The sequence below is a fragment of the Physella acuta genome, unplaced genomic scaffold, assembly GCF_028476545.2.
Source record: "Physella acuta isolate Inbredline_101_S28 unplaced genomic scaffold, ASM2847654v3 ptg001053l, whole genome shotgun sequence".
Lineage (NCBI taxonomy): Eukaryota > Metazoa > Mollusca > Gastropoda > Physidae > Physella > Physella acuta.
Window position 1 is genome coordinate 33,036 of NW_026732570.1, and position 144,179 is coordinate 177,214.

Below are 144,179 nucleotides of genomic sequence, written 5' to 3' on the forward strand. Positions count from 1 at the left end.
TGCCAGAATTTCTTACAAATATTGTCGGATCGACCACACCAGGTCGGGGATCCAAGTTGGCCAGGTTTGCCAAGACCAGAGGAAGGACAGCAGTCCCGGCAAACACGGTCAAGGCAATCACATTACAAATTGGTGATAGAAGCGTGAATGGTGATGTGATGATAGAACCATGTGGCGCCGCACTGAGGGCAGGCGTCGTGTTACTGCGGACATACACATCAGCGGAAAATGGACTAGTTCAAGGATTAGTGGCAAATGTTTTGGATGAAGAAATTTTTATACCGCCTAATACTCTGGTAGGAGTACCACAGAACGTCGAGGTACTAAGGTCGGCACAGTGCATCGAACTGAGCAATACCAGCAGTAATGAAGTAACAATTAGGTCGGTCAATGTGACGGCCGAGGGGAAGAAAGAGGATGGCCGATCATATACATTCCCGGAAACTGAGGACCCAAAACTAAATGAATTGCTGAATAAATACAGTGATATATTTGCCTCGTACGAGGGTGATTTGGGTTACACGGAAGTAATAAAACACCAGATACCCTTACTACAAGACAAGCCGGTGGCGCAACCTTATCGAAGATTACCACCGAGTCACTACTCTGCGGTGAAAGCTCACCTGAACGATCTACTAAAAAAGGGAATTATTACAACCAGTACGAGCCCGTATGCGGCACCGATAGTAGTGGTAAAAAAGAAGTCAGGGGAGATAAGACTGTGTTGTGATTACCGGAAATTGAACAATATCACGAGAAGGGATGCATTCCCCTTGCCTCGTATTGATGAATGTCTTGATGCGTTGGGGGGAGCAAGATTTTTTTCTACCTTGGATTTGGCTAGTGGCTACCACCAAGTGGCCATGCACCCCAACGATCAACATAAAACTGCATTTATTTCTCCACTGGGACTGTACGAGTGGACCCGTATGCCGTTTGGTCTAACTAATGCACCTGCTACATTCCAGCGAGTAATGCAGAGTGCTATGAGTGACTTTCTATTTCAAATAATGTTGGTGTACTTGGATGATATACTAGTTTATTCAAAAACTTGGGAGGACCATCTAAAAAGATTAGAACAAGTGTTTCTCCGTCTTAGGGAGAGAGGAGTAAAGCTGAACCCAGACAAATGCTGCTTTGGTTTGAAATCGGTACATTTTTTGGGTTACGTGATTTCGTCGGATGGCATCGCCACTGACCCAGATAAAATTGCAGCTGTTAAAGAATGGAAACAACCAACAACTACGGTAGAGGTCAGATCATTCTTGGGCTTTGCTTCCTATTATAGAAAATTTGTGCCTGGTTTTGCAAAAATTGCCGCACCATTGCATGACTTGGTAAACAAAATGACAAAGAAACACAGTAAGGAGAAAAAGAAAGGTAAAACACAACGGATAGGTGAATTATGGACTGATGAATGCCTGAACTCGTTTAAGCTATTGAAAAAGGCTTTGACAGAGGCGCCGATATTGGGATACGCAGACTTTGACAAACCATTTCGGCTAGAAATTGACGCCAGCTCTAAAGGTCTGGGAGCTGTGCTATCACAACAACAAAAGCAAGGTTTCAGGGTTATTGCTTATGCCAGTCGAGCTCTGAAGGAATCAGAGAAGAACATGACAAATTACAGCGCCATGAAACTAGAACTTTTGACATTAAAATGGGCTGTGACTGAGAAATTCAGGGACTATCTATTAGGTGCTAAATGTGTGGTATACACTGACAATAACCCCTTGAGCCACCTAAAGACAGCAAAGTTGGGATCCATCGAACAGCGATGGGCAGCAGAATTGGCACTCTTTGACCTAGAGATAAAGTATCGCCCGGGGCGGTCCAATGGCAATGCGGACGCCCTATCAAGGAATCCTTACGAGAGACCGGGTGATGAGGAAGAAACGCTGACAGGAATATGTGAGGTCAGAGCGTCAACAGATATCCCTCATGGGGTACAAGTGATGCAGAACGGGCAGACCGGGGTGGAGCACATATCCACAGAGCCCGGACATATGGACAGTAGTGATTTTAATTGCCTTAATCACCAAAAGATAAGAGATGCCCAGAGAACGGATAGTGGCTTACAACCGCTATTGAAATACGTCCAGGAACAAAAATTCCCAGGAAGAAGGGAAAGAGAACAATTTGGTCGAGAAACAAAGAAAATACTGAGTCAGTGGGACCGTCTCAGTATAGAGGATGGTGTTCTCATGCGGAGAATTCATGACCAAATTGATGGGACAATACACCAGGTGGTGGTGCCTGGACAGTTAAGAGAAGAAGTGCTAAGGTTGGCACATGACAGGGCAGGACACCAGGGTCAGGACAGGACGCACAAAATATTACGACGGAGGTGTTACTGGCCCAATATGGAAATGGAGGTCAGACGCCATTGTGAGGCTTGTGTGAGGTGTCAGCATGCGAAAATGCCAGTTGTCAAAATGAGACAGCCATCAGGACACCTACTAGCGACAAAACCACTAGAGATTGTGGCTATGGACTTTACGTCGTTGGAGCAATCATCGGATGGGACGGAACATGTGTTGGTAATGACTGATGTATTCACCAAATGGACGGTGGCGGTGCCCACGCGAGATCAGACTGCCAAAACAGTGGCAAAGGTCTTAATAGAACATTGGTTCATCAAATATGGCATACCAAGACAATTACACTCTGACCAAGGAAGGGCTTTCGAGTCAGAAGTAATTAACCAACTGTGCAGCCACTACGGGATCAACAAATCTAGAACAACCACATTTAATCCGAAGGGAAACGGACAGTGTGAACGGTTCAACCGCAGCATGCATGATTTGCTGCGTACGCTAGAACCTGAACAGAAAAAACGTTGGCCTGATTTTCTCCCAGAGTTGGTATATCTATACAACTGCACACCCCATGCCACAACCGGCTTTACGCCATACATGTTGCTGTTCGGACGAGAGGCTCGACTCCCTCTTGATTTGTTCTTAGGAAAAAGGGAGAGTATGACTGGCTCATACACCGCACTGGAATATGTGAATGAACATATGAGAAGAATTAGAGAAATGTACAGGGTAGTACAGGAAAGACTAGAACATGAATCTCGGCGAAGGGAACCGCCGATACAGACGAAGGACCCGCCACTCAAACTGAATGACAGGGTATTACTGCGTAGCCACCCGTTAGGCAGAAACAAAATCCACGATCTCTGGGGACAGGAGATATGGCAAGTCGTGGAGATGCCTAAAGCAGCAGGTGGCCCCTTTAAGATAAGACCCATCGATCACGCCAAACCGGATCGGTGGGCGAATATTGCTCAATTAAAGAAATATTGGAATAGGCAAGAAGAGCAGTTACACACAGAGAAACCCAAGACAATTAGGGAACCGGAAGTTATAACGGAAAGTCACATACCCATTCCGGAACCATATCACCATCAACAGAACAACCGCGATACGCAAGGGGAGGATACCGGCAACAATGAGGATCCCGGTCCCTCCAGAAGCAGAGAGACAGTAGACCATCAGATAAGTGGTCCGCGGAGAAGTTTAAGGAACAGAAGGAATACGAAATTTTTTGTCAGCAACCATCAATTCTTTCATGGTCGCGCTGGTATGAAAACAGACTGTTCAAAGAGCTATAGAAGTGAACTGGTGAAGGCACCAAATGGAAAGGGTGGATGTGAATTCTAGAACTGTTTTGTGTCTCAGGAAGATGATGTAGACACAGTTGATATGTGAAATAGGTATAACTGTCAATCGTATACGAATGGAACGTCGTGGACAGTGAGTGGAACAATAAATTTTTTTTTACGATGATGCGATGGACATTTAGGAAGTGCACCTGCCAGGCGTTGTTTGTGGTTGAAAACACACAAAAAAAGCAGGGGTGGATGTAACTGGGGTAGGCCTAACTACCAGTTACAAATGATAACGAACGAGAAGCCGCGACGCAGTATGAAATCTGACGCAACCATAACAGGTGGCTTATTGGATCGGTCTGATAACAACCTCAAAGCCAACGCGTGCTATTTTGGGAAACGGTACGAGAAGTTTCAGACGAGCTGTCAACTTTGATGGATGGGACGCAGATGTTTTAGTGAATCGGACGGTACGTCAGAAACTGCGACATTAGTATTCGGATACATCGATTACAAGTATCGATTACGGAAATGGAGACAAGTACGACTACGATTTCAAGGCATAAATAGGAGGGGACGGCAGAACTCGTCCTCTCTCTTCCCGTTTCGAGGCTCTTGCCTCTTGCATCGCTCGCTTAGATCAGTCAGTCTGTGTGACTATGTCAAGTCGGTTATAGAACGGGTTAGCCGTATTGTGTTAAGAAGGATTATAGACATGTGGATTCAGTTATATAAAGCCTAGTGAAGGACTGTTAGGGGTCAGTTGATTCAGACTATTATTGAGAAGCATTCCTGTTGATTTATTGTGTTATTATGAAGCATTTCTTGATTCATGTAATAAAGGATCAATAGCGAACCTGCATCTTGAGTATCTATACTGTGGTCAATGTTGTCTAGAATGAGTGGTTAAACTCGTTAACACGTGGCACTACAGGCAATTAGGTCTCATTACATGTGGCGTTGCGAGCATGGTAACTGTTGGCTCGTTACAATTGGCGTTGTCGGCAGGATAAATGTTCGCTCGTCACATATATATATATATGTATGTATGTATATGTATATATATACATGCACACACATACATATATATATATATAGTTCAGGATAATATATATATATATATATATATATATATATATATATATATATATATATGTTTATTTGTATATACACACACATACACACACACATATATATATATATATATATATATATATATATATATATATATATATATATATATATATATATATACATTTATTTATTTATTTATTTATTTATTTATTTATATATTTATATATATATATATATATTTATACATGTCTGTGCATTATAAATACAATCAACAGAACACATAGCTAGTGGTGTTAGAAATAAGAAGCCGTGTTCTTAATTGTATTTTCAACAAGTGAGGGCGGTGAAAAGGGAAGTAATTCAACAGAAGCTGGTGGGGCACGAGATGAATTCCGTTTCCAGTTAAATCTCGAAGTGTGGTTAACAGGTCATTTCATCTTCATGTCTTCTCTCAATTTCTCCCTTTCTCTCTTTCCCTCTCTCGGTATCTCTTTCTCCCACTATCTCTTTCATCTCGCTTACTTTCTAAACATACGATCTTCATTCCCTCCAATATTAATACAGCAGTTATAGACAATCTCAGTTAAATATATTTGGAATAAAATAAAATTTAAAAACTATTCTCTATCGCTAGTCATAGATATAATCCATTAATTCTAGCTTTATATATATATATATGTATATATATATATATATATATATATATATATATATATATATATATATATATAATTTGTTCTTGAGTAAATAAACAACATCAGGGTGGGGCTAGTGGACCTTCAGGATAAACAGAAATCGATTTCTGTTGTTAGCTAATCAGTCAAAACAGTTCTCTTCCGTTGTTTAATAAACATCTACTGCCAGCCACATATGTTATATTTGAGGCATTCGGTGTGATGGATCTAAAGCAATATTTTTTGTTGCTATGATACCCAGTTGCGACTAAACTAGTAGACTGCAAATTTCATGTTTCAAAACAAGAAATTATGTCTGGATTATTATTATCCATAGCAAAGACCTTCAGGATAAACAGAAATCGATTTCTGTTGTTAGCTAATCAGTCAAAACAGTTCTCTTCCGTTGTTTAATAAACATCTACTGCCAGCCACATATGTTATATTTGAGGCATTCGGTGTGATGGATCTAAAGCAATATTTTTTGTTGCTATGATACCCAGTTGCGACTAAACTAGTAGACTGCAAATTTCATGTTTCAAAACAAGAAATTATGTCTGGATTATTATTATCCATAGCAAAGATTTCAGATCAGATTTTTGTCTGGTTTTTCAGAAGATGACGAAACGGATTCTTGTGAAGATGTGGTCAAGTGGTAGAACTCACGATGACAAGCTGGACGTTTTCAGTTCCTTTTTTATCTTGAGCTTTTAGCTCACTTTGGAGAAGTGGCAAACTGACTGCTTTCTGAATACGTATACGATGTCAACTGATAAACTTTACTGCTTCTACAGCTTAGACTCAGGGGTCTCCAAACTACGGCCCGCGGGCCGTATGCGGCCCGCGAAGTCCTCTCATCCGGCCCGCGGAGATCTTTTTGTCCAAGGAAAAATTGTTTGTTGGTGATGGCTGAGGAACTTTGCGCAGAAAAATCAAAGACATGCCTGGAAGAAACTGGCCCCCGAACTAAAATTTGATAGTTAATACGGCCTCGGACTGAAAAGTTTGGAGACCCCTGGCTTAGACAATAAGACCTCCGACAACAGGCCAATCGACTTCCGACAAGACTTCCGACATCAGGACTTTCGACACCAGGGCCTCTGACAACAGGACTTTCAACAACAAGATCACCAACAACAGGACTTCCGACAATAGGACTTCCAACAAGAATATCACCCACAACAAGGTCACAGCGAATGGGTGGAGGTGAAATACAGTCTCACCACATCATTTGACGTCTCTCATGAATGACATCACACTCCTAGATGTGAAGGACAGACTTTTATCACGATGTGCTACATTTGTGGGGGGGGGGGGGTATAAACGTGGCCTTTGTTTTGTATTTCCCGAAAAAACGTGTAGTTATTATTAGACTTTTGGTTATTTCATGGAGCGGAAGCCTTGGGTTAGTCTGGCTTTGTGTGACGTGTGATGCTGGGGTGTTTTTGTTGAAGGTAGGGGGTGAGGGGAAGGCGGTTAAGTTAACGTGATGTCATTTATGGATGACATCTAAACTTACAAAGAAATACCACTACCTTTCCTATGTTCTGGCTGGTATTCCTGGTTTACTGGTATTCTAGGATACTTGTATCATTATATCATATATCCTTGTATCCTGCGATTCTTGTATCATACATAGACTCTGTCAAGAACTCTGTTTTTTAATTTACACTACTATTTTTTTGTTTCCCTCTAACACGTGTACGTAATTAGCACACAACGTTCCATTAACAAAGTGGGGCGTAGAGGGGGGGAAGGGGTGCCAGAAACACAGAACATCTACCCCAACAGGTAGTTCACCCGCGTGATCGTTTCAACTCTGAGTGTCACGTTCTGTTGTTGTTGCTTTATTTTGTTCTGTTGTTTCTTTTTTCTTTATAACAGTTGGTTGTTGTTGTTTTTTTAAATAGCTTCCTAAAATTCAATTTTCGTAACATTGTAAAAACATTATTTTATAAGTGTATACAGTTTCAACAGCTGCCATCCGGTGTTAGAGCCTTGTCGTGGCTTGGCAGCTTGTGTATCCTGACCACCCCAGAGCTATACCAGCGGGAGTGTAAAGTCCTAGTAGGTTCAACCAAGCTGGGAAGGTCTGCACGGGTAGGGATCAGACCAAAGCTAACACCCTGGTTCTCCAGGTTGGGGGTTGAAACATAAGGCTAGCAACCTTATCTCGTAAAAAAATATACCGCTACAGAAACTGCAAGTACACAAATCCAGCACCAACTTGGTCGAGGAGGTTCCTTTCTAGAAGAGCCCATGATGCCTACTAGTGAAATATTCTTTTGCAGCCCTTTGCTCTCCAGGGGCCACAAAGGAGTGATGATGATGACAGTTTCAACGACATGATAGTAAAGTGTATATATATATATACTAGCCGTCCCGGCCAGGCCCTGCTCTGGCTTCTGTGAAAAACCTTTGTGTTAAAGACCATTACCTGTGTGTTTAGTAATCATCATAAACCCGGCATTGCCCACCCAAACCACAACCAACCAAAAACAACAAAACGCAAACATAACGCTAACACAATTACAAATACAAACGAAAACAAAAACTTAACAACAAACACAACCACACCCACAAACACCAATACAAACACAAAGAAAAAAACAAACAAAAAGCAAACGAAAACAAAAACCTAACAACAAACCCAACCACAAACACCAATACCAACAAAAAAAAATCAACGAAAAAAGCAAACGAAAACAAACCAAATCCAAACGCAAAACCAACCAAAAACACAAATACAAACCCAAACAAAAAAAAACACAAACAAAAACGAAAAAAGAAAGAACAAAAACGAACCAAATTAAAACGCAACCACTAACGCAAACCCACCTAAACACAAAGAAAACACTAACGCGAACATAAACGCCCGGGGCGGAATCACCTGTTTTAGCTTAATGAACGACTATAGTACCCCAACTTATTCACAGTCTTTTGCACTCACTTAAACGAACGCGCCTGTTTCAATTTAATAAACAATTTTAATACTCCAAGCTTATCCGTAAAATACCTACAACATTTGCACTTGATCAATCCCCGCTAATTATGTAATTATTTTTTTTCCCAACACCAAAACAAAGTAATTAAAAAGTAAATTATTTTCACGGAATGCAATGGTTTTTTTATAAAGGGAAGTAATTGTGTTTTTCCTAATTTATCAAAGGGAAGTAAGTGCTATAGGACTAAATAAAGACATAATTAGAATTTTTGTAAAAGATGATATTTTTTTTAAAACTTGTGTTAAATGAACATGCCGACAATTATTACTATAATTTGAAAAATGAAAATTATTTCCCAACACTTTCAATGGTAATTTTTTAGCTCATAAATTTAGACAAATGCGCACGATAATTTTTCTAACACTTAAAATCGTACAATTCCAACGACATACAAATGCATTACATACAGAACTGAGCTTTATATATTATATATATATATATATATATATATATATATATATATATATATATATATATATATATATATATATATATATATATATATATATATATACATATATATATATATATATATATATATATATATATATATATATATATATATATCCATATATACATATATACATCCACATATATATTTACATCCATATATACATACATACATACATACATACATATATATATATATATATATATATATATATATATATATATATATATATATATATATATATATATATATATATATATATATATATATATATATATATATATATATATATATGTATATATATATATATATATATATATATATATATATATGTGTGTATATATATATATATATATATATATATATATATATATATATATATATATATATATATATATATATATATATATATATATATATATATATATATATATATATATATATATATATATATATATATAATATATATATATATATATATATATATATATATATATATATATATATATATATATATATATATATATATATATATATATATATATATATATATATATATATATATATATATATATATATATATATATATATATATATATATATATATATATATATATATACGCATATATATATATATATATGTATATATATATATTCTAGATTCTACAATACAATCAAATGAAGAAAGCAAAAGTGATATAAAATTTGATAAAAATAATCTCTAGGGGATGCAACTCTGTTTAGTTCACTTTTGCCCCATCCTTAACTGTGAAGCCAAAAGTTGACATTGTGCTGACCCAAGACCAGAAAAAAAAACGACCGTGGGAAAAGGATCACTGTAATACTGGTTTTAGAAACCAAGCCTCTGAACGAAGTTATTTTTTTTTCAGCCATTCATCTTTTGTGTTTTTCAAAGAGTACTTTTTAATTTTATTTTTACACCTATAACAGAGGACTGACACACACACATATATCTATATTCTATATATACATATATATATATATATATATATATATATATATATATATATATATATATATATATATATATATATATATACAGATATATATGTATATATTTATATGTATGTGTAGGCATATATATATACAGATAGATATATATACATAATTATATACATACATACATACATATATATATATATATATATATATATATATATATATATATATATATATATATATATATATATATATATATATATAATTTAGGCGCCTTTTCTCGACTTGCTGCTCCCGTTAACTTGCACAAGCCGCTGGCTATTGCCTTGTACTTTACCTTAGTCAATTTAACAGTACTAGTATTAGCCTGAAATCTAAAATCCCCCTTTTTCCCATCTTATGATTTCACACGGTTCGGGAATGGGGCAAATAAAACAGCGGGCTATTCCCAACTATTCCTGAATGTTGCCCCGGGTTGCTGCCAAAATGTGTTTACTCAGAGTCTTGAGTCGTTACTGTCTGTGAGAAGAAAAAAAAAAGACTAACTCGCCAAACTTTTTTTCCTTTGCCACTCTTTATACGTTTTTTTTTTACTATAAATGCTATTGTTTTAAACAACAGAACATGTCCTTTTGTAAAACCTTTTTTTTTCAATCTCATTATGTTTAAAACAGCTTGATATTTGACTTAGATATTATTAAAAAAATAAAAACAAATATGCGTAGTGTCAAGTGATTATCGAATGTATCGTTGTGGTGTGATAGACCATGATGGTGATGTTCTTTAAATAGTAGTGAATCGCTTCAGTTCAAGCTCGACACTCTCACATAACCATAACAGTTGTGATTATGTCATGTAACATCAAATATTACGATGAAAGAATAGGGGTTATACGAATCTCATTCCTACAGAATGCTTTAAATAGTTTTTTTTTTAATATGTTTGTATTTTCTGTTACAGTAGAGATTCATTGACTTTAATAGTTTCCTTTAGAAAACAAGAACGAAAATTCTCAAGGGATTTTTAACATTTTACCACATTCTGACCTTACGATTTTAACATTTCCCCACATTCTGACCTTTGAATTTTAACATTTCACCACATTCTGACCACACGATTTTAACATTTCACATTAATATGACCTTGAGATTTTAACTTCCACTACATTTTGACCTTTGAATTTTAACATTTCAACACATTCTGACCTTACGATTTCAACTTTGCCCCACACCACAATTTGACTACCACATTCTGACCCTGGGATTTCGTGACCGCGAGAGAAGCTCATCATACAAGCTTACCCGGACCCCAGGGGAGCCATAGATTCAAATCATCACCAGCATTATAATCTCAACACCCGTTGTTTATGTCCCCTTGTGTGTGCTACGTTGTTTGGGTAGGGACTGCCGTAGTGTAATCTGTATCAACACCACGAGATATAGGGGTAAAGGGAGAGAATGATTTAGGGGATAAAGGGAGGGAATGATTTGTAGTGTCTGGTCTTTAGTCCGTGTCTAAGGAATAAAGGAAATAAAATGATTTTTGAATAATATTTTAGCGCGATGTATGGACTGATATTATTACGAGTTAAATCTAGGAATCAAGTTTAGATGTAAAAAAAAAAGAACAATATTATGGTAAAGCACAATATATGTACGTGAAGTTAGAATTATTTATTTTATTTATAAGAATATATTTATTTTATGTACAAGAACAATTAATAATCATATATGGGTATATACCTGTAGCATTAGATTTAATAAATATTACGACTATGTTTTTTTTTTAAATGTTAAGAGACGTTAATCCCTTCTAAAAGTTAACAAGGGGCCATCATAAACAGCCCACTCAGAAAATCTTACCACATTGTTGAGCAATCGGACCACTAGTAAAAATATTTTCGCACCACTCCCAATTTTGCGTGAGTAATTTTATTTATTATTCGCGAATTGGTGTATAGAACCCAAATTATTCCCCTTTCTTTCCCAGACGAGTTATTCCCCTTATTTTGTCTACTAACGACAACTCTCCCAAAAGGGTAATCTAGCTCTAAAGATAATGTTGTAAACTGATATCGTCCTTGGAGAAATACACCAAAATACTTCATTATTTTCCTTCGCTTTTCTCGGCACTATATCAGAGGAAATTCTAAAATAATCTGAGTTTTTTCCCTTGGCTAGTCATGGGAGACAAATTTAGAAGCAATTTTTTTTTATCGTCCGTGAACATTTATAATTTTAAATATACACTTTTACACTCGATTTTTTTATGTTTCACATTTTTCCTCCTAATAATATCATTAGCTTCTTATTTTTGCATCGTTTGATTAAAAATTAGAATTTTTAAAAATTTTCAACAAATCTCTTATTTTAATTTCTCCAGCTGAATTTTATAATTATTTGCATACGTGGGGGTGGGGAGAGGAGGCATTCTTAACCTGTAAAGTCACTTTCAGTGTATACAAAAACTTGAATGAGTCGTGTTAAATTACTTTACTACGCATCAAGGTTTGTCAAGTTTTCCCTAACTTAAAATTACATGTGGGGGAGGAAGTGAGACATTGATCAAGCCTATGACACGGATCACACTTAACCAGATATCCCACCGCATTTTCCGCCCCTGTTCATATTTACCCCATCACACACAAAAAAATCTCGTTCAATTATTTTAATTTATGGGGACGATTCGCTCCCTTGTCAATCAGTTAATTTGAGCCATAATTCTTGATGTCACATTTTTAAGCCCCTCCCCCCCCCCCCCCAACCTCCTTCTCTCTAGAAGCAAGTATTCCTTTCACACAAAGTACCCCCACCTCAAACACATACACACCCGCCTACGCCAAATGCACTACATCATTTATAGAATTCTTCAAAAAATCAGGAGAAAAAGGCAAGAGTCAAGGGAGAAAACTAGATTTTCAAAACCAGAATTATTTTCATTTCTTAATATCGGTTATCGTTCTTTTTTATGCATCACTTTTTAATTTTACTTAAATTTTAAAATTATTTTATTTTAGGAACATCCCCTTCACATTTTTTGGTTTCGATTTTGAGTTTTTAAAATATTAAGTTATGGTTATTAAAATTTAGAATAGGATCGTGGATACATTTTATAACACAAATACTAGAACCCAATCCCATGCGCGTTATATACCATTAACATATAGACCATCATCCCTTCAGTATTGTAACACACATCCAAACCCTGCATCACCCCCAACCCAACCAGAACCACAAAACAACAAACTAGAAAAAGATTGTTTGGAACATCTTATGAAATAACTAAATTTTGACTGCTCGACAAAATTAAATATCGAAAACTACTTTATACACCTTCCTTGCAAGTCCTCCGAAATCAAACAGTTGAAAAACAATTGAATTAACAAAGCACAAACGGGTTGTACAATAGATGAGACGGTGTGGTTAGATGCCAACCCAAAATGTACATGTTAGGAACCCCGACTCGGGCTGAAGAGGCTCGTTAGCTGGGAACAGCCACTCTTCTATGAGAGACAACTCCAAAATTAAAACAACTGCTGCCTTGTAGTTTGTTCTTGGTTGGACAAAGGCTATGGAAGCAAATCCAAAAAGAAAAGCAGGCTGAAATCGGAGTCAATGGCCTCAATGGCGCATAACCAGTTGACACGTATCCTTAATTGTGACGGAGGCGTGGTCGAGTCGGCAAAAGCTCATGGTTGATAAATTTGAAAAAAAAAATCTCGAGTTCAAACCCTCTGGCATATAAGGCTCGATCCCTTCCAACACTAAAAATTAAGAACGAAGAAGAAGAAGAAGGAACCCCGAGCCCGTTTCTGTAGGATGTACCTGGTGAATACACCCTGATGGGGATATGCCTCACGTTAGGGAAAGCAAAGGTGGCTGGGCATAGTACTGAACATACTATCCGTTCATATGCCGAGGTCATAGAAACAGGTGAACTCTACTTCATTTGCCCCAATTGACCGCCAGGTTCGAAAGGTTACCTTTGTTTTATAACATGGCTCTTTGTCATCACCTCTACCTTTGTTACATAACATGGCCCTTGGCCACCACCTCTACCTTTGTTATATAACATGGCCCTTGGCCACCACCTCTACCTTTGTTATATAACACCGCTCTTGACCATCGCCTCCGGTTTCCTTTGTTGTATAACACGGCTCCTGACCACCCCTCCACCTCCATATAACAAATTGATAAACCACCTCCACAGCCCGTCGTGCTCTATAGTGTGTCCACGAACTCTTCTATGGGGAGTCTAGCTAACAAGATAGCCACTTACTTAATGTGCACGGAACACGAAGAACTACCCGTATCTAATTGTAACCCAAGTGGTACCAAAATAAAGTCTAGGTTCAGACAAGTGACCGAACACTTGCCAGGACACGAACACAGTTTTTCATTACCTAAAGGCTAGCAGTTTTTCTCAACTTAACTGTCTTCCGGTGGCGCCTACTCTCATATTGTTTTAGGGAATTCCCAAAAAATACCCGGTCACATGACTTTGCATGCTAATTTTGACTGGGGTATTCTTTAATTTCCTAAAATGGAAAGCTAGTGGATTCTACTCAACGCAAGAAAATAATATTGACGGTTATCAAAAAAAAAATTAAGTAATTATTTTAATTTAACTTTTTGAAAGTACAAAATTGATTTTTAATAAATGTATTTTAAAACAAATTGGGTAGAGGGCCTACTTTTACTTTACATGATATCAGGCTGGTATGTGTAGTAACCATGTTGGTTATGTTTACCTATTGTTTTTTTTTATAATGTTTAGTGCTCCTTAACGTTAGAGCTAGTGCTGAGATAAATCAATGTAGTAGGGTTAAAATTGAGGTTGAGGTGGCACTGGTGATACTGTTTAACTTTGAGGTTAAATATTTTGGTTGTATTGGGATAGATGAAAGACGGTAAGAATACAGACATGAGATAAAATTTGTACCAGACAATATAAGTATTATAAGACGTCCAATCAAAGGCCGGTACAATGGTTGCTGAAGTTTCATTTATAACTGACGTCAGGTTTTTAAAGCTAACTTTTAAGCCTCCACCCCCCCCCCCCCAAAAAAAAACATTACGTCACAAGTTACGTCGACCCTCCACCAATCCCCATTTCTCTTTTAATAACTATACATTTTAAAGAGAACAAATACTATTATTCTTGTCCCTTAAAAAAAAATTATAAAATTGAAACGCTACGTCAGGTTTTCTCAACCTCAACTCCTTTCTATACAAACCCTGTTACACGCGTCTGCCCAACCAGATGTGTGACGTCAATCATAAATAGTCCTCTATAGCCCCCCCCCCCCCAAGTCTGGTACTAATTGCCTATATAACGCCTTAAGAAGAAGACCCATACAAACGTTATCAAATGCTTCACACAACCTCTAAAAAAGTCCAGTTTGAAATCGTAAATTTCTCTAGTTAATCCCAGACAAAATAAAACAAATACATTTATTTTCTTTAGTCACCGACTATGGCCATTGTCTTAATCAGAATTTAAAAAAAAAAACTTCATAAAAAACACCTTCTTCCCTGTTTTGAAATAAGAGAAAATGTCGACATCTCGTTTAAGGACTTTAAGGGCCTAAACTACCTCATTGATTCAGCCAATACTCCAGAATATAAAGCTCTCTTCACACGCATTTCAATTATTTAAACTCATTCTAATCGTTAAGTCTTTAAAGGGTACTTACTCTGATGCAGTTCATTTAATCCATTGAAACAAAGCTTGGTTTTATTTTTAGTTTAATTTACAACTAAACGAGACGTTTAACACAAATCATAAACACTCCAGAAAACTATATGGAATCTAGACTTGTACTTGTATAAAAAAAAAAACCACTTTAAAACCTAATCTTACAATTTATACTTAACAAGGGAGGCTATTCTACCAAGGGACATAAGTAAAGACGACTCGATAGCCGTGTTTATAATTCACCGGTGTAATGTTTAATTCTGTTCCCTCTGTTTCGTTGTCAAAGAGCAAACACGACTTTATCAGCGATAAGTCCAAGTTTATGACATGGGGGCGGTGTCTTGATTTTTTTTTTTAAAAACGTAGGAGGGGAAATGAATGTGTAAACTGAGTTATTGTTGTAGTTCTTTAGACCTGTAGAAGTGTAGGAGTGGTTCGGGGGCAGAGGCGTAGCGATGGGGGGGGGGGGGGGCAGGGGGGGGGGACATATGTACCCGGGCGCCGACCTTAGGGGGCGCAAAAATGGGTTGTAAAAATAAATTAAAATGTCAATTTAGCTGCATTTTTGGTGTTTGAGGGGGGGTGCAAATCAAAAGTTTGAGGGGGGGGGGGGTGAAAATCAAAAAGTTGAGGGGGGGTGCAAATTGAAAAGTTGAGGGGGTGGGGTGCAAATTGAAAAGTTGAGGGGGGGGGTGCAAATCGAAAAGTTGCTCCCGAGGGGGGGCGCCAAATTGAAAGTTTGTCCCCGGGCGCCGGGAAGGTTCGCTACGCCTCTGTTGGGGGTTGAACTAATATACCAGACAAAACAGCACAGACAGATATACGACCACTTAAATGACGTCACATTCGCAGGGGGGAGGGGGGTCCGTAATTTTCTGAAGGTGTCTGATGAGTGGGAGGGAGGGGGGGGGGGGTCAGATGGTGTGACGTCACATTTTTTGCATTATAAAAAAGAAATGTTAGAAAACGAGTTTTAGCCGTTATTTCGCGTTTAAGAAAACGGTTTTAATAAATTGTAATAGGAATTGATCAAAATACTATATGTTGACAGAGTTCTGATAAGATTTTGGAAAAATATCAACAGCAATTTTGAGGGGGGTTGTAGGCTGAGCTGTGACTTCATTTTAGGGGGGGGTCTGGCTTTTTGTGACGACGTGTAACGGAGGGGGGGGGGGGGGTAAAAATCGTCAAAAAAGCGTGACGTCATTTATGGATGACCCCTTATGTGTGTGTATATACATAGCACACATGTATTCATATTATTTTTAAAAATGTAAGTAAGTAAACTAATGTATGTGTATAAAAATCAATAGTACCACATTTCCAACCAACTTATAGATTAAATTAGTCATTAAAATGAATTTAAAGGTTACTACGGGCAAGTCAGAAAAGGGAGGTAACAAGATTAATTTGTAGCGACTTCTCGATCAAGTCGGATGAAATGTCTTCACAGGACAGTTAAAATATTTACATTCCTGGGAAAAGACCAAGGACACCGCCAAGCAGATGATTGTTTTTAGGGTTGCTAGTCGGGCTTTTAAAGCAAGTATTTTTTTCTTGTGGCTTGCCTACATAAATAAGAACTAATCAAATGGGAAAAAAAAACTAATATAATTCAAACATAACGATCAACTTCTAACTAAATATCTTTACATTATCTGAATACACAAAAAAGTACACAAACTTTCATAATAACAAGTTTTCAGTGCGCTAAAAAATAAGGACATTACACACCAAAAATAGTTAGCTACTAATAGTTTAACATAAAGGTTGTGGTCGCAACATTTTTTAAATTTTGAGCAGGGGGTTTATTTTTAATTTTTAAACGTTTTCTAATTTTTAAAGAATTTTGGCAATTTGCCTATGTATTTCTATTTCTCCGTTATAAATAATTCACCTATCGGCCTTAGCTCGACCCCAAGAATATCCGCATTTAACTAAAATAACCCTGTTTAAATAGGCTTGAGGACAATCTATTATCCTGAGCAATGACCCTTCTAGCCAAAAAAAAAACATACGTCAAATTATAGATCTCATTTTTTTTTTTTAAATGAAAGATCGCCAAAATATAACAAATTTTATTTATTTTATTTAGACAATAGAGCTAGAACAGGAGGAGCAATTTAGTTTAAAGACAATTTAGTAAAATTTTGGATTATATCCCTTGGCAAATCCTTTTGAGTGGGCGTAGGCAGAGATGTGGGCGGGGCTTGTGTAGGCTGCTTGTGAATGAGTTTGGCATTGTCGTCGCACCATTCCTCTTAAAGCAAGTGAACACAATACTACCACTCAGCAGAAAATCTAGGTGAAACTAGTCGATAAAACATAGTGATTTTACGCATTTAAACTCCTACGCGTGACGACTACGCTCAATGGCATAGCAACAATGCGAAGAATGCTTCACGATGTACGCAACAGGAAGTTGATGTTCATGGAAATAAATGATATGCCAGTTAAACTACAAATTGTGTTAGATGCAACTGGTTAGGGCAGAGTTTTATTTGTAAACCTTCGGGAAAGAGGGAAAGACTAAAACATAACAATTTTTAGAAACCGGGACGCATTCACGTGAAAAGAAAAAAATATAATCTGTTTAGAACCGCATCCGTCAGAATAATAATATTATTTACACATAAGTACCAGGCGTTGAACTATAATAAAATTTTAAACGGTTTAATGTATGTGTGTGTGTGTTTTTTTTTTATTCTGTTGTAGCTAATCTTATAATCTATATTTCACTCTCTACGTTTTTACTGAGTTGCTTTTTGTTTTTAATATTTTAAAATTGTCTAACTCTAGGAAAGGAAGATCTGATAAGCTATTGTTATTTAAGGTTTTGATGTGGGATCGGGATCGATACCCTCATGATATAAGTAACAGTGGTTTATCCAGAGGCGGGGCGGGGGTGCGGACCGCACCGGGTGACACCATTTAGGGGGATGACACCAAGACAAAACATTACAAGATATATAAAGAATAAATATGTTTTTTTTGCCAGGGGGGGGGGTCACACCATGACGTAGACATGCAAACTCTAGAGAAAACAATGCTGCATCCACCTGTATTAACCGCCGACAATGGATAAAGATCATTATTATTAAATGTGAACACTTTAACGCTTTTACCGGTGGGGTGGGGTTGACACCAACTGCAAAATGTACATACAGAGAAAAAAGAGGGGTGACACCATGAGGTGCCGCACCACACCGGGTGACACCCGACCTATCGACGCTACTGGCTTTATCTTATCTAATTCACGGGGAGACATCATGTCTTTTCTTACAGTATGTCTGCTCTGGAAGTAATGGGGAGTTGTCTCTAGTGCACTGTCATCTAATAATGGTATTGTATATCATTAGTACATTTTGACCAACAGAGATCTTGCAATTTTATATCTTTAAACCAAGACATTTATCTCAAGACATTCTTGAATTTTCAAGTCAACGTTAAATATCCAGTAATATATTTGAGAAGAATTCACACATAAATTAAAACGGATACATCGACTATTGTAGGTTTGGAAAAAAAACAGCTTTTATCTAGAATATGATTGTTTGTTATTCATTGGCTTATCAAACGTTTATCGCCAGTTTTATAAAACTCTTATTAGATAATAAAAATAATAGCAATACAAATAACACATTATGAAATTCGTTATGTGTGAGGTGTTTCTGGTGGTGTGCATATGAAAGTCATTGGATATAATCATGCTCTTTAGAGTATTTAAGATACAATCTAGTTACCACTGCAAAATGGAGATGCATTTATATCGATACACTCACTCTGTAAAAAATAAAACACAGGATGACAGATTCAGAGTTTCTTTTAGGTAATTCTTCGGGGGGGGGGGGGGATACCCCCGCAGAGGCGTAGCGATCCTTCCCGGGGACAAACTTTCGATTTGCACACCCTCGAATTTTTTATTTGCACCCCCCCCCAACTTTCGATTTGCACCCCCCCTCAAACTTTTCATTTGCACCCCCCCTCAAACTTTCAATTTGCACCCCCCCCTCGTACTTTTAATTTGCACCCCCCTCAACCCATTTTGGCGCCCCCCCCCTAAGGTCGGCGCCCGGGGACATGTGTGTCCCCCCTCGTTACGCCTCTGTACCCCCGTCCCCGAACAAAATAAAATTTATATAGAAAATTTATACTTTTACCAGTGTCCGACCCCGCTCCCGCCGAAGAAAAAAATTCTGAAAGAAAGACTGGACAGATTATATCATTTATGAATACATACATAAGATCTGTTAGAAATTATTTTTTCCTTACCTCTAGAATTAGCTCAATTTATGTCATTTCTGTCATCTGAATAATATATTTCTTTTTCAATTTTGTCCATCTCATTTAACATAAGATGTTTCAAAATAGCAAGATGATCTTAATTCCTTGGTTGTGTATGTAAACATGTCCGAAGGTTTTTCAAACGAGTTTTTTTTTTTTTTTTTTTTTTTTTTTTTTGGCGTAAGTTTCCTAAATATGTCAATATTAGTTATTGTCTCAAAGAGACGCACGCGTGCAAAGATATAGAATTTTAAAATATAGATGCACTTACAGTATTCCCACCCTTACACCGACATGACATTGTAAAGTCTGGTTGCCTTTATCAATTGTACCGTACCATGGCAATTCGCCATGTATCATTTCCAGTGTTTCTTTCAGGCATCTCTTCGGTGGAGGTGAGGGAGTTCATCCACTCCCCTTCGAAGCGGACATCTTAGAAAAACTATTAAATTTAAATAGATAATATATATTTTAAGCAGTCTTGTCCGCCCCCACCCCCCCCCCCCCCCCCCTCCATCCGAAGTTAAACATCGTTTATTGCGTAATTATTTAAGATTGACAGTAAGGTTTCTATAAAAAAAAACATCATTCTGTCTTCTGAGTATTTTCATTAAGTTAAAAGTTAAAAATAAAACATGGTGTTAAAGATAATGCTTTTGTTCTTTTAACGATTTCAATAAAAATCACAAGTACGCATATTATCACTGAACCTCCACAACATAGAGACCATTAATAGCGTCACACTATCGATTATTTAATAGACTGCGTTTGCTACCGACAAATCAATAAAGTTTAGTCAAAATTATTTTATAAATGTTTCAGAAGCTACTAATAATGTTTAAAGGGTTAACTGTTATTATTCTCTCTTCAATTAAAATGAAAATATAGGCACGTTTAATTAATATTGTTTTAATGTGTTTTATTAAAATGATTTTAAAACTAAAGCTTCCCCTTGTTTTGATATCTTATTGCTAAATTTGTAAGTTACCTAATCCAGAAAAAAAACTGTTAATTAATTTAGCCAGCGCCTGTTATTTTTTTTATATCTTAAAACCTAGCCGAAGGACCAATGCCCCAGGGTTATATGTACTTTTGTATTTTTCACACCTTTCCTGTGGTTTTGAGTTATGATTAGTCAGCATACAATAAAATAAACCGTCATATTTTTCTTAACGTGGTTTACACATTCTTGTATTCTTACTACACAACATAGATCTATATTTATTTCATGAATTTTGAGATACAATTACAATTATTTATTCATCTGATATTGAGCAAAACGAATCTTTTTCAGTTAATCAATAAACGCATCGGAATGCAAAAGTATACTTTGAGAACAAAATTCCTGTGGAGTCCTGGCCATCGGTAACACAACTGGCGGCCATATTGGTCGATCTACACTACCCGTGAGGCGGCGACGGTAAACATAGTAAAAATTCCTCTGCATTCACCATTAACCATGCCTCTGGCACTAAATGCCGACCCATGGCGTCGCATGGAGGTAGCACATGAAACGGAGGTATGTATGCATGATTTAAATTGGTAGGAGTAAGTTTTGGTATGATTGAATTTTCAATTATTTTAATTTAAATTTATTCCGGACTAAAAATAAGTGACATCCGCTCGTCACCATTCATTCATTTCCCTGTTTCCACCCGATGTCTTTTAGTCTATTTCCTGCTTTATTTTATTAGACTTAAATAAAATGTATCGTATGTAGTATGTATTGACAAGGCTCATTCAAACAAAACAAAAAGCAATTGTTAAGCCTATATCTAGATCTAGATCTCTAGATGTAGATTCTATGAAAATTTGTGGTGAAATCATTTAATTTAGTTAGGGCCTAATTTTAATTTAATTGGTAATCTATCGTTTTAGGTACGTAAAATCGCCCGCAACTAGTAATGTGAAAAACAGGTGACTCCTTACATTTTAATAATTTTTTCACATTTTGAGGAGGATTTATGTTTTGAAAAATACAAAAATGTTTCCTTGTTTCATTTATGTACCTGTTTTTAAACAATTGAATTAAAACTTTTCAGTCATAAATGAACACCAGCGATGTTTCCAACAGATGCAACCATGCTCATTTACTATAGCAGCCATGTTGTTAAAGTTTTATTTTTATAGACTTATAGCGCAAGATTCAGGCGAAAGTCACTCTATTTTACAAATGGCTGCTGTTTATATAGCAAATCTTGCTTGCAGACGCTGCTGTTTAAAGTTAATTTCTGGCCTATATTGATATATTAGCCATTGATTTAGGTTTATTATTCATTTATCTATAATATTTGACACAAACATATCACAATATACTTATATTACAGCCTTGATAATGAGGTAACGTTTTCGTACATTAATAGCCGCGGGCGATTTTACGTACCCAAAACGATAGATTACCATTTAATTAAATATTAATAGGCACTTAACTTAGAATCTAGCTAGATCTAGATGACTGCTAGGCTAGATCTACTGATCTAGGCTGGACTTACGATAACTTAGGACTTAGACTCTAGTCTAGGCATTTTAGACCTAATCAATCTAGAGATCTAGAATTAGAATGACTTAGTTAGATCTAGATCTATGACTTTGGTAGCTAAGCTTGCTCAGTAATCACATAGTGAAGTGAGTAGCTGTTAGACACTCCCTGGCCTTACCTTAGGACAAAAATCTATATTCTTCTAGAAAAGAATCTAGATCTTGAAATCTAGTCTTTATCCTATAATCTAGCTAGATCTAGTACTAGAATCTAGATCTAGAATAATCTAGATTCCTTTCATTTCTAATCTCGATTCTAGATGAAGATACTCTATAATTCTACTCCAGATTCTAGATCTAAAGTCTAGGGCGCTCTAGGTCTAGAATCTAGATCTATGTCTACATTAGAAGGGTACATTTACCTAGATCTAGATTCAAGACTAGATGATTAGGCCTAAATCTAGAAAATCAAGTCTTGATTTTAGATTTCTAGCTAGAAAGACTTTTGCAGTTTTATCTAATCAAGAATGTAAATTATCCTGAAATTATAGGTAGACTAGGCCTATACAATTACAATTATTTTTAGTCCTGAAGTTTACACTACTGATACTAGAAAAGCTACTGTTCAAGAAAAATACATTACAGAAGTGATTAAGCGTAGCCTATTATGTATTTTTGTTGATTTTAAATTGAATTGTTACACTACATTTTAAATCAATTAGAGATTAGGGCCTAAAATTTATTTATGAAATTTTGGATGTGAAATTTTTTAAAACAACAATTTATTGTGTACACTTAACAGACTAGAGAGGAAATTTGTAGTCATACATCATTGTAGGCCCAAATTATATAAAGTGGCTTTTTAAAAATTGAGCTTTATGCTTATTCCAACATAGCTTTTTATTTTTAGAATTTTTATTTCGTTTTAACCCTCTTCAGATTTTCTTAGTACTTATTATTTAAATACCCTTTATTTTAGGCTGGGAGCACAGAAGATATGCTAGTTGATGACCAGGTAAGATTTTTTAGTCTATCAGCTAAACCATTTTTTTTAGGGTTATATTATGCTTCTTCTACGTTGTTTTTTTTTACATATCCTCCTTGGGTAACAAGGTCTCAAATTTTATTTTCATGGTTTTACTTTTTTTCCTTTGGGGTAGCAACCTTGTGTGTCACAATATGCTACAGATCTCTTTCCTATTCCTTTTTGTTCATTTTTTATCTGCATTCAATGTAATAAGTAGATGTTTTCAAATCTTTTGCAAACAGCGTGAAGTGTTTTTTTTTTTTTTTTTTTGAGAAAAGTAATAGTACCTTCATCATCACTAAGTTGTTTTATTGTTAGTGGCCCTTTCAAACTAACCTCACTTCATACTGAAATAGAGATAATCATTTTCTTATTTTTTTGAGAGTTCCTTTACTTTTTAAATACACTACAATAAAAGAAGTTGTTACATTGATCTGCCCATTGTAATTGATTATATTGCTATTCCCCTTTGTGTTTTAGGGACATTTATTATTTATCTGTAAGTTGTTATCATGGAACTTCTCCTATGGCTGTGAAATGTTTTTATAATATTGTATGAAAAAATAATTTTTATGTTTTGTTTATTTATAAAAGGAGTCAGAAAATGAGGTGGAAATTACAAATCTTACTAAAGGAGGTGAAAAGGCAGACCCAAGTCATTTTGAACTACTCAAGGTGCTAGGGCAGGGATCTTTTGGAAAGGTAGGTTAAATGAAGGCATTTGTAATTTTGTTTGTGCATTTCTACAATAAAATTTGGCAGATGTTTTAAGCATTGTATATAAACTTGCATTTAAGAATTGGTTCTATTCTGCTAAAATTTAAATATTAAAAAGATGTCAAATTTACTTTCAATTTGCTCCAGGTGTTTCTTGTAAGAAAAATCACAGCACCTGATGCTGGGACCCTTTATGCCATGAAAGTGTTAAAGAAGGCAACTTTAAAAGGTACCTTTTAATTTTTCTGCTGGAAATGGCAGTCATCCCTTCATGACATGCACAAAGATAATTCTTGTGTAAGAAATCTACAGGAGGTGGGGTTGACAGGTTTATGTAGGCATCCACACATTAAATACATGTTTGTGCCTCATGTAATTTTAACCATTAATGACCCATTCATTCTACCAAAACTTCACCCGTGACTGCCCAATGTAAGGAGCATAACTCTGTATGATCAAGTGAACACCTTCACAAAATATTTGTTTTTGTCTAAATGAAATTGAAAATTAAGATAAAAACTACTGCTTAATGTTGGGAATAAACCTGGCTTTCCAACAGTATTAAATAGAATATATTATATTCGGTACAAGTACAGTATAAAAAAAAAAATGTCAGAGAAAATTCAAAACAGGTCATTTTCGGTAGTCAACTTAATTTATTTTTGTCAAATTTAACAGATAAATATCAATTTGGTTATGTTTAAGATATATAATTCATAAAATACATGCCTAGAGTCGTTTAGAGGCATAATTTTATTTTAATATTATTTTTTACCTTTCAAAAGCGCCATTGAAATTAGAAGACCGGAAAAGGATGCTGAAACTATCCGACTTCCTGTTTAGTTAAAAATTAGGATTTGTAGGGCAAATTTTAATGAAACAAATTTACTTTTTCTATGCGTATTGTAAGCGGGTGTTACGGGCCATCATGGGTTGCGGGCGTTATGGGTCATCAATGGTTAAGAAGCCATGCCTGTTTTTTTTAAAGAGAAATAACTATACAACTACAGTAATTTCCTTTAACTCATTCCTCTGTACCAAAATATTAATATTTGGTAATACTCTGATTCCTTTTTTGTGTTAAATTGAAATCTTTATAATAATAGATTGCCAACATTTTTAAGACATTAGTTTTTGTATCATTGTGTTTTAGATTCTTCTTTTATATTAAATAACACATCTAAAAAAAATTAGTGTATTTGGAGTATGTTGTATGGATGGATATACATAACTGTGGGTAGCTATGGTAAATAGATTGGTTTTAAAACTTAATTGCTTTACAGAAAATGTATGATGTTGAAACTTTTTATATGAGATATCTTACTTATTATTGCATTTTAAATTATTTTATTTGTAAAAATATAGTAATTTTTTCTGGAATTTTGAATAAGCTTTAACAAACTAGAGATTTTTGTAAGTTTGAAACCTCAATTGGTATAGTTCTGATTATTTTCTTTTGTTATATTTCAGTTCGTGATCGACAAAGAACTAAAATGGAAAGAGATATACTGGCAGATGTGAATCATCCTTTTATAGTTCGACTACATTATGGTGAGTTCAGTGTTTGCAGACAGAATAATTTTTTGAACAATTTGTTGGTTGAAATACAACCTTGTAGAGTATTGCAGCACTGTATCATGAAATAGGATTTTCTTGGCATAGATTTTTGTGATGTTTATTACTCTTTAATTTATTCTCTTGCTCTTTTTGTGAATTAATAAAGTACATTGTTTTTTGGTTTTTTTTTCAGCTTTTCAAACTGAGGGAAAGTTGTACCTTATATTAGAATTTTTAAGAGGAGGAGATTTGTTCACTCGGTTATCAAAAGAGGTGAGGAATTTTAGGTATTCTCATTAAAGAAGGTTACTAGAAAATAGTCAGGTGATACATTGCTTTTTGTTTTTGTTTGGATTTTTTTTTTTTTTTGTAATAACCTTACTATATCACTCTTTTTTTTTAATTCTTTAAAAGAACGTCTAAATTTCAGTCCAATCAGATCTATAATGTTTTTAAAAAAATGTTCTCCAACAGGTTATGTTCACAGAGGAAGATGTAAAGTTTTATTTGGCAGAATTAGCACTGGCTCTTGATCATCTCCACAGCTTGGGTATTATTTACAGAGATCTTAAACCAGAAAAGTATGTTCCCCAATGTGAAGAACATTTTTTTTTTACTTTTCTGAATAATCATATTTTGGTTTTCAGGGTGTTTAATTTTGGCAAACTCATAGCAGTATTGCAATAAAACGTTATCAATCTTTCCAGTATACTGCTTGACACAGAAGGACATATCAAGTTGACTGATTTTGGGCTCAGCAAGGAATCCATCTTTGAAGAGAATAAAACTTATTCTTTTTGTGGAACTGTTGAATACATGGCACCAGAGGTTGTCAATAGGAAAGGTCATGGTACCCCTGCTGATTGGTGGTCTTATGGGGTTCTCATGGTAAGTCGCATTAATATTTAGTATAATTTAAGAAAAGTGCAAGATCCGGTAAAATAAGTTGATAGATAGTAATAACATATTTTGCAATTAACTATTTACCTTACTAGCTATATAATTAAGTTAATAATTACATTTTTCACATTTTTTCTTTTACAGTTTGAAATGCTTACTGGAGCTTTACCCTTTCAAGGTGCAAACAGGAAGGAAACAATGACACAGATTCTAAAGTAAGTTTATAAAGTTTAGCATCCTATTCCACTGTCTTATTTATCAGACTCTCCCTTGTCATCCTCGTATTATTTGAATTGCCCAATGTGTAAATAATTATGGGTACATGTTGATTATGGGAAGATAAAACATTTTATATTTTCATTTCTCACAGAATCTTTGATTTTTAACAATGAACCGTCTGTTTCAGAGCCAAATTAGGGATGCCACCCTTTCTCAGTCCTGAGGCACAAAGTCTGTTACGGGCATTATTTAAAAGAAATCCAGCCAACCGACTTGGTAAAGTTTAGATTAGAACGTTTTTATTTCTGCTTATGTATATATATATATATATGTGTGGGTGTATATTTTTTACATTTTATTTTCCTTTTTCCCCCCATAGGTTCTGGATTGAATGGTATTGAGGAAATGAAGAAACATCCCTTCTTTCAAACAATAAACTTTCCTAAACTTTATAAACGTGAACTTCAACCACCTTTTAAACCAGCAGTTGTTCAGACTGATGATGTGTTCTATTTTGATAAAGAATTTACCTCAAAAACCCCTAAAGGTATGTACAAGTGGTTGTGCACAAATTGAAAAATGAATGAACATGTACGCAATTAATTATACTAATACACTTTTGTTTAGTGGGAAAATATATATGAACAGTATAAAAAAAAATCCCTTGTGCAAATTTGGTGCGCAATTTTCTGTTGCACATTTTTCTTGTCGCCATTACAAAAAATCTATACTTGTTTTAAGTATTACAGTATGCGCAGAACTCATTTCTATGACCATTGTTTTTTCTTAATGCAGATTCTCCTGGCATACCTCCCAGCGCCACAGCCCATGAGCTATTTAGAGGATTTAGTTTCATCGCACCAGCATTATTAGAATCTGAAAATATAGCACCAGCTACAGAGTACACGCGTAATAATGAGAATAGTCTAGCTAAGGTATTTTAATCTGACACTTTTGGATTATTATGTTATTGTCTAGGCTTTAGTGGGTAAATCTGCCACTTTGAATTATATAATTACTTATTTTTGTTTTTGAGGGGCAGTTTTTCTAGACTAATAATTTTTTTTTTCTTAAAAAAAAACAGCTACCAGGGGTCAAAGTTAGTGCTTTCAGTGATGACTATGAATTAAAAGAGGTAAGGAGTTGTTTGTTTTATTTTTAAATTATGTTTTACTATAGCATAATAATTATTCTATCCTTAAGTAAATTTTGTATTTTGTCTTGCTGCAAATAGGATATTGGCATTGGGTCCTACTCAGTTTGCAAGCGTTGTGTTCATAAAGCCTCAGGAAACAGCTATGCAGTAAAGGTGAGTTAAATGTTAGACAGGTGTAGAAAAGCCTTGAATATTCAATAAAGCTTAAGAATGCAAAGAAGGCAAAGTTTAATTTAATCATCATACAATTTTTTTTTGGTTTGAGCTTAAGACACATAGGACAACCGAAGAAAGTCCATCTGTTTTAAGAAACTTTGCATAGGGTGTGCGGAAGGATGTGGTCAGCACTATACCCATTTGCATTGTGTTCTCTAACATAAGAGGTACCCATCAGAGTTGGGTGTACTCAAGGGCGTTAGCCAGGGATCTGAACTTTAGGCTTTAGTGTTTGCAGTCAAGTGCTCTACCATTTGGCAATGCAGTCCCTAATCTTGTTATCTTTGTTTAATTTTATGTAGATAATGGACAAAGACAAGAGGGATCCTTGTGAGGAGGTGGAGATTTTGTTGAGATTTGGTCATCATCCCAATGTGATAACACTCAGAGATGTAAGTATAGTTAATTTTTTTTTAACACAGTTAATTTTATTGACATAGTTTCTCTTTTAGATCTTTAATTTGTTTTTATATTTCAAGTAATTTTGATTAGATCCGGCATCCTACTTAATGTTTGAGAAACTAATATGTATTTAAAGGTCTACGACAACGGAAATAAGGTTTTCCTGGTTACTGAATTAATGAGGGGAGGTGAGCTGCTAGATAAAATATTGCGGCAGAAATTTTTCTCAGAGAGAGAGGCTAGTGCTGTCTTACAAGTTGTTGCCAAGACCGTGGACTATTTGCATTCAAATGGGGTATGTATCAATTCGAGTTCACATTAGTTCATAATAACTGTGACTGTTTAAGTGTGATTTATTGTTTGATTTGCCCTTTGATTTTTCTAAGGTTGTTCATAGAGATCTTAAACCATCCAATATTCTGTATGCTGATGATAGTGGATCCCCTGACAGTTTGCGCATATGTGATTTTGGATTCGCTAAGCAACTGCGTGCAGAGAATGGGCTGCTTATGACACCGTGTTACACTGCTAACTTTGTTGCTCCTGAGGTATGAAGCTGTGGTACTTAAATCTTTTTACAGATTGTATTACTTACTTACTTAATCCTCATCACTCCCTGTGGAGTATAGGGCAGCAACAAATCTCCGCCATTCCACCCTGTCCAGGGCGAGCCACTTCAGTTCATGCCAGATCTTGCCAGTAGCCTGTACTTCTTCTTCCATCTCCCTCCCCCATGTTCCCAGTGGTCTTCCTCTCTTTCTCTTTCCGGGTGGGTTCCACTTCAACGCCATGTATTACCAATGTTTTATTCAACAAGATTGTTTCATACCAGAATTTGTTTATTTTTAGTGAATTTTTCATATTGATTTCAATATAGGTCCTCAAACGACAGGGGTATGATGCATCTTGTGATGTATGGAGTCTTGGTGTTTTGTTGTACACCATGCTTGCTGGGTATGTTGGTTTAAAAAATTTATAAACATAAATGTATTATTTATCTTAGTAAATAAAAATTGTCAGGTTTGTAACTGTTCATCTTTTTTCAAAGTCACACACCATTTGCAAATGGCCCCAATGACACACCTAACGACATACTTGCAAGGATCGGTGAGGGCAAATTTTCTCTGGTTGGTGGTAACTGGGATTCTGTCTCCGCTGTGGCAAAGGTTTGTCTTGATTACAATTTTTCAGTGTATAAAATAGTATCAGAACACATTTCCTATGTTAAATGTCTGCAAGTCAATACAAAATACTTCTATTTCTAAAAGCATTCTTTCTATTCTTTTTAGGAACTAGTGAAAAGGATGTTGCATATTGACCCTCATAGCAGACTGACAGCTGCCCAAGTTCTTAACCATCCTTGGATATCTCAGAGAGAATCTTTGCCACACCTACGTCTTACACTTCAAGATGCACAGTTAGTCAAGGTTCGTTATCTTGCTAATTTTTTAGTTCCTTCTTTTTTTTTCTTCCTCTTAACAATCTTGCTTATGCCTTTATGTTCTGCTCTTCTTTTTTATTCTAGGGATCTGTGGCTGCAACATTTAATGCTTTGAATGCTCAGAATCATAAGCAAGCGACCCTTGAACCTGTTGGTGCTTCCAGACTAGCTCAACGCCGCGGCAAACCTCGGCCCAAAAGCTCAACAGAATTATAACAAGCTGGCTTATTATTTGTATAGTATAAGAACTTGGTTACAGTTGCTTTATATTTGCTTTATAATGTAGTAAAATATCAATTACAGATGCTCTTGTGCTTTTGCTACATTGTTTAAACAAAGTCGCTTATTTTAAAAATAATATGACTAGAATAACATAAATCAATTAAGAGGCCTGCTAGAAAATTCCTACCTAATTTGAAAGGCTCTACCTATCTCTGTTAAACTATACTTGAATATGTGTTGACTACTTAAAGAAATTGTATTTATTAATTATTGTTAGTTTTGGTGAATCTGTACGCAATTTAGGTTCACAATTTTTTGTTTGAAGGTTCAAGAATGGTTTTTGTAAGAATTTATTTTTATAATTGTTTGTATTTAGGGGGTTCTATATTTTTCTACCTGTCCTTTACTAAGTTATAGCAAATCTTACTAGTTTTAAAAAATAATTCTAACAAATTATCTTTATAATTGTTTTTACTCCACCCAGCACGAGTATTTTTAGGCAAATTTAGACCTGTCAAAGTGCATAGGGCATTATCCATGTTTTAAAGTTCACTGTAAAGCTTAAGAACCTTGATCTAATAAGAATAAGTTCGTGTCAGGTCCAGGTGAAGTGCTTCCTTCTTTTGTTTGTTTTTTACAGAAATGATGTATTCATTTATTATTTTCCTGTATATAACCATATCAATTGTTAACCTTGTTTAACTTAAGTAATGAATCTTTCTATTGTTTTAAACAATGAAAATTTGATAAAATAGTAATTTTTAGTTTGATTTATTCTTTATGTGGATACCACATGATAAGGTATTAATAGATCTGCAATTCACAATCAATGCTAGAGCTATATTTTTTAAATGTACTCTGTATATTGCTAAATATTTCACACATCAGTGTTTCAGGTAAAAATGCATTGATATATATTCAGAAAGTTATTCCCTTTTGTGGTATTTTCATACTTGAGTTATAAATCTGATAGCCTTGGTTACAATGTAAACTATTGCTAACAGAAAGTGCATATGGATTAATTGTTGTTAAAGACTTGGTAAAATATATGTATCAGTAATGGGGTATCCTCTGTGTTAGAATCAAAATATCTGCAGTTTACAGCATAATCAATTATATTGTGTTAACTTCATAGTATGAGCATAATGAACAGTATAATATGGTGATTGCTGGCTTAGAAAGATATTGTAATGTATATGTAATACTTCTTTTGATCTTTGCAATGCTAGACGCTACTTTGGCACATTTTTAGAATGCTAGTTGCTTTTTATTTTCCTTTAAATCCAAGTTCCATGTCATAGTGGTTGCTCAATTTACATTGTAGAAAATTGTTTATTACTGATTTCACCAGAAGTTGAAATGTCCAAACAAATTTACGAGGTAATTTTCAAAATAATTTGAAGCCATCTTCGGAAATGAAATTTTACAATATTCTGGTAAGAGAACGCCTCATTGTTCTTTGAAAATCTTTACAAAAACAAAAATGTATTTCCTTTAGTAATGTATGCTTGCATATGTACTAGGAAAAAATATAAGTTCATCCAACTGTAAAACAAAAAACCAGGGGTTAATTTTCCATCGGTGTAGCTGTTAAAATGTGCACTGTGGCATATATTTTTTATGCCAGTTACTCATATTTGTCTTCTGTTTTGTTCTACAACATCAACCCCTTAGTGTGCCTTAAATTATGTATTAACTTATGGTTATTTATGCATGTAGCTATATTCATTTAGCTTATTTTGTTCAGTGCTTTTTACTGCATCCATTGAGTTTCACAAATTTACAAATTCATAACAGTTACAAAAACTGGCGACAATTAATCTCCCTCAGCATAGACGGCATCTGTGATTCTGATTGTTAACAATTAGCTAAACTGAATTAAATCTGGTTCCAAATCACCAGTATTTTATTATTTTTGTATGTACAGAAGGTGCTTCACTGTTACAATGTCATTTTTTTCTAATCTTTGTTTTGCCTTTTCTTCAGATTCATGTTTAAGGTTAAATAAATTTAGAATAGATACTTTATAGGTTCATTCATGCCAATGATTAATAATTTATTTTTTTATTATATTTTTTATCGAGACTATATATATATTGATATGCTGCATGTTTTTTTTTTTTTTTTATTGTTTTGTTTTTGGAAAAAAATATTTATGTGAGTGGTGTTTTTCTGCACCAACAATGTTCATTTTGAGATGTGATACATTTGAGATCTTTATATGTATTTGTCTTTAAACTCCTGATTTGGTGTGACCATATCTAACTGTTAGAGTTTTTAAGCTTCCCACTAACTCCATATTAATATTCAGAGCTGTGATGGTGTGGTAACTATCACTTCCTTGCTAACAGGATATGGCTTCATTTACAAGAGGAAGTATGTTGTATAGATTCACATTTGGACTTGTTTGTACCATTACAAATGAATGTCATTGTTCTTTACTGCAATTTTTTTTTTTATGTAAATGTTATGCAAAGTATAAAGCAACATATCAATCTATACTGAATAGCACCACGTAATATATTTACAGTAATACTACAGGGTGAGGTTACTGTTGCCTGTTTGTCTACATTGATTGTTATCAAATACGTTTTGATACTGAACGAGCATGTACTAAACATAGTTAACAGAAACAGCTTATTATTATAATATTTACTATCAAAGGCACATTTTTTAAAAACCTATTTCTGGCTGTGTCTTTTTCTAGTCTTTGATGTTGTTTTTTTTTTTTAAATCTATACAGTAGATATACTTTTTTTCTAATCTCTTCATAAATAATACAATATTTTTTTTACATGCTGTAAACTTTACATTTTTATAACCTTTCATCTTCAACTTTGTTTGATTTGAAATAAGTTGTTTTTTTTTTCTGTTTCAATGGACAGCATTTGAGTTTTTACAGTAATATTGTTTTGTTACAGGTCCACAGCTCTGAATGAATAGTTCTATCCTAGATTGAGGTCCTTACAAGTATTTACTACTTTGTTTTCTAACACATCAGGCATTACATTTGTTGTTTACCAAAGCTGTGTGGGTGGTTTATTCTGTTTTACTACTTGTTTCTAATGCATTTGTGAGGCCTATTTTTTTCCATAGGTGTCTTTTTTTCTTGAAAGTTGAGCTGTAAGAGTTCAAATGATTTTCAACTCAAGTTAATTCATATTTACGGATTCAAGCCTTCGTTATATAAGGGTCTTGCATGTTTTTTTAAAATGAAATTAGGCCAGTTTTAATTAATAAGAAAATTCTGGAACATTTAGTTTGCGTCTTCCTATTCTTATTTTGGAGGGAACTGTTCTAAAAATTAATTCAATTAACAACACGCTCCAGTTAATTACGGTCTGATTTACCTGTTTGTTTACACTTTTTTTTCTTAACTTTAAACTTACTACAAATTGTCCCATTAACTTCAGTTTTTTTTTTTATATATATTTGTTTTTGTAAATATACATTTTTGTTAGTCATAGCAAAAGAAATGCCACACATTTTAAAAATAAAAGTTTCTGTTAAAGTGGGACCTCATTATTTTAATTTTATATTCTTTTATTTTTTTAATTTTGTGGGACCTGCATATTCATGATTATGCTTTTTTCACTCTAGAATTTTTTTTTTTTCGGAAAATTGATTTTCACTTGGGCTTAGTTTGAATTGAATACACATTGTGGTGAAAGTATCATTGTAATTTCTAGGATCCAGATGTTCCAGGTGCTATTTTTTTTAAAAGGTTTATTATGTAGGAAAAACATTTTGTATGAAAGCTTTGTTTCTGTGTGTACTGAACAAATTATAATATATAAGCATTTGTACATAATCTGATTAAAAGTGTGTGCTACTCCAGTTGTGTTGGCTTATTGGAAAGTGTGCGAGGATATCAAACTTCCATGTCAAATTTACATTATTTTTTTTGTACACCCCAGATTTCATCTATTTACATATTTTGTTCTCTGCATCATTTGATGTCCTACTTGCTTTAATATCTTTATTGAAAGAAATGCTAACCTTTTATTTTTTCTTAGAAAATGTGTTATGAGATATAACTAGTAAATATTGTGTTTTCTATCATGTTTGACCCTCCTGACCATTCTTTCTAACCACTACTTATCTTGATTTGTTCATCATTGTCTTATTGACATTGTAAATATGGATCTCACCAAAAAAAAAAAGCGTTTTAGATTATTTTTTTTCCCTTTTTGCCTTTATTAATAAAATATTAATACAAAAAATTTGCCATAGATCGGACTGTATGGCTTGTAGGAGCCAAACCATTTACTTTATATAATCAATTATAACAAATTACCATTGTGCTTGTTGTCTTATTTTATTCTGTATTATGGATGTCTGTTATTTATAGTCATGTAGAGTCATCAGGGCTTATGCTAAATAAAACCCCTGGTAATCTGGTGACTAAAGATAAGATAACCCTGTGACCTACAATAGGTTTGACAAGTCTTTTGAAAATCATATCACATTATCAATCTTATCTGTAGGCCAGTTTCCAGTATCTATATAAAGATGTTTAGCTATAAAACTGCTGTTTAATAATCTTAATTCCATTCACGATGAACTCCTCATACCATCTACCCAGCACAGAGTTGCTTTTCTTTGTTCTACGTCGGTGTAGTCAGATGGATTGGTCTGTGCCATTAGATCAATAGCATTCAGTGATTGGTGATGTGGCAGTTGGTGGTGACCTTATCTCAGCTTGGCACAATAATGGCAGCAAAAAAAAATCGATACAAGGCATTTCATAGCTTTGATCAGGGCAGTGTTCCTGGCGATCATATCAATATTAGCCAGGCCATGAGTTTCGTGTAAACCCCAGGCAGGACTATACTAAACAACGTCGTAGTTTATTTTATGCTATTTACTGTTGGGGTAAAATACTAGCAGAAAAATATTTATTTACCAGCGACTGGTGTAAGAAGCGACAAACCGAACCATTTTTGGCTAAATCACAGCTTCATGTACAAATTTAGGGGGATGGTTTTTCGTCAATGGGGGAAGGGATTTGCTGGCAAATGAACTGTTATTTAAAATTATAATTTTCTCATGCAAATAACGATGGAGCAGGGAGTTAACTTTTTTTTTTTGTTTTCTCGAAAATTGAGCAGGGCTTATAATTTATGTTAAAGAACGAGTCGATATCCTTGTTTGACAAAAAACGTCTATTTTAGCCGATTGGTTACACGCATCCACCCCAATGTCACTCTTCATCACAAAAAAACAGGCCATACTACCCTGTCCCCAAATCTTTTCATGCCTTAAAATTCTCAATCGAGTTGAAATTGTTGGGTTCTGACATATTCAGTACCTCCATCTTTTTACAAGCTACGTCTTCGATGACAATTTTATTCTTATATTAACAGTAGGCTAGTACTAGTCATTTAAAAAGTTTCTAGATTCAATAGTGAAAGGGGAGATAACAAGATGTCTTGCTTGGCGTCAACCAGGAAGTAGGGGAAGATAACTGTCCTTAAGAGATCCCAAGCTACTATATATTTTTAGTTTAGTCGTAGCCTAATCTAAATCTAGTGCCACACTGCCAACCTCATATAGAATAAATTACAAGAGGAAAATAGAACAAATTTAAAAATCTTTATAATAACACGTTTTTATATGCACTAAAAAAAAAGAAAATAAAACAAACTTGTTTCTTTAATACAATATTTTGGTCGCTAAAATATGTTTAAACTGGTTTATTGACATCACATTGGTAAAACGGGTTCTTTATTTGTAAAAAAAAAAATGTCATTTGAGTTTATAAATATAAATATAATCAATCTTTATTACATTCTTGTTTATTACTCAAATTTCAGCGAAACAGCCCTACCCCACTTGAGATTATAAGGCTATTTATGTCATAACACAATAGATGTAGAAAAGATCTATAAGCAATCCAGTAAACAGCATTCAGTAACAGCTATTTTTTTTCGCTTAAGAGCCTGTCGCACTTTAAACATTTTAGCAAGCGTCTGACAATGTGATTTGGTATGCGTCAACTTAAGGCAGAGGCGTAGCGGCACTTCCCGACGCCCAGGGACAAACTTTCAATTTGGCGCCTCCCCCCCCCCCCCCCCAAAATAAACTTTCAATTTGGCGAACCCCCTCGGAGACAAACTTACAATTTGGCGCCACCCCCATATATTTTTTTTATATTTATAATGCAAAACTGCAGCTAAAATGAGATTTTAATTTTATTCAACCCATTTTGGCGCCTCCTAGGGTCTGCGCCCGGGGACATACGTACCCCCGTTGCCCCCCCCCCCCCCACCCCCGCTAAGCCTCTGACTTAAGGTCAGCTCTTCAATTAAGTAGACCTAGGTTGTAATATGCAGCTATAATATTATAATTTATAAGAGTTTGCTTCACAGAATAAGCAATATATGTCGACAACGTTCATTTATTTTATGTGTTATTATGTGAGAAATGAAAATACACACAAAAGTTTGACAAAATATAAATACTTTTTAGAATACTTTCTTCGGACATTTCTAGCAACATACAGGCGATACAGCACGGCATTTATTGTCAAGAATTGAGGCCTACTTGCATGGTTGAAATAGTACCAAAGGAATTTATCAGCTTATGCCATTTTCTTTAGTAATAATCCTAACACACATTCAGAAATTAACGTAAATTTTCATAAATTCGTATAGTATTCGGACAGTACAGACTACAATATCACCCCCCCCCCCCCAAACTAGATGGAATTTATATAGTAAACATACACTTTTACTAGTTACTAGTGTCCGTCACCCCGAAAAATGTTGACCCCCCCCCCCCACCGAAAATATCAAGTGCCCACCCACCCCCCACCCCTCCCCCCCCCCCCCCGGAGAAAAATGTCTGGAAGAAACACTGATAATGTCCCGAGCAGGAAGCAGTAACTGCTAATACTAATATTAGTAAAACTATATGGAATTTAAATAAATAAAACACAAATTAGGAACACTAAATTGACTAAACGTACTAAAATTGTTTTTGCAATTTTTTGATGCTTTTGAGATTTCATTGTTCGTTATCATAAACGGCATTTATTTTCCTTCCATACAATCGATGTAGAAAATAAATTAGCATGTAGGCCTAATGATATTAATAAGTTTATGTGTATCTTCTAAATCTCCACTGTGCATAGGCATTATTTAAATCAAACACAAGTTTTTAATATATTTTTAACCCTACGTTCGGCGCCCGGGAAGTCCCCCTGTTCCACGTCATTACTACTGCGATGCTTTTACCGTAACAACTTTATGTGAGGCTTAAAATCTCAGAGTTTATTTTTTGTAGGCATCATTCAGACAGTTGAATATGTACTGGGGGCTGCGAAAATGTACACCGCAAAGTAAATCTCGCTAAATCGCGGATCCTTATGGGCCGTCACGAGAGTTATAATTTGGGAAGCCATTTTGTTCTCTGCGTTTTGTTCCCGCCTATGTTTACTTAATAAAGGGAATAAATATCTTCAAAAGGACGCTACTTCGTTACAAATGTTGTAAAGAACACTAATTCACAGTATTTAAAACCCAATATCAATCATTTGCAGTGTGTGCTTAAGACTATTTAGTAAGTGCGTCTATGTGTTCGTTGCAGATCATCGCAGTTTTTTTTTCCTATCACTTCTCTAGTCAACTTGCCTTGATTTAACTTGAACTTACTTTACGTCACGTAGCCTACTTTTTAAGACTTGACTTCATTCTTCTACTAGATCTAGAATAGTCTCTAAACTCTAATGCTTTCTAATAAAGAAACTTAGGTCTACTCCAGTTAGGGGCCTATATTTTTAATTGTTAAACTGAAACAACAGAAGATCTGAAATATTTTATTTTTCAGGCTAAATTTTACCTAAGTTTTGACTGCATACAAATTTACTTGGTTTAGTAAAGGTTAGTTAGATCTAATCTAGAGCTCATTAATTAACTCAGTGCAATAGTAATAAATAGTTCAAAGATTTTATAAGTAAAATAAAGGATTTCGATGTTAGGCCTGGATCCAGAATTCTAGATCTGAGGCGAGCGAGTTGACGAGAATCCTTCCATCATGTTGTGAAATGGAATAAAAACGTGCTTTTTGTTAGATTTAGCAAAGTGACTGTAAAAATAATAAAAAATAAAACTTAGCCCCTAAGCCTAAAATCAATTCAGAACTTTTTATATTTTTAGAATCTAGATCTAGATCTATGCCATTCTCTTAAAGTTGCAAACTTGAAAATAATTTGTTGAGTTTAAGCTTTAAGGCTACATAACTAGATCTACATTTCTATTTTTTTTCATCAAGCCTAAGTTATAACCAGATGTTTCACTTTCGTAAGACAAATATTGATTGGCTATACACTACTACAGGCACTCCGTGATCGATACTTATTTGTTTACAAAACTTTGCAGATACAGTTTTTAAATAACAATGCAAATTTAAACCCCATGACCTAGTTTTCCTTTTTTTTTCGCTTACAATGTGTACGATAAAATTTATGGCAGCCTATTGAAAAGCAGGATGCTATTGTTTATGTTGCCATTACACGTGAAAACCAAATTGTTTTTGCTTTTTTAAATCTTTATTTAGTAGGGCTACCGAAAATATTAAAAACATCAAATAGGCCCCTACATCCAATCTTTAGTAAAGTCCGAAAAAAACCAGACAGACAGGATTTTATAACCATATTATTATTAATTGTAAGTACGCCGTGCATGATTTTAAAATTATTTAATTGGCCTCTCCAATACTTTCTCGCCCGCATCCATTGGTGTGTTTTTTTTTTGACAAATTGTCACTAAGCTGGTGGCTGCAAAAATAAATTTTTAAAATACATGAAGAGCGGTTGGAAAAACCAATATCCACATGCCTTAAAGTGTTATTTTAATGTCAAAGGTAGACTCAGGTACATAGATTCTACATAGGCCCTATTGTCGTAGTAGGCCTAAAGATAGAACTGAAACAATTCAATTAATCCAGATGGGATTTGAGCCCATCACTCCATACATCTCTGAATTGCCTTGCCTACTTTGCAACAGTTTAGAAATTTACAACACCAGTTATCATGTTTTCAGTGCATAGGCAGTAAAAGTGAGCTATCAGAAAGGCTAAATTTATGAACTAATTATAAAACACAGGAAACATGACAAATATCAAGCTTACTATTATAGTATTAACCAGCATGCCAGATAGAGATTTGTACAATTTCACTTTTTCTTTGAATGTCTTTAGTCGATGCAAGGAGCTTTGAAATTTTCAAAAATGAATTATTTCAGGCCTAAATCAGTTTTCACCATAATTAGGGTTTTATCTTTTATAGGCCTGGTATACTTTGTAATGGAACAAGTTAAATTTGAAAACAACAATTTAAAATTAGTGAGACAGACTTATTGATTGTGTGGGTATGGAAAACAAAAAAATGTACCTAACTGGCAAGCTGAACAATTGACTATAGGCCTATACACTTGTTTGAAAATAATTGGACTATAGTTTATTGTGTTTGTTTTATCTCAATATTCATTTAGTTGGCCTAATTTTTTTTTCCAGAAATTCGTCCTAATTATTTTAATATAGTAAAATATGCATATTGGACCGATTTGAGACAAAAAACGAAATAATTTTTTTGCTTAGTAAAAAGACGGTTTATCTTAAAACCTAGATCTAGCCAAAATATTGTAAGAATGAGCTAAATATTAAATTTTGAAGTCAGTTAATTATCTCAAAACTAGCATCATTAATTTAAATATTGTTTTATAGATTTCTCAGTTACCAATTTTAAAAAAATCTAATCCATAAAAAGTGGTGAGTCAAAATCAAGCAGGCTATTCAAGTTCCCAGAAGAAGAAAAAATCACCCCCTTATTTTTTTTTATATATGGAACAATACTATATGCCTACTGATGTCATTTTTCCCCCACTTGAGGTTATTGTAGCTGTTTAACTCATGTGTTTAAAAAAGGACAGAAATTAGTCTACATTTTTCCTAAATTGATGGAAATTACTGTCTGTTCCTGCAACTATTTTACCTACATTACTGCTTCCAACTTACTGTTTAAATAAAGACTGTTAACACCTACACACAATCACAAACTTTATTGTTGATGTAAGGAAGGCCAATGCAGATTCTAAGCTAATTTACTTCCATACCTTTTAAATCAATCCCATTTGTTAGCAAACATAAATTAAACTATTAAAAACCGGCTTGATATGCACCTAACCCTGAAGCATATAGTCTTGTGTAAGTTGTCACATACTCATGTAATGTACTACTCAATTTTAAAATAAATCTAATCAGGAGGCACGAAAAATAAATTCTTGATATTCCATTCTAAATGATTAAGTGAATTCTTTAATTAATTTCTTTTCCCTAAGATAATGTTTTGGAATGTTTTTCTTTTCCCTTAGATAATGTTTTGGAAGTTTAATCTGCTAACATCTTCACATATAGATACTCTGTTGGATAAAGAGGTAATTTAAATTTATTTTGTAAACATACTTTAGCCAACAAATTCATTATCACATAACGTTTTTGAATAATTTTGCCACATTTTAATTATTATTATGTTCTGTAGGATGTCACACTCCGTGAGCTTATGGATGAAGATGATATTCTGCAAGAATGTAAAGCTCAAAATCGAAAATTGGTTGATTTGTAAGTAGTTTTTTTCTTGCACCTGAAATCTGTAAATATTTTTACTGTTGCTGTTTTAAATTCTGAATTGTATTTGAAAACTTTTTTTAAAGTTTGATTCAGCCAGAAAACATGGAGGAAATGGTCAAACTTATAACTGTAGAGCCTCCTATGGATGTTGATGAGAAAATTAGATTCAAGTAAGTTTTAATTATTATTACTAGATTTCCATTAAATAACAAGATTTAATAAGAGCACAATGTTAATTCATTATAGAGTATGTAAAAATGGATTACAGCATCATTTTGTGTCAAATCATTTACTATAGATTTCTCTGTTGATGCTTGGTTCCATGTTTTACTGCATATTAGGGAATGTTTTATTTTTTACCCTTATTTAGAAAGCTTAAACACTATTCTTTTGACAGATATCCTAACACTGCCTGCGAGCTCCTGACTTCTGATGTCACACAGATCAACGAGAAACTTGCAGGTGATGAAGAACTGGTTGATAAGCTTTATACCTTCCTTGAAGGAGAGAAACCATTGAATCCACTGTTAGCTTCATTCTTCAGCAAAGTTATGGGGCTGTTAATTACCCGGAAAAGTGATATGGTATGAAAATACATACACTTGTATTAAAATATATTTATAATATATAATTAATTTTAACAATTTCAATTGATTTTTCTTTCACACTTGACAGTTACATTACTTTTAATGTTTTAGATCTTTGAATACCTAAAAGCCAAACCAGACTTTGTAGGAAGTCTCCTGCTTCACATTGGAACATCAGCTGTCATGGATTTGTTGCTTCGTCTAATTACCTGCATAGAATCAACAGACACACGCAGAGCTGTAATAGAGGTAATTGGCTGCTTTAAGTTGTGTTTTGGTATTTATTTTTAATGCAGATGTTTGTGTAAATATTAACTGTTGTCTTTTATTCATATTCTTTAGTGGCTAAATGATCAGAAGATTGTTGAAAAACTGGTTGATTCCATTGTTGTTGCCAAAGATGAAGATGTAAGTATATAACTTTTATAACCATTTTGTGAAATTTGAATGTTTGTCATATTTAATAATTTTTATCTTTTAAACATAAAAAAATTTGTTCATTAGGTATCTGTATTTGTGATATTGTTTTAATTTAATCTTTAGATCCATTGTAATGCTGCACAGTCATTGTGTGATATTGTTCGCTTGGGCAGAGAACAATTTATACAGCAGCATGATTCTTCTGATCCTGATCCCCTCCTAGTCACAATGGAAAAGTAAGTTGTTAGCGACTCTTTTGCTATGTAAAGGCAAACTAATATATATATATTACTTAAAAATTACTTAAAAACTAAATATTTATAACTGATTACAATGTTACAGTATATTTAAAATTTTATGTTCTTAGGGAAATCACAGTCTCCAAACTTCTCTCCAACATGTTTGACTCAGATAAGAATGAATCTGTTCTTGTAAATGGTCTCTGTGTTATTCACACATTGTTGGAAGTTAGAAGGCAAAGGTAAAAAAGTTTTTACAATCAATATCAATTGTGTTACTCTATATTTGAGAAAATAGAAGTTTTACTTATTTTGTTTACTAAGATTTTAGGCTGGAATCCATAGTTAATCTGTAGTAATGATTATGGGCATAGTTTTACCTAGCTGACACGTTTTTACTGCCTGTTGTAAAACACTAAATTGTAATCTTTGGTGTGGTTTATTTCAGTTCTGACATAAATGATCAGCTTCCTAATGGTGAAACTGACAGGTATACACAAGGCATTAACAATGTTATAGCAGCCATCATTCCAAGGTTAAAGGATTTTCATGATTTGCTGGTTAATCCACCCAAGGTATACGATGCCTAACCTTTTTAAAGACATTTAGTTGCATAGAACTATTTTGTGAAACTTTTACCAAATTATACCATAGCAAACTTTTTATAGTGTATTTGTTGAAGTTTATTTTATCAGTATGATCAGAATAGTTTTACATGTATTTTCTTAGCAACGGTATAGCACCATGCCAACATCTGTCGGCACTTTGGATCCGCCCTTAGGAAACACCAGGCTTCAGGTGGCTAAGCTAGTCACAGCTTTGGTTGGTGCTAACATGCATGAAGTGAATGTAGAGTTGGCAAGTCTTGGAACTATTCAAACTCTTCTTGTAAGTTTTTCTTTTGTAAAATATTAAGCATTGAAACTTTGTAAAGTATTAACCGAAGGATAATACTTGTAATAACTGAAGGAGAATACTGTTGATGATTGTTCAAAAACAAAGATTTTAATGTTTTAAAAAGTGTACAATTAGCACCAATCATTTTACTAGCCATTGACAAGTTTTTTTTTTATCTCTGCAGAATTTGTATTTTAAATATGAGTGGAATAATTTTCTTCACACACAATTAGAGCAGTGCCTGCTTATCATACTTAATAATGGACCCATTGAAATAGATGGCAAACATGAGCACCCACTACTGATACAGGTTGGCTATGCCACAGTGTTTCTATGATGTTGCGATTTATTTTTAAGACAATCAGTGGATTTAAATTTTATTAAACCTTATTTTTCAGTTATTTATTGAGTACAATTTAATACAAAGGCTTCTGAGTGAATGGGAGGACAACGATCAGCAGCAGTAAGTTAAATATAACATTTTATTTTTGCTGTTGACCCGTTGAGTAAACTTTGTTATTAAGATAAATAATTGATTTAAAATTAGTAAGCCCTGCAGTATAGGTTCTGACTGAAGATTTTGTGATTTTTTTTTTTCTAGAATGCTAGCTTTTAATTTTGAAAATTTCTTTTTTATTTTAGAAATGCACCTTCTGGAAAAAGGCGCGGTTTTATGGGTCATCTAACCAAAATGGCTAATTCCATCGCTGCACTAGTAGAAAAATCTGAGAATAGTCTGGTAAAGGATCAATTTAATGGTAGGTTACTGATATGATTTTTTTATATACATATATAAATTATGCATTCTGTAATTATACACTGACATTTTTAGTAGAAGGATATAATTTAAGATTGTAAATCTTTAAAAAGAGTTGTCATTTTTGGATGACCTTATTATCTAAAAATGTTTTCATATCTGTAGGGCTTTCAGAGGATATTCGAACAAAATGGGAAGCTTTTGTTGCTGGTTCTTTAGCAGAAGTAAACAAGAGGAACACAATAGAGTTGGTAAGATTTTTTAAAGATTTGAAAATGGCTGTAAAAAGTTATGTTAAAGTAGTGTAAGTACAGATTGATGTAAAGACTATTTTTATTAAAAATTTAGATGCGTGGTCATCCACTTGCATCAAGCAGTGAGGATGATGATGCTGACTTCAAGGATAACCCTTTCCCTGGAGACACTGCCATGCAACAGGTGAGTCATGTCGTTATAATACTTAACTTTTGTCATTATCTCACGATAGCTATTTAAATTTTTTTTAAATATTTAACGTTTTCTTTATTTTGTTCTTTAAAGATTTTAAAGCTCCTATATAAAAATGTATTTTGCTGTTTTTCTAAATTTAAATGCAGTGACTAATGCACAAGTTTTAGTGACTGCATTTAATTTAACTTAAACAACAACACATGTATAAGACCTCTGTAATGAAATGACGCGCCTGGGTGCCCCTCCCTGTTTTTTCCCAGGCCTTCTCGGATTATCAGTTACAGCAGATGACCAGTAATTTTATTGACCAGTTTGGCTTCAATGATGAAGAGTTTGCTGAACAGGATGATAAAATTGAGTAAGTGTGGATATATTTTGTAACCATAGGCCTTGATTCCATCATATCTTTTAACGTTATTTAAATCATGACCCATGTGTTGTTTTTTAAAGATAGTTTTTTGTCAAAATATGGTCCTTATGAACAAACTTTTGCATCAGATGAAAAACCTGTTAGTTTTTCACTACCATGGTTAATTAATTAACAGGGGTTAGTTAATGCAAAATATACTTTGAGGGGATAACAGAAAAACAAGTGGGCAGTTAATTAATTGATCACCTTGATTTGAAAATGATAAAATAAATTAGTGTTTAAAATTAGATATTAGACCTGGCTGATACATAGACATCTTTTTTTTTCCAGGTCATCTTTCACAGATAGGATATCAAGTATTGATTCTGATGTGGTCGAGACAAATGTTAGTGTATTTTTTATATGAGTATTTATATCAAAGAACAATACTTTTAGGTGTTACTTTGTTTAACATGAATTAATTTTTTTTACAGCAAACGGGTACTGCCCTCTTTGAACAGGTATGTAATGAGAGGATCCAGCAGTTTGAAAATGATGATAGTGATGAAGACATCTGGGAAGAGAAACCTATAACATTAGCTCATCAAGGAAGATCAGAGTATGTTATATTCTTTTCATTTTTAGTTAGTTCTTTGAATTTTTAAAAATACTTTTCTTTAATAAATTAACTCTAAGTCTCTTTGTATATAAAATGAAGGTTGCAATCTCTTTGATTGTACTAGGTTATGTTAGCATGAATATCTGCCAACTTAATTTAGATTTTTTCATTCTGTTAATGATCTGTGCTAATAGAAACTGCAATGCATTTGAATTTGCGGCAGTTGTGTAAACTTGAATAATAGCTTACAAACACTTTCCCTGACAGACGTTTACCGGCTGCTACTGCAAGGTGCAACAGTAGCGATGAAGACAGCACAGATAGTGGTGAAGAATTAGACTCACCTGTAAAAATTGTACAACAAACAACAGAAGGCATGGATGTGGATAATGCAGAAAGTAAGTTTTGAAATATTTTATTCCCTTTGTCCAATTTATCTTGTTTTTTCTTATTGGTATTTAGTATAATATTAATTCCTAAAATTTGTTCACCCAATTGCAAAAATTCACTACAGATGTTTGGTCAGCAGATTCCAGTTCTCATACAGAGCACACTGCAATGGACACTACATCTCCCTGGGAGAAATCTACTGCTCCGGCCATGCCTTCAGCTCAGGAAGCCTGGGCAGACTTTACCAGTGTTCCAACGCAGTCCGGTGAAGACGAAAACTGGGCAGATTTTGCAGCATTTAGTGATATCCAGTCGTAAGTGTATTTATTTTGTTCATTTAAGAACTCTATACAAAGATTCATCATCATCATTCCTTTGTGGCCCCTGGGGAGCAAAGGGCTGCACCCACACATCTCCATCGGACTCGGTTTTGGGCTGCCCCCTTTATCTGTGCCCATGTATGCCCAGCTGTTTGCGCCTCTTCTTCAACCCTTCTCCTCCATGTCTTCCTTGGCCGGCCCACCCTCCTTTTTCCCTGGGGATTCCAGTCCAAAGCATGCCGTGCGATGTTTTCTTTTTCTTTCCTTAATGTGTGTCCGATCCATCCCCATTTTCGGGCCTTGATATCTGCCTATTGGCTGTTGCTTTAAAGTTCGCCACAGGTCTTTGTTATTTTGTCTGGCCATCTTATTTTAAGTATATGTCGTAAGCATTTGTTTACGAATGCCTGTAGCTTATCAGTATTTGTCTTCGTGACCCTCCAAGTCTCCGATTATTTATCGATAATGGACTGTATGAATTCATTTTTTTATAAAATTTTAAATACATTTTGATGAAAACCTTAAATGCATCTATTAATTTTTAGAACCACTCATGGTCCTAGAAGCAGTTCTCCGGTAGCGATGGACACCACAGAAAACACAAGGAGTAGTTTATATGGTAAGTTTTATTAATTTTTTGACAAATTTGTGATGTAGATATTCATTGAGCTAGAATGAGGAAGTTAATATTAAATTTCATTTCTCAGTTGTGTCATCAAATTCGACCAACCTTGGCAAAGGTGATATGCCAGCTGTTCCTTTGAGTTTACAAGGTATGACAAGTTCCATTTCATTTTTTTTTCTCTGTTAGACAAGTTAAAGATGTATTAAATCTCTTGATAATAAACTAGTGAATTTTTAAAACAGTAGTAATAATTGATATTTGTTAGGTGTTTCATCTTCTGAGTCTACTGATATACGCCTCACAGATTTGGAAGATGACAATTGCATCCCTCAACCTGACTCGACATCACAGAACCAGGAGCTTGAGCCAAAAACCTCCAATTGTATAGACAACAACAATCAACCTCCACCCCCAGATTCATCCCCTCCTCCTCTTCCTTCCACCCTTTCTCCAGCCGATTCACAAGTTACTAGGTAAGAAAAGAATACTTCTTATAACTGTTCAAAACTTGCATAGTTATGCAATTTTCATTATTAAAATAAATTTGTACATTACTTTTTGTATGGACATAATAGGTCAGTTTCATCACTAATTTACCATATCTTTTTTTTAATAGTACTTCCTCCGAAACAGCTCAGCTGTTAACCAGCGATGGGATAGAAAATGCTTCCTCAGATTCAACATCAGCCCATGTGTCCTCTTCATTACCCACCAAAGAGGGCAGCTCTGTTGATCTTGTCACAAGCTACCCCTCTGCAGTCGTTGATGCCCCTTCATCTTCCAGCTCTACAGATGTTCAGGTGACTTCATCACCACCAGACAATCAAAGGTATTACTTTCTTTAAGTGATTTCCTTTTTCATTTTTCTCAAATTTGATTATTTTATTAGTAGTTTTTCTAACTTTTTAAAACAGTTTTAAAAAAAAATTCAATGTGTTGTGAAGTAAATTTGCTACTCAGTGTTTTGGGTTTTTAAAAAATAGGTTTATGAAATTTGTAGTGTTAAAATAGTAGGCCTACTAGTTGGTCCACCTCCATATCCCAGCTCCATTACTAACCACGCTAACTAACCTTATTAACAAAACAAAATAGGCAAAATGTAGAGAAAGAAGGTTGTGATGGAAATGACTTAGGGGACAATTTCAAGTAAGTTTAAAGTGATCATTTGCAAATTGGATTCCCAAGCTTATTTCCTGTTTGTGTTCTTTATTCTCCTTTTTATTGTTTCACTGCGTTGCTTCATTGTATTGGTTATATACACACTGTATTCTTAGAGAACAACTACAGATTTTTGATGGGCAAAATATCAAATATCTCTTTACCAATACTCATTAGTTTAGTATGAAGTAATAGTTTTGTTGCTGAATGTTGTTTATTTTAAAATCACTTTGAGCAAATCTTGGCCACAGTTGCTTTAATTTAATGTGTTCATAAAACACATGTTAAAAAATTTTCACTTCTTGCTTTTTAAAAGAAACAGCATCTAAAGTACTTGTGCCATAGAACCAATCTTGTTGGGGGGGGGGGGGGGGGTACGTTTTTCAGATAACGTTGTTGTTGTAAACTAAATATTTAGAGATGTTGGTGGATACTGCTACAACATGGAAATAATTTCACAAACTTATATATAAATTGTACCTTTACACTTTTTACAGAAAATATTTTGTACAAAAGTATAGGTTGAACAAAATATTTTCTTAATGATGCTGCTTACCCCTTTTATCCTTTAAATGTGAAATAAACCCCTTTGAGTTTAAGAGAATTAAATGATTTTAATTGTACCATAGCTATTGTATTTACTGTTTTATTAAGAGAATTGCCATAAATTGTTTTGTTTAGCTGTTCATATCAGGTGGTAATTTTAATTTTTGTTCTATTCTAACTCTAATATAATATATTTGATTGCTTTAAAAACAAGTTAATTATTTACATGATCCAAGTATGAGAAAAAAAGTTAAATATGTGCGAGTCGGAGTTGTGTATGTACATGTGAAATGTGAATTCATTTCGATTTTGTAAACATAATGAGTGTTATGTTGATTTTGCAGCTTCCTTGCAGCATCAGGACTGCTGAAGAAAGCTAGTCCTTTACCAGCAGCCTGCCCTTCTAGTAGACTTCCATCAGAACTACAGGGCAACGGACCAGTTGCAGCACCATCCTCTCCCCCTGCTGCAGCCGTACCACCACCAATACTTAACAGCACCACTTTGCTAGCCAGTGGTGAAGACACTGCGAGTCAAGAGCCTGACACTACAGACTGCACATTAACACAAGCTCAAAAAATTGAACAAGCAAGGTTAGTGTAGCCTAGGACCTAAATATTATATCCAGTGTCAGCTTAAGTAAAATACTGTTTACTTATTACAGTCAAGTCATTTAACTAAATATATCCAGTGTCAGTTTAACTAAAATGCTGTTTACTTATTACAGTTAAGTCATTTACTTTCAATGTTCTGATTTCCTCACTTTACAGAGCTCAGGCTAAAGAAGCTCAGGAAATGTATGATGCTGCAACTGTTGTACACAATGGACCTGTTTGACGATCATTACTAAACCATTAATTTGTCCCATCTTCCACCCTTGTTGTCTTGAATGCCCTGTAAATAATTTGTAATTATAATTCAGCCTACACCTCTTATAGAGAGGTTCTACTGATTCCATGGCTTCAAGTTCATTGGCAGTTTAACACTTTGTAATATACACAGGTTTTTTATGTTAATATACTTGATGGCCTTTAGAAAATAAAATGTTTCACCAAAACATTTCCTAATATGGAAACAGTATTCCTCTTTTTGTTTTAAACATTTTATAGTGGGATATAACTAGTTTCCCATTGTTATGAGAGATAGGATTTTGTTGTAAAGCAAACGTAGGCACTCATGTTTCTTGACCAAATAATGTTGAATTGAATTTTATTCATTGTGCATTGTTGCGGAAATGATCAGTGTTGTCCTTGTGATCCTAATTTATGCATTAAGATGCAAAGTAATTAAGAAAAACATTTCTTGACATTTAATGCTCTACTGGTGATCTCATCACTTATCTTTCATTAACTAGTTTGTCAGTAAACTTCCGAAATTCTAGTTGTTTTTTTTTGTTTTTTTTCTACTGAACTTAAAAATAAATTAAGAAAAAAATACCCATGCAATTTTTTTTTCTGGCTAGAAGAATGTTTCAACTGGATCTCAGTAGTGGCATATTAGTGGGTTATGCAACTTTCTACCCAAGTCTTTGTCTCATTAGCTTTGAAATGTATACATGTTATCTTTACAAGACAGTTTTTTTATGTTAATAAATTGTGTGAAAGTAGTACCACATCCCATATGCTTTAATTTTTTACCTCAATGATTCACGCTAAAACAAATTAGTCACTTAAATTTTTTTTTTAATTTGTAAACCAAATTAGCACTCTGTATGACGAGTGTATTACAAAACCTGTCAGACAAATTTTATGAATATATTAAATTATGCCAGGCATTCAGTGCTATATTGCTTACATATTCTCATTATTTCTTCTACTATTTAAGTTAAGGCTGATTGTACCTTATACTCAAACATCACTAATTAGGTGATGGTCAAAGGCTAACATAAAATAATGCAAAATGAAGCATAAGAAAAATGTTGAGAAACACTGTCAAATGCCAATTATTAAAGTGTTCTACAACCACATATAACCAAAATTTCAGAGACCGTGGTCTATTACTATCAATTTTTGGAGGAGATAGACTTAACACTAAATTATAAGAATCACCTTCTGAATATTTAATGAAACCCACATCATGTATATATAGGTGTAACAAAATTATCCTATTTATAATTATCAATAGACATTTTCTTGTAGCTAGCTTTTATTTAAAATTTCTTTAAAAAGACCGTTTCATTTTAAGTTCAGTGTGCAATTTTGTTTTTATATCTCGGAGAAAAAAATGTTTTATTGGTATGTGTAGCGGTGAGTGCTGTAAATCTGCATGTTGTATGATCATGTCTTATGTACTTACACTTTCATTGTTGCCAGGTTTTTTAAAAACAAAAACCAAAATCATGTCATTACACTGCTGTGAATATTGTTGCGTTCAACACTTTACACTGCAAATAAAAAAAAAAGCTCTGTGCTGTTTTTAATTATGTAGATATTTATGACTGTAGGTCAGTGTGGCTCCTATGGCTGTAGGTCAGAATGGCTCATGTGGCTGTAGGTCAGTGTGGCTCCTATGGCTGTAGGTCAGTGTGGCTCCTATGGCTGTTGGTCAGTGTGGCTCTATCAGACCAGTGTGAACACATTAAGTGTGGGTCACTGGTTATATCATTGTTTGGCTGCTGGGGCTAATTTTATTCATGTATATCCAAAACAAGACATTCTAAGTAATTAATTAATTCCTGGTGAACATTTTATGATTAATTTTTTTTCACTAGATTTTTTGAGATGTGTAACTTAAATGTTTTAAATGTGTTGCTAATAGCTATATTTGAGTAGAAATCCAGATCAGCTCTATAATTTCATAGTTTTTGTTTTGGTATTTAAAGTCATTGCTTCCTGAACTACTTGTAGTTATTGAATACTGTGGTCAAACTTAAGCTTTAGTGTTTTATAGGGTAACAGAACCAGAGTAATGTTTGTGAATTTTTAAAACTTTTTCAAAAGAGTGTTGGTTTTTTTTTTTTTTTATACTGAAAAACAGTCCTTAGCACTGTTGATAGTCATAAAAAAATGTACATTCTATTTTATTTTAGTTGCTAAACTTGAAATTGTTTTGCATTCTAGGAATGCCATAGGTACCATGACAAAGAAATCAATGAACACTGGTGGATAGTGAGCGTGGGTTTCTTGTCATTTTCTTGTACATCATCCAATGAATTATTGTGCCTTCCAGTTTGTATGTTAGTTGTTAGGCAAATTTTAAAAATTCTGATATAGGGTGTCTTTATCACATTAAAACCAATTGGTTTTACATAATTAAAAAAAAATTACTCTGATAAAACGTGTCACTGGAACTCTTAGCACCAAGTTTAATGTTGTGCAACTGTAGTTATGCATTGCTCACAATTTTTAAACACAAAAAAAGTACTTGTTAATTTTTATATGAAGATATATTTTTATTCTATATTGTATATGTTTTCAACCAGAGACTTGTGTGCTCTTGTATAATGCATTCAACATACAGGCAGGGATCTCATTACAGATACCTGCTTACATTTTAATGATCATTAGGGCGTGTGGGAGAGATGATGTAAGTGTGGATGTGTGCAATTTGTTTCATGTGTATATTTTGACGTAGTTGAATTATGTAAATAAGTACGAAAAATGTTAATAAACTGAAGACTAATAATTTAACAACCAGTTTTCTTAAACTTGTTTTTCTTGATGTGTTTTAGTTATTGGTGACCTGGTTACAACTTACATGCAACGAAAAAGAAATTATAATGTGAGGTGAAGTTAAAAGCATGTTTGCAATCTTCACCTGTTTCTATGGAACAATGTAATTATTTTTAAAATTGCTTACATGTGTGGATAGAATAAATATTGCTTGGCACTTTTTTAGTCTTCGATAATGGAGATAATATTGCAAAACGTTGCCTATTTTCAAGTTATAATTGCTATCTATTGTTGAGCAGATATACTTAAAGTTACAACCATTTCATGAGTAAATACATAATGAAGTACACTAGTCAGTGCATTTATATTGCTTTTTAGTAGGGATGCCTGATAAGGCTCTGCTACCTTTAGCTGTGGTTGAGTTCTACCCAAGGCCTGTGAGCTGTTGATGCTTCATAATCATGTGTAGACATTCGTGACGTTTCTCATATTTAATATTTTAAGATAGGCATAAAATTATTAAAAGGAAGCCTTTAAACTGGTGCAAATGCACATTCTCTCTAAACTGCTCGTAGTTGTAAACTGACCTGTTTTGTATATCTAGTTGTTTCAGAGTACCGCTAACAGAAAATACGTGCTACACACAAGCTTTTGCTCCTTAGAGTGGAATGTTGTTGCCAATCCTGATGTTATGGTTCCTGACGTAGTTGTCGTACCCCCTCCTCCCCCCTCCCCCTCGACTGTTTGAGCCGTTTTGCACCTCTGGCTAGTTTGAGAAAAACCCAAAACTATGTAGGCTACTAACGATGTATTGGCACATGAGAATTTAGTACTAAATTTCTAATTACACTATATTATGTGTGAAATAGACACTACATTCAACATTTGTCATAAGATGCCATCGCAGTATACTCATAGTCAGCGGTATAAAGACCACATGTCAGAGACTTAGGCTGTTTGTCCAACTCATTCAGCCTTTACCATTTGATATCAACATTTATTATGCTGTAGGCCACTTGAGTTTGCAAAATATGTTTAACAAACAAACAAGTAAAATGCATATATATTTAAAATATCGATAAAGGTTTGGATAACATTTTCTATGCCTTTATATGAAACACGATAAGGGGGGGGGGGGGGGGGGGGTCATCAGTATATGACGTCACCTTTTTCTGGACAATTTTTTCCAACCCCCTCCCCGTTGTCACAAAAAAACAGCGCTCCCCCCCCCCCCCCCCTCATCATGATAGTAAAAATAAACCGGGAGTGATCTCCTCTACACTTTCTCGAATATTCTTATATAAAATAACAGGGGATGGGAACTCGGGCTATAGACATGATTTTTAATCCATTTTAAATACTTAAAGTTTTAAAAATAGAATAAAATCTCGTAGACAAAAGAATTGCACACCAAGTGAACGCCAAATAAAAAAGTGCATAATAGTGCGCAATATTATTAGTACTTTAAAAATTTACATTCGTTTTTTTTTGAGAAATCGGAAGTATCGTAAATTACTACTTCCGGTCAACGGAAATTACTCAAAATTTAACAGAAGATAGAGAATTAGATCTTTTACTTACATGTGAAACTTCAGTTATCTATCTGAAATAGTACTCAAGTTATAGGCTTTTGAAAAATTCAAAGTAGGAAAAGTACCACTTCCGGTTATCGGAAATCGCTCAAAAGTTGATACGGATCTACGATTTTGATAAAATACTTATATATGAAATTTCATCAACCTAGCTGTAACGGTACTCAAGTAATCGTGTTTACACACGGACACACACACACACACACAGACAGACACACAGACATACGGACAAGATTGCAAAATTATGTTTTTCCGTATCAGTGAGGTGTAAAACGTCGAGATTTGTAAAAATCTCGACTTTTTTTGCACGATTACAAGACTTTCTCTATACTTCCTAAATACGAGAAAGTAAAAAATACGACCCCCCCCCCCCCTATACGTCATTTATGGACGGCCACTAACATAAATAAATTATTATTTAAACTTCGAAGGTTTGAATATATTTCGCGCGCATTACTCCGTGACTTGCACCTTCATAAAAATAGCTTCGACTTTTCTTTTTGTGCTCATTCATTATTATAATTTTCTTTTTACCTGACAGCCCTTCGATTGGTAAATGAATAGCCTAGTTTAGACCACAGGCTGTCTCACTACATAGATCTTTATGATTAATAGCCAACTTGATGAACGAAGCATTTACATTTTGACAGGCCACCCACTGATTTTGTGACAGAAATTTCGTAGCTTCGGTAGGGCAGTATCGAAATATTTTTTTTTCGCGAAGTATAGTTTGGTGTAGTTACACTGACCTTGGCGTACTTACTTTAATACTTTAATACTTATTAACCTGTAACGTAAACTAGTCTACGTTTCTCACAAGTTAAAACAGTTGCAGAAAAAAAAACATCCAGCCATCAGTGACACTCTTAAGGCTGATAATATAACTGGAAAGTCTACTAGATCTAGATCTTCTTCTAGGCCTATACTACTTCATCTAGCTTGATCTATGCCAAATAAAAAAGTAGATCTACTATTGTTTGTTTTATTAACGACACAGTTAGCTTTACATATAATTAAATAATACTAACTGATTAATTTTAATACTAAGCATGCATCAACTAATAAAATGCGGTGATGTCATTCCGTTATTGACTAACAGCACGCCTTAGTAAGCCTAGTATTATTATTTTTTCTTTCTGCTGTGTTCGATAATTTCAGCTGGACGATACCACCAGCGACACACAGCTCTGACAAGGGCGGTCGATACATAAAAAAATGGCGGTGTAGTGAATCAGGCGATTGAAGTGAGTGATAGTGCACACACAATCCGGACACGTTTATTTTTCTATTTGAAGGATTTATGTAAAAGCAGCGGGGTTATACTTTAACCGGTAGAGGCAGAAGGTAAGATATAATATAGACTTTTTGATTCCTTTCCTTCCGTGTGTCATTGTCGTGTTTGTGTAGGCCCAGCTGCGTGTAAAATTTAGTACCTGTGCGACAGTGTGCGTGCCGACGACGGGGGAGTCTTGTTTGTAGTCTGTAGCAATGGTGTTATCATCAATGTGACCTCTACATGACAGGTCATGCCCGTGTGGCAATTGAGGACAGCGCTTTACACAAGGCTAGGCCTACTGCAGGTGACATGCAAATGGCTTGTACTTGTTACTAATATATAGATCTAGATCTAGTCGTAATTGATCTAGATCTAGAATCTAGAATCTAGATTCTATCTACATTCTACTAGATACTAGAATCTAGGATCTAGAGAGTAGACCTGATTTAGAATCTAGATTCTCCAGTAGTTGATTCTAGATTATTTAGTATTTAGGCATGTCATTCCATTAGGGCTTAGGGTCCCACCCAACCGCCCCACCCTTTTACCTTGGCTTATATTTATAATATAAAAACTGTTTCTTCCAGGCATCTCTTCTTTACACTTTACAGTGTCTGTCCCCCCGGAAATCTTAGTTCCCCCCCCCCCCCGAAAATTTCAAGAGCCACCCCCCCCCCCCCCCGGAGAAAAAAATTCTGAAGGAAACACTGTAATCTAGATTTTAGAATCTAGATCTAGAATCTAGTTCCAATAATAACTAAGTAACAGTTATTTGTAAGATGCATTTTCTTCTAGAGATCTAGATTCGAGATCTAAAGTAATCTGTTATTAGATCTAGATCTATTTATTGCGCCTAGACTCTCATAGTTTACTCACTGTTTTCTGTCCCTATGTTTCTGTCTAGGAGTCTACAGCATTATGCCCCCCCCCCCCCAGTGTTTCTTCCAGACTTTTTTTCTCCGGGGGGGGGGGGACCGTGAAATTTTCGGGGGGGGGGGGGGGGTCAACATTTTTCGCGGGGGCGGACACTAGTAAAAGTGTTTGTTTACTATATAAAATCCATCTCGTTCGGGGGGGGGGGGCGGTAGACTCCCCCCCCCCCCCCGAAGAGATGCCTGGAAGAAACTCTTTCCCCCCCCCCCCCCCCCCTGACCCTTGCATAAACGACGCCATCCCCATTCTGTCCATGTTTGTGTCCGCGCTAAAATTATTCAACATTCACCATGAGGTCACCATTGCTAAAACATTTCCTTGCCCCCCCCCCCCCCCTGACCCGTGTGTATTGTGGCCGCATAGCACTCTCTCTCTCTCTCTCTCTCTCTCTCTGTCCACGCGAGCGACCGTGACATAGTTACGAGGGTTGAGCCAGTATCCCTGTGGCATGCTCGACATAATACCTCAGGTTTCGCATTGATTGTGTTCTTATTTTTTCTCTGTGTAATGAAGTGTAATGGATATTGCAATTAGCGTTGGGTTGATATGGTTAACACGTACGCGTTGAACGGGTGCTTTCCTGTGTAGGTCAATACACACACACGTACGCACAGACACAAACACACGCGCACACCCAAACAAATACACACAAACGCACATAAACACACACGCAAACGCATGCACGCTCATATACAATGATGCATGCAACCATGCCCACAAACTAATACGCACAATATTTACTCACGAATAAACAGTTACACGCGCAAATATTGACACACAAACACGACAAACACAAACACACTATACACACAATAAACACCATTTGATATCAGCCTATACTGTAGTAACCTGTAATCTTGCCCTCTGACTAATCGAACCCTAGCCATAGCCCTAGACTGCGGATTGCCACCGTAAAGAAATATAGTCGTATCTATGTTTCGAATTTTCTGTACCATTTAACATTATTCTGTTACAAAGAGGTGAAACAAGGCTCCCTCATTTTACCCCACCCATCCTGATAGTTTCTTTCAGTACATCCCCCCTCCCCCCCGAACGAAACAATTTATATATAAAATAAAATATAAACCTTTGCTAGTGTCCACCCCCTCATGGAAAATTTAGTCCGCCCTCTTTAAAGTTTCAACTCCCCCCCCCCCCCTCCTACTCCCCAGGAGAAAGAAAGTCTGAAAGAAACCCTGCATCCCGACAGTGTTACTCCACGTTCGTGCTCTTTTTAAATAAATTACGAACGCACTCGGTGCAGCCCTGATCAATTTCTGGCCATCGATGATCGATTTGGCCCGCTGTTACGTGTGTGGTGCATGCGAGTGAACTCACGAACGAGAGGAATGAGGACAAAAAAAATGTAACCAGCTTTCTCCGGCGCTGATGACTCGTGTGTATGTGTCATGGATGAGGGAAGGGTGATGGGGGACGGGGTGGGGGTGCGGAGGTCGGGAATTGCTTTGCTGTTTGAGAGGAAATAATCGGGTGATTTATTAAGTAGCGTCGTTGTTGTACTTTACTATTATAAGGTGTCAGGCGGCCATTGCTTTAGACCTGAGCTCATTGTTAAAATCTGTGACATTTTCGCTACTAGTAATTTATTTCTGTTACCACATAAAAGAAAGGACCGCTGCTGTTTAAAGAGATGGAGGTTCAAGAACAAAAATGTAACACGTTCTAGGTTTCGTAATATTAGCCTGCTAATTTTAGTTAGTACAGCAAGGGAGCGTGGGCGTAACTATCAATTATGTGTCAGGACAATGTTAATGCTTTTATAATTTATATCTGTCTGTCTGTCTGTCTGTCTGTCTGTCTGTCTGTCTGTCTGTCTGTCTGTCTGTCTGTCTGTCTGTCTGTCTGTCTGTCTGTCTGTCTGTCTGTCTGTCTGTCTGTCTGTCTGTCTGTCTGTCTGTCTGTCTGTCTGTCTGTCTGCCTGCCTGCCTGCCTGCCTGCCTGCCTTGTCTGCCTGCCTTGTCTGCCTGCCTGCCTGCCTGCCTGTCTGTCTGTCTGTCTGTCTGTCTGTCTGTCTGTCTGTCTGTCTGTCTGTCTGTCTGTCTGTCTGTCTGTCTGTCTGACTGTCTCACCCCACTCACCCAACCACGACCCCCCCCCCCCGTCAACCATCCCCCCTCACATGTATTTATATATTCGTAAAAACATACCCACACAGCACCTACGGTGACGCCCCCGAGTATGTAAACATACCGATGTACCCTATTTTGGCTACTCACTGGACTGGTCGTGTCAACAGACTGTGACCTTTCACTTTACTCTGGGTAAATGCCGGTCTAAATTTGACAGGAATGATTCGCGACTATTATATGCAAACATGGACGTCGGTTACATTTTCACTTGCCGTAACTCTATACTAGTTAGTGCTGTGGTTAACTATATTAAATTTCAAGCATCTATATTTTAGGCGATCGTAACAGGCTAACAGAAATAAAAATGGCTAATTAAAACTTGTATGAGATAGATTGTAGTTTTTTTTTTTCGCTGTTAGTTTTAGAAATAAAAAAAATTGAAGCTAAATGTCAAATGGGGGTGTGACGGTCATTGCAATGGGAGATGATGTGTGTGGGTGTGGTGGTGGTGGTGGTGGTGGTGGGGGGGGTTAATTTCTACCAGACGACACTCCATTTAAATATAATACACACACCATCCATGCCATCACTGCTTTAAGAACATGGCAACAGAAACGTTTTCATATCATAAAACGAGAGAGTAAATCCCTACAGACACGGAGCAACAGTCCGTACATAATTGAATCAACGAAATTTTAGCCAATATCTCCCCCCCCCCTTCCCCCCAGTCACTCTTCCCCTTACTCACCAGCCTCCTACCAATAACTCCCCACGTACAACACCCGTAGTCACAACAAAACAACAAAGAGAAACAAACAGCATGCCACGAGAGCAGTGTTCATCTTTCAGGTGTTTTCCTCGGGGGGGGGGGGGGGGGGCTCTTTGATTTCCGTGTGTGTACGGGGGGTGGGGGGGTGGACAATGGTTGAAGTATATATTTTCTATAAAAATTGTACGTGCTCCGGGATGGGGTGGGAGGGCGAAGAGACGTCTAAAAAATCTTTACACGTCTAATTTCTCCTTTCCCCCCTTCTCCCATAAAATTCAAAAGCCACCCCCCCCCTTCCGACCCTGGGAGATAGTGGCGTCTGTTATAAATGACCCTCCCAATGCAGTTTACATTCAGTTTGTGATACAGAGTGCTTTAAACAAGAGCGGTGTTTATTTATTTATTTTTGTACACCAGTCAGGCTAATTGAAGGTTAGATCCTCAGCGACTAACAACACGCGCTTACCTGTCAACATGCGTCTTAATGAGCGACACATGCCTGCTAATCGTTCTACTAAATCAAAATAATTGAGCTATATCGTGAGGTGGTCATCTGAAGGAAAGGAGGGGTGGGTGGCTTAGTATGACTGGGTAGTGTTAGGGAAAGATGTGCGCTTTTTAGGCATGTTTATTTAACTAGCTTTCATACGTCGAAATTGGCGATATTCAGAATTGATAGTTCGCGTATAAAATATTGTTTCCAAAATCTGTATGTATATATTTTCACCTTTGAAATGGCAACAGAGATTTGTTTCCTTGTTTACTTTTAGGTACTGCTAGTGGCGTAGCCAGGATCGTCTCAAGGGGGGGGTCCCAATTTTTACCCGGGGACAAACTTTCGATTTGCACCCCCCCTCTCAAACTTTCGATTTACACCCCCCCTCATACTTTATATATCTATACCGAGGGGTCTATGGGGGGGGGGGGGTTTATGACCCCCCTAACCCCCCTAACCCCCCCCCCCCCCGCCTACGCCACTGGGTACTGCTGTTGAAGTTATGCTGGGCCTAGGCTAGAGTAGCATTATCAGCAAAAAACAAAAATAACTTCGATACGACCTGAAATGTCGTTTTTTTTTCTACACCTAAGCTGTAATTGACAAGTGTCATTATTCTGTCATTCTGTCACTTTGTGAAAGTGTAGACTAAAGTCGTAAAGATTTACTTGCTGTGTTACATCGACGTGAAAGTGTAGACTAAAGTCGTAAAGATTTACTTGCTGTGTTACATCGACGTGAAAGTGTAGACTAAAGTCGTAAAGATTTACTTGTTGTGTTACATCGACGTTCTCTTCTCCCCCTCTCCCACCAATGATCTATACCCACCTAGATCTCATGTTTTCTCTTAGTATGAGGTATTGTTTGGTTAAAGAACTCATTAGTGTATGTTTTATTTGTTAGGTTATTTTATGTTTATAGATGAGTGTTGGTTAACAGTTATAGTTATGTTATTGATCTATATACTTTTACTTAAACCAAAGCGCAATTAACAAAACGTCGTACTTTAAAGCTAAGTATTAGCGTTACACTAGGTTACGTATAATTAGCGTTTCATTTACGGTTAATGTAAAATCGCCGATTCTCTGCATTGTGGTTGATGGGGTGGGGTGGAAAAGCAGGCCTGCCACATATTTTCAGCTGTGTTAGATCGAATTCTTTAGAACTGAATACCGTATCATAATCGTTAAAGCACACACGTTTGGCTAAGTAATTTAAAACAGCAGCATATGGCGAGAAGGGTCCTGTTATAACAATATTATCATTTCTAAAAAATATATTGGGCTATCATTGGCAACATGGTATATAAAACCTATTATGAAGCTATAGCACATGTCTAGTTTTTTTTTCCCAAATGTATGTATCTTTCATATTCTCGAAATGTGAGGATGGAGAGGGTATGGGGTGGGGGAGTGGACAATGACTGTGTCACGTAGGCCTACAATGTTTGACCAATCCCTGGGCTGAGCAAAGGTGTAAAAAAAAGTTTTGATGCACCTTCCACATTTAAAAGCTAGATTTGCATTCTGTCAAATTAATCTTCCTCAAGCTTAGTTTCGATATATAAAAAGGGATTATTCGTATAGAGGAAGTGGCCGATTAGCTGACACATCTCCAACGTGAATTTACAATGCATCCCTAGGGCTTACACGCAGCGCCACGCAACCACTCAGTTGTTAAGTCATTAAAGTCATCCTGTGTTTCAGAACACCACCATTTCAAACATACGAGGTTTGGCTTTATGATTACCCCAGCATAAGCCCTACTTATGCTAGAATGGTGAGGTCTTTTATAGGACATAATATCGTGTTTATTTTTTTTTCTCGACACGCCGGTTAGTTCATTCAATGGAAGGATTTTTAGCGTGTCAAGCCAAATGTGATTTGACCGTAGAACCTGCACAGTGTTGACACTTGTGTCTTATCAGTTGTCAGCATGCAAGTGTGTAGTGATCTGTGTATTACGGGCTGTGCTGCAATAGCTGGCGTTGATATTACAGAGGCGTAGCTACACACCTCCACACTAGTGACGGTCTCTTTATCTCGACGACAATTAGAAAAAATATTAACAAGGGCAGCGCTTACGATTTTTCTACTATTCTTAATATGCTAATAGTAATACATAAATGCTAGTTTTACAATCCCTGATACAGCTTCGCCATTTATTGAGCGTAGTCTACATTCTACACCGCGTCAAAGACCTCAATTATAAACGCTGCTCTAATTAGGGACGGTCTGTTTGATAGCGTTGGTCACACATGGGAGATAACAAGGGGGGACATACTCCGATTTACGGTGTGACGATGCATACTAACACAACACTTATTCTACCCAGGTTTTGGTCTGAGTTGAGGATAGACAGTCATAGAGTAATACATAGGAGATCATGGATTTGACGGCGGTTTCACCTAAAAGCAGTTTGGGAAATTTTATCAAAGGTAAGTTATTAAGAATTTATGGAACCATTTTTACCCATTAATGTGAACATAAGATGTGCGGCAGAGAGGTAGAACGCATATTAATATTAGCTTATCTGAAAGTCTTGAGTTCAGTTTCTGGGACAGATTCTTTTATGTAAACTACCTGAGTTCTCCCAGCTCTTATAGGTACCTGAACTCAAGCTGTATAAAAACACAGTGCTAATCATTTGCAGAAATCTATATTATCTGCTCTATGGACATTATGTCCGAAAGAGTACTTAGCTTTTTTTATAACAATCATTTTCTAAATATGAAGAGTAAAATAAAAACTGGTGAATATTATTTTTTGTCAAGGAAAATGTTATTTTATTTTCTGCCTGTGTATGAGAGTTAATGAAAGATGACCTGATAATTTCAGCGTCCACCGTCACCCCAGTCAATGACCTGAAAGGTGTAAAGAGCCCCAGGTTTGTTGATGGTGAGAAGCTGCTGAGATGTAAACTAGCCTCCCTGTACAGGCTGGTTGATCTTTGTGGCTGGACCCATGGAATCTTCAACCATATAAGTGTAAGCTATCATTGGGTTGACTTTTTAGCCTCATACTGATTGTTGATTACATTCATTATGATTCTGATAATGAATACTTTACCATAAATGTTTATGAAAATTAAGACAGATTAAAAAATTAAATTTGTAATACTTACAATAGGTAATATTTTTATTTATTTAAACAATTGGTCGATAAAAAAACGTTAATCACATTTAAACAATAGCCATGGTACACTTACACTACTAAGCTAAAAAATAAATATTAAAGTCATACTTAAACTACTATGCTAAAAAATAAGTATTAAAGTTCAAATACTTATATATTTTAAACATCCAGATATTTTTTATTTGACAAATTAGGCTTACAGTTAACTTAATTAAGTGTTAAAATATTCCAGGCACGGATAGATGGAGGTGGGCATGAACATTTCTTAATAAACCCATTCGGGATGTTGTACCACGAGGTCACTGCATCGTCCCTAATCAAAGTTGACTTGAAAGGTGAAGTCATTGACCAGGGGTCAACCCTGTTTGGGTTCAACAGGGCGGGGTTCACCTTGCATTCAGCCATCCATGCAGCCAGGGCTGACATCAAGTGTGTCATCCACATACATACACCTGCAGCCACTGCAGTGAGTATTCTGACCTTTTTTTACTTACATAATGAATGATGCTCTTTAGTTTTTATAATTTGTGGTCAAGATGTATATCAGCTATTGCTTTGCATGTACCACCTAAGTTCTTAACATAACCCTGACCATATTTAAATTACTGAATCCTATCCTATCCAGTATTTCTATCAGTCATTTCATCTGGGAGGCAACCTGCTGGACTAGATAGAAAAATATAATTTAAATAGAAAAAATATAAGCTTTATGCTGTATCTACCTTCTCTCTCCTCCCCCCCCTGGAAAAAAAAGTGATATAGCAAAAAAAATTAACCTTAAAATGAAATTTTTATAAGAACTCTTCAATCCTATTCTTTTTGTCATTTAGTATAGTACTTGTAATAATTAAGTAGAGTAAAATTTATTTTCACTTATGTGTATTATTTTGATGAAAATCCACAAAGGAAACGTAACTCATGTATTACTTACATTGATCAGGTTTCTGCCATGAAATGTGGGTTCCTTCCCTTGTCTGAAGAATCAATGATCTGCGGCAATGTCAGTTACCATGATTTCCAGGGTATATTTATAGATGAAAATGAGAAACAAGTTTTAGCTAATGACTTAGGTCCTCAAAATAAGGTAACCATTTTTTATATTATTATAGTTTTGAATAGGTTTTATAATAATTACTTTTGTAATTTTTTTAATAACTTTTTTTTATTTTAAAATAACTGAATTAAGTCCACTAAAGACTTGTTTTTAAAATCAATTCTAGTTTAAAAATAAATGTACAACATATAAATTTGAATTATCTAAGATTAGGGGAGAAAAACAAATATAAAATTAATTACGAGTGTAAAAAAAACGAAATTAATTTTTAAAAAACTATTTTACATTTTATTTCAGTAATCTATTTTATATTTAATAGAAATATATTTAAAACATTAATATTTGGATGCAGATAAAGTAGACGAATGACTAAAATCGTGTTTCCATCTGTTCTAGATTATGGTTCTACACAATCATGGCATTGCTGTGTGTGGGGAGACTATAGAGGAGGCTTTTTATTTAACATTCAACTTCATGGCAGCATGTGAAGCCCAGGTAATTGCAAGTCATTTTTTGTTTCATGTATATTCGATTGTGAGTTTCATGTTTTAATATAATACACTTGTATGCAGGGACTGAGTTTGTATATGTGATGCTCTTTTTGTTTATAATATAGCTGTAAAGTGAAGATTGTTCTTGGAGATTTTTATAAAATTCTTTCCTGCAAAATCTGCAGTTTCTTACACTATAAAATCTGTCATTAGGTTTAAATTTAGAGATTATTATTTTCATAGCGGTATATTTTTCTCTTTTTAGCTTGATTGTTTCAACATTCTTAGATCTAGTATGAAAGAGAACTGAATTTTAACACAATTAAAAAAAAAGCCCCTCATTTATCAATTCAAACAAGGGGATGTGTGGTCAAGTTAAAAGTTTGATTTCAACCTCGTCTAACCGATGCTCATGAAATCACTCAGCTGGATAGAGTAACTGTCTTAAGTAAAAAAAAAGTAAAGTTCCATTTTCAAACTTGACGATCTGTGACCTCGACATATGAAGAGATAGTATGGTCAGCACTATGCCCAGCCGCCTTTACTTTCCCTAACATGAGTTAGGTACCCATCAGAGTTGGGTGGACTCAGGGACGGTCTACTGACTTGAACCCGGATTTGAACTCGAGACTTACGGGTTAGCAGTCCAGCTCTCTACCGCTAGACCACTCCGTCCCCTTGTCTTAAGTAACTGAAATGTTACAGACGAACTCATCTGTCCAATTACCTATCATGTCCATCCAACAAAACACTTCCCTGAATGTATTAAACACAATATATTTGTTTTCTGCAGGTGAGAGCAATATCTGTAGGTCTGAAGAATATTGTCCTCCCCTCTGACGAGGCACAAGTTAAAGCACAGTCCTCTGGCAACAAAGAGAAAACCGGTGCAGACAGGTCTGGCGTCGTGTGGAAAAAAGGAGAGATTGAGTTTGAAGCCTTAATGAGAACAATGGACAGGCTGGTAAATATTCATTTTAAGCATTTGATTCAGCAAAGCCTTGCAAGAACGCTACAAATTTTACACTTGAAGCTTATATTTTCCACTTTGACAGTGAAATTTCTTTAAAATGTCCAATATCCACCTTGTAAAACCAGGAGAAATTTCCTATTTTATTTCATGTGGTTGATTACATTGCAGTTTATTAGTGAAAAGAGAGCTCTAAACTAGCTATTACCTTTACAATGAAATAAACAGGAGCTTATCAATTATCTGTTTTATCTGATCTTCCTTTCTCACTTTATCTTATTACTACCCCTTGGGATATAAGGAAACATTTAAAACTCTAGAAAAGTAGGACATTTAATCCTCAAAACAATAAGTAAACTAATATAATGTCTCAAAGACCAAATATAAAATGGATTGATTTAGAAAACCTAGATAGTTCCTCAATTAATTAAGGGATAGTTATTAAATATGTGAACAACATAATTTAAGACAGTATTAAAAATTGTCATTAAAAGTTATTATTTAAGAAGGAAGAGTAAAAATTCTGTTTAGTATAATATTATTATAATATAGTAAACAGGATACTCAATTAGCTTATGCTAACAAAAATCATGTAGCTATGTGTAGGATCTTCTTCTTCTTCTTCGTTCTTAATTATTAGTGTTGAAGGGAATCGAGATTTATCTGCCAGTGGGTTTGAACTCGAGACTTTGTTCGAATTTATCAACCATGAGCTTTTTGCCGACTCGACCACGCCTCCAACACCATTAAGCGTTACGTGTCAACTGGTTATGCGCCATTGAGGCCATTGACTCCGATTTCAGCCTGCTTTCTTTTTGGATTTGCTTCCATAGCCTTTGTCCAACCAAGAACAAACTACAAGGCAGCAGTTGTTTGATTTTAGAGTTGTCTCTCCTAGAAGAGTGGCTGTCCCCAGCTAACGAGCCTCATCTGCCCGAGGGTTCGAACTCGAGACTTTTCGGTTTAGCAACCATGAACTTTACCAACTCGACCACGCCGACCCCCTGTGTAGGATAAAGGGGCAGGATGTCTATGAACAACATTTTTAATATAGGGGATATACATTTTGCACTGGTTATATTATGTGAAGATTAATGTAACAAATTATTAATAAAAATGGTCGCTGTCAAATGTGTCTTTTCATTTGGATTTCGTGGCATTTAGACAAAATGTGTTTCCACTTGTGAGCTATGTCGAAATTTTTGTCATTGTTTTTTTTTGTCTAGTCTTTTACCACACTGTACCATTGTATCATTGCCTTGAATTTGTGATGATACTGTTACATTATGTCTTGTGGCTATTTAAGTAACAGATACTAACACTACCTGTTATATGACAACAAAGTATTAACAAAGTTGGTTTGATATACAGGGCTACAGGACAGGATATGATTACAAATTGATGCCGGTAGTAAAGAAACAAGAATAACAATGGATACGTCAAATGAAGATGAAGGCTTAACACAAGTTTAAATGGAAGTATACATTTTTTATAAGATAAAATGGTTCATGATTATAAATATTAGCTGTATGCTGTTTTTTTGTAACTTCTGATCCTGTGACATTTTCAATGTTTTCATTGTGGAAAAGTATTTTTTATTGTAAACTGCCTAATACCATTCCCTTGGAAATGTTTGTTTACTGTTTTTATGAGGAATTTCCAAGCACTTGATATTTTAACATACTGTCATAAACTTTTTGAGTCAACATTTTTAAAAAAAGTTTTTTTTTTAAATGGTGTACATATTCTTTTTAAAATTTCACAGAATTTTTGTGATACAAAATGCATTTTTTGTAGATTGTCAATTTTTCTTGTCATTGTTATACTTTTTTAGTGATCCTGTGGAGTTGACAGATAATCCTTGGTTGGATTATGTCACATAAACTCAAACCTAATTGGGTTAACTTTTTTATTTAAACAAAGACTATTGAAAAAAAAAGAAGTGTTTTCTTTTTTTAACATTTTGTATTATTCTATCTAAAAATAAGTTTATTTGGAAACCTTAATTTTTTTTATAAAAAGGTATTTTTATTAAAATTTCATTATGAGATTTTAAATAGTTTTTCTTCATCAGAACAGGAAAAAAGATTAATGTTAATTTTTAAAACTTGAAAACTGCATGAGATTTTAAAGCACAAAAGGATCTATTCAGACCTTCTTATAAGTGTAAAAAACAACCTTTTGCTTGTCATTGTCTTGTATTAATCTGGAAGAGCTTTGTACAAATACAATGTATGTGTCAGGAAACTTCTTTAACTAGCACAAAAATACTGGAAACTCATTCATTGTCTAAACATTCAATAAGCCTTATTTAGTGTGTGCCTACCGTTTTGTTTTAGGAGCAGGAATAATTTGTTTCATTTATTTGCAATAACTCCCGTTGGTTTGGTGAAAAAAAAAGATATTTTATTTGTGATAAAAAGAATTTACATTTCCTTTTTGTTTTTCTTGCGATCCCTTAGATAAAAAAAAATGGCGCCTGTTATGTAACTGGTAAGTGCTAGTCAACAACCAACACCAGTTGTGAATGCGTGTTATTTATTGCTTGTACTTTTTATTGCTTTTCATGGTTAGCAATTTCAGCTTGAATATGAATCTCTAAATGATACAGGTGTATTTGTGAGTACTGCCTTGATTGTTTTAATTTATATTTGCTATGTATCATTAACTTGTTTTAAAGATTAATGAATTACTAGTCTGGAAATAAATTGATGTCAAAAATGTTTAAACCCTCGTATTTTTCCAAAACTACTTTATCCTTAAAGTGGGCCTGTTATATACATTGTGGTTCTTTGTTAGGGATCTGAATAATTTTTCTAGACAATATTTAGGTGTGATTTGCAAACTGTTTCCTAAGGTCTCAGCAGAAAAAGGCAAAGATTTAAAAAAAATTTTTTGTTAGTAAGTTTTGAGGTTGTTTTAACAATAAATACTGTAATCTATATATATAATTCTCCTCTTCGAGCCGTTAGAAAACAAGCTGCAAACGCTCTCCCTACCTCCCCACCCCTACATGGTTTTAGTGAGCTGTGTTCACTCTAAATGTTTACAAGCAGAGCCAACGATTTTAAACGTAGGGGGGGGGGGGGGGGGAGGAAGGGGAGGGGGAAGGAAAGGGGGGGGTTATGGTCCTTAACGAGCTACTTATAGTGTTTTAGAGAAATATTTTCAGTGTCAGCGTTGGTACTGTCAAATTCACAAATTATGAATTATTGAAAATTAGAAACAACTAAATAGCGGCGTATGTTATGCCGCGGGCCGGCTCGTTAGTTTTATTTGGCAAATTCTGCGATGATACTATTAGATTAAAACTGTGAGCTCAGCTCATGTCAACAAAGATAAAAAGTGAGCATAGCATTACAAGGGAACAGGTTGAGCAATAGCCAGTTTAGAAAATTATCTTTTTTTTTTCTAGGCTAGTGTTTCTACTATAGTGTTTTCTACAAGTCAAAACATCTAGGTCACACACCAATCAGGTGAAAATCTGATACAGTTTAATAGTTTCAGACAGCAAAAAATTAAATAAAGAAACATTTTTAAAAATTGACATTTATTAGCAGCATTTGACAACAACAAAGACATGAACATTTTGTACAAGACTTTAAAAAAAATGAGAACCAGGATAAACCAGTGTGTAGACTACATCAACATGGGCAGGTTGATAGAGTAAACTGTCTCACTGTCTGTACCACACAGCAGTGTGCTAGACTCAATGTCCATTGAATTCACAGGTAAAGATTTGTTAGGCAGCAGAGATGCAATGTCCAGCTTGTGTCTAGAGGTTTCAAGACTTAGCCAAGGGCTGATAACTCCGGCCATTTTGGATATGTCTTTACCTGTTGCAGTAAAAAAAATATATCAATAAATCACAGAAATTAAAAAAACTAAATGTCAGAAAAATAAACCATTTGTGATAAAAAATACTTTGTCACCCAACTATAAATTCTCTCTGACTAAATTGTATAATTGATAAACGTAAAAGATTCTTGGGTTAGTATTGACTATAGCTTGTAGTATTAGTACACAACATCCCATTCATCATATATTCCACTGTTGCATGTATATTTAAATAATAAAACTACTCTCAGATTAAGTCTGTCAGGGACATGATAATAGAGCCTTACCTTTGCCAGGTAAGTAGCTGGGAATTGAATCAGCTGAGAAAGATGAGCCATCCCAGTGCCACAGTGAGCCGTCATTTGAACAGGTGAAAAGGTGGTTGGGGTTGTTTGGGTGGAACTTGACCTCCCACACTGAAAACAGATAGAAGCATTAAAGTAAAGGGTCTTCCATACATGATGTGTAACGTACATACTTTTCTGAAGGTTTGCCAGAAAGATCTTGATCTTCATAAAAACATGTCTTAACAGACATTCAAATTACACTAATGAAGCATATGAATGTCTTGAATATGTTTCATAAAGTTTTAAAAAACGAACTTACTAGCCCCAGTGTGAGCCTCTAGTAATGTCATGGGAAACTTTTCTTGCCGCAGGTCCCAGATGGTCAACATCCCATCCTCCCCACCAGTGGCCACAATGTGAGCCTGACCAGGGTGTTTGTCCAAACACAGGAGGGGGGTGTGGTTCTCAGTGCTAGGAGAAACCGATGCCAGAGGATAAATTAATTGGGAAATATTTTTTTACTAAATCAATGTTTAATTGTAGACAACTGTGTGGAAATCACATAATAAAATTAATGGTATTTATAAGCCTTTTCTAAAGTTTACTTAAAATTTAAAACTAAAAAAGGATCTAGAAACAAGTTAAAAACTTACACAGAGAATATTTGCGACTGTTTGTCTAAATCCTGCCTGAGATCAAAGGTTTTCAGTTGTCCGAAGGAATTGACAGTAAGTATTTCAGTTTGTTTCAGGAATGTCAGGGCATTTATTGTACAACTATCTGCCTTTTCTGGATTAAAATGATCATGCTTTAGTAAGTGAATACACCTCAATTGTTAATAAGAATTCTATTTAAGTTAAATAAACAACTTGTACTCGATTTCTACCTAAAAGAGATGCCTGTCAGTAAGACAAATTTAAAAGTGATCATTTGTTTCTCTGACCACTTCAATTATTAAAAATGTGTGGTTAATATTCTGACCAGCCTTCCATTTTCTGAGATTCCTATCAGGGTACCTCAATAGAGCTTGTTGGACTTAGTGATGCCCAAGATTCACATAGCAAATAATTACCTATGGTCTGAATTGGCTGGCGCTGACCAACGGCTGAAATAACAACACGCCCGTCTTCTCCCCCACTGGCGATCCAGTCGTCCCCTCTGGTAGCCAGACACGTACACGGACAGTTGTCACTGGTTCTAAAGTGGTGCTGTTTGTCCCAGGAGTAAACGTTGGTCAGTGTCTGTGAAACAGGAAAACAAAAATTTTGGTCAGGGTAAAATTTATTGTTACAAGAGTCCTTGAGTAATGGAAAAAATTGAAAAAACTTGAAGTTATTTTCCTACTAAGTCGCCATCAAGTGTTTAAGTGTGATAATGAAGTCAGCAAGGCCCGGGTCAGAAATGCTAAACAGAAAAGTCCTGAGTTATAACACACTGGCAGATGTGGCTTGATAGCTGGGTACAGCAACCCATCTAGGAGAGAAAGCTCCAAAATCAAACAACTGCTGCCTAGAAGTTTGCTCTTGGACGCACAGAAAAGCAAGCAGGAATCAGAGTCAACTGCCTATATGGCTATCATACTTAATTGTGTTGAAGGAAATCTCGACCAACATTACAATAAAAAACAAAGAAGAAATGTAATATTAGTTGTGTATAAATAAATTGCATTTGACAGCTGTCATACAAAAATTTAGGCCACCTAGAATTATTTATTTTACTCCATCACTCAGCAATAAATATGAAGTAAATGATGGCAACTAGGAAAGTACTAAGTTTAAACAAAACAAGCCCAATTCCTACTCTCAAGGTTTCAAGAAAATATCACAAACCACAATCTACATGTGCTTGTGTAATAACTAAATGATAATATTTAGAAAAAAATATTACTCTTTAACCCTTTGAGCCCGCCAGGCCGGTAAACCGGCTTCAACATTAGGCATATATGTCCGAAAAGCCGGTTTTCCGGCCCGATGATCTAGCGTCATATTCCTAGCGGCTGATATACCGTCTAATTAAATATAATTAGCGGAAGACTGACTAAAACTGCACAAATGTCTTTTTAGTGCGTGATTATGATTCTAAAAATAGGTTTTAGGAAAAGTGAAAGTGTTTACATTTCGTAGCAATGCCGCCGAAACGAAAAGTTGAGCCACGGCTATCGACTTCAGCACATAAAGTTGGTGCAAAAGATGAAGCAAAAGACCGAAATATCAACAAAAGAAGTAGAATAACTGCATCTCAGGCAATACAACTACTTATTGATTCTGATGAAGAAGATAATATTCCTGGTCTATATTATGATAGTGACGTTGAATTTGAGACTGAACTCAGTGACATTGAAATTGACAGTGACAATGAAACTGTTCAAGTACGTTATGATGCACGTGGTGCCAAGGACAAAGACTTGCCGAAACAAAAAAAAAAACAACTGTTTACTGGTGCAAAACATGCGAAGTTTTTCTTTGCATCGGGTCAGGCAGTGATAACTGTTTTGAAAGTTATCACACAAAAGTGGACTTCTGGCGATGAACTAGTATGGCCAGGTATCAATAATAACAAAACAATTACTAAATGTAAATTTGTTTCTTCTATGTTCTATCAAAACAATAATTATGTGTTCGATTTATATACATTGTTCTGTTCATATATTGTAAACAAATAAAGAATTTCAGAATCTTTCTGCTTTGGGGTTTGATCCTGAGTCTGGATACCAAATTTGGCTTGATTACCTCAAACGGTTCAAAAGTTATAGGCAAAGTTAGAAGCAGATAAGTGAAAATCGGTTTGGCCCTGGGAGCTCAGGAAATGGGAGAAACTAGGCCAGGGAGGCCAGGGCTCAAAGGGTTAAATAACTGTACTGTGATATAAACAATCAATACTTACTTCTGAATTAGGTCTATGTTTCATTAGAGCAACATTCCCTAAAGATGATGCCACAGCGAATATATCACTCGATACGTACTGTAATAAAAACAAGTAGCTTAGTCATACAGCTTTTATAAATATAAAATCAAAATGTAAACAGAATAAAAATGAATTTTTAGCTATGTCTGTGTGGTTACTCAAAAGAAAATTATCTAAACATTTGTATAAGTACAAGTCTCACCTGTAAGTCTAGCACATCACCAGAGTGAGCCATCTCAAAGACTTTCTGAGGCTCATGTTCTAAGGCTATGGCGTCCTCCTCCATCTCCTCTGATGCTATTTTGTCACGTATTTGCCATACACAGACTGTATTTTGCTAAAATAATATAAATTTCATTAAAGTAAGTATATAATTCATTAGTCATTAAGCAGCATATTTTTGTATGATTGATTATTTTCCTGATTTTTCAGCAGGAAATACAGTAGCTTATGAATACCAGTGGGGTGAGGTAGCAAAGCCAGTAGTAATAACTCTGACACAGAACTACTAAGGCTGCCATTACATGAAGTACACTTTTAGATCTATCAAACTATGCACCTATAGGGCCTTTTTATTTTATGATTTATGTAGTTTAGGCCTACTTATTTTACAACCAGGGTATTTCTTAACTTTAAAAATGTAAAAAAAAAGTGATTTTCAAATCATTATGTGTGTAGGTTGTGTATAAGTATAAAAGTGTGGAACAGAGCAGCCTATTTAGAAATAGTCAATCAACAAGGAATAGGATAAATTATTCACACACACACACAAGTTACTACCAATAAGTTGCTGTAGTGTACTACATGTCTACAAATTGTAATGTAACAAAATTAACTGGGGATTTCTTATACCAGTACCAGAGTCCGATATTATAATCTTCTTAAAAAAGGGGTGTTAGGTTACTGATAGTTAATTAAAATACACCCATGATTTGCAAATGTCAATGCTAACTCTATCTGTAACCCTAACCCCAACCCTAGTCCTATCATACGCCTCACCCTAATTTCTAATTATTAAAACTAGCCGAGATTACAATATTACTAACAACCTATTTTTGGAATAGTAAGTTATCGAACAACTATATCTTCAGTCATTTAATTAACCTTTTAGCACTCCGGAGTAAACAGTTTATCATAGTTTATGAAGTGACTGAAAAATAGCACACAATTATTCCACCCCAAATTTCATGATTTTTTATTATTATTATTATGTTTTAATAAGAAGAAGTTTAAGTTTATGTTCATATCTGCTCCTTAAATGCTTAATTATGCAGTTTAAAGCAATTAATTAATAGTAACTTGAAATATCTGAGAGTGGGGGGAACTGTTTAAAGTATGTAGTACTATATAGTAGGGATATTATTTTTCTATGGTAGCTATAAATTATAAATTAGATCTAGATATCTTTTCTATTTTGAATTTAGCCCGGGGCGCCCTCCCACCCCCATCTCCCCAAAGAAGAGATGCCTGAAAGAAAGATGGATGATTTTACTTTTTTAGATACCGATGTCCGATAATAGACTCTTCCATAAAATAGGTGTGTTGGGTTGTTTGTAGAATTTCATGGTTAAAATTAGGGTTAGGCGTATGATTGGACTAGGGTTGGGGTTAGGGACAGGGTTAGCATTGACATTAGCCAGCAATGTGTGTGTTTTAGTTAACTACCACTACAACCAGTAACCTAACGTAACTAACACACCCCTTCTGTTATCGGACACTGGTATAAAAATTCCCCCATAATTGTCAGTGCCTGACCACCATGGAACTTGAAGGGTGTTGGGAAATTGCGAGACGCGAAAAGCGAAATGGCGAGGCGGGAAAATGCGAGAAGGTAATGCGAGACATACCAGCGGAATCAATGGGAAAATAGCGAGACACCTTTTGCAAAAAAAAGTTTTTTATCATACTTTTTTCATCTTTATTTATTTTAATTTTTTTGTTGTTTTAAAACAAACAAGCATGTAGCCATACCCTTTAACATGAGTGTTGTATGTTGTTATTTTTTATCTAGATTTTATTATATATATATATATAGATAGATACTAAGAAGATAGATAGATCTATATCTAGATCTATCTATTAAAAAATCCTAACATCGTTGCTGTGCTACTGTCATCGCCCGCTCTCGTTAGCGAGAGGAAAATCCCGTCTCAGTCGACATTAATTTTAAAAATCTAGCCCGCTCATGTTTTTACAGATATATTCTGTAACATGTATTCATAGATTGTTGTACTTGCAAAAAGTGTAGAAATATAAACAATTCTAAAAAAAATGTTATTTATTTTTTATTAAGTAATTTTAATTACAAACAGAATTTACAAATAAAATCTTTTGAAACAGTCCTAGCATTACTCAAACACACCTCGTTACACCATCTTTCACACATAGTACATCCAACCCAGTTCATTAGACTCCCATTTATACTGTGCTAACACAGAACACGAATATGAACAGAATGACAAAAAAAAATGTGCGTTTGTAGATAATCTCAATAAAGTCCGCTGTCGACAAAACTACCATTTAATAGCTAAAAGGGGTCATTCATAAATGACGTCACGCTTTTTTGACGATTTTTACCCCCCCCCCTCCCCTCCGTCACACATTTTCACAAAAATCCAGACACCCCTCCCACTAAAATGACGTCACACCTCAGCCTACAACCCCACCCCCTTCAAAATTGCAGTTGAATTTTTTTTTAAAAACATCGATATTTTTCCAAAATCTTGTCTGAACTCTGTCAAAATAGAGTATTTTAATCAATTCCCATTACAATTTATTAAAACAGTTTTCTAAAACGCGAAATAACGTCTAAAATTCTTTTTCTAACATTGCTTTTTTATAGTGTGACATCACAACATATAACCCCCCCCCCCCCCCCCCCCCGCCTCATCACACATTTCTATGCAACAATACAAAATATGTTTGCGTCGGCAGCGGATTCGGGCACGGTGATCTTCAAAGACGATAAATCAGGCGGCCTCGGCGTTCCACACAAAAGAAAGAAGTTGATCTATCGTCGGCGGTACTTCCGTCGGTTTCGAACAAGGTGGTGTTCTAAGTCGACACAAAAGATGGGGGAGTTGACAAATCATCAGTATGTATAGCGACGGAAAAATCAGACTTTTTAACAATGTAAACGAAACGTCTTTGAAGTCTGGACCAAATACAGCTGAAAATCGGGTGCGGTAAATTTTTCGCAGAAATCTTCGCATTTCAACACCACCCAGCGTAAGTATCGGGTTGTGGTAAAATGCGAGACAAAAAGTCACGTGACCGACAGTTTTCGCGCCCTTCTCGCATTTTCCCGCCTCGCCATTTCGCAATTTCCCCACACCCAAACTTGAATAGGTTGAAAGTGAAAGCCACAACCAACAAGAGCAGCTGAAGACTGGGCTAAAGACAAAAGTAAAATTTGAGTAAACGGCCAAAAAAGGCGATACCGGTGTTGGTGTATGTACTATGTAGTGTACAGTACTGAGTATATTGTTTGTAATGTATAACACTACACTTGACTACACTTTACGGTAATCTATCGTTTTGGGTAAGTAAAATCGCCCGCGGCTAGAAATGTGCGAAAAAGTTACCTCACTGTCAAGGCTTTAATAGAAGTATATTGTGATATGTTTGTGTCAAATATTATAGATAAATGAATAATAAACCTAAATCAATGGCTAATTATATCAATATAGGCCAAAAATTAACTTTAAACAGCAGTGTCTGCGAGCAAGATTTCCTGTATAAACAGCAGCCATTTGTAAAATAGAGTTGCCTTCCCCTGAATCTCGCGCTATATTCCGCTATAAGTTTGGAAAAACAGAACTTAAATAAGATGGCTGCTATAGTAAATGAGCATGGTTGCATCTGTTGGAAACATCGCTAGTCTTCATTTACATTTATTACTGAAAAGTTTTAATTCAGTTGTTTAAAAACAGGTACATAAATGAAACAAGGAATCATTTTTGTATTTTTCAAAACATAAATCCTCCTCAAAATGTGAAATAATTATTAAAATTCAAGGAGTCACCTGTCTTTCACATTACTAGTCGCGGGCGATTTTACGTACCTAAAACGATAGATTACCCACTTTACTACACGTACCCGAACTTCTGCCGGCTACACTACTACTACTAAAACAAGCAACTTTACCTCGTCATCCCAACTCCCAGTTGTAAATGTAGTAGATGGAGATGATTTTACATCTGCTTTAGGCCGCCATCTGATTTTACTAATTTTCTTGGAAACAAATTTTACGATAAAATCAGTCATTTTTTACTATTTCGAAGTCAAGTTCTGGCGGCACCTCGGCTTAGCTACTTTCGGTTTTCCAGACAGGAAATGCTGTAAATAGTATCGAATTTTTATTTAAAATAATTTAATTACTATTTTAAATTTTAATTCTTGCAAAAAGAGAAAGCAAATTCGAAGACCGCAACTTACACAGGCCATATAACTAGATCTAATAAGACACTTTTATCTGGTAACAGTTGATTAGAAATACATAAATACTTGTTTAGGCGTGTCGTTACTTCAACTTCAAACCTAAACAAAATACTAGGCTAGGCATAAATCTAAATATTGACTAATGCTTATAAACAAAATAATTATCAGTATCACTTATGAGTATTTTTGTGCACTAAATAAAAAAATATGGTGTTTCTTAAGGGACAGGTTTTGAAATCCATTATAACCATTTTTATGAGTGTATGACTATTTTCTTTTCAGCAGATAATTTAGTCTCGGCAACTAATCAAAGTCTGAAATCTCATTTCATAATACGAACAACGTTGATTACGAATGCTATTCTGTAACACACGACTACGTTGTTTCTTCCAGGCATCTCTACAGGGTAGTGCCCCCCCCCACCGGGACGAAATAGAAAAATATTACATTTATATTTTATATACAATCTGTCCCCCCCCCCCCCCCCCCCCCCCGAAGGGTAGTTTCAAGTGCTCCCCGGAAAAAAAATGCAATTGCTGAAAGAAACGCTGCATGACTTTAGTATTATGCACTAGCAGTGCCGGCGCCAGGTTATTTAGCGCCCTAGGCAAAACTTATTAAAACGCCCTATTTCACACACATTAATTACTAAAACATATGTATAAGAAAACAATTAATTAAAAGTGACATATTAATTTATTATCAATTGCATACACGTTAAAAGTAGACATCAAAATCAAATTTTACTTGCCTCCTTGGGCGCAAAAGTTTGTACTAATTCCTTCAATTCCAGTTTGCAAGCGTAATCACATTCTATTGTAGCTAAGTCCACAAAAAAAAATTCAGGTACTCCGCCCCCCTCCAGGTAAAAAAAGTCTGGGAAAAATATTTGAAAAAAACAAAAACAAACTACAGTTCTTGTACTGTTGGCTCTCTGCAGACCTCCCAAGGTGTTCCAGAACGGAACTTACCTGTTTAAGCTTGACCGTCTTTAGTTAGAATTGTAAAATGTCTAATTTGTGTGATTATGTAGCGATTTAAAAAAAAAAAAAAAAGTTTATAAATGTTATAGATTCCAGCTTACAATTTTTATATATGAATCCTTTAGGAAAGGGTGAAAAATATGAAAAAAGACAATTAATTAGGTGATTAATTTGCGACTAAGACAATTTTAGTCGCATTTGTTACACTATCTCATACTGTATGTCTACTAAGATTAACTTTCATTAAGTATTGCAATCTACAACGGCTACTGATGTATGTGTTTTTCAACTTGATAATGCTGAAAAAAACCTACCAAACTACTTTGTTTAGAACTTCTGCTCTACATAATCTTTACAATAGCAAATAATAACTTAAAGTTGTATTTATAAGTAAGCGGTCTACCTAAGATGCAGGAATTTGAAATGAAAAGTTATGCAACAAATTATCTCCCATTTAGAAATCCAAATACCAAAATTTCTTTCAAGGGAAATAGCTTTCACAAGAATACTTAATTTAACCAAGTGTAACTAAGACATGCTTGAAAAACACAATAAAACGCTTTAAATTTCATTACGCAATAATTATAACAAATATTTTGTATTAGCTACGTAAACCTGTCAAAAGAATATATTTGACTAATTGACTACTTAACAGTAGGCTTTGTTTGAAAGTCAAACATGGTAGCTTTATTATAACATACTTCTAGTCAATCTTGATGCCAAACATTTAATTGCGATAACCAGACACGGCATAGATGATTAAAAAATTTTGGATTTCAAAAAAATCAAATACGTGTAACTGTTTAAGACAGGGGTCGGCAACCTGCGGCTCGCGAGCCGCATGCGGCTCTTTTGATATCAAGATGCGGCTCTCCAGCTCCTTGAACAAATACTAAAAATCTTAATAAAAAAATAAAATATATGAAATAAAAACATGTAGTGGCTCTTTAAAACCAGGGAAATTTTGAAAATTGTAACTTTTGGCTCTTCCGCTTCAAAAGGTTGCGGACCCCTGGTTTAAGATATTGCTATAATTATTGATTAAATATAAAAAAAAAATATTGAAATAACAAAGTTTACCGTTAGTTAAAAATCCCAGCTTATACACTAATATATATTAATACTTTAAGAGTGGTAATATTGATTCCTAAAAAAAACTAAAGATTTTTCAGCTAAAGAATGCCTACTTTTCTTTGAAGTGTGCTCCGTCCTGAATTGAAATAATCTAATTTACGATAAACTCGAATACTCGATATATTCTACTACATTCACAACACATATCAAACTTCGATACCTAAATATAACTAGACTCGATGCTCCAGAACTACGACACCACCTCACCAAACTTTATCAAGCTCTACAAACGATACTCCCTATCAATAACAATTTAACTGGACCTACTACTACACGTTAACAGTCAACACACTTCGATTCCTTAATACCACAAGACTCGATAGTCCCGAACTCCTGAACTACGATACTTCATCACCTACATTCTCATTTCTCTATTACCAATCAGATTGCACTAGACCTTCAACTACACAACAGAAAAGTAAAAAATACGATACTTTGAACACCCCGTCATTAAAAAACTCTATACACCAGAACAGATTTCTAATTCAAAGTCAGAGAAAACGAGACTTACAAGCCCTATTAAAAACCAAAATTGCACGCGTTTTGAACCCCCCCCCCCCCCCCCGTCATGTTATGGAGCGATCACTAAATCAACATTAATATTAGATAACCGTTTGAAATGTTCGAAATTTAAATTACGAACTTATTTAATCTTTTTGTACATCAATTATGTGACACGAAACTAAAAAGGCAAAGTGACTGGTAAAAAGCGCGCCAACCTTTTTAAATTAGGGAGGTGGGGTTGCATTTTCACCATCGCGAATAAATATATGCCTATAGAGACCTACTTTTGGGGTGGGGGTGCAAAAATGGATAGTTTGTCCTCGGCGCCGAAATAGATCGCTACTCCTTTGTATATTACCATCTAGAGTTTATATACGATAATCAAAGCTATTGATTATTAGGTACTTTTTGATAAAAGGCATTAAACCTTTTTGCGCCCCCCTAGGGAGGGCGCCCTAGGCGACCGCCTAGTTCGCCTTATAGGTAGCACCGGCCCTGTGCACGAGCTTTTCTTGTCTTTTTATTTAAATTTATTTTAAATATCTAGGTCTCGTCTACTTCAAAATACAACATCAGGGTACATAAGTATGGTATTGTTTTATTTACTGCATTACTGCCCTTTTTATTTAGCTGATAGTTTATTAAGTTTATTTGTTGATAGTTTATTTAAAATTGGTAACCTCCCTTAATCTTCTGGTACTCCAATAGTTATTTTTATTAAGTCTTTCGTCAGAACTCATTTTCCCACGTTTTCTTTAACTTGCTTTCTCTGTGTGTTTATTTATTTATTTATTTGTTTGTCTTTCCAATCCAATCTTGCGATCGAAATTTCTGGCACTTCCCAGTTAGCTAGCGCGCTGAAATTTTCAGGGAAGCTTTCTTTTGGATGACCATTGAATATTCAATTGTTATTATTACTAAATTGATCAATGGAAACATTTTATTGAGCATTTTAGACCGCTATATAATCTATATATATAATTCTCCTCTGCTAGCCATTACAAAAAAAAACCAGCGACGCGTACCTCGCGCGCAGTGAAGCGAACGATCACATGTCGCCACAGGCTTAGGGGCAGAGAATTTAGCTTGAACCGAGTTTAAACTTACAGGAGGTAGGCCAGTTTGGGGGAGACGATATGGTCGAGTGGTTGGGCACACGATTGCTATCCCACTCGACACGGGTTCAAATCTATGTGTTAACACAACGTGTTTTTTACGAGTTGTCTTTTTACGAGTTGTCTTTTTACGAGTTGTCTTCGTTTACCCAAAAAAAGTGAAAAGATAAAATCGATAGCAAGATTTTAATGCAAACAAACAAAGACTAAAAAGTAAAAAATAATAATCATTAAAAAAGTTTTTAAAAACCCACGTTTTCTGATTGAACTAAAAAGTAGAAAATAAACGCTATACATCACAATAATGCAAGCGATCACTCTACTATAAGCGATCAAAAACGTGGGGCGCCGTGATTTTCTTACAGTTTCTAATACTGTTGACTCTCTACAAGCTCCCTAATAAAAGTCAATAGTATTATCTAATCAATAGTAATATAACTTTTACTTCGGCGCCCCACGTTTTTCATCGCTTATAGTAGAGTGATCGCTTGCATTATTGTGATGTATAGCGTTTATTTTCTACTTTTTAGTTCAATCAGAAAACGTGGGTTTTTAAAAACTTTTTTAATGATTATTTTTATTGTTACCCACAGGTGTCCAAAAAAAGAGACGGATGTAAACGTTGGTGTTGTGTTGATGTGTTTAATGATGTACGGAATAGACACGTAATGGTTATGTTTGTAAGCTGGATCCTTTTTTTGACTGAGTAGTCTTTAACTTTAGGAGTTAACTAGCAGGACACGACTGGTTAGTTAGCAGTGATTTATTTTAGAGGGAGGTGTTGGTCTCAATACATTTACATATACATGTTTACATATAGACAATTTCTATGTTTATTGATGTACTTATGTATTTACACATACACACACACACGCACGCACCCACGCACACACCCACGCACACGCACGCACGCACACACGCGCGCGCACACACACACACACACACACATACATACATATATATATATATATATATATATATATTTTTTCTTTAACGATTGTGAGAATGTAAAGATTCAGTTTTTATAACATTCAAAACTTTAAGAATGAAAACGATGTATTTGATTAGGCGATAAGCAGCCCGGGTTAACAGGGCATTTAAAGTATCCAATGTCCTATGGCGCTGTTAAAAATATTTCTGTAGCGGTCACCCAGAAATTAAAAACAATTAGCTTTTTTTTATTTCTTTTAACAGTATCTTATATTTGGCAAAATAACACACCGCGAGGTCCCAAAACTGTACTTTTTCTTAGTGGCGTAGCGAGGTCGGGTGTCACCCGGTGCGGCACTTAATGGTGTCACCCCCCCCCCCCCCCCCAGAGGCGTAGCGACTCTTCCTGGGGACAAACTTTCAAATTTTCGATTTGCACCCCCTCCCCTCAAATTTTCGATTTGCACCCCCCACCCTCAAACTTTCGGTATGCACCCCCCCCCCCTCGAACTTTCGATTTGCACCCCCCTTCAAGTTTTTCTCTATATATTTTACTATTTTTCGCCTTGGTGTCACCCCCCTAAAAGGTGTCACCCGGTGCGGTCTGCACCCCCGCCCCCCCCCCCTCGCTACGCCTCTGCTTTGTCTTATGGCTAGAACCGGCGTTGTTTATAAGAATCGACAGTTAAATGTATTGTGATCATTGTTTGCTTTTGCTGAGCTTAACCTACAAGGTAGAGATGAGTCTTAACAAACAGTTTATTCGGCATAGTATAAGAGGCGACAAAAGTCGATAAAGGGACTTTTGAAATGAAGTTTTTCTATAAAAAGAATTATGTAGATAGTAGAAAAAAAAAGAAGAAAAAATAATTTAAAAAATACCAAAGAAAATAACCCCAAAAGAATTAAAAACAACAACCACATAATTAAAATCAAAAATTAAAATAAATGTCTGGTATCCAAATTGTGTTGCCACGCGACTACAAAAAATTATTTTGTTGTTGTTGTAATCTATCTTTGCCCGTTAATTTAAACCATTGTTTATCCTAGACTTTTTTTTTTTGCATTGTGCATTGAGAGTTACGCTGGTAGCGATTATTTATTTGCCTTTTACCTAACTGTCCATACGGTCTGCTTTGCCCCAATTAAAAGGGTCGCGTGCCGCATGCGGCCCGGCGGTCGTTTCTCCTGACAACCCAGTCTTTCGTCATCCGCATCTGACCCGTGCGGCTTCCTCGGCTGAAATCAACAATCTTGGGAAAATTTTTTTCAAGAGGAATAATGAAAAAAAAAGTACATTTCTCGCAATCTCACATTAAAGCATCCAGATCAGAATTTGGGTTTTATTAAAAAAAATAATTTAACACCCCTGGGATGGTGTTTTATGCAGAACCGGAAGGAAAAACACCATTATGTCTGGGTTATCGATCATGGAGCATATTCTTGAAACTCCGCCTTGGCCTTTGTCTGAACAATCAGGTAAATCTGGCCAATTCCCGTTATCGTTGCATCAAACCTTCCATAATTTCAATTCCATAAACCGTAAAAAGGAGTGAGAGAGAGAGAAGAAAAAAAAAACTGCAGTGGAATCGTACTATTTGAAGATTGTTTTAGAAGAGCCGGTAATGGTAACCGGCAGCCGGAAGAGGTCATCTGTTTGCCGGTTGGCCCGATAGCAGACGGCACGAGGACTGTCTGTGGAAGTGGCCTGTCGTCGTCATCGATCACGTTTCGAAATCTTTCACGTGCGGTCACGAGATTATGACCGGCCTGCGCGTGAGTGGGCTGAGTCGTCATCAGCACCTGCACAATGGCAGACACGCCCGCTCTATTACACGCATGCGCCGGGGGGACGGTTTAAAAATTGGAACTCTCACGAGACAGCGTGGGAAAGGTGGAAAAGTGCGTAAGGTGGTGGTTTTAGAGAAAGGTGGTAAAGTGCGTATGGTGGTGGTTTTAGAGAAACGTGAAAAAGTGCGTATGGTGGTGGTTTTAGAGAAAGGTGGAAAAGTGTGTATGGTGGTGGTTTTAGAGAAAGGTGGAAAAGTGCGTATGGTGGTGGTTTTAGAGAAAGGTGGAAAAGTGTGTAAGGTGGTGGTTTTAGAGAAAGGTGGAAAAGTGCGTATGGTGGTGGTTTTAGAGAAAGGTGGAAAAGTGCGTATGGTGGTGGTTTTAGAGAAAGGTGGGGAAAGTGCGTAAGGTGGTGGTTTTAGAGAAAGGTGGAAAACTGCGTAAGGTGGTGGTTATAGAGAAAGGTAGAAAAGAGTGTATGTTGGTGGTTTTAGAGAAAGGTGGTAAAGTGCGTATGGTGGTGGTTTTAGAGAAAGGTGGGGAAAGTGCGTAAGGTGGTGGTTTTAGAGAAAGGTGGAAAACTGCGTAAGGTGGTGGTTATAGAGAAAGGTAGAAAAGAGTGTATGTTGGTGGTTTTAGAGAAAGGTGGTAAAGTGCGTATGGTGGTGGTTTTAGAGAAAGGTGGGGAAAGTGCGTATGGTGGTGGTTTAAGTCGGAAAGGTGGAAAAGTGCGTAAGGTGGTGGTTTTAGAGAAAGGTAGAAAAGTGCGTATGGTGGTGGTTTTAGAGAAAGGTGGAAAAGTGCGTAAGGTGGTGGTTTTAGAGAAAGGTGGTAAAGTGCGTATGGTGGTGGTTTTAGAGAAAAGTAGAACAGTGCGTATGGTGGTGGTTTTAGAGAAAAGTAGAACAGTGCGTAAGGTGGTGGTTTTAGAGAAAGGTGGTAAAGTGCGTATGGTGGTGGTTTTAGAGAAAGGTGGGGAAAGTGCGTATGGTGGTGGTTTAAGTCGGAAAGGTGGAAAAGTGCGTAAGGTGGTGGTTTTAGAGAAAGGTAGAAAAGTGCGTATGGTGGTGGTTTTAGAGAAAGGTGGAAAAGTGCGTAAGGTGGTGGTTTTAGAGAAAGGTGGTAAAGTGCGTATGGTGGTGGTTTTAGAGAAAAGTAGAACAGTGCGTATGGTGGTGGTTTTAGAGAAAGGTGGAAAATGTGTAAGGTGGTGGTTTTAGAGAAAGGTGGAAAAGTGCGTATGGTGGTGGTTTAAGTCGGAAAGGTGGAAAAGTGCGTAAAGTGGTGGTTTTAGAAAAATGTGGAAAAGTGCGTATGGTGGTGGTTTTAGAGAATGGTGGGGAAAGTACGTATGGTGGTGGTTTTAGAGAAAGGTGGAAAAGTGCGTAAGGTGGTGGTTTTAGAAAAATGTGGAAAAGTGCGTATGGTGGTGGTTTCAAGTGAGAAAGGTGGAAAAGTGCATAAGGTGGTATGCCAGTTGGAAAGGTGGAAACGTGTGGAATGTGGAGGTTTAATGGGAAAGGTGGTAAAGTGTGTAATGTGGTGGTTTCAGAAAAAGGTGGGTAGTGAACCTTTAATGAAGCTATGGGTACTAGAAACAGCAAATCTTGATAATTAAATAAAAAACCACCAACAGGGAACAAATGGCGTTTGAAATAGCAGATTAGTATATGTGAAGAAAAAAAAGTGTATTGGCTACTAAATTAATGTTTTAGATAATTTAAACATTAACACGTTTCGTCTAAAATGACGTCACACCGCAAAAAAAAAAAGCGGGTGGGGGTGTGGAAGGAGGTCAGGAAAATGAAATAAAATTTAAAATACGGGTTGTAGATTTTGTTTCGATTTTCTATCATTTTTCTGGTAAGATGGGGATGGGGCTTGGGTCCAAACAATCAGTTTCTTTCACTACTTTCAGGCATGTCTTGTCCCCCCCCCCCCCGCCCGAAAGTGCCCCCCCCCCCCTCCAGGAGAAAAAAAGTCTGAAATAAACACTGCAAGGAATCCGACTCAAGCCAGCGCAACAAAGAGTGGGTGGGGTGCTGTCCGACCCCGTGTGAAACCACTTAGGTGGTGACACCCAAACTGAAAAAAAATGTTAATAATTTTTTTTTTACTCAGTTAAAATAATAAAATAGGTGGCTAGAGGGGGTGACAGAGGCGTAGCGAGGGGCGGAGGCGGGGTGTGCGGACCGCACCGGGTGACACCATTTAGGGGGGTGACACCAAGGCAAAAAATAGCAAAATATATAGAGAGAAATTTGAGGAGGGGGGGGGGATGCAAATCGAAAGTTTGAGGGTGAGGGGGGGGGGTGTAAATCGAGAATTGAAGGTTTGTCCCAGGGAAGGGTCGCTACGCCTCTGGGGGGTGACACCATTAAGTGCCGCACCGGGTGACACCCGACCTCGCTACGCCACTGGGGTGACAATTCTAACATTTAACAACAACTGTATTTGTAGCTCGTTCTTGGATGGACAAATGCTACGAAAGTATATCCAAAAAGAAAAGCAGACTGAAATCTGAGTCACCGGCCAATATGACGCACAACAAGTTCACCCGTAATACTTAATTGTGTTGGAGGGAATCCTTTCCAAATGAGCATTAAGTAATTTTATTTTACTCGGCCAACTCTGATTTTTACAAAATTCATTCTTGCAAATAAGAAGATGTTGATTGAGCTATCATCACTTTGAACACCAACATACGAACACTTGGAAACCGTGTTCCACCTCGGTCTAAAATTTAAGCATCACAATTTTCTACGTCACTTTAGCTACTACACACAGCTACAGAGGCGTAGCGACCCTTCCCGGCGCCCGGGGACAGGCTTTCAATTTGGCGCCCCTCATCCCCTCCCGGGGACAAACTTACGATTTGCCCCCCCCCCCCCCCCCCAAATATTTTTTTTTATATTTCTAATGCAAAGCTACAGCTAAAATGAGCTTTTAATTGTTTTCAACCCATTTTGGCGCCCCCTAGGGTCGGCGCCCAGGGACATATGTACCAACCCCCCCCCTCGCTACGCATCTGCACGGCTATGGGAAACACAATTTGGACGTCAGAGATTTGTACGTTTACCTAAAAAAAAGGCTGTTATTTCGGATTCGGAATCACAGTTCGTAACCCGAGACAATCGTGTGTTAGAGCATTCTTGACTGTCGTTTTACACACCAACTAATATATATTTAATCTTCGAAACACGGTTCAGCCGTGCGTTAGTAACAGGCAACATTCACAACCATACAACATATTACGTAATCAGCGCAAACATAGCAACGTGTATTGTCTGGTAAAATACCTAAACCCGTACGCAGCATGACGAAGCATTAGCCAGCATAATATGCATAATATGCTGCCGGCAGCTGTCCAAGCATGTAGCCATGCTTTCCATTCGCTTCCTGCTTACCACGACATAATACGCTCTCTGCATATGTCAAACCGCATATTAACTACCTCCGTATTAAAACCCCAGACAAGGAATGAAAATACAAAAAGAGTTATCGGTTATGAAATCTGGTATGTAAAAGGAGTTATCGTTCTTAAAGATCTATTTTTGTCCCTTCTTCCCCTTTGTTATGAGAGCTAGTAGGAGGAAAAATGAAAAGACGCCCTAGATGACAAAATTGGCAGATAAGAGTTACGTAACTTTGGCATTTGTATTCTTCACACAGGACAACCAAATATCAGAAATATTTTATTGTATTATGTCTACCGCCCCCTCCCCCATCGCTACGTTACGTGTCTTCACGTTTTTCTATTAACACGGGGATATCGTTGATAGTAGGTATCGATACTTCAAGTGGTATTGACGGTAGGAACTTTTTCACCGTCAATAAAAGTGAAAAATGCAAATAAATTATTATTTGGGCTAATTTTAAATGAAAAAAGAAGTAAATTGTTCTATTCATCTACATTTATAAAATAAGAGTAAGTCCCATATTACATAACATTTGTTAAGAATTCTGCAACCCAGTGGCGTCACCAGGCCGGGTATCACCCGGTGTGGTAACTGAGGGTGTCACCCCTTTCGAAAAAGTTAACATTTTCGTTTTGGTGTCACCCCTCCCCTCCAACAATATTGTTGTCTAAACTGGATAAAAAACCTTTTTTTTTGACAGTTAGTGTTACGATGTTTTTGTCGTGGTGTCACCCTTTAAATGGTGCGGACCGTACCTTGAGAAGCCACTGCCCCACCCCACTCCTTTCCGCCTCCCCCCCCCCCCAATAAAACACTGTTGGAATCGTATCATGTTAGAGACAATTTCCCGTCCATCCTCTGCAGTGTTTCTTCCAGACTTTTTTCTACGGGGGGGGGGGGGGGGGCCTTGAAATTTTTTTTGGGGGGGGGGGGGGGCTGACTAAAATTTTGGGGGGGGGGGGGGGCGGACACTGTTAAAAAAATATATTTTCTATATACATTTTCTATATAAATTCCATTTCGTTCGGGGGGGGGGGGGGTTAGACCTTCGAAGAGATGCCCGGAAGAAACTCTGATCCTCTGTAGGAATAATTGGCAAAACATTCAATTGATTTGAAACAAAAACATGTAGGCCAACCATATCAAACAGCAGAAATTTTGCGGAGACAAAGACAATTAATGGCAGCGTTTACAACATTGCTCTATATCATTCCCTATTAATTATATATATATATATATATATATATATATATATATATATATATATATATATATATATATATATATATATATATATATATATATATATATATATATATATATATAAACTATCCCCTACCCAGACCGTGAAAGATTCCGTAGTACCTAGTCCCACGAGTGTTTCTTTCAAGCGTCTCTCAGTGTGTGTGTGTGTGGGGGGGGGGGGGCAATGTCCTCGGAACACGCCCACCTCTCCTCACCCAAGGATGAAAAATAAAAATATATAATTTATTTAAAAAATTCTTGTTTGATCATTGTCCACCCCCCCCCCCCCCCCCCACCAATAAGTTTCAACGGCTCCCACGGAAGTTAAAGCCCCCACCCCACCCCAGGATAGAGTAAAAAAACTTGCGTTCGACTGCTGATAAAATTTTCTAAAGGAAAGTAAGGGATGAGCAGTAGGATAACTCTCAAGTTAAGTAATTTCGTAAACAATATTCCGGTTCTTTCCCTTGCAATAAAAAAACCCTATAAAAGATAATACTGAAAAAGATAGGCCTGAGATTGTTTTGACATGGTGTTGTGACCTACTTAGGTCGAGTCATTTTTATTTTGACATTGTATAATTCCTTATATGGAATGATTGTGTAACACCTGGGGTTTTTCCATTGACTATTAAGGTGTTTGAGACATAGAAAATTTCCATTAAAATCTGATTGAATGATTCTGATCAGATGATTATCCCAACCAATGGCGACATGAGTTGAGGATAACCTCCCCTGTCACAGAAGTCTTTAATTGCCCCGCACACTCGCAACACGAGGCAGTTTTATCTTGACCTGGCAGTCTACGAGGCTGTTTTACCTTTATCAGGCAGCCGTCCATATTGTCCGGCTATAGACTCTGACCATTTGAACGTGAGAGTACTTAAGACCTGTGTGTGCTTTGCTTTCTTAAGTGATTTAGTCTTCTAGTTTAATATTACTTGTCGCTAAGTAAGTCTAGAAGCTACAGCAGTGTTGTGTGGCCTGTAGCTGTTCTTTAGACAGTGTAGAAATCTGTGATAGTGTTTTTTTCCTACATTGTGTAAGTTGGGTTTTTGATATTTTATACATTAAATATTTTATCTAGTTCATCTTGGTGTTTTGCCACATCTGAGTTCGCTGATTAAATGGTCGTATGTAGATTGGATGAGTGTTAATTACAATAGTATCACTAGCTCCCCTAGACATTAATTTCGAGCCCTAGTGGTCGTTGTGTTACGTGTTCATCCACTTAGGCCGTAAGGCATTTGCATATGACCCCGAAAAAAGAATCCGGGGACGTTCTCCTTCTATTTGGCTGATAGAAAGGTGAACGTTACAAAGTGGGGTCTCGCCGAGATTTAATCTGTCGTTCCAGTTGTTGGTTATATCAGTTAAGCCCTAAGTTTAGTTGGGTCTAGTTGTTTTTATATCCAGTAGCGCAGTGTTCTTACAACGCGCGCTCAGGCTAGAGTATCTAGGTCAAATAAGCAGACGTGTCACGTCCTACATTTAGAGGTCAAGTACACGGCCCAACGCTGTGTAGTAATTTAAAGAATCCAGGCTTGTTGTGATTTTCAAGTTAGGGTTATGGAGTCTTTTTTGGCTAATCCTACTTTTGAAGGTGTAGAAAAGTTGAGTAGAAAAGTGTTGATTAGTCTTGTTAAGGAATTGAAATTGGATTATTCTGTTACGCAGAAGTCAGAGGTGTTGAGAGATAAAATTATTGTTCATTTCATTAATGAAGGAGTATTTGATGAAAGTTTGTTGGCTGGGGTGTTGCTCCGCGAGGAGAAAACTCTAGAGAAGGTAGAATTAGAAGCTAGAATTGCTTTAGAGAAGGAGAAAGTTGCTTTAGAGAAGGCTTTAAAAGAAAAGGAGTTTGAAACTAAAAGTGCTCTAGAGAAACAGGAGTTAGAGGCTAAAATTGCTTTAGATAAGAGGAGGTTGGAATTAGAGTTTGGTCAAGTTAGTGATGTTACTTCTCTGGTAGATCCAAAAAAGTTGTCGGTAGGGCAAGTGATTGCCAAATTTGGGAAATTAGTTCCTAAATTTGATGAAACAGATTTGGTCGTTTTCTTTAACTCGTTTGAGAGTTTAGCGAAGACATGTGAATGGCCCGAAACTTCCATTACTGCTTTATTGAGCTCTGTCCTTACTGGGAAAGCTGCAAAAACATACCAGGCACTCTCTCACGACGTTCAAAATAACTATAGTTTGGTCAAGACTGCCATTTTAAAGGCCTACGCACTGACGCCCGAGGCCTATCGGACAAAATTCCGAACACTCCGCAAGTTACCCACACAATCATATGTGGAATTTCTCTTTGAAAAGGAGAAAATATTCTCAAGGTGGCTACACTCTGAGGAAGTTTCTGAGTTTGAGAAACTCAGGTCACTTATCCTAAGGGAAGAATTCCTATCGTCCCTGCCTGAAGAGATACGACTACACATTCTGGATAACAAGATAACTGACATCCAGAAGGCTGCTGAGTCGGCTGACACATATATGTTGGTGCATAAGAAACCACCAGTGTCAAGAAACCGCCTCAACCCCGTGCTTCCCCTTTTTGGCAGCAATCCTCCTGTTGGCCAACATGTGAAGGCTTCACAGTCCAGAGAGAAACCAAGATCAACTCTCAATCGTCGAGCAGTATGCCAGTTCTGCAAAAGGCCTGGTCATCTTGTCAAGGACTGTTACAAACGTCGTCAATATAACAGAGAGGTGGTGCGTACTTCTGCGCACTATGCTCTATCCCCTCAAGCAGCCAGTTCAACTATGAACTCTAGAATTCAAAAGGACTCTAACCCTAAGTGTCCGCAAGAAGGTAGTCAAGTCTCCACACATTATGTGCAGTCACATTTTGACTGTTCTCGCCACCATCCAGTTTCTTCCGAGTCTACCGATCTCGAGGGATCGAGAAAAGTTGACTTTTCATCTTTTATTGCCGAAGCCATCATTAGCAAACCAGGTGATCCGTTGTCTCAGCGGAATATCACCGTTCTAAGAGACACAGGAGCGTCACAATCACTCCTTTTGAAAAGTTCAATGGACATTACACCAGAGACGAACACCGGAAAGATTTCCATTATCCAGGGAGTGGGGACAAAATCTACTGTCGTCCCTCTACACAAGTTTGCCCTGAAACATCATCTCGTCGAAGGTGAGGTCATTTTAGGTGTGATAGATAGTATTCCTGTCCCAGGAGTACACCTACTTCTAGGGAATGACCTTGCGGGAAGCAAAGTATACCCCTGTACGGTTTCAGACCCTTTGTCAACAGTTCCAGATAATGATTATGAACTGTATCCTGCATGTGCGGTGACAAGAAGCCAGACCAAACAATTGGCTGACACAACGTCTGAACCACACCTACCATCATCGTCAAGAAATTCGACTCCCAAACTGGAGTCTATGCTTCCAGAAAACACAAGCTTGGGCTTACCCCTGAGAATATCTCAGGAAGACATCATTAAAGCTCAACAAGTCGACGCGGAACTCAAAGCAACGGTCGAAAAATCTCTATTATCGGACGATGGAGAATATTTCTCCGAGAACGGCCTCTTCTTTCGTCGCGCTATACCAGTGATTGCCTCACCAGCCGAACCATGGTTGGGTAAAAACCAGCTGTGGGTCCCTCCACCTTATCGGCATGAAATACTTAAGCTGGCACATGACCATCCAATGTCAGCGCACCCAGGAGTCACTAAAACGACGGCGAAGATCAAAGAACTGTTCTTTTGGCCCAAAATGAGAAAAGATGTGTCGCGTTACTGTAGAAGTTGCACGAACTGTCAGTTGGCCGGAAAGCCAAACCAGACAATTCCTAAGGCCCCTTTGAGTCCGATTCCTGTATTGGAAGAACCTTTTTCTAAAATCGTCATGGACTGTGTAGGTCCCTTGCCTAAAACCAAGGCGGGCAACGAGTACCTACTTACCTTTATGTGTTCAAGTACCCGTTTTCCCGAGGCGATTCCCTTACGGAACATTAAGGCAAAGACTGTAGTCAGAGCCATGACCCGGTTCTTCACTACCTTTGGATTACCTAGAATCGTGCAAACAGATCAAGGCAGCAACTTCACCAGTCACCATTTTCAGGAAGCGCTAGCCAAGCTAGGCGTTACCCACATCACCAGCTCAGCCTACCACCCTCAGTCTCAAGGCGTACTTGAGAGGTTCCACCAAACCCTCAAAACCATGCTAAGGACATTCGCTAACAGTAACACCCAATGGGATGAGTCTGTTCCTTGGATTATTTTCGCCGCGAGGGACTGTGTCCAGGACTCTTTAGGCTACTCGCCTTTTCAACTTGTGTTTGGACATTCTGTCCGTGGCCCCCTGAAGCTGATACACGAACGTTGGACAGGTACCAGTGATCATCCAGTGGAAAACTTCGACGATTTTCACGTTCGACTGAAAGCCGTGTGCGAAATGGCTCACAAGAACTTAAGAAAGGCCCAAGTGAGAATGAAAGAACTGTATGATAAGAGTTCTTGTAAACGAACATTCAATCCAGGCGACAAAGTTCTTGTGCTAGTGCCTAATCTGGACAATGCGTTATCCTTGAGATATTGTGGACCTTTTACTGTGCATTCAAAATTAAGTGATTTGAACTATGTTGTCAATACGCCCGACAGAAGAAAGAAACAGACAGTGTATCATGTCAACTCACTGAAAAAATATTATGATAATTGTAACAATTTTCAATCCACAGCTAAAATTACTTTACCTGTATGTTCAAATGTTTCTGATGATGTGATACATGATAAATTGAAACCCCCAAAATTGGTAAATTCTTCCTTTTTAGATAATTTGAAGGTCCACCTTATGCATTTGTCCACAGAGGAAAGCCATAGATTGTCTCAGTTATTTGAGACATTTCCCTCTATTTTTGGGGATGTCCCCAAAGAAGCGAAGGTTCCACCTCATGATGTAGACGTTGGTGACGCAAAACCCATTAAACAACACCCCTATAGAGTTAACCCGGAAAAAGCTGCTTTGATAAAAGATGAAATTGATTATATGCTCAAGAATGATATCATTGAGCCCAGTTTCAGCAACTGGAGTTCCCCATGTCTCCTAGTCCCGAAAGACGGTGGATCTTTCAGGTTTGTGACCGACTTTAGGAAGGTGAATGCGCTCACCAAAGCTGATTCCTATCCCTTACCTCGGATAGAGGACGTTATTGATAAAGTTGGTCAAGCTAAGATAATTTCCAAAATTGATTTACTTTCAGGATACTGGCAAATCCCCTTATCTGACCGTGCAAAAGAAATATCTGCTTTTGTAACCCCTAATGGTTTTTATAGATACAAACGCATGCCCTTTGGTATGCGAAATGCTGGTCAAACTTTCCAGAGGGTCATTAACTCTGTCATTGCTGACATAGACCAATGTGAGGCCTACATAGATGATATAGTTGTATTTTCTAATACTTTTGAAGAACATATTGTTCAATTGACTAACCTTTTTAGAAAATTGTCTGAAGTGAATTTTACTGTAAACTTACATAAAAGTGATTTCTGTAAAGCTTCAATTACCTATTTGGGTTACCAAGTGGGAACGAACCAAGTTCGGCCCATTGAAGCTAAAGTAGATGCTATTGTAAGGTTACCACCTCCCAAAAATTGTAAAGAGATCAAAAAGTTCCTTGGGATGGCTGGTTACTATAGGCGGTTCTGTCAAAACTTTTCAGCTATTGCTGAACCTCTTACTGCATTATTGAAAAAGGGTGTTGAATTTGAATGGTCCAATAAATGTCAAGAAGCTTTTTTAACCATTAAGTCATTTTTATCAAATGCTCCTGTTATGGCTGCACCAAATTTTAGCAAGCCCTTTAAACTTGCCATTGATGCTAGCAACTTAGCCATTGGCTCAGTCCTATTTCAAGAAGACAACATGGGAATTGACCATCCCATTGCCTTTTTTTCCAGGAAGTTAAATGAGAACCAAAAGAATTATTCTACTATTGAAAAAGAAGCTTTAGCTTTGGTTTTATCATTACAACATTTTGAAGTCTATGTCTCTTCTTCAACCAATCCAGTCAGAGTGTTTTCTGACCATGATCCCCTGAAATTTACCTCTAAGTTAGGACAGACAAATCAAAGAATATTGAGATGGTGCTTATATTTCCAAAATTTTAATCTGGAAATTTCACACATTAAGGGTAGTGATAATGTTGTGGCTGATTGTTTGTCAAGGATGTAAAATCTTGTTACACACATTGATCATGTGACACGCTTTGTGGTTCATTAGGACCATAAACAGGTTTTGTTTGAGTGTCACTCATATGAAAATGAGTGGTGTGAGTTTTGAATTTTTTTCAAAATTCCAATCCTGTTGAATATTTCGTTTATTTTCAGGTGAACCTTAATTAAAGGTGGTTTTTGATTATATGTAATCTTTTATAATAATATGTCTCATATGACTCGATTGATGTTGTAGCTAGTCATTGAAATAAAGGTCTTACCCTGGCGGGTTTACCACTTTTAATATTCTCATGGAAAAATTGTAATACCCTTTCTTGAGGAATTTTGATGTATAATTACCTTTTGAAGGGTTACTCCCCTTTCACCAATTGTAAAAGTTGGAGTTACTTCCCTTTTATGTTCAGGGATATTTTCATCTGGTATTATGATTTTGATTGCCTACATTTGTAAAACATTTTTGTTATTTCATTGCCAGATTGGTTCCTTATGTATGTTCTTGTGGAACCTATCTGTCACTTCCAAAAAGGGAGGGGATGTGACCTACTTAGGTCGAGTCATTTTTATTTTGACATTGTATAATTCCTTATATGGAATGATTGTGTAACACCTGGGGTTTTTCCATTGACTATTAAGGTGTTTGAGACATAGAAAATTTCCATTAAAATCTGATTGAATGATTCTGATCAGATGATTATCCCAACCAATGGCGACATGAGTTGAGGATAACCTCCCCTGTCACAGAAGTCTTTAATTGCCCCGCACACTCGCAACACGAGGCAGTTTTATCTTGACCTGGCAGTCTACGAGGCTGTTTTACCTTTATCAGGCAGCCGTCCATATTGTCCGGCTATAGACTCTGACCATTTGAACGTGAGAGTACTTAAGACCTGTGTGTGCTTTGCTTTCTTAAGTGATTTAGTCTTCTAGTTTAATATTACTTGTCGCTAAGTAAGTCTAGAAGCTACAGCAGTGTTGTGTGGCCTGTAGCTGTTCTTTAGACAGTGTAGAAATCTGTGATAGTGTTTTTTTCCTACATTGTGTAAGTTGGGTTTTTGATATTTTATACATTAAATATTTTATCTAGTTCATCTTGGTGTTTTGCCACATCTGAGTTCGCTGATTAAATGGTCGTATGTAGATTGGATGAGTGTTAATTACAATAGTATCACTAGCTCCCCTAGACATTAATTTCGAGCCCTAGTGGTCGTTGTGTTACGTGTTCATCCACTTAGGCCGTAAGGCATTTGCATATGACCCCGAAAAAAGAATCCGGGGACGTTCTCCTTCTATTTGGCTGATAGAAAGGTGAACGTTACAGTGTGTGTAAAAAATATGTTTGGTTACACACGGCTTGTTTTACAGAACAAACAATCTTCTTCAATCTTTTTAAAACAAATACACTCGTGGGTTATTTTTAGAACACGTTTTCCCGTTTAATATTTTGCTGTACTAAAATGATTACCTAGATCGTTTATTTTACGTTTAAGCTTATGTTGACTGTTCTTTAATAACGAATGTAATATGACTTCTGGTTACACTAGCTGTTGTGTGGTTGCAAGGGGCGGAACTACAGTGCCGCCAGATCCCGCAATGCGGGGGGGGGGGGGGCAGGGGCAGTTTAGGGGTGACCCTATTTTTCTAGTTGCGCCACTGGTGGTTGCTGTATGTATTGCTACGGTAGCTGTCATGAGGGTACAGCTAAAGCAACTTGAATAACGTAGATGTGGCTATGGTTTGGCGTGCTAGCTTTGGTTATGGATGGGCTTGCTAGCTTTGGCTATGGTTAGGCTTGCTAGCTTTGATCGTGGTTAGAGTAGATAGGATAAATGGTTAGCGTAACTGGTAGGGTAACTGGATAGGGTAATTTGATAAGGTAACTGTGTAGGGTAACTTTGAAGAGTAACAGGTAGGGTAACTGGCTAGGGTTCCTGTTTGAGGTAACTGGGTAAGGTAACTGGGTAGTGTATTTGTGTAGGGTAACTTTGGAGGGTAACTGACTGAGGTAACAGGGTAGGGTAACTGGGTAAAATAACAGGGTAGGGAAACTGGGTGGGATAACTGGTTGGGGTAACTTGGTGAGGTAAATTTATCTTTTTAAAAAATATTTTTGATTGCAGAATTTTTTTTAGCTCTGTAATAATAAATTACTTATTACTAAAAATGTGGGGTTTTTTTTTGGTGTATTATTAAATAAAAGCTTTGAATGGTGCAACTACTAAGCTTCTAAGTAACAGCCAGTTTGATTTTACTTTCTTTTAGAACTCAATTTGATTAGTATTTTAATTAAATGTACCACTAAAGTGGATAAGGAATTAATTTTTAAAAATTTCTTTGCATGCCATATGTATACAATTTTAGATTAATTTTAAATCTATTTTTTTAACATTTAAACTTTTATTTTTCAAAAATGATAATTCCTTATATTTTTTAAAAGTAACTATTGGTCATGACAGAGTGACGAATCATACAGTAACTTAAAATAAAAATGTTTATGTTAAGAAGAAAGATCCAAAGATGAGAGCTCAGTAAACTACAAATTTAGGGCCAGAATTGGAAAACAAAATTAAATGTACACATTAATGAATTTTACAAAATGATAGATGACATGGAATGATAGTAACAGACAAAATGTTCAGCACAAACCTATGGGGCAGTTGAATAAAGAACTTTCATGTCTTTTAACTGCTGTTTTCAATTTCCTTGCTGAAGTCTTTACATCTTCATTAACCATAATTAACATGTAATAAAATTGTCCTTTCTGACTTGGATGTGAGAAAATCTTTACACTGTACAACACACCTTCCCAGTTTAATCAGCAATTTAACTTCCATTCCAATGTCATTTAGTGTTGCAAGCTTTCTTCTACCATGTCCGATACAAGCAACCACCCGTCTGTTGTTGAAAAACATCGATTGAATCTCCATCTTCCATTTCCAGCATAGCTGGAGTGTCCTCATCATTTATAGCAGGGGTCTCATTCGGCCCGCGGAGATCTTTTTGTCCAAGGTAAAATCGTTTGTTGGTGATGGCTGAGGAACTTTGCACAGAAAAATCAAAGACATGCCTGGAAGAAACTTGCCCCCCAGCTGAAATTTGATAGTTAATGCGGCCCTCGGACTGAAAAGTTTGGAAACCCCTGAATTATAGGATTTCCATAAAATCTAAATCTTACAACTCCTGTTTGTATTCCAGCTCTATTACAATAAGCGCCCGTTAACTTTCGCAGTGGTGTGTTCTTCTTAATAAAAAAAAATGGCCTACACTACCATCTTGAACAGTTATTTTTAGATTAATGTGTTCACTTTCTTTAAGGACGTCCTTTATCTGGCTTTCGGAGTTTTCAATTATTTCTGTTGTACACTCTCCGATTAAATTCCATTAATTTTAAATCTAGACAACTATACGTAGAGTTCCATACGGACATACTAATTAAAGTAACGACTTGCTTTTTATATAAGTTAGCATAAAAACGTAATAAATGTACAGTGTTTATAATTTAGGGTAAACAAATAATCAAAATATATTTCACATAAATTTAGATTCAGCAACTAAATTAAAAATACATTTATAATTTTCATATATCCTGAAACCAATAACCGTTTTAAACACATGTCAATATGCAATATTATTTTTTTTTACATATCTTGGAATAAATAAAGTTATTTCCCATTGATTTGTTATCTTCTATATATGGGAGGTAATTAAATGCGGTGAGACCATTGCTCTTGATCAGGGGTCTCCAAACTTTTCAGCCAGAGGGCCGGATTAACTATGAAATATCAGTTCGGGGGCCAGAGTTTAAAATATATACTTTTAACAGTGTCACCCCCCCCCCCCCACGAAGAACGTCTACCGCCCCCCCCCCCCCGAAAATTTCAAGTGCCACCCCCCACCCCCCTCTTCTATTGACATTGAAAAATTGCGAAACTTGTTAGCAGTTTTCACTATTTCAGTCACAATGTTTTCATCAATGTCTGCAACACGGAAGGCAATGGTATTTGCACCCAAAGTTACATATGCAAATTGTTTTAAATTTTCTGGGCAAAGTTCCTCAGCCACCTCTAACAGATATTTTTTTCCGTGGACAAAAAGATCTCCGCGGGCCGGATGAGAGGACCTCGCGGGCCGCATCCGGCCCGCGGGCCGTAGTTTGGAGACCCCTGCTCTTGATAATCACGTTATGCAGTCGTGTTGTCTTCAAATTCGCCATTACTCTCGGTCTGGGGATGGTGAGGATTGTTTGGGAGTGTTGGGGAATGGCGAGGGGTAGTGAGGAACGGTGGGAATTGGTGGGGCCAGATGGGGAATGTTAGGGAGTGGGGGTAACCCTAGGAGTGGTTGGGACGTGGGCAATGGTAAGGAGTGGGATTAAAAACAAGTCTTATTTTGAAGCTAGCATAAAAGCAATATATCGTGTCATACGTTCCGATACAATTGCAGAATTACCAACTATTGTTCTATTATGCTTATATCAATGCACTTAATTTTGTATTACTAAATCATTGTTTAATTTCCTTCGATTTTTAATGAATTGAGTTTTAAAAAAAATTTATACTTTTATACTCTTTAATTTTTTAATTAAAAATATAGGTTTATAATAATATTAAAAACATTTCATTCATAGACTGGCCTAAGGGGTAAATAAAATATCGTGCTTTTCCTGTCATTTTTATCTCCCATGTTTGAAGTTATTATCTACAACATTCCCACAATTCATGTTACGGGAATAAAAAAAAACTCAGAAAAAAACAAAAAAACACCCACTTCCCTCACACACAAAACACACACTCAGCCCCACACTCAGTCACCACCCCCTCCCCCCCCCCCCCCCCCACACTGAACAGTGAAATCCTTGATAAAACCTCAAACAAGCAAATCCTCCCCCCCCCCCTCCCTAATTAAAGGGGCAGCACCAGATTTCTATCGGCCCCCCTTTCACTTGTCGAGTCACAATCCCCGTAACTCTTGAATCAGACTTCACGCTAGGGGGAAGTCACTTCACCCGGTGTTTCGGAAATTCCCAATCTTTACAAACATTAAAAACTACAATTCTATAATTACTGCATAATTTTTACCCATTCTTTTCTCTTTTTTTTTGTCCCCCTTACACATACAATTACACGCTCGTAAACTAGCTTTAGAAATAGTTTCGTTTTCATAAAAACGAAATTGTATTGATTTTTCTAAAGGTTTTTTCTTCTTCTTTCATTTTCTCGTTATCAATAACAAGGGGGGTTAGATAAGAAAATGTGCAGGTTTTATAAGAAAAAGAAAGTCATTGTCGTTCACACTTATGTGATAGTTTCTTTCAGGTAAAGAAAAAAAAAATTGGAAGAAAAAAAAATACAACAACGTAGCTGTTGTTTATGTCGTTGGAGTCAATGATAGACATTGACCAGGTCTACGTTTTTGTCAATGTTAGCTACAGACAGACTACGGGTCACTAGGGGAGATAAGTGCAGATTTATCAACTTCCCCAAAAATAAAAAATAAATTAAATTAGTTGATGATAGATATTCAGGGACGGTGAGGTCGAACGGTAGAGCGTTTGACTTCTAGCCCGAAGGCCTCGAGTTCGGATCTCGTTTGGGACTCGTGACTGCACGTGAAGTTCTGGGTCCACCCAGCTCTGATGGGTACTTGTTGACTCCCTTCAGATAAACAAAAAGCGGCGGAGCATAGCACTGCCCATAGTATCTCTTCGTATGCCGAGTTAATTGGAACAGATGAACTCAACTTTATCTGCCCTATGTATCTTGGGCACGAACGGGAAAAGATGATGATATATATTCAACTTTCTTCGGATGATAGATATTCAACTTCTTTCAAATCTAGGGTTAATTTTTAAATATATATATATATATATATATATATATATATATATATATATATATATATATATATATATATATAAATGCTGTTGGTGTGTATTGGGCAGATTTTAGATAGAGCAACACACACAAAGGTAAAACTGTCAAAAGCGCCGCCCCCCCCCCTTCCCCTCAGCTACGCCTCTAAAAACGGTAGCGGTATGGAGTGTGATGACGCAGTGTTACACTAACTTTTCTGACATAACTCTACGCTAAATCACAATTCCTGGGCCAGGTACCCGTTAAAACTGAGTGAACTCAATGACGTCCTACTCTCCAGAGTAAAAAAAACCGAAGTAGAAACTTTCGGGTCACCAGTCGTGTGTCAACCAATCAACGCCTCCGTTCTATGACTCCTAATTCTATGACTCTCCCTGCTATGACTCCTAATGCCATGACTCTTAATGCTGTGAAATATCATAACCTTGACTCTAATGATTGAGTATTTAACCAGGTTCAGAAGAGTTTTCAGTTTCCTGTTTAAACTTATATACAGAGGGGTTGGGGGGGGGGGGGGTGAGAGCGGCAGAGGATGGAGATGGATGGCGTAGAATTATAAGGTCAACTGTGCCAATAAGGATCAAGAGAAGACGATGACGATGAAGCAATAATCTCGCATTTAGTTTCCTAATTCTTCTAGCTTTTTGGCGAGTCGTGATGGATGTTTACTCTTTAACGAACGTAAGATTTGTTATTGGTGCTTTTGAAACCAATTTATATCTGCGATTATTTTAATAAAATAGCTAGTAAGTTGGCCTATCTTAAATAAATACTATTTTTTTTTATAAATAGTTGTTGAAAATACCATAACGTTACGACATATAATCAGACAAAAATTATTATAAGAAATATTTTTATTTATATTAAAAATTTCAGCTAATAAAATAACGGATTAAAGACAACGGCATATTTCATCTACTGCTCCAAGATTATCACACGCATAAAAAAAGCTATAACTTCCACAGAGGATTTATTAAGATCTTGGATAAAAACTTCAAAGTATTTCTTCCACATATTTCTGTCATGCATTCCATTTCAACAACAGTATCAAATTCAAAATGTGGGTGAAAGGCCAAGTCCCCTTTTCTTAAATACTCGTATTATATATCACACTGATGCGTATAAAAAAATTAAATTATGTTTCCATTACAGTTTAATTATCGGGTTTTTAGTCTCATTAACACATTGTCAGCTTGCTAAGTTGCAGTTCGTTTTGTGCCGAGCAGGTTCCGGTTTCAAAGTCAGGAATTATGTGGGCCAAAATATGCAAATTCTGCTGCAGCGATACTGTTTCAATTTGGAGGTGTAGGGTCTAAAAAAATATCGACTTACTGGAATTCTGAAGATAGGGGAGTTTGAAATGTCTTCCTTTCGTGTGTAGATGATAGCCTTTTAGTTAGCTGTTAGCCTTTTAGTTAGCTGTTGGCATTTTGACGTGATGTGTTGATCCTCATAATTTTAATTTTTTTTTTAAACCCTGGATATATAGCACAATAGCACACAGAGTGGTCTGCGTCTGCGTGGTAGGTTCGGTAAAATCATGGCTGCTGAACCGAAAAGTCCCAAGTTCGAACCCTCGGGCATTTGAGGCTTGATAGCAGTGGACAGCAAACCTAGGAGAGACAACTCCAAAATAAAAAAAAAATAAAAAACTGCTGCATTTGTAGTTTGATCTTGGTTGGACGAAATAAAAGCAGCCTGAAATTGGAGTCAACGGCGCCTATATGGCGCATAATAACGACAACAAAAAAAAGATGAACATAATCCCCATACATTGTTAACTTGTTGCTTGAACTTTTAATAAAGCTAACTATACTATTAAACTAGATCACGAACAGAGTTTTTTCTTATCAATATTTTGGATAAGTAAAATTTTACAAAAAAAAAACAAACAACCAAAACAACAAAAAACAAAAAAAGAGTGGTATATAACACATCTTTTAACCACATGTAATAAATGATACACAACTACCCAACCCAATACTGGTATACAATATATGTGTCACTCTAGAGAGGCGTATTTAAGAACTTGAAATAATATTTTACCAAATTAGAATTCTTAAGAATTGAAAAAAAATGTTAAAAATGTTAAAAATTATTTTTTTTTGAAATTTTAAAAACATTTTGAAATATGAAATCATTGTAAACGACACGAACACTCCATCGAAAATAGACAAAGATAGCTGTCATTTTTGGCGGTCCACGGCGATGCGCTCTTGCCCCTCCCCCATAATACCACCCTGGCCACGCCAATCGGGTACGCTATCACCATCAGTACTGCCGTATACCTAGAATCAAATAAAATTAGTCACCGCTCTACTTAGAAATGAGCAGGAAACTGCCAGAGATATGTTGCTCGCTTTCAAACACGTTTGACCAGAGAAAAAAAAACCAACTACAACTTCCGGCGTAACAAGGTGAACCCTGTTTGATCACCTTCGTTTGATCACCCGCTTTTGATCACCTTTTTTTGATCACCACCCACTCACGTCACTAACACACTTGTAAAGTTATCTGACTTTAAAAAAATCTACGAAAGGTAAGTTTTCCACACTTTCAAATATCTAACTAAGGTACCTGTTTCACACTCGACCTAATCCTTTAAAAAAAACTGATCTTACATCAACTCATCTAACGCGAGTACGTGTTCTTGTTTGAAAAACTCACCTTCCATGATACATCACTTGTTCACACCCCCCCCCCCCCCCCCCACATCTCCCAACCTCACCCACCTCATCTAGTTGTTGTCGGGATAAGCTGATGATTTTGAACACAGTGTACAAGTGATAAACATACTTACGTGTTGAAGTGTACATGTTTTAAACATATATGCTGAAGTGTACAAATAATAAACATATGTGCTGAAGTGTACAAATAATAAACATATGTGCTGAAGTGTACAAATGATAAACATATGTGCGGAAGTGTACAAATAATAAACATATGTGCTGAAGTGTACAAATAATAAACATATGTGCTGAAGTATACAAATAATAAACATATATGCTGAAGTGTACAATAGATTAACATATATGCTGAAGTGTACAAATGATAAACATATATGCTGAAGTGTACAAATGATAAACATATGTGCTGAAGTGTACAAATGATAAACATATGTGCTGAATAAACATATGTGCTGAAGTGTACAAATAATAAACATATGTGCTGAATAAACATATGTGCTGAAGTGTACAAATAATAAACATATGTGCTGAAGTGTACAAATGATAAACATATGTGCTGAATAAACATATGTGCTGAAGTGTACAAATAATAAACATATGTGCTGAAGTGTACAAATAATAAACATATGTACTGAAGTGTACAAATGATAAACATATGCTGAAGTGTACAAATAATAAACATATGTACTGAAGTGTACAAATGATAAACATATATGCTGAAGTGTACAAATAATAAACATATGTGCTCAAGTGTACACATAATAAACACGTGTACCAGTCTATTATTGTTTATTATTTTTGCGATGGTGGTCGGGTAAGAGTGCACGTTGTAGCTAAACTGAAGAGTCCTGAGTTCGAACCACCGGACAGATAAGGCTCGTCAGCTGGGGACAACAACCTATCTAGGAAAGAAAACTCCTAAATCAAACTGGAGTGGCGCCCCTTAGGCGATACAATTACCAACTTTTAATTCCTTTCAAAGCTCCTGTTGATGCCATGTTGTATACGTACCCCCTGTCCCTTGGGTCCTTCACCAGTGTGAAGATACATGAGCAACATCAGACCCTTTTCAACTTGCTGCCCAGACTTCGCGCCCTTGATTTCTAAAGCCTCATCATTAAGGATAGAAAAAAACTGATGTACTAAATTCAATGGTTTCTTGACATATGAACTTATGATTAGGATACAGTTCAGTTAAATCAGCTTTAAATAGTGCTTAGTAGTAATACATTGAGATAACGCTCAAAGCACTGATCGTATATGTTCATTTATCACAAGTAAAAAATGAAGTTCATAAACTGGTGTATGCTGGTTTGAAATTATTGTTTGGGGTCGTGTAATAGGGCCTGTAATTCTGTTGGCAACAGAACAGGAGAGTCACTTTTTCGCCTTTAGGGATACTCTTGTTTTACTTCTCATAGCGCTTAGATTGATACAACTCAATGAAATTTTATCATTCACTGAAATATTTCCTCACTGTTTCAAGCAAGTCCACCAATCATTTATGTTCCATCTATACTGTTTTTATATAAAAGAAAGAGCGCTAGACAGCTAACCCGAAAGTTTCGAGTTCGAACCCGGGTTCAAGTCAGTAGACTGTCACTGAGTCCACCCAACTCTGATGGGTACCTAACTCACGTTAGGGAAAGTCAAAGCTGCTGGGCATATTGCTGACCCACACTATTCCTTCATATACCGAGGTCACAGAATCAGATGAACTCTACTTCACTTACCCCATGGACCGTCAGGTTCATAAAGTGAAATTTACTTAAACTGTGTTTTTTTTGCGTGTGTGTAAAATTTAAGACAAGCCGATAAAATCTCTTCACAGAACCGTACAAATACATTTCGCTTATAGGATTTAGCTTATTAAAATGAATATTACCAAGAACCTCAAACTTAAGTAAAAGGCTAAACATCTACATTTGAGAATGGTTCCTACCAAAAAATGATCAGACAAAAAAAAAATCACCCAAGTCTTTTTAGATTTAAAACGTGAGAAACGTCGTTATCTCTCACACACCCGCAGACATTAAATTTGCTGCCCTTCAAGATGCTGCTCGACTCACCTAGCGTAGGCGAGCGTGTGGGGGTGGGGTGGGGGGTGGGAGAAAGAAAGCGAGACGGTCTTTGAACAAAAGGTTGTCCTTGTACATCAAACCCCAGCTTTCTTTCATCTCCCCTGTTATCTACATTGTAATTGCCGCGCGCCTTCATCTTCGGTAACCCCCAACTACTGAAATGTCATGCGCACCGGCTTAGTCGTGTCTCCTTCATCGTCCGCAATCTCGAATCCCCCGCAGAAAAAGAGTTGCCGTAATCTCCGCGTCTTGAGGAGCCATGACGTTTCTTTCTGCAACAAACGGATTAAGGCGTAGCATTCCATTAACTTTAAAAAAAAAAATCTATTAACTTTTATACTGTTATATACGCACAGCTAGAGTAGATAGCGCTAGAATTACCTTTTGTTCAGATTTGACACGCGTTAAGTTGTAAGTTTAAGGTGCGTTTAAATCGGAAACGAAAACCAGCGTAGAAAAAATAGTTTTGAGTTTGGTTCAATCTCGTTGTAAATTACGGACGTGGTTTTTTAAAATACTGTATGCATGTGACATTTTTAAGGTTTTATTATTATTTTTTTTTGCTGACTTGTTTAGAGATTGAAAGGTTTAGATGGTTGAAGTGAGAGCATGACAGCTGTTGACCGAAGGGAGAGATATACTTGTCGGGGTTCGAGTACTTGTCAGGGTAGGGGATGTTGTGGTTTATTTAGATGTTCTGTGTTCAGCTTCTAGGAAAGTCTGTTTGAGATTGTGAATGTTCTTTGTGGCGGGTCGACTGAATGTTGTAGTGTGGGATTTGTACTGAGTGCTTTGTGAAGGTGCTTGGTGTGTCTTTTTGTGATTTGTACCGTGTGCTATGTGATGTATGCTGCGTGCTTTGTTGTGTACCGTATGCTTTGTAATTTGTGCTTTGTGTTGTGTGATTTATGCTGTAATTTTCGAGCTGTATGCTTGGTAATGAGTGCTTTGTATTTTGTACCATGTGCTTTGTACTGAATACTTTGTGTAGTGTGCGTTGTGCTTTATGTTGAGTGCTTTGTGCTATGTGATTTATGCAGTAATCTTTAAGCTATATGCTTTGTGCTATGTGGGTTATTCTGTCGGGTTTATGCTTGGTGCTTGGTGCTATGTGCTATCTGCTTTGTGCTATTTGCTTCGTGCTTTGTGTTTAGTGGTGTACTCTGTGTGCTTAGAGAGTTTGCTAGAGTGTTGTGTGTTGTATCCTGCTCGTATTTTGTAACATGGCAGCATGCTCGTGTTTTAGGTTAGTGCTCTCTACATGTCTTGCTGATCTGTGATGGTGTTGTGTGCTGGATGTTGTTATTGAGATACTGGTGCGTATTGGCGGGTTGTGTTGTTATACTACTGATTATTTTAATGATTATTCAGGTGGATAATTACTTGTTGTTAACTTGTTTTTAATGAATAATTGCTTGGGTGGATATCTTTTTTTTCCGCCGACGAATAATAAAAATGATGAATATAATGTTATATAAGTTATAATTTTTTAATATTTGAGACAACTGAGGTCAAGTATGAATATTTATCACCATCCACCGATAACCCACAAATGTCAACAGTTTGTGATAAACCATTCCTCAAAAAACCCACCCAACACACATTTTTCATTAAACCCACCATTACCATCAAACAACCCACTTCTACCACCCACCTTCCCCTAACAACCACTACCACCATCTTCCAACCCACCTCTCCCCCTCTCCCCAGCACCCCCCCCACCCTAACCACATGATATTTCTATTAAAATTTAATCATATTATATCTCTCCATCTTTAAATTTTCAACACTCTTCTAAAAATCCCACCCATCAATGTTTATATTTAGATTTAGTTAATGATACTCTTCACGGAGCATTTTCAATTTCGCCAGTTTAAAATAAACTTTGATAGAGACCCCCATTTTTTCTATTAGACGCCGATGTTACCAAAGAGATAAGTGGGCTTATATTTCATAACATTTCAAATAGATGTCACCTCAAGGGAGAGAACCTTTGGGTGAATCTTTTTTTTTTAAGAATTTTTTTTTTTATTATTACTCGGTAAAGAGAAATGTTAATCTGTAGAAGACTTGTGATGATTTAGACATTGAGAAAGGAAATGTTTTGTGAATAAAATTTAATTTTTTTAAAAGATGAAAGGAGTGTGTTTTTGTATAGGAACACAGGAATGGGGTTATCAATTTTGAGAATCTGCATAAAAATATTGAGGTATTGTTTCATTTAACTAATTATTCTATGAATTCGAACTATACCGAGGTAGGGATAAAATAAATACAAATATTATTGAGACCGATAAGTAAATTGCAGTCTTGAAAATGACAAGTCTATGTTATCATGATACATTTTTAAAAAACTTTAAAATTATATGACAAGCGATAAAATTATAGTTACAAAAAAAAGTCGTTTTGGGAACCAACGATTACTCTCATTTTTTATGTTTTTGTATTAAATATAAGCAGTTGAATAGCCGTTTAAATTATTTAAATATCAATTCAAATACTATTTTTTTCCCGAAGTCTCGAAGTCAACCGTTTTGGCCAGGGAAAGTAAAACAATGAAAGTCACAAAACAATAATTGTTTTCTATGATAAAATACACAATAGTGTTCAATGGGGCATAAGCCTGGTAATCAAAACCTTGACTCTACTAATCCTAATAAAATATAAACGTGTTCGCTAAAAAACTATTATATTACTAGTAATTATATGTTTGAATATTTCTAGCATTAGTAAAACCGATAGTCATTCTTATACTTGTTACACAAATGTTACAAAAATATTGGGGGCAGGGAGGTCATTACTCCATCTTGAAAAATTTCCTGCTTGTAAACATGTAATGCCATTTTTAGAACATAGATTTATTCTAGTAGTTACACTTCGATAGTTTTAATAGTATTTATATTTTGATGCATTTCATTGAAGGTTATAGCCCTTTGATCTCAATGCGTCAGTATATAATCAATTTGTTTATAGATATTTAATGTGGTGGATCAAATAGTGCTGTAAATCTTGATATGACTACTTCTGTTACTAGTACATACAGACAATATGGATAGTAAGAAAAAAGTTTGTCTGTGATAGTGGCCCTTCTATCAAGATAGACTATGTCATGTGACCAGGAGAGTATACGTCCGTTTGTAGGCTTAGGTGCCTTGTTAATTGAAGACGTTGGTTTTGAACCCAGGTCATTAGAACTTGTTTAATTGGTTCTAGCTTACCTTCAAGACTGTCGACACATGGACATACATTTCTCTGGCAAGGGACTTACCATGGACGTACTGGCCACAAAGGGACTGTGTGGCCATGAATAAACTGGCCATAAAGGGAATGTTTGGCCATGAATAGACTGGCCATAAAGGGACTGTGTGGCCACGAATAAAATGGCCATAAAGGGACTGTTTAGCAATGCAATTACTGACCATGAAGGGAAAGACGAGCTAAAATCTTGAACATTTTTAAAATCTAAACGACTCTTGCTGTAATATGTACTAGTGGATGGAATTTGTTAGGGTTAAAATTAAGACTAGGGATTGGTTTAGTGCTAAAGTTTAAAGCCAGAACTAGGTTCAGGATTCAACAAAAAGTACCGACATTAGCAAACACAATACAACCATGATGTAAACCTTGGCAGTACGAATGGTTTTTTAAAAAAAAAAATTTGAATGCTGTCAAAAATATTGAACTTAAATCTGATAGTTCAACAAGCTCTAAACAAACATAGAGCTCCTCGAGTTTAAAAAATAAATAAAAACCAAGTTAGGATAAATCACTTCTGTCGCCATCTTAAAATTCTGAAACCACAATAGAACGAAACTAAAAACCCCTTCAACTCGAAACAAGAATAGCGCAGTGTCGCCCAGTCGTTGACAACTTTCATGTCCCCCTAAAACCCCCTCGTATTCTCAGATCATTAAACTTACAATAAAGACAACATTTGCACGACGGTAATGAAATGTGACAACCCAATCGAATCTGTTTCATCGGTGACCGTTTGTCAAAATTTTTTTTTTACCTTTCGAAGCCGCATGGTTCGATGGGTTTTAAGCATGGCAAGGCTAGACGCAGTCTCTAAACGGCGCAAATCATCAAAAGCCCGTATAATTGCATCTTAACAGTTGAATAACTGCCCCCTAACTGATTTCCTGATGCATTCAATGATTCTACAAGATGTATTTAAAAATAAAAAAATAAAAATGTTACAAGCTATTTAATGGGCGGGGTTGGTTAAAGGAAGAGTTGGTTTGGCTTTAAGACGTTGGTTAGGACGAGGCGGGTTTTATGCGATTTTAACATCCTGTAATCATGAGCTGCTTTTTAGCGCGGGTTTTTTTTTTTGAAAACATCAGCGTAGGGGTTTAAAATCATGCAGCCATACAGCTTATATTGATATACATCTTTAACGTATATTGCTGGGATTAGAACTGGTATAATGAAGTCTCTCCATCGTCTCAATGAGGATTTATAGTGTTTATATGTATATATATATATATATATATATATATATATATATATATATATATATATATATATATATATATATATATATATATATATATATATATATATATATATATATATATATATATATATATATATATATATATATATACATATATATATATATATACATATATATATATATATATACACACACACACATATATATATATATATATATATATATATATATATATATATATATATATATATATATATATATATATATATATATTGTGTGAGTGTGTTTATTGAAAGGGAACAAATTTTTTATCGTGTGTTAGCTACACATACTTTCCGGAGCCCTTCTATGAATGACATTGGTGTGTTATTTAATTCCGACCACAGCAGTACGACAAATGGCCATATGCCGTCAGCCCAAAAGGGACTAGTGTCTAAATAGACAAATTCCCGAATGTACGTTGTTTACCCGAATGACACACATGGTCAAATGGACATATTCTTGAATGCGACAAATGTCCAAACGGACGTCGTTTTACCTAATGAGACAAAAAAATAATGGTGAAATGGACATTTTCCCGAATGCAACAAATGCTCAGATGGACGTCTTAGACACGAATGAAACAAAAGTCCGAAAGCCACATGCCAGAAATCACCCCCCCCCTACATTGTAATATTTTCGTATAAACACAATGGTTACGGATCGTAATCCAAATATAAATAAAAATGCAAACAACGAAAATCGAGACGAAATTTTCGCAGAAAATTTGACAAAAAAAAATATTTGTGTACTGAACATCGAGGTTTCATTGTGAATATTTTCAACGGCGAAATACATTCTTTATATCAAGCTACGCCGTTGGCAATGAGTACAAGAACAAAATATCTTTAAAGGTTATTTGCATAAATAAATTAAAAAGCAATACAAAAAATGAGTAATACTTCATTCGAAAAATAAATTAAAACTAACAGTGTATGTTGCTTGTGCTAATATTGAAAGATTGAAAAAATGAACCTTGTAAATTAAATCTAAAATAAAATGCACAGCAGAACTTTGTCTTGTTTTAACAATCAAAGATTGAAAGTAACCTTGAAGAACAATCACAGAAAAAAACACAACCATGCGTTAAAAGAAAACACAATTTAAACGCACCTGCCTCTATGCTAATCGCGACTCAAATTTGCAACACAATCAACCCCAACTCTTTAGACTTTCTAGCTTCCCCCGTTTCAAGATTTCAATAAAGAAGAGAAAATAACATCCAAAATTTAATTAACACTCATAAAACATGCATATTATCTATGCATTTTTCATCGTTTTCTAAAAACCCCCACCAGCGGGTGAAGATGAAAAAGAAACGTATGAAATAAAAATGATAATAATATCTCATCTTTTTGTTTTGTTCGTCGTTTAATGTCGCGTACACAAATATTTACTGTTCCCAGTTACTTCCCCTTAATGTGCATAATTAAGAAACGCCGATTGCGAGGGGGTTTGTGGGTAATAAAGAAGCATTCTGGTACCACGTCAGACGAATCGGTACCGGTGTTGTTCCAATAAGGGGAGACGAGTGATGGATCACAATACAATACAAGTCCCCGCAACTCTATTGAGGTAACGTTAAGATCGTATCTTCTTCTCTCCCTTTAGCGTAGGAGTCCGTGATAGCATTTTAAAACAGGGACAGTGAGAAAAGGAAAAAAAAAATGAGGGTCTTGACAAGAGAAATGGGAAAAAAAAAATTAACATGTCCGCTTGTGGAAGGTATGATACATTTCGTTATTATTATTTTTTTTTTGAGGGCGGTCCTTTAGAAAACTAAAAACCCGGAACGATAGCGGGTGACGTCGACAGGACGAGAGGAGAGAAAAAGGACGCGGAACAAATAGCGAGAAAGGGAAACAGGGAGGCGTGGTGGTGGGGGAGGGGTGAGGGGTGGGGGTGGGAGGTGTTTCTAATGAATGATAATGTAACAATTTTGTGATGGTGAAATGAAGTGCTCCTTTGTTTGGTTCTTTAAATCTCAGTATCTGTGTATCTGTGTATTCTTTAATCTCAGTATCTGTGTATCTTGTATTATTTAATCTCAGTATCTATGAATCTGTGTATATTTTTTAATCTCAGTATCTGTGTATCTGTGTATTCTTTAATCTCAGTATCTGTGTATTCTTTAATCTCAGTATCTGTGTATCTATGTTTTCTTTAATCTAGTATCTGTGTATCACAAAATTCGACAGTGAGTCTGTATTAGGTCCCTGAGCCCACCCAGCTTTGACGAGTACCTGACTAAAGTTTAGGGAAACCAAGATCATAGTGTTGGCCACACTATCTCCCTACATGGCGTGGTCGTTGAATCAGTTGAGCTCTACTTCATCTGCCCCCATATGTCTTGGGCACGAACAGTGGAAAAAATGATGATATGAATCTTATAATTTGAGAGTGGTTAAAGAGAGGTGTGTAGATGGGATTTTAGTCTAGGGTAGGGAAGAAGGAGTGATATTTAGAATTGATGAAGACCCAATTTTGCGACAAAATAAGATACCCTCTTGTTTTTGTTGTTGTTTTTTTTTATTGTGTAGATTTTAATACCCCACGAAGATGTAAACAGAATGATACCCAATTGTGTGTGAGGTGGAGGTGGGCGATGTTGAAAGTTCTGTCTGTTCTTTGTATTTAAGAATCACGAATTAACTGGTACAAAAAAGTAAACTACCCTATAAAAAGTTAGCATGACATGAAAAGGATCAACCCAAAAATTAACATAATGTTTAGGAAGAAATCACTGACATAATTACATTAATAAAACATAGTTAATCCGATATTATGGTTTTCTAAATTAAATTATGATAGGGGATGGCAGTCGACATTATTTTTATTTGTTATTTATTTATCTTTTCGGAACAGGTTGAGATGTATTAGAATCAGTGGACCGTATCGGAGACGCATCAGATTGTAGCTCCATTTTTTAAGAGGCTGTAATCATTAACTCGTCCCATTGTAGGCGGTAGCTTTGAAGTTTGTCTTATTGGAAGGTTGCTATGAAAAGGTTGGTTATATACACTGGAGCATCCCATTGCAGTTTACAGAATTGATTTGTTTGTGTTTCGATGTATCCGATAGTAGCAAAACAAAATTGATAGTTTTGGGTTTATGTTAGCATTATAGTGGTACTTAATTGTGTGATTCTGGTTGATATTATACAAATTAGTAGTATTTGTTAAGAATATTTTCGGCAACTATACAAAAATAAAATAAAAACCCACCAAAATAAAGTTGTTTTTTTTCTCACCGCCACGTGTTAATGTAAACAAAGAGGTCTATTTATGTCAAGTTTATTTTCATAGGTGTTCTTGATAAAACAGCAGCCAATCAAAGCAGGTCTTACAATAAGAAAACTCAGGAAAAACGTCGAAAGATTTTGTGTCAACAGAAGTTTATAGCTGGTCTATCGAACCTGAGGGAATGCTGTAGTCAGCACTATGCCCAGTCAGGTACCCATCAGGTACCCGGGATACGAACTCGAGACAACCGGGTTAGCAGTCGTCCGCTCTACCATCCGACCACGCCGTCCATTAAAAAAATAACAAAAAAAAACGTCGCCTTAAAATTAACAATATATTCAAGTTCTCTACATTTGCAAACGCAACAATATACATCATTAAAATATAAATCCCTAATGTTTTTAAAGCTTTAATTCTAAAATTTTAAATTACGTTTAAAATCGCAAGTCTACGTTTCATTAAGCTTAAAATTGCAAGCCTACTCATGCAAAGAAAAGGACCAAAAACACGTTTCTCAACCGTGTTACAAAAAATGATTAGATTCCTTTCAGCCAACAGAACTAATGCCGTGTATTCTTTACTCACTAGCGGTCGTGTGTGTTTAGATCTAATACCAAAGGCTTTGACTTTTCATGTTAATTTTTACCTCCGTCAATTCCGTTGTTTTGAGTTTGGGACTAATAGCAAAGGATTTGACCCCATGTGAGAACAGCGCTGCGGGTTCTAATCCAAGTTGGAATACACGGTGGGATTCTCAGAGAAGTTTCTTTTGTCGACATCGCTAAAGATCTGTGCGACATTTTGTCTTCACGTCCGAACGTTAGCAACATTTGTGTCCACAGCTTGTTTTCTCTGATGGGTTGAAAGATAATGACTGGCTAGATTATGCTAATGAGATAATGATTCGCTGGATTATGCTAATTTTAGTGGTAACATGAACGAAATTGGGAAGACGGCGGGTTTAACTGAGGAACTTTTTATAGGAGTTTTATGTTCGTATTTTATGTAACAAAAACAATCCCCGTTTATTTAAGATAAAAGACGATTTTTAGGATTGAATTGATTTTTGATATTTGTGGGATCAGTCACATATGTGTCTTCTGTTTTTGCTTGCACTTAAGAACAGAAGAAATAAACGAAGTTAACGATACAACTTAAAGGTGGTTGGTACAGATTAAAGTTGGTAAGCCTATTTGTGACTTCTGTTGTTACTTGTACTTAAGAACAGAAGAAATTAATGAATTTAACGAAAGAACTTAAATGTGGTGGGTACAGGTTTGGGTTGGAAAGCCTATTTATTTTCCATAAAAAGGGTTCGGAAACAGTTACGATGATTTTATAAAGATTTTTGTGTGTTTATGGTTGTTGTTGCAAAAACAGTTTAGAAAGTTATAACTAAAAACTTTTTTGCAGGGTTAAATTCTCATTTCTCATGCATATTCTTTCGACTCAGTAATAAAAAGAACCACCGCATTTTTGAGGTCAAAGAGCCGAATTTATGAGGTCATTGCGCCAAAATTTATATTATTTCAAGAAGCCGCATTTTATAAAATCTAGGCGCCGCATTTATTAGTTTCAACATAAAACAAGACTTGAGACATTTGGGAGGTTCCAGCGATACAAGACTTGACACATTAGCAACTTTCCAGTGATACAAGACTTGACACATTAGCAACTTTCCAGTGATACAAGACTTGACACATTAGCAACTTTCCAGTGATACAACAAGACTTGACACATTAGCAACGTTCCTACAACAAGACTTGACACATTAGCAACGTTCCTACAAGACTTGACACATTAGCAACGTTCCTACAACAAGACTTGACACATTAGCAACGTTCCTACAACAAGACTTGACACATTAGCAACGTTCCTACAACAAGACTTGACACATTAGCAACTTTCCTACAACAAAACTTGACACATTAGCAACGTTCCTACAACAAGACTTGACACATTAGCAACGTTCTAGTGATACAACAAGACTTGACACATTAGCAACGTTCCTACAACAAGACTTGACACATTAGCAACGTTCCTACAACAAGACTTGACACATTAGCAACTTTCCTACAACAAGACTTGACACATTAGCAACTTAACTGTGATACAACAAGACTTGACACATTAGCAACGTTCCTACAACAAGACTTGACACATTAGCAACGTTCCTGCAGCAAAACTTGACACATTAGCAACGTTCCTAAATAAGACTTGACACATTAGCAACGTTCCTACAACAAGACTTGACACATTAGCAAAGTTCCTGCTCGACGGCTCCAAGGGAAGTCACGAGACCGACGCCAGTCCTCTCTTTATGCTACTGTCTCTACCTTGATTATCTCCCATATTTAAAAACGGATCCTCAGTAAACCAGGCACGACGCCGAGGGATTAACCCTAATCCTAACCCTAAACCCAACAACACCGAACCACGGAAACGTCACAATTGATGAAGTTACTGAATCAGATTTATATTTAAATAAATTATTTCTAATATTCTTTTTATAAAAAGCCGAGATGTTTTTTTTTTTAAATATTAGTTTTTGATCCCGGACCGGCGCTGGTGATTTTCGTTCCCGATGTGGTACCAGTGTTTGGTGTTTGGTCCTTTTAGATTTGGATTAGACGGAATACGTCAACAGACGGTGAATCTTTTCTGTTGTGAAATAAGTCGTGGGAAATACAGACATTTTTTTCAGAAATTATTTGTAACAGCAGGTCTTTGGTTAGTGGGGGTCTGTAGGTCAAGCGGTTAAAGTATAATTTTTTTTAGAGCTTCGTCTGTGAGAGTCGCCTCAACATAATGACATATTAAACACACTCAAACTAATGCACGTGCACAATTTTAATGGTGTTTTGACCCCGGCTATCATTGTGTGAAATTTTCCATGGCAAAAAATTAAAATAACATTCATGTTTTTTTTTTCGGTAAATTATGTGGAGTAAAATATATATATATATATATATATTAAGTTCCCTTTTGAGACCTAACGTTCCATGAGGCAGATGAAGTAGAGTTAATATATTTCTTGACCTTGGTCTAAAAAGGGATGGTGTGGTCAGCACTAAGCCCGGCCGTCTTAAACATCCATAATCAGGTATCCATCAGAGATGGATGGACTTAGGGATGTTCTGCAGTGTCGAGCATGAATGAGATTTGAACTCGAGACCTTCGGGTTACTAGTCAAGCGCACTACAAATCGACCACGTATTTTCATGTAGTATAGTTAGAATCTGTAAAGAGAACTTGCAATGACGCCGGTCATCTCGGGATAAACCTCAATAGATATGGCAGTTGTTTTTACTGCAAGTTCCATAAACGAAACGAAGCAAAAAGCCCATTCTTTTTATTTATGAATTTAATTGCAAAGCGAGCAAGGAAGTTATTATAAATATTAAGGCATTTCGACCAAACCGCTTTCATCATCAAAACAGTTATATAATTTTGTTCTACTCTACAACGAGATGACAACGGGAGAGAGATGGACTGCTAACATGCGAGTCTCGAGTTCGAATCCGTGTTTAAGTCCCTGTCCACCCAGCCCCAATAGGTACCTAAATCACGTTAGGGAAAGTAAAGGCGGCTGGGCATAGTGCTGACCACACTATCCCTTCATATGCCGTGGTCACAGAAACAGGTAAGCTCTAATTCACTTACCACAGAGGTCGGCAACCTTTTGAAGCGGAAGAGCCAAAAGTTACAATTTTCAAAATTTCCCTGGTTTTAAAGAGCCACTAATTTCAAATATTTTATTTTTTTATTAAGATTATTAGTATTTGTTCAAGGAGCTGGAGAGCCGCATCTTGATATCAAAAGAGCCGCATGCGGCTCGCGAGCCGCAGGTTGCCGACCCCTGACTTACCACATAGACCGTCAGTTTTGAAAGGGAACTTTCCTTACTTTCTACAACGAGACAGTTGTGTTTTAATAATCACGATTTTTAAATTTTACATTCAAATTTACAATCACCGACACATCAGATTTACAAAATCACACGCTGCTCCATCAATTTTCATTAAAACATCGTTAGTTAAAAAAAAATTAGTTTCGGTGGGAAAAAAAATAGTTCCTCCCTCACATTACAAAACAGCCCTCAAATGTCACCTTTCGTCGTCCACGACAAACATTGCTCTTTTTTTGCATGAATGTCATATTTTATGGGCCCTCTTAAACATTCAAAAAGAGCACCCATTGCGCTAACCATCCATTTAAATATCCATCAAATATGAAGAAAACCTTCGGGTTTTATTATACTCTCTACGTATTAACGAAAGTTGCTTTTTTTTTTTAAATAAAAAAAAAAACGCCCGCGTAAATTTCTACACGAAATGACGGGGGGGGGGGGGGGGGTTTCAGTTGCTGTGGAAGACATAGGAGCGGTCCCTGTTCAGGGGTCCTATTGGCGGGAAGGACGCACATAGGAGACTTGCTGTATGTAGCGTCGTCCATGCGACGAATACCCCCGGGGCGACCGTAAGGGCCCGTGGCTACCCCGAAAGGGAGAGTGCGAACTTCCCCCCGGGCTTAGACTCCATCTTTTTCCCCCCTGTATTGTGTGTATCGGGGGGAGGGGACGACGACAAGATAACCGTTTTGTTCTTCTCACGTGATCTGCGACGGACGCGCGGCGCTAAGAGAGACGGTGGCGTTTGAACTACGTCGCTGACGACTCGGTTGAAATGAGATCTGGTCCTTTGTGTCGAGGGGGGAATCTTTATCTTTTATTTTATCAGTTTTAAATTGGAAATCCTACACTGACAAAGAATTTTAAATAAAAAATAAATAAATCTTACCGATTTTGTTATTCGAATGCATAATATTGCATAGTAACACGTACGCGATATAACTAGACATAATTTATTTATAAAATGTTATAATAAAATTGTATAGATACAATTCACAAAACGAAAATATTTGTCAATAATTTTTTTTTATTATTAAGGGAAATAACTCTTGCTTAAGTGACTGTTACTTGTTAACGATACGAAACTTAAAATTAAACCACATTTGCTAAGACCACGGTCGTTGAAAAACAGCTACATGAGAAGATATTAATTACTCCGGTGTCGATGTGGTGCTAAAAAAAAATGCTAAGTTGGCCTTTTTGAAAGATTCAGCGTTATCTAGTCTGTGAACACACTGCTACTACGGTCCAAAAAAAGAACGATCACTCTTGGCGGTGAAGTTTTTTTTATGTCTCTTTCACAACGTGCGGTTTAATTTGATCGAGTTTTTTATGATTAAAAAAATAAAACTTTTTAAGTCTGTAAAATATGTTATATAATTATTCTTGAATATACTTAGCGAATATGGGCTATTAAAACATGTGCATGAGAAATTATGTAAATTAAGAAGAATATAACGTATTGCAGCTGTTAAAACTAGTTTTGAGACGGATTTGTTAAGTAAATATAAGGTGAATGTTTAGCCATATAACGATGTGTGGGTGGGTGTCTGAAAGTTTGATGACTCCCGAAAAGCCGTAGCTATGGGCAATTGTGACAGTTTAGTGACGCCTGGGGGAGTCACAATTGGAAATTTAGGATGCAAAATTTTCGTGTTTAGGTTGGTGTTGGGGTGGTTGGTGAAAGGGTGAGGGGGCCGGGGTAATTAAATGTGGGCGTTGGTCAAAAAGATTCTAGAAGCTATAATGGTTTCAGGAGAGGGGGGATATGGGTTATGGGTGATAAAAACAGGACTGGGTTAAAACAGACGTTAATTAGCGATTGTGATTGAATTTGTGAGTAATAAATGTAGGGGCGGGAATGATGTTGGGCGGGGCGAAGAGATTTTGGGGCGGAGCCGAGAAAGTGTGAGGGCGGAGTCAATAGATGTATGTTGAAGCGGAGTGTTAAATTTGTTATGCTTTAAAATAGGGTATGCATATGTAAATAAATATAATGATACTGTGCTTTTATATTTATAAAAATAGTCATTGTTTGGGCAAGTTTATTATCATCTTTTCCACAGCACATGGAGTAGTCAAATAAAGTTGTTGTCTGCCCGTCTCTGCCGGTCTATGGCAACATTTTTCAGAGGCGTAGCGAGGGGGGGGGGGCGGAACATATGTCCCCGGGCGCCGACCTTAGGGGGCGCCAAAATGGGTTGGAAAAACAAATTGAAAGTTTAAGGGGGGGGGTGTGCAAATCAAAAGTTTTAAGGGGGGGGTGCAAATCGAAAGTTTGAGGGTTGGGGGTGCAAATCGAAAGTTTGTCCCCGGGCGCCGGGAAGGGTCGCTACGCCTCTGACATTTTTGTCAGTTCCCCAATACAGTCCAGCTCATGCCTCGGGTGTGCGATAATGTTCCCTCTAAGCTGCGCGGTTGCGCGGCCGCGGAATAGTTTTGAACCTGCCGCGCAGTCGTTTTTGTAAAACTCATATCCGCGAATAAGACTTTTAGATCACCGTGCACATAAAATACGCGTTAGGTTAGGTTTGCCTGTCGTCCCTCCTGGGACATAGGCCGCTGACAAGAGCTTTCCAAGCGTCTCTGTCCTAGGCTAGTCTCACCAACTGTCCCCAGGTGTATCCAATCTTCTTAGTAAAATACGCGTTGTACACTATTTTTTTTCCTTTTAGATGGAACTTTGCTGCACCTCTCCCTGTCTCCATCGGCCTTCCATATTTCATGTTCCCGAGTTGTGTCCCATTGTTTAATTCAGCTCCTTGCTGGAGTTTCATCTAACTTCATCTTCAGTACATGGCCCATCCAGTACCATCATCTACACAATTTCTTCTGAAACTGTTTCACATGGGGGTTCAACATACCGCTCTATGGGTCAATAATGGGCTACAACCAACCGCTCCGTAGTTCTACAATGGACTTCAACTTACCGCATCGTGGGCTACAATGGGCTACAACTAACAACTCTGTCCATGAAACTTTAGAAAAAATTATAAATGAAATGACGTCATGCGATATAAGATGTATCCGATAAGACCCCCCATTCCCTCACTCTTCCCTCCCTCCCCTCCTTCACCCTCACTTCTTTTCACTCTCCCTCCGTACTGTGTATGTCCAATGCTACATACAAGGTATCGCGTCCATCTCTATATCAGGCCTCGCTCTGGTGCAATCCAGCGATACGCCAAGTGTTTTATCTTGATGCGCAGCGCTGCGAAAATTCCTCCCTCGAAGTTAGCGAGCAAGCGTACGCCGGTGAAAATGAAAATGGAATTTTCGCACGTTCGAATTTTTACTGCGGTTATTGAAACAAGTCTAGTTTAGTACAGAGGCGTAGCGAGGGGGGTGGGGGGGGGGGGTGGGGGGACATATGTCCCCGGGCGCCGACCTTGGGGGGGGGGGCGCCAAATTGAAAGTTTGAGGGGGGTGGGCAAATGAAAAGTTCGAGGGAGAGGGTGCAAATCGAAAGTTTGTCCCCGGGCGCCCGTTAGGGTCGCTACGCCTCTGGTTTAGAACGCGATCATTAAAAACAAACTCCTACAGTTTACAGATGTACAGTTACTATGACCGGTTTGAAATCTGAAGCATTAAAAATATTTAAATTATTAAATTAAGTTTAAATATTTAGCAAACCTTTTTGTGATGACGCAAGTCATACGTCATAGAAATCAAACAGAAGATAGCAGAAACAGGGCAAAGCGTAGAGTCAGATACACCAATAGAATTACAGGAGATGGCCGGTCACGTGAGACGGTCAGATGACCAGTGAAGCGTGGGTCAGCTGTTAGAGATAGGTAGCGCTAGAGGAAAGATGTAGATAGTGTTAGAGAGCTGGATTGCTAACCCGTAAGTCTCGAGTTCGAATCCGGGTTCAAGTCAGTAGACCGTCCCTGAGTCCACCCAACTCTGATGGGTACTTAACTCACGTTAGGGAAAGTAAAGGCGGCTGGGCATAGTGTTGACCACACTATCTCTTCATATGCCGAGGTCACAGAAACAAGTGAACTCTACTTCAATTGCCCCATAGACCGTCAGGTTTGAAAGGGAAACTTAACTTTTTAGTGTTAGAACTGATCATGGGAGCGTGTAGGGAGAAGTCGAGCTTGAGTTGTAGTTAGAATAGTTAGACTGATGTGTAAATAAAGAAAAATATTCTGATTGTCTTGAATTGGACTTGTGTTTGATTCCACACACTGTACCTGACATACATAAGAAGAGACGATCCCCGGAGAAAGAATATATATCGTATATGCTCATGGCGGAACATTACAGATATATAGCTTTTACAAACCTTGCACAACACTTTTCTTAAATAAGCTAAATTTACGTAGGTCTAAGTCGTAATTTAACTAAGCGATATTCAAAATAGTATTGTAATTATAATAGTAAAAGGCACACTTGCAAGCAGCTTTTATAATTACAGAGCTGTGTGTCAGGTAGTTTGTCTGCGCAAATTATTTCGTGGGATGGCACTCGTATGAAATTTTTTTTATTGCAAAAAGTTTAGACATTATCTACATTAAAAAAAAACAACAACAACTAGTAACATGTAGTTCTCTTTCAGACTTGGCGTCCCATGGGGTAGGTGTAGTAGAGTTCACCAGTTTCTGTGACCTCGGGATAACAGAAGAGCGTGTGGTCGGCACTATGCCCGGCCGTCTTTACTCCCCCCTAAGGTAAGTTAGGTGTCCACCACAGCTGAGTGGACTCATAGACGTGCTACAACTTCCGGAATAGAAGGCGAACGCTCTACTGTTCGACCACCTCCGTCCCACAAACACACGAATAGCTGAATTGTTGAAGTAAAGAAATTTACACTCTGAGTGTTGAAGTTCAAGATCAGCTTTTGTTAATTTTAAAAACATTTTAGCACATATTACAATCAGTAGAGTAGTGAATAAGCTATGCTTCAATCTACTTGCTCCGTGGTTTTTAGTTTTCGGAAACTGAACACTCATATCGCTTTTATCGCATATCGCTTCATTACAATATGCAAGATGACGATTTGATTAGAATTCAAATCAACGCCCTCTTCAAAGGTGTTTTAGAGAATTGTGTGGCAAGATCAAAGCTTGTGAACATTCACTTTCCACCAACATATGTGCTAAGAAGATGGCGATGGATAGGCGACGTTTCAAGAATGAGTTCAGATGATAAGGCGCTTGAGTGGACACCTCGAGGAAAAAAGAAAACAGGGAATACGAAGGTGGAGGTGGAGGCGCAGGGCGGAAAGGTGTCTTATGAGAGCCAATCTTGTGGAACTGGCGAGAAAGTTGCCAGAGAGTGGTTAAAGTAGAGAGAGCTTTCTGTGGCGGCCCCATGTGTAATGGGGACAAAAAGGGAAAATATTATAATGATGGGCAGATGTGTTAACAAGCTACCTAGCAGAACTGGGGGTAGAGTGGAGGACTGGGGGGGGGGGGGGAGAGGAGGACTGAGGGACTTTTTACACAGTACCACAAGTGTTCAGATGTCATCAATCGGACTCGAACCTGCACCCTTAAGATGGTCTGTGTTTTGTATGCCCCATGCCAATGTACAATAATGCCACATAAAATCACAACACTGGAATCCTTTTGATAAACCGGGTGCTAGGTTTCTTGGTAGTAAACTACACATCCAAATACACCTTGCCAATTTCAACACTAATACTAATCCACATTTTACCATAATTTCTTACCCTAACAACAAATATCTTACAACTCTATCAACAACTTAACTCCCATTTTGTTTGGAAGAGTCCATTGCTGAAAAGCTGATGTCACAAATACTCCACACATCTATAGATCAATGTGCGCCTGATCTGAAAACACTAATTTTTCAATTTACATTGGGGCTATTTTTTTTATTGCGGTCTACTTCTACGGGTTTTTTTTAGAAAATCGGTGGTGTTACCTAAACGTTTGTGCATAAAACGTTTAAGACTTGATTAGAGATAAATATAACTCTAGTTTGAACATAAGTACGTTATACTATGGCTCATATTTTTGCCTTGGGAGATGAAGGAAGCTCTCATAGAAGTGGAATCCTACAGTCGCTTAACCAGTTGCTCGTGCATCGCGATCCCTCTCTAGAACTTAACCCTTATAGTCCAAAATAAATGCTAAGCAGTACGCGTGGGACCAACTTCAACTGCAGAATCTGCTGGGAAAAAAGTAAAGTTTCCCTTTTCGAACCTGACGGTCTATGGTGCAAGGGAAGTCGAGTTCACCTGTTTCTGTGACTACGGCGTATGAAGATAATTTGTTGCCTAGCAGCATTTACTTTCGCTAACGTGAGTCAGGTACCCATTAGAGCTGAGTGGACTCATGGACATTCAATGACTTGAACCCGTAAAGAAACCAAAACCTTCCCGTTTGATTTTGGAGTTTTATCATCTCGATAGTTTACTGTGCACAACTTGTGAGCTTCATCGATTTCGAACTTGGGAGTTTCCTGTTACCTCCTGTGCCCTCTCCCACTCAACCACCCCGTTCAACGACTCGATATTTTAGGAATCAATACAACATTATCAAGCACTGGTATTAAAAAAAATCTTCATTTTGATTTTACTAACTTTCGATCACATAAAATAAAGCCTATTTAAAAAAAAAAAAGTAGAAAAATATAAAGAAAAAAAAAAGTACAATCGTAATTTGCTATTATTTTATGAGAAAGCCGTGAGAAAACTCGACTACTTTTATATCCTCTGCTCTAAAAAATCGATTCCAGATTGTTTACGTTTAATTTCCCTTCACTCAAAGTCCACAAACGACGTCCAGGTTAAAAGAAAAAAAAAATTGCGACAGACTTCGTAGGAGTTCATCTCGTGGTAGTTCACCCGCAACACCGCCGTTATGTTTGTCAGGGGAGGGAACCACGCTTCGTTACTTTCATAAACAGGACAGTCATTTCCCTTTTCAGCCCGCTCGGGTTTCATTAGGCAAGGGCGACGACTGCGGCTTTTTTTTTTCACCTGCCGGAGATGTTTAAAGTTAATGGAATGGGCGATTTCAGTTCAGTGGTATCGATACTACGTTTGAGTTTTAAAGTTACCGAAATAGGCGAATTACCTTTATCAATGGTATCGATACTACATTTTACTTGTGATTTTAAGCACATGGACTATTTCACTCTATGGTATCGATAGTTTAATTTTTTTTTGTACATTTAAGTTAAGTTTGAATTAAAGTATAGTCAAGGAAAAAAATTCGGTTAATATATATGGCAGGACTAGACAAGAACGTCAACTGTTGTCATATTTAACAAAAAACAAAACAACTAATGCAGTGCAAGGTTGAGAACTGTTATTATCGTGGCCAGCATGGTTAGAAACAATGACATTGAGCTTAAAATAGAGTTCAATATTAAAAAAATAAACATAATTTTTTTTCCGTCGTAGCGACCCCTCCCTGCGCCCAGAGACAAACTTTCAATTTGCCCCCCCCCCATATAGTATTTATAACTATAATTCAAAATTGCAGCTTAGTCGTCAATAAACGACAGCACAATCTGAATAGCAAAGGGGAGTGGGTTGGACTTTGACGAGTGTAGGGGGTAGCGGGGGAGTCAACCAAGAGAGGGGGGTACCAAGTCCACACCTGGCTTGTTCATTTGAAGCTTTGTGGTCACTGTACCAACATAAAAACAACAACATCAAATGCCAATATATTTTTTGACCCGGCCCCCTCTCGCTCCCCCTCCCCCCCCCCCCTCACGCGACCGTTAAGTCCAGGTGTCCGGTACAGGAGAACGATCTGTGGTTGGTCATTAGCGTAGATCCACACGTAGATAGCTCTCAACAAGCTCAGGAGAAAGTGCCTCAATAACCAGCGTTTCGACATAAGGCCTTCATCAAATAAAAATAATACAAAAGTTTGCGACAATTATTTTTAGGGTGTTTTAAAAAATAAATTCAGCAACATTAATTTTGGTATAAAGAGGGGAATATAAATAAAATAATAAAATAATTAGAACAGCTTTCAACGAGATTTTTTTTTTCGATTGATGGAAGTATCGATACCTTTATTTAAATTATTAGATACCATAAGAATATTAATACGTTCATGTATCGATACCACTTGCATATAAAGTAACAAGTTATTGCAGTCTCTTGCAGTCAAAACAAAGCCTTAGCCATAACCTAACCCTAACCATAACCCAAGCCCTAACTCTAAAGTTGATTCTGACCCATATAATTCTCTGCCCACGATAGTGTGGGAAGGTGTGAATGTGCGTGTGGGTAGGTGTGAATGGATGTGTGTGAAGGTATTATTGTTTGTGTGGGTAGGTGTGAGTGTGCGCGTGGGAAGGGATGAATGTGCGTGTGTGGGAAGGTGTGAATGTGTTTTTGGGAAGGTATGAATGTTTATGTGGGTAGGTGTGAATGTTTGTGTGGGTAGGTGTGAATGTTTGTGTGGGAAGGTATGAATGTATGTGTGGGTAGGTGTGAATGCTTGTGTGGGTAGGTGTGAATATGCGCGTGGGAAGGTATAAATGTTACGTGTAGGTTGGTACTTAAAGTTCAAGTCTAATAAACGCCTTCGTTACAATAACATTGTATTTGGCTTATTTGAAAGTAAACCTACCCCCACCCACCCCACCCCAACGCCTACGTCTCTCCACGCATCATGCATCTCCTCTAAAGCGCCCCACGAAGCCTTTAGCTAGTAAAGGACCTACGGCCAACGTAACAAAAGCCGTATATTGTTACTTGTTGAAAGTTAACTTTTTTTTTCTTTCAATTTGCGAACTCTTCCATTTCATGTTGTGCTGTCTTATATTTTTGTTAGGGACGAATGATTTTAACACCCAAATGACTGTTTGGTCGAAAGGTGTACACAAAATGGTTGTACACGGTAGCCTAGAGTTAGATTAGCGTACATAGTTTATTAGCTGTAGGTGATTGTAGCTTGAAAAGTTTGTTGCACGCGTAAAAATAGATTATAAGTATGATTAATAATTTTGCCTGAAGTAATACACTTAACATTTTTAATAATTGAATTTTTTTCAAGTAATCAATGATGAAGTATTATTAAAAACATGTAATTAGCAACAAAAAAAAAGTTAATTAAACTCAACTTCTAAAATTTCAATAGCAATCAAACAGTGATTAATATTTTTTATAGTTATGTTTCAGTTTCATATTCATAGCAGTGACGTCGCGCATTTTAACTGTTGCGTAACTGGTCGACCAAGAATTTAGCGATAAATAGGTAGGCCTAATATGGGGGTTGGGAGGGGAAGGTTAGTGTTGTGTGGGTGTTTTGTGTGGGTGTAGGTGGGAGGATGTGTGGGTGGGAAGGTGTATAAAAAAAATTCACTAGCATATGCACGGGTGAACGCTTTGAAATAAGGGGGTGGGTGGGTGGAGGTGGGTTCAATGTCACTGCCCGTTGTAAAGTGATCTTACATTCACCCGACCTATGCATGGGGCGATGCCACGTTCTTGCAGGCAACAAGATTCGAACATACCTAAAGTAAGGTACCCGTCCGAAGCTGGCGGTCTATGTGGCAGGTGAAGTAGAGTTCGCCTGTTTCTGTAACCTCGGCCTATGATAGTGTGGTCAGCACTATGTAGTTTGCCGTCTTTATTTTTCCCTAACGCGGATGGACGTACTACGGTATCGAGCCCGTGGATCAAGACTTTCTTAAGTTTTATTAACGGGTTTGATAGGCTCAAAATCGATAGTCCAACTTGGGCGGGTAAAATGGGTCGAATCGCCTCTGAAGGCAGTCCCCTTATATCAGTGGAGGAACCCTAACATTGGTGTTTCGCCTAGTTGTTTTGTGGTTTGTGTAGGAAGAAAAAGGGGGGGGGGGGGGGGCAGGTTAAGCTTTTCATAGAAATGTTACATAATAAAAGATGTAGGGAAACTATCTAATTTTTATCTAACGTAGCGTGGGTTGAAAATATTATTTTTTTTTTGTAAAAAAAAAGTTAAGTAAAATGTGCACGACCCCAAAGCGGCCGTTTCCTAAATCCCTCATCTTAAATGACAGCGTAATGTTACTTTTTTATTTTTAGTCAGGGTTGAGATTTGAACATGATACAATATAACTTTCAACGCTAGCTCTACTGTAAAAACATCCCCCTTCCCCCCTAGTGTATAAGGAACAGCGGGACCGGGGGGTTACTATCGCGGATAGATCTAGCCTATGAACAACAGATTTCAGCTAATGGAGTGCGACCGCTGTGCGCCTCTCGTTTTGACAATATTGCGTATTTAAAAATTAAACCGTGCGGAGTAATACATTAGAGATACATGATTGTAACCCGACACCTAAGTATTTTGAAAAACACATTTTTTAATGGACATTTAATAGCAGGGGTACCTTTGGTCCTGCCGGCACGGTCCGTGAGGTTTAACGGCTCCGGCTCGCGACGTGGGAGCCGGTCCCGGGCCGGTCTTTGTCGTGAGGTGTAAGTGTGGGGTATGGGGGTGTGAGGTGTAAGTGTGGGGTGTGAATGGGGGACGGTTGCGGTCTGTGATCGGACGAGAACATCAAAGGTAGCTGTGTTAAGAACTGCACCGTTGGAGATAAGAGTGTGAGACGTGTTAGAATTGACCCCACCTCGACGATAATTTTTTTCTTTTACGCCAATTCCAATGTTCTCCCAAAGGCTATAAAAACTTAAGTTTTTGATTTGTTTTATAATTTTTATAGATAACCAAGATCGCTGATTTTATTTTCAAAGATCTTCAACAAAAAAAAAGATACAATCTGTTCCTTCTGGGTAAAGTGCGATAATTGCGAAGGGTCCGTAAACGCGAAAGATTTCCGGAGTCGCCAATTCTACACGGATAGCTTGGGTATACCGGTACGTAATTATGGCACCATTAAAAAACATTTAAGTGCCATTTAATAGATATACAGGGACGTTTTAATCTAGGGCGTCTTGGTTTGTGTTGTTAGTCTTGGACCTGTTCATGTTTACACAATAGATGCTATTTTTACGGGTCAAGAATAATTATGTTTTTTGGCAGTTATTTAGGTTGTGGTAGTAACTAGCAATATAACAGGTCATTATAGTGTGTCGCTACACCCAAAAGAAATAAAAAGAATAATAAAAAGCAATCAAACACAAATGTGGTTTGACACACACCCTCACTACAATAAAGATGATGGATATTACATTACAATTTGACACGAAAACAACACTACATAATCTTTCGACTCAGAACAGGCCATAACAGACTAAATCAACACATGCATAAAAAACTAAAAATTGGGTGTGGCGAAATGTGCCCTTGTGGGCGCGAGTCAGACACTGGCCCCTGCTCACCCCACTCAGGGAAAAATTGTATGGGGCACCTGCTGATCTGGAGACCACAGTCCAGTTCATTCATGAAGTTGGACTTGTTGTATAAATCCTCCACCATATTCTCAATTAAGAACGAAGAAGAAGAAGAAGTGTGTAGGAAGATACTGTGTAAGTTTATTGGGGGGATTGTGTATTGAAGTGCCGCTAGTGTATTATAAATGTTGATATGAAGTGTAATAAAATAATGTATTCTAATGGTAATAAGTGTTTTAATGTAATGTATTATTATATAGTCAATGAAGAAATGGAGGTAGAGCATTTAGACTGTTTACCTGAAAAAATCAAGTTCGAATCCGGGCTAAAGTCTGTGGAATGTCCCTAAGTACACCCAACTCTGATGTGTACCAATCTCACGTCAAGGAAAGTAAAGACGGCTGGGCATAGTGCTGACCACACTATTCCTTCATATACCGAGGCCACAGAAGCAGGTGAACTCTACTTCACTTGCCCCATAGACCGTCAGGTTTGTAAGGGGGCTTTAGTATAATGTCAATTAGTGAACTTAGTGAATTATATTAAAACTATCAATACGTCAATCAGTGGACTAAGTTAATAAACTATAATGTTAATCTGAAGTAAATAAATTGCATTAAAAAAGCCTCAAATTTTACTGCCCCCTTTACCACGAAGACATAAAAGTGTTTTTTTAAAGCAAGTGATACGTAACTCATTGCTGTTAATTCGAGGACGGGGACAATATAGAAGGTGTCAAATTTAAGAATTTCTCAAAGGTAGGCAGTCAAATTAGTGTAGGGGTGTGTGTGGTGGTAGGGGGGGGGGAGGTTACTGCAGTACTAAAGAGGTCATAAAGGTAATTAAGACACGGCACACGGCAACATCAGCCATATAAGTAGAACAGCCATTAATCCTTGACTTGCTGCTATTTTATTTTTTTGAACGTTTATCCAGTGCATTTGAGGCACGGAGCTTGATTTTAATGGATGAACGAACTGCGTAAGTCAACCAAACCTCAATAACGACGATACCGTTGGTTGACTCGACCATTAGACTGAAAAAATTTATCTTTTGTCAACAAAACTAGTTCAAATAGGTTTTCTTGACGTCACACAACCTACGCATACACCGACACCATTAAAAAAAATAGCGTTCACAAACTGCTAGAAAGTTTGGCGATTCCGCGCGAAGAAAAATTATCTCACGAACCGACTGAGTTTTTACTAGTCTTTAAATTTGGTTTTACTGTCTTTGAAAAGTAAACAACAAAAAATTTAATCTCGCAGTGAACGATCTTATAGGCACGCGATTTAACACATATAATCTCTAAACCCTCCATAAAACTTTTATTTTAAGACACGGCCTTTATTCCCCAAAGTCTGAGACCGCTATCGACTTACCTCATTAAAAGAGTTGAGTTACGCTCTAAAACAAAGATTTTGACTTCGGTACCGTACTTCTCGTCCGCCCGCCAACAGATTCCAGACTGTAGCGTTACAATTATGGCGGGAACTGTATCACCCACAGCAGAGGTCTGCACGTGGGATAGTAAAAAAATAAAGTCAGAAAAGTTTATTTGTAAACAATGATACGATTGAACTAGCAACATTTCCCGTCTAGTGTACGGGTTTAATAGCACGGTTGTGAAGAAATACGTTCGGGATATCTAAAAGTTTAGATTTTTAATCAGTAGAGCCACAACTCAAGGGGATGAATGGGCGGGGGTGGGAGAAACATGGGAGAAGGCGAGGCGTAGAAAGGGTTTTAGACAATGTATGAGATCGAGAAAAAGGCTTAAAACTACACCGGCTATGGTCATAATTTTTGTTACCGCCCATGTAACCGTATTAAATTGATAATTCCCACGTGTTTCAGAGAGTAATTTCGGGTATTAAGGGGTTAATAGAAAAATTAACTACCCGGTTTTCCCAGCTATAATTTAGATATATTTTAGCTGTATAAACCTGTTTGCACAGATGGTATAAGTAAAAATCGCACAAATTTAAGTATAAGAAATCGCTCAAAATTACTTTTAAGATAAACACGTTAAAAATTAAAGTTGTAACTGTATCTTAAAGTTCAGTTTGAAAAAAACAAAAGATAATAGAAAAAGAACAACTACAAATTAAAAGCAATTTGTAATCTGCAAAAGCAAAAAAATATATCTGTTATTGGTAAGAGAATGATCTGATTGAATCTAATCCAACTTATTTGGATTCACAATTTATTAAAAAAAATTTAAAGTATCCCGAGAAAGTGGGGGCCTAGCATTGAGCTTTCGTGTACACCAGCTAAACAGAGTGGCTAAAAAAGTTTTTAGCTTATTTGTGACATTCAAAGAGGAAGAAAATACAGACGTTGGTAGTTTTACAGAGACAGTTTATAAAACAACACCCATGTTTATGGCCAACTCTCGTGATAACTGTTTTAGTAGTTTGGCTGCCGCCTCACTAATCAACAAAACTAGCCACAAACTAATTATTTAAAAAAAAAATTCTTGTTATCAACCCAATGGTTCTCACAACGGGGACTTTATTAACACATTAAAACAGATTCCTCTTTAGACCTGGCGGTCCATTGGGCAGATGCAATTGAGTTCATATGTTTCTTGTCAACGCCACATGAACGGCTGGTTTGGTCAGCGCTATGTCCATCCACCTTTACTTTAACGTGAGTTATGTACCCTATAGGGTAAACTCATTGACGTTCTACTGCCTGAACCCGGATTTGAACTTGAGACTTCCGGATTAGTCGTCTAGCGCTTTATCGCTATGTCACCCCGTTCCATTCATAAACTTAAAATTAACTTACATTATTTTTTTTTTACAATAAACTTTCCTTATAAGAACAATTTTAAAATATGAGTAGAATATTTAATTTCATTCAATAAAAAATGTCAAAAATAAAAAAAATGTTAACAATTATATGTTCCGTTAATGTGAATGCACTGGATCACGTTGACTGCTATAAATTATAACATACACAGCGACATTAAGACATATACAAAAACAAAGTCTCTCACTCTCTATTGTGATATACCCCTAGACCAGGCGACGACAAGTTACATAATAAACATTCAACACGTCATACGAAACAGACCCCCGTTGTAGTCAGGTAAAGTCAGGTGAGCATGGCATATAATTTTACACTCTACCACCTAGTGTGTTGACAGCTGGAACAAAAAAAAAATTAAAATTTATCTTTTCGAACTTTTTTTTTTTTTTTTTTGAGTTGCGCTTTCACCGTGGTTGATATAGCTACGACGCTAAAAAAAAAGGATTTTTGGTCTTGGGGTATGTAATGGAGGGAGGGGGGGGGTGAGGCATAAATCAATGGAGTCATTGGTGTTCTGACAACCAAGACAAAGGTAGCGGCGTCGATGTGGTAGGTATTTGCATAACCGCCGGCCGTCAGGACCGTACACTTAGCCGGGTCGATGTCAGCTAGTATGAACATGAAGTAAAATGCCGGATTTGTTTTCGTTTTTACAAGACTAAAAAAACAACAAAGATTTTGCTTTTCTTTGCTACTTCACAGCATGCTGTGCTAAAGTTTGCAATGTTATGGTAGACTGCAAGTCTAAAAAAATTCCTGAGTTATCCCCTTATAACCCAAATCCTATTTATAGCGCTTGTTGGCTATAAACCTTAGTATACACTCAATAATAATCATCTAGACGTTTTGCCCTCGTTCAAGCAGTAGAGGTGCCCCTATCACTTCCCCATGTTATTATCATAGGTTCTAGCCCTAATAAACCTGATCGTTTTCTTTTGGAAAGTACTCGTCTTCTGATTGCTCTAGTTTTACTCCACGCAAATAAACAAATGGAGACGGCATGGTCGGTGGTAGAGCTCATATCAGCTAACCTGAGGTCTAGAGTTCGGATCTAGGGCTTGAGTCTGTTGAAGGCCCCAGAATCCACAAAGCTATGATGGGTACATGCATTACGTTAGGAAAACAAAGGCGGTTCGGCATAGTGCTGACCACATTATCTCCCTGTATGTAGAGGTCATTGAAACAGATAAGGTCTACTTCATCTATTTTTAGATTTGAACGTGAAAACACGAAATTAACAAGAACATTTAAAAAATAAAAACAACAGTTGAAATATCCTCCACTCTAGCCAAATGAATACAACTGCAGCTTTTCTGGTAAGCTATAATTAGTTACTTTCCCTTCAATTTTTCATTTCTCCATTACAAAATGGTTTAAAAAATATAGAAAACTAATTTGGTACGAACATGATATAAGGTCGTCAGGTGTAGAGAAAACTGTTACAATAAACGGTTTGAGGCAACAGAAAAAAAGAGGTACCTCATAGAAGAAATGCAAAGACTACATCGACACTCTGGATGGCAGGAGACCGGAGTAGAGTACAGAGAGGGGGTTGGAAATACGACCAGGAAGACACTAGCAGCGCCCCAAAGGTCCACCAAGACTACGGGACAGAAGAAGCAATCAATCTAAAATAAACAATCAGCGTGTAGTCTAGTCTTAGTCTAATTTTCGTTTATTGACGCTCAGTCTGTTTCAAACGTGAAACACGACGCAGAAGACCTATCTATCTCGGTCAAGGTCGGTCTCTATCTTACCTCACCGACCTTGTTTCAACAAGTGATTAGCATAATTAACCCAGGAACCAATCATCGCACGTCGCGCGTCTACCAATGGTTTAATTACCCAAGATTAATCATGTTGTAAAGATCATAAAAATGTCAGATTCGCCACAAACGCCGCTTCCCTCCACCAACCATACTGCCACATTTCAACATGTATGACACGGCGGTTCTGACTTGGTGTGTATGACTACTTTACTCTTAAAGCCCACTCTATCCAACGCAAATTTGCTCGCGGTACTGAATTGCGCGATTCGGTAGATTTTAATATACAACGCAGCGGAGTAACTATCGCCAAGACAAAGGGGGGGGGGGATAATAAATTGAAAAAAAAATGAAATTCATGTCAAGGAAAACAAAAGTAAACGAACAAGGAATTAATATTAAAAGGACGTGTTTTGAAATATTATAAAAGTGAACTACCTACTATAATGGGAGGTAAATGCAGATGGGCATAAAACTGACCACTCTCCCTTTATACGCGATGTTACAGAAATAGGCATACTCTACTTTAACTACGCAATCGACCATCAAGTCATATAATGTAGTTTAAAACTGTAGATACTGATGTGAGGGTTAGTGACTGGGGAGCAATGTCCTAGAAATGAAAGCATGGATGGCGATTTTCGTTTACTTAAGATCGAAGAATTTTTAAATAGACCTATCTCGAAAAAAAACAAAACAACAACTATATTTAGTTAAACTCAAAATCAAGAGTGGTTCCCAGGTATTTAGAGCTGAGGACTTTAAACCTTTGTTGCTGTAATTAGATGCAGCTTTTAAAACACACACGCACACACACACACACACGCACAAGCACGCACGCACGCACACGCACACACACACACATGCACACACACACGCACATACACATACACCCACACACACCCCCACACACACATGCACACGACATCTTTTAAAACTAGCGCTATTTGAGAATACCAGAATAAACGTCATCATCATCATCATCACGAATCTGATAATCGATTCATCGATCCGCGGGTCGAAAGTTAGCACCGCTGCCATTGTTCGAATCCATCAGGTTTTCACTGCCGTATATCATTACTTAGACCACCTCATCGACTCGTAGCTCACCAACAAGGGACGCAACAAAAACCCAGACATAAAGGGAACACAAGGGGCCGCTACTCGGAATTCTAATCTAGTCAGTGACGCGAGCCAGTGAAATCACAAGCAGGGGTGATTAAAAAACATGGCGGCCGGCAATGATGAGAGGGTTTCTAATTAGCAGCCGTGGCTAACCGTCAATGACGTCAGTGGCGGTGTCCGGAAGTTGCGAATGAGCGGTCGCATTGTTGGTTTAATCTTTGAAAATTGCTTTTCGATTAAGAGGCCTTTTTATAAAAAAGAATGTAATTTTAAAATAACACTTACTTTCGTTTTAAAATGAAGTCGCGATAATGGGGTACTTTAATGATAAGCCTGACAGAAGTGAAATGACTAAAGCTATTAGATATTTTTTAAAGACTTCAGTTAGAGATCAATAAAAAGCATGGGAAAAAACATGATTAATCGCTCACACAGTCCTTCCGTTGGCCATTGGCCAGGCATTCTTCTTCCATACAAAGTTCATACTATATATATATATATATATATATATATATATATATATATATATATATATATATATATATATATATATATAACATACCCAAAGTACAGTCTGTTACAGACAGGGCCAGTCTAAGTTATAGTTTTTCAAACGTAACCACAATCCTACCCTTCAACTTCGACACCACCCTAGCTATAAACCTTAAAACCGTGAACTTATCGTCTTGGACTCACACAGGAAAATTATCACAAAATAACAAGACTCTGCCAAAGATGGGCGTCATACTAGTACATAGATAAAAGGCAGGTTGAACTTGCTGGCTCAGAAAAAGACCCTGAAAACAGTCGCTGCAAAGATGCAGTCATATGTAAGAAGAAGAATAACATACAGTGATTGTAACTCCAGGAGTTGGGAAAAGTCGCAAGTCAAACCAACATAGGGCTTAAATATAAGGTCTTGGTCAGCAGTATTGGACTCGGGTCACATGGTTTCAACATAGGTAGACAAAATATTTTAAATCAGGGCCTTATCAAGAAAGCGGACTGCGAGATACAGGATGATTGCTTTAATTAGATTAATTATTTCAAATTCTGATAATTAATGGATCGTCAATGTATTTACTGTCTTCAGTAAAACTATCGACGCTATTATTATTACTAATTTTAGGTTTTCTTATTATATTTCTTCTTCTTCTTCATCATCTTCTTATTATTATTGCTATTCTTATTCTATATTCCTCTTCATCTTAAGCTTACAGTAACCACAAAATGGTAAAAGCCACATTTGTATCAGACCATCAATAGTTACAGAGGCGCAGGTGAGGGGGGGGGGGGGGAGGGCGGAGGATGCGGACCGCACCTTTGGGATACCATTTATGGGGGTGACTCCCGACCTAGCGACGCCACTGAATAGTTCTGCATTTCTTTCATCAGAAATACTTTTTCCTTGCAAGCAACATAATTGACATTAAAAAAATAATACGTCTTTTTATTTTAATTAAAATTTAATTTTTTTTTTTTAATTTTGTAATTTGATGAACGATATTTCAACCCTCCTTTGGCCATTTTAATTGAACCGCTTTCTATTTTGAGCAGTTTTGAATTTTTTTTGTCACCTACGTGTGTGTGTGTGGGGGGGGGGGGGGGAGAAGAGTTGTGTTAAATCAATTAACTTATGAGAAGTAATTGTTTAAGTTCACAGACTGTTGTTCATAAGCATTTAAATACAAAGACAAAGAATATACTTATTTATGAGTATATTTACGAGTACAATTTCGAAAATCAGTTTTTTTTTGTAATACCGAATCGGATTTATTTTGTGGGTTGGGATTGCCGTGGGTAGTGGGCGAAGGGTAATAAAATGTCATATTAAGGACGAGGGCTGTATAATGTTGTATGAGGGACAGTGGCTATACAATGGTGTATGATGTAGTGGTAAGTCATAAACTGACCTAATTTGTTATATAATATGACTTATGACCTCGTGACTTTCTTATTAGATATTCTGACGAAGCCTGCTGTATACGACTCAACGTTTTTTTTTTGCGTGTGTTCATTTCTTTTTCCCACAAACATTTGTTTAAAAAAAAACACACAACTTAGATACAAAATCTAAATGGGTATGAAAATAGAAGTAAAACCAAACACGATAAAACACAATTTCCATTATCCCCCTCCCGCGTTTGAGTTTATTGTTTTCTAACCAGCCTCCAATAAAATCAAATTTAAACTTTTAAAACGAAGACGGTCGCCACATTCCATTTGCCCGAAATGTTCCTCGGCTCGTCCCTTCCATACCTTTCAATTCTGTTCCCAGCATGATGACAATTTAAGAAGCGGCAAGCATAATTTGCCAGGGAAAAAAAATTTAAAAATAAAAAAAAAAAAAAGTAAAAAGAAACCGAAAGGAATCTAAGTAGGAAATGTATTTTAAAAAATGCGAAAGGTTTAAAAAAAAAAAAAAAAAAAAAAGGGGTGGTTCAGGTAATGGAGAAAACTAAACTAAGAGATACGTACGATCTTACACACCTTTGAGGCGCGTGAAACGGTTGAGTGGTCATTATGATAGCCCGATAACCATCCGTTTCTATGCCAGACTCGTGTGCAGGTCAGGGGTCAATGAAAGGAAAATGGAAGCTAGCGTGAGTTAGGGCTATCAGTGGATGCCCCCATCGTTTTATTAGGTTTATTAATATTTTTTTTTTTATAAACGAGTCGCGATGTGTTATTAAATAACGGTAAAAGTTGGAGAGCAGCTTTGTTGTCAATGGGGGGGGGGGGGGAGGATGATGTATTTGTAGCTGTTTTAGTGCCGGTTGGCGATGTGGAGTGGGTTAGAAATGTGGTTAAGAAAACAACTTTCGTTTGATGTGGCGGTGGGGATATAAAAGGTGGAGTGGATGATAGAACGTGACACGCGATAATACAGGCGATAATACAAGCGATAATACATGTGATAATATACCTGAGGTTTTATTAATTTTATTTCTCGTAGAGGTCCGCGACTTATGTGTTTTTTTTGTGTGTTTTTTTCCCTTGCGTGAGCTGGATTAATAAATTCTGGCTATTTTCTGCAGTCGATTTTTGTTATAGAATTAAATAGAAAGAGAAGGCGAAAATAAAATGTTATGACTTAGTACACAAAAAGTGAATTATTTGCTGAATTTAAAGCGTATGGCACGGTCTCATGGTAGAGCAAACTACTGTAAACCACCAAAGTATCGAATCCGGATATAACGACAGTGAGTCCACCCAGCTCTAATGGGTACCTAACTTACATAAGGTTTCTGGGCATAGAGTTGATCACACTAACTCAGGGTTACAGAAACAGGTGAACTCTACTTCACTTGCACTATGGACCTTCAGGTTCGAAAGGCAACCATTTGCATTTTTACTTTTACACTTAAAGTATTGGAAATAGATTTTACGACACGGAATAGAAAGGGGGGGGGGGGTAAGGTGATTTGAGCAAGGTTTCTGTTATTGCCTGTTAAGAGAACATGTTATGTCCAAGAGAATTTTCTTGCTTATTTGTATCTCATCACGTGGGGTACGTCATATACAGTGTTTCTTCCAGACTTTTTTTCTCGGGGGAGGGGGGGGGGGCACGACATTTTTTTTGGGGGGGGGGGGGGGGAGGGGAGGGGATGGTTAATATTTCCGGGGGAGGTGGGGTGGACACTGTTAAAACTAAATATTTTCTATATAAATTCCTTATCGTTCGAAGGGAAAAAAATGTGCCCAAATTTTCAATCCCCAACACTGATCCTAACAATCATCCTAACCATAATCCTCACTGATAAAATTAACTTTTACACTAAACCTAACCCCAAACGTGATACAAATAAAGACAAGAAAATGTAATACCCTATCCGATATAGGTCCGATACGGTCCCATCATTTATCATACACGAAACGCAACATCTTTTTTTTTTAAAATCTCGTTTTAATATATTTTTAAAGTAAGAGTCAAAGTTTATTTTTATTCACTCAATAAATATCAACATTTGTTTTTTCAAAACTTCTCGCTAAAAAAAACGTAAATTTAAACTAAAAAAAAATATAACAGGATAAATCCTATGCAATTAAAGTTATTAAACCTCACTCCATCCTTTCAGGCGCGCGACTCACTAAAAAACAAAAGATACGCAACTCCGTATGTAGATCATGCCCCGACGTGCGAGTTCACTGGCAGACGTCCACGCGACATGGGGCCACTCAGGCGACTGCGCTCGGGCCGAATCGGCAAACCCCGCTGTGCAGGGTCGGCTGATATCGGCGGTTATCGTGGGTAATCGGGGACTTATCGCGTCTAATCGCCAGGCTATCGCTCTCGTCAGTGGACGCTTCCTGCCACCCTCGCTCGGGGGGAGTGTGTGCTTCTAATGGTGTGTGTGTGTGTGTGTTTACCGTATGGTGTGTGTGTGTTCACATTATTGCGTGTGTGTTCACATTTGTGTGTGTGTGTTTAGCTTGTTGTGTGTGTTCACCTTATGGTGTATGTGTGTGTGTTCACCGTATGGTGTGTGTGTGTTCACATTATTGTGTGTGTGTTTACCTTATTGTGTGTGTATGTTTAGCTTGTTGTGTGTATTCACCTTATGTTGTATGTGTGTGTGTGTTTTTCACCTTATGGTGGATGTGTGTGATCACCTTATAGTGTATGTATATGTATGGTCAACTTATGGTGTATGTGGCTAACCTTACAGTGTATGCTCATCTTATGGTATTTGTGTTCCACTTACAGTGTATGTATGTGAATGTTTGATCACCTAAAGGTGTGCGAGTGCTCAACGTCTTGTGTATATGTGCTCACCATGTTGTGTATGTATGCTCACAGTATGGTGTATGTGTGTACTCACCTAATGATGTATGCATGGTCATCACAATGTGTAAGTATGATTACAATATGGTGCATGTATGCTCACACTATGGTGTATGTATGGTCACCTTATGGTGTATGTATGGTCAACATATGGTGTATGTATGGTCACCTTATGCATGGTGTATGTATGATCACCTTATGTATGGTGTATGTATGGTCAACATATGGTGTATGTATGGTCACCTTATGTATGGTGTATGTATGATCACCTTATGTATGGTGTATGTATGATTAACATATGGTGTATGTATGATCACCATATGGTGTATGTATGATCACCATATGGTATGTATGTTCACCATAATATGGTGTAGCTATTTTCACCTTTTGGTGTATGTATAATCCCCTTATGGTGTAAGTATGGCCACCACACATCTGTGTGTATTGTCACCATATGGTGTGTGTATTGTCAACACACTATGTGTGCTAACCCACTTTCTCAGCAACTTTTAGTCTCTTCTACTTAACCCCATACACAGAAATGTAATACATGTGACCTATCTGTTGATTTTAAAAAAAATATTTTAACAGTTTTTTTACCTTACTTTTCATTCAAATTGACAAAACGAAGTTAATATCTAATTTGCATAGCGTCGAGAAATGCAGCCGTTTATCTGGGCTAACATGAAGGTGAATAACTTCATCATTCAGTTACAAGTCATTACATTTTTGTTAAAAGGGTGAAACGCTTGAGTATCATGCTGAAGGGCTGTAGATATTAAAATCTCTTAATCCATTCTTAAAAGGTGCGAAATTAATTGAAAGGCCGTCACAAGATGCACAACAAGGTGATAATCCCATTTCCATTTTCACGGTAATCCCAATCCCGCTACACGATAATTCCAAACCCGCTCTGCGATAATCCCGATTCTGTTCCACTCTCAGGTTCCCTAATCCCTTGTACCTTTGTCTGTGGTTAAGATGCATAAGTTGACCACCCCAGGCATCGTAGCACCCTCCCAGTTACACCCCACCCCCCGTGTTTAGCGGTATATCACGAAATGTTGCGTCTTTTGACTAGAGTTGGTGTCTAAAAAAATTGTATTAAATTACTTTTGTATAAGGAAAATAACGAACCCATTTGAAGATTTATGTGACAAATAAAAAAATTATTTTATTTGACAACATAAACACATGTGAGAAATATAAAGCATATTGCTAGGAAATGTGGCATGTATTGTAATGAGGTAACACACACTTAGCTGATAACTTGTAAAAAAAAATAACATGTATTAAAAACGTATAAAATAACAAGCTTTCAATGCATTGATGAAACAATTAATGTTCTTTAGCTTTCGTATGAAAAATAAAAGCACTTATCAATGCATTATAAACTTATATCTACTTATATAGTAAAAGATGTATTCTTTCCATTACCTTCCTGTTTATCTAAGTCGCAACGGCAACCATATTGGGCTATAAATAGCTGCGTGACAGACCAATCAGATACTCTAAACGAGAATTATCTGCCCCTTGTTTTGATCCGTTTTTTTTATTTTTCTTATTTTTTATAATACAGTGAACATCGCTCACAAAACTGACCAGTGATAGCAACTACTTTACATTGCCATCTTCACATTTGTTATTGAATACAGTAATCTTAAAATTTATTTAAATAGCTAACTTATCACACGCCGCTATTTAGTTTTATTTTCTACTTTTCAGTAATTCATAATTTGTGAATTCGACAGTACCAATGCTGTCACTGAAAATATTTGCTTTAAAACACTAAAACGCTCCTTCCTCTCCCCCCCCCCCCCCGTGAAAGCAGCATCCTCTTAGTTACCTCCACTAAGTTTAAAATAGTTTCAAACAAAATTATCAGCCCCTAATAGGTGTCACTAAACCCGGCTCTACGATTGTAAACATTTAGCGTGAACCACAGCTCACCAGACCATGTGGGGGTGGGGGTGGTTGCGATATGCCTAGAGTTGAAGAGAGGGGACTGCTAGGCGCGCTTACAGCTTGGTGTTTTCTAACTTCTCCAAGAAGAGAATTATATATATAGATGTAAATACGATATTCTTACTTTGTTGTAGGAAACCAATTTATCTGAACAAATTTGAAAGAAATAGCTGCCTATGAAGTTGGTTGAAACTGAGTTACAAGATTTGACCAAAAACCCACCCAGTTATTTTTAAAATTCAAATTCAGAAATTGTTGGTAAAGACAGTAAAACAATTGCTAGGAAGGGCTTTCATTTCATGAAGTGAAGTGACTATAAATGTGAGTTGAGTGGTTCCTTTTTTAAACGGAGCAACAAAGTGTAATTTGTTCAGTTTTGTCGTGGAATAAGATTGTGGTTATATGGTTCACTTTTGTAATGGAACATGGTTATGTGATCAGCTCACTTTTTTCGTGGAATAAGTTTTTGGCTACAGATTCACTTTTTTTGTCGAATAAGGATGTGGCTTTAGGTTCACTTTTTTTTCGTGGAATAAGGATGTGGCTTTAGGTTCACTTTTTTCGTGGAATAAGGATGTGGCTTTAGGTTAATTTTTTTTCGTGGAATAAGGATGTGGCTTTAGGTTCACTTTTTTTTAGTGGAATAAGGATGTGGCTTTAGGTTAAGTTTTTTCGTGGAATAAGGATGTGGCTTTAGGTTAACTTTTTTCGTGGAATAAGGATGTGGCTTTAGGTTCACTTTTTTTCGTGGAATAAGGATGTGGCTTTAGGTTAACTTTTTTTCGTGGAATAAGGATGTGGCTTTAGGTTCACTTTTTTTCCGTGGAATAAGGATGTAGCTTTAGTTTCACTTTTTTTCGTGGAATAAGGATGTGGCTTTAGGTTAACTTTTTTTTTCCTTGGAATAAGGATGTGGCTGTAGGTTCACTTTTTTTTCGTGGAATAAGGATGTGGCTTTAGGTTCACTTTTTTTTCGTGGAATAAGGATGTGGCTTTAGCTTCACTTTTTTTCGTGGAATAAGGATGTGGCTTTAGGTTAACTTTTTTTCGTGGAATAAGGATGTGGCTTTAGGTTCACTTTTTTTCCGTGGAATAAGGATGTAGCTTTAGTTTCACTTTTTTTTCGTGGAATAAGGATGTGGCTTTAGGTTAACTTTTTTTTCCTTGGAATAAGGATGTGGCTTTAGGTTCACTTTTTTTTTCGTGGAATAAGGATGTGGCTTTAGGTTCACTTTTTTTCGTGGAATAAGGATGTGGCTTTAGGTTAACTTTTTTTTCGTGGAATAAGGATGTGGCTTTAGGTTCACTTTTTTTTCGTGGAATAAGGATGTGGCTTTAGGTTAACTTTTTTTTCGTGGAATAGGGATTTGGCTACAGGCTCACCTTTGTAATGGAACTAGACTGTTCAATCTTGATACTTTAGCTGCTTCTGATCTTTATTCTAATGGACTTGCTTCTTAGTGCCTCATTCTTACATTTTCATCAGATTAATATTTAAAAAAGATATTGTCGTTACATATCTTTAGAAATAGAATACTTGCACTATTATGTATGTTTTCTATTTAAAAAAAAAGGCTTTTGTTCAGTAACAGTAAACGATACATTCCTGTTTACCTGCAACACAAGGCTTATCTAACCAAGTAAAGACCAGTTTTGTTTTTGAATTGTTTACATTAGTTTACAAAACAGTTGGTGGGCGAGGGATCCGAACTTTAACCTAACCGTAAAGTATTCAAACTGACGTGCTAAACCACACCAAATCTAAGCAAACATTTAACGGATCTTACCCTGTCAACGTGACATAACCCTAACCCTAACCCATCAGCGGTCCAGTCCCCGACCACCTATAGCGTGATGTATTCATCCCATTCATTCCCCCCACGAACGGTAACTCGATACAACGAAATGGTAAGTTTTTCCGCTTCGCTCCCTTGAACAGGTGCCTTGCTAATGCAGCAAATGACGCGCCATAACAATCGCAGACGTCCTTTTTGCTCTGATTCCAGTACCGCATTTTTTTTACACCTGTCCCCTATAACAAACCAGCCCGCTTAAACGTAGGCCACTTTAAACCTAACGGTGGCCCGATGGCCTGTCGTTGTTTAATGGCCCAGAAGATGGTATCAGTAAGCGAATTTTAAACGCTGGGCCTATAATGATGACTTTTTCGTCTAAACTTCTCGTTATACGAGAGTGTAAAAAAAAAAATGGGCATGAAATGACAGTCACCTTAGTCCTCGCTAGGGGGTCTCTTAAACGGGAGAGATCTGTATTTCATAAGGTGTGAATACTATTATATCTCTGAATTGAATGCGGACCCGCGGGGATTCGCTTCTTCAAAAGTGATACAAGAATTCTACAAAATCGTCTCCTGCATTAATAAAAAAAAAATCCATTTTACTTGTAAGAAGAGTTTTAGTTAAAGTTTTTTTTTCTTCTCTGAAAAGTGATATGCCGGTCGCCTTTCATCATGCGTGGCTGTCTTTTGAAAAAAAAGTTTGCATAAATTAAAAAATTTGACGAAGAAAAAAAAGAAATAATTTAATTTAGTCAGTTAGACGGGTGTTGGAATGACAATGCTTAGACAGAGTTGGAATTTGAAACTTTTTCTGCTCTGGTTTTTCCATCACTTTGTTAGGGACCCCCCCCCCCCACACACACCCCACACACACAATATACTCCGGCGCCTGAAGAATTTCTTCCGTGTTGACTCAATTTAAAGTATCATGTTCACGTTCGGATGCCAGACATTTTTTTTTGTCAAGACACGAACATTTAAATTATTCATGTGGAACTGGATTTGAATATTAACATTTTTTTTAGTATTACACAATATCTCCTCTCCCCCACCGGATATAACATCGCCCCTCCCCCCATAATAAAATAACGTATTCGACTTGTCAATCCACTAGACAGATGAAATTGTTCATGCCTCCTGTCTTTCTCATATTTTACAAAGCCGTGCCAATTTTTAGTATCAGGTGCTCATCAGAACAGGATTTAGGGAGGCGTCTTTTGAGCTCGCAGAACCGAACTCAAGAACTCCAAGTTAGTGATCATATGCTCTGTTACTTGACCAAAGCTACTTCCGAACTCAAGAACAACAAGTTGGTGATCATGTGCTCTGTTACTTGACCACAGCTACTTCCGAACTCAAGAACAACAAGTTGGTGATCATGTGCTCTGTTACTTGACCACAGCTACTTCCGAACTCAAGAACAACAAGTTGGTGATCATGTGCTATGTTACTTGACCACAGCTACTTCCGAACTCAAGAACAACAAGTTGGTGATCATGTGCTCTGTTACTTGACCACAGCTACTTCCGAACTCAAGAACAACAAGTTGGTGATCATGTGCTATGTTACTTGACCAAAGCTACTTCTGAACAAAAGAACTCCAAGTTGGTGATCATGTGCTCTGTTACTTGACCACAGCGCATTCCTTTCGAAAAAACAACAGTAACAAACAAACCAGCTCAAATAAGCTGCTCGTGTTCCATGAAACATAACAAATGAAATTGTTTACAAAGTAGAAAAAAACCTTCAACGACGATAAAGAATGAAAAAAAAATACATAAATACATAGGGAGTTAACATTTCACTTGCTTTATTTTGAATGTTTTAAATTAAGCTCTTTTGATCCAATAATGAGATACTATTTAATCTACTTTATTTTGAATGTTTTAGCTTAAGCTCTTTGTAACACATAAGGAATTAATATTTCAGTTGGTTTATTTTGAATGTTGGAGCTTAAGCTCCGAGATACCAATCTAGTAAAGGTCAGGTGTTCGCCACCGCCAAAGAAATTATCGGCATTTGTCTGAAGAGGTACCGTCACAACAGCAGACGGTAGGAATACGTGGGAAGATTCACACCTTGCCTATAACCCGAAAACGCAGAAACAGCGGAACTCTACTTCACCTGCCAAGTGGGTCGCCAGGTCTGAAAAAGGAGAACATTTTTTTTTTTACGTTACGTGTGTGAAACGTAGAAATGTTGAACTTCAATTGTCAAATCCAGAACGGCTTCATCCGCTTTTCTAAGTTGACGAGCGTGATACGTTATGTTATTTTGACGTCTAGAATTTATTTTAAACTCCTGGGAAGCCAAGAACTTCAAACTTTCCGTGCCGGTGCCGCGTGTGACTAGGGGTTTGTTTTAAACTGTCAAATACGGGGATGTTTAGACATCATTGGATATCATTATACATCATCGGATATCGTTAGACATCATTGAATATCGTTAGACATCATTAGATACCATAGGACATGTATGACTGACAACTTCCGCTGTTTCATGGTGTTGATGTGTTGTACATTCGAGCTGTGGGGGAAATGTAAGCAGGCTATTTTGAATACTGTGTCACGGTGTGGCCTAGAGATAGAGCGCTAGATTGCTGACCCGAAAGTTTCGAGTTCGAATCCGGGTTAAAAAATATATTTGCCTTTTGTTATAAAGTATTATATATATATATATATATATATATATATATATATATATATATATATATATATATATATATATATATATATATATATATAACATGTATTTATGAGGCATCTTCTCCCTGAGTTGGCCCTCGGGCATATACATAGATCTGCACGCCCCTGGGTTCAAGTAATTGAAACGTCCCTTGTGTCCATCCAGTTCTGATGGGTACCTAACTCACGTTAGAGAAAGTAAAGGCGGATGGGCATAGTGTTGACCACACTATCCTTTCAAATATACCGAGGTCACAGAAACAGATGAACTCTACTTCACTTACCCGATAGTCTATCAAGTTCGATAAGGGAATTTAACTATTTTCAATACTAAGTACGTAAGTTGGTAGTCGGTAGTTAACTGCTTACTTATCCTAGAATGTTAGTAGTTAACCACTTAC

At 36.7% G+C, this 144,179-nt stretch overlaps 4 protein-coding genes across 9 annotated transcripts; 3 read left to right on the forward strand and 1 right to left on the reverse strand.

The window, feature by feature from the left end:
* The first annotated feature begins 21,146 nt into the window (after window positions 1–21,146).
* LOC131955083 (ribosomal protein S6 kinase 2 beta) lies at window positions 21,147–34,393 on the forward strand. Its single transcript, XM_059319041.1, has 21 exons — window positions 21,147–21,277; window positions 23,216–23,251; window positions 23,858–23,965; window positions 24,128–24,209; window positions 25,451–25,531; window positions 25,731–25,810; window positions 26,012–26,118; window positions 26,245–26,425; window positions 26,582–26,652; window positions 26,844–26,932; window positions 27,036–27,203; window positions 27,452–27,591; window positions 27,741–27,791; window positions 27,891–27,965; window positions 28,331–28,420; window positions 28,567–28,725; window positions 28,817–28,978; window positions 29,308–29,384; window positions 29,479–29,596; window positions 29,720–29,857; window positions 29,956–34,393. The coding sequence occupies exons 1-21, from the start codon at window positions 21,218–21,220 to the stop codon at window positions 30,085–30,087; spliced, it is 2,205 nt and encodes a 734-aa protein (XP_059175024.1). The 5' UTR covers window positions 21,147–21,217; the 3' UTR covers window positions 30,088–34,393.
* Window positions 34,394–37,479: 3,086 nt separating this feature from the next.
* On the forward strand, window positions 37,480–51,714 carry LOC131955081 (serine/threonine-protein phosphatase 6 regulatory subunit 3). 6 transcript variants are annotated; one of them, XM_059319035.1, is made up of 28 exons: window positions 37,480–37,656; window positions 40,467–40,529; window positions 40,634–40,713; window positions 40,806–40,892; window positions 41,120–41,306; window positions 41,421–41,558; window positions 41,652–41,717; window positions 41,853–41,965; window positions 42,097–42,210; window positions 42,417–42,543; window positions 42,698–42,856; window positions 43,050–43,175; window positions 43,264–43,328; window positions 43,508–43,623; window positions 43,788–43,873; window positions 43,971–44,060; window positions 44,333–44,430; window positions 44,773–44,827; window positions 44,916–45,040; window positions 45,308–45,438; window positions 45,555–45,744; window positions 46,296–46,369; window positions 46,458–46,523; window positions 46,641–46,848; window positions 46,992–47,204; window positions 47,468–47,521; window positions 48,424–48,672; window positions 48,850–51,714. In XM_059319035.1, exons 2-28 carry the CDS (start codon window positions 40,470–40,472, stop codon window positions 48,914–48,916), a joined length of 3,144 nt encoding a protein of 1,047 aa, XP_059175018.1. In that variant the 5' UTR covers window positions 37,480–37,656; window positions 40,467–40,469; the 3' UTR covers window positions 48,917–51,714. The 6 variants fall into 6 exon arrangements, with proteins under 6 accessions (XP_059175018.1, XP_059175022.1, XP_059175019.1 ...); XM_059319039.1 differs by having other exon boundaries at window positions 46,680–46,848; XM_059319036.1 differs by having other exon boundaries at window positions 45,567–45,744.
* A 2,731-nt stretch (window positions 51,715–54,445) lies between these two features.
* Window positions 54,446–67,238, forward strand: LOC131955085 (alpha-adducin-like). The gene is made up of 8 exons (XM_059319043.1): window positions 54,446–54,626; window positions 61,181–61,283; window positions 61,684–61,832; window positions 62,213–62,446; window positions 62,921–63,064; window positions 63,431–63,529; window positions 64,319–64,489; window positions 65,867–67,238. Exons 2-8 carry the CDS (start codon window positions 61,232–61,234, stop codon window positions 65,921–65,923), a joined length of 906 nt encoding a protein of 301 aa, XP_059175026.1. The 5' UTR covers window positions 54,446–54,626; window positions 61,181–61,231; the 3' UTR covers window positions 65,924–67,238.
* An 811-nt stretch (window positions 67,239–68,049) lies between these two features.
* LOC131955080 (nucleoporin Nup43-like) lies at window positions 68,050–75,844 on the reverse strand. Its single transcript, XM_059319034.1, has 8 exons — window positions 75,670–75,844; window positions 71,726–71,860; window positions 71,503–71,580; window positions 69,692–69,860; window positions 69,273–69,408; window positions 68,939–69,090; window positions 68,620–68,748; window positions 68,050–68,331 (listed from the first exon to the last, which is right to left on the reverse strand). The coding sequence occupies exons 1-8, from the start codon at window positions 75,787–75,789 to the stop codon at window positions 68,135–68,137; spliced, it is 1,116 nt and encodes a 371-aa protein (XP_059175017.1). The 5' UTR covers window positions 75,790–75,844; the 3' UTR covers window positions 68,050–68,134.
* Between the last annotated feature and the right edge of the window lie 68,335 nt (window positions 75,845–144,179).

Bases quoted from the DNA above. Each gene is read 5' to 3' on its own strand.
- LOC131955085 (XM_059319043.1), top strand. From the start codon at position 61,232: ATGGATTTGACGGCGGTTTCACCTAAAAGCAGTTTGGGAAATTTTATC. The intron at 61,833-62,212 runs GTAAGCTATCAT...AAAATATTCCAG, and splicing joins GAATCTTCAACCATATAAGT to GCACGGATAGATGGAGGTGG. The intron at 63,530-64,318 runs GTAATTGCAAGT...TGTTTTCTGCAG, and splicing joins TGGCAGCATGTGAAGCCCAG to GTGAGAGCAATATCTGTAGG.
- LOC131955081 (XM_059319035.1), top strand. From the start codon at position 40,470: ATGTTTTGGAAGTTTAATCTGCTAACATCTTCACATATAGATACTCTG. The intron at 40,714-40,805 runs GTAAGTAGTTTT...CTTTTTTTAAAG, and splicing joins AATCGAAAATTGGTTGATTT to TTTGATTCAGCCAGAAAACA. The intron at 44,431-44,772 runs GTAAGTGTGGAT...TTTTTTTTCCAG, and splicing joins GAACAGGATGATAAAATTGA to GTCATCTTTCACAGATAGGA.
- LOC131955080 (XM_059319034.1), bottom strand. From the start codon at position 75,789: ATGACTGATTTTATCGTAAAATTTGTTTCCAAGAAAATTAGTAAAATC. The intron at 71,861-75,669 runs GTAAAGTTGCTT...ATATTATTTTAG, and splicing joins CTGGGAGTTGGGATGACGAG to CAAAATACAGTCTGTGTATG. The intron at 69,091-69,272 runs GTAAGTTTTTAA...GGTTTCTCCTAG, and splicing joins CAGTCGCAAATATTCTCTGT to CACTGAGAACCACACCCCCC.
- LOC131955083 (XM_059319041.1), top strand. From the start codon at position 21,218: ATGCCTCTGGCACTAAATGCCGACCCATGGCGTCGCATGGAGGTAGCA. The intron at 25,532-25,730 runs GTGAGTTCAGTG...TTTTTTTTTCAG, and splicing joins TATAGTTCGACTACATTATG to CTTTTCAAACTGAGGGAAAG. The intron at 29,597-29,719 runs GTTTGTCTTGAT...TATTCTTTTTAG, and splicing joins CTGTCTCCGCTGTGGCAAAG to GAACTAGTGAAAAGGATGTT.